This window comes from Diabrotica virgifera, chromosome 5, assembly GCF_917563875.1.
Source record: "Diabrotica virgifera virgifera chromosome 5, PGI_DIABVI_V3a".
NCBI classification, from domain to species: Eukaryota; Metazoa; Arthropoda; class Insecta; order Coleoptera; family Chrysomelidae; genus Diabrotica; species Diabrotica virgifera.
In genome coordinates, this window is record NC_065447.1 from 230,285,559 (window position 1) to 230,407,454 (window position 121,896).

The following is a 121,896-nucleotide window of genomic DNA, read 5'->3' on the forward strand; positions in this document are numbered from 1 at the left end:
TGTACACAGCGGGAGTCTTTGAGATTTATGTTTAGTCTAGTGGGAAGTATGTCTATACTTACACCCGATAACTACTACTTCCCCTCAAGTATATAGACAGTTTTTACTGCCTACAGTTAACACTTATTTTCAAATCTCCCCCTTATAATTAAAAAACGTCTGGTAATTTTCTCGAACGACCATCCTTTCTTTAAACACCCCAATGTAATGGTTTTCAATTGCTAGCTAAACCTATAGATTACGAACCACGCATGATTTCATGATATTTATCAGTTTATCGCCGAAATGACTGGTGATGTAAATCTATAAGTTTTTTTTTAGTAAAAACAAGACCCACACTGTGGTAAGTCTTGAATTAATCTTATAATTCATTTAAACATTCTATTAGAAATATTTTTCTTTTGTTAAAGGGTTTTTTGCACGTCTAATCATCGGCCTTCCTACCCTTCAATCCCCGGTGTATCGCTCTCTATCTTTTGTCGATAAGAGTACTACCGGCAGGGCAAAGTGCCCTTGTTTTTTGGTGTCAGCCTCTCAAAGCCGATCTGCTAACTTACCATATGCTTTTTTGAGAGATTGTCGACTCTTAATTTATTAGGGGATGTATAAATAAAGAAAGAAAATTATATTGATATTGAATTAAAGTACATAATTCATTTTATAAAAACATTTGTAATTATTGTTACGCAGTTTACGCAAAGCCGATCTGCTAACTTACCATATGCTTTTTTGAGAGATTGTTGACTCTTAATTTATTAGGGGATGTATAAATAAAGAAAGAAAATTATATTGATATTGAATTAAAGTACATAATTCATTTTATAAAAACATTTGTAATTATTGTTACGCAGTTTTTTAATATAACGAATAGATTATACAGTGCGCTGGAATAAGTGTTACCCCCCCCCCCCTTATTAACTTAGTTATTTTTCGCAGATAAGCGAAAAGCTCAGACAGGTCGAATTTTAAAATAATCATAGTATATTATAGCGTCAATGTTTCGAACTTTACGCGATCCGTCTTCAGGTGACAGGCATAATTTTGACTTTTTTAAATGGGAAAGTACATCATGTGAAACATCATTTAAAAGTTTTGAAATTCTGATTACAAAAATGTACAATACTTTACTCCTATTTGAGAGCGTAGACGCAAAATTTCGATCGAATTCTTTTTAAACGCATTGAGTTTTTTCGAATTCTGAGAAAACTAATAAGTATTTTTGAAAAATTTAAACGCAGAATGAAAGATTACGGAGGGCTTAAAGTCTAAAATAAGAAAATCTACGGTTTCGTTTTGATTAAAATCTGTCTTCCTCCACCGCCGGTGCCTTTTGGTATGTTATACCTGGGTTAAGCAGAAAGATTGAATTGAGTCGAAATTCATTTCGCTTATTCCCCGTTAGAGGGCTTTCTATCCATACTGCGATATAAATTATTTTAATTTATATCGACAATCTACGGTCGGAATGGTAAAAATCTGTCTTCCTTAGAGCCTCCTTGACAACAGGTAGACCTAGAAATAGTACTATCGGGGGATGGAGGAAGACAGATTTTAATCAAAACGAAACCGTAGATTTTCTTATTTTGTTAATGCCATACTCTGCATAGAGTACAAAGACTCGTTTCATATGGGCTCTCTGAACCGCAAAGTGGAATGTTTTCCTGGCGGTGCCTTTTGGTATGTTATACCTAGGTTAAGCAGAAAGCTTGAATTGAGTCGAAATTCATTTGGCTTAAAGTCTCTTAGACTAAACAAAAAGTTTCTTTTGAATGATATATTTGAAATTAAAAATCAGACTAAATTTTCTCTTTTTTCACCCCTGTAACTTATTAAAATAAACATTATAGAAGTTCTTAGGGACTCTCTACCCTCGATAATACTGTAATATTTCATCCTGCGTTTAAATTTTTCAAAAATACTTATTAGTTTTCTCAGGATTAAAAAAAAATGAATACATTTAAAAATAATTGGACCAAAATTGCATTTAGTACATACATTTTTGTAATCAGTATTTCAAAAGCTTTTAAATGAGGTATCACATGATGTACTTTCATGAAAAAATTCAAAGATATGCCTGTCACCTGATGAGGGATCGCGTAAAGTTCGAAACATTGATACTATAATATACTATGATTATTTTAAAAATCGACCTGTCCGAGCGTTTTGCTTATGTGCTAAAAATAAATAAGTTAATAAGGGGGGTAACACTTATTCCAGCGCACTGTATGTGTTATTTGTATTCAATCAAAAAGCTTTTTCTCGATTTAAAGGATTGTGGCCCAAAGCCTTTCTTTTATCATTTTATGAAGTTTAAGCAGTAATTAATTTTGAATAGATAATCATTATGTGTAAAATAAAAAAGTTAATGCTTATCATGATATTTCCGCATGTCATAGTTCAAACACACATATTCACTTCTTCATAGTACGTGTTGTGTTTTGTTGTTGATAGTTGCATGGCTTTGAGAATATAGTTATTAGATTAGTTGAATGTGTAGAAGTAGCATCTCATCTTATTATAGAAGTTCCCGACAAGGCAGACAGTCGTCCAGCGACACCTACGACATTGAAATCACCTTCCCAGCTATCAAGTAAGCATGTCGTATTTTTGTTTTATGATTTATTTTGCAATTATGTTGACCGTAGAACAAATATTGTATGTAACACACTTACATCAGGCATTCACCGCTTATCATTGTTTTGAGCACAATTTCACATGTGTTGCATTACAATATTTAGACTAATTTTTAGGTATGTAGTTCAGTTTTTGTAGAACTATATCTTAATGCATGTGACAAACTAAGAATACTTTTCTTACATTCGTCAGAGACGAAAATGTCACTGAATCTCTAAAAATCATACGAACACGCTGAATTTTGCTCAAAGTGTCAATTTTGGGACCCTCAAAAAGATAAAGTAAAAAAAATGAATAAACATTTTCAATTTCTGGTTCAGTCAGAGAGAGCTGAAAAGAGATAAAAAAGAATGTTTTAAATAAAATTTGTTCGTTAATAAAAAACGAAGAAAAAAACGTTTACTAAACTTAAATCCAATTAGAACTCAAGATATTATAAAATTAGTGCACAATGCAAATTGCAAAATAAGTATTTTTCGAAGCTTTATCGATCGTAACTCGGCTTCTACGCATGCAAATGAACCTTAGCAGGTCTCATTTTAAAGCTTCATTATTGGGCTTCCAAACAGAGTTTGTTAAATTACTTGATCTTCATTTGTTTTAAAGTTTATACCCATTTGAAGTAATATTTTTTTTTAAATTGTACATTAATTTGTTTATAAGGGTTTCAAGCAAATTTGAGCTATAAACATTTATATTTTAATTAACAATAATGATAGAAGAACTCAAAAGGAACATTTTGAGCTTACGAAAATGGTTGTAAGTTTATTTTTGGCCAAGATATCGATATTTTAATAGTGCGCTCTGAGGCGCAAGATCGGCTCACCGCGTAAAGGTTCACGCGCTAACTTCTCGATGCAAATTATAATTTCTATGTATATATACGTTATCTTCATTTTTCATTTTTGAGGACCCTAATAAAATGTTATCCTATAATTCTGATAATTAAATCATTATACTGTAACCTCGTATCACCTTTCATTCTATTTACTTTGTCTTCTATTTTTTGTACTAACTGAGAAAAAAACATTAAAAACTAATATTTCAGAAATATAACTAAAAAGTAAGTTAATATTATTTATTGAACACTGTATTATTCCGGAACACTGTATTATTCCGGAAACAACGACCCCAATCACAAACAGGGAGTTGGAATTATAGTTGACAACAATTCTCGGAAAGCCGTTTGTAACTTTGTTCCTTACTCTGATCGAGTATTAATGCTGTCTCTCAACTCTCATTTAAATCGTAAAATAAATATAATCCAAGTATATGCACGCACTGCAGACAAGGATGAAGACACCATAGAGGCCTTCTATGAACAAATTGGCAATGTCTTAAAGCTAACTAAAAGACATGACATAAATATTATAATGGGCGATTTGAACGCTAAAGTCGGTCAAGGAGAAGTGGAGAATTGTGTGGGGCGATATGGACTCGGGGAAAGAAATTAACGTGGCGATAGGCTTGTTGATTTCTGTATCAATGAGGAACTCATAATTGCAAATACCTTGTTCAAACTTCCTAAACGGAGACTATATACATGGAAGTCACCAGCTGACAATAACAACAAAATAGTCAGAAATCAAATAGATTATATTATCGTCAACAGAAGATATAGAAATTATATAATATCATCTAAAACTTATCCAGGAGCGGACATATCCTCCGATCACAACCCGGTTGTTTTGTCTATGAGAGTGAAACTAAAGGCGATAAAGAGCCCTAGCTCCAATAAAATCATGGATACAAGGTGGCTCAGACAGGACAAGACCTATGCGGAAACGAAATTTAAAATAAACGAGAACTTAAGGAAAGTCAAAGAAGATGGGGAAAAATTCAACATGCCTTAGTGTCAGTTGGAAAAGAAACCCTCAAACCACTTGGAGAAAGGACAAAGTCTTGGATGACAGTAGAAATTCTTGAACTTATGGAAGAACGAAGAAAACATAAAACAAAAGACCCGAATAAATACAAATAAATTCAGAGAAACATCAGAAAGAAAATTCGAGAGGCAAAAGAGAGGTGGCTCTCCGACAGATGCAAAGAAATAGAAGACCTGGATAAAAAGTATGACAGCTTTAATTTACACGCGGAAATCAGAGAAATGACAGGTTCTAGAAAAAGCACAAGAACGAATACCCTTAAAAATGATAAAGGGGATATTATTACTGACGTGAAGGAGAGATTGTGTCAATGGACCAATTACATCCAACAACTCTTTAATGATGAAAGAGGAGAACTGTCATTAGAGATCACAGAGAATACTGGACCACCAATATTAAGAGACGAAGTCATCTATGCCATCAAAAACACGAAAGAGGGTAAAGCTACTGGACCAGATGATGTGCCCATCGAATTATTAAAACTGATTGATGAAGATGGTTTTGATGTAATGCTTGAACTCTTTAATCTAATATATCAGACTGCCACAATCCCCAAACAATGGCTGCAATCGACCTTTGTAGCAATTCCCAAAAAGTCAAGTGCAATAACCTGCTCGGATCACAGAACAATATCTTTAATGAGTCACACACTTAAAACATTTTTGAAAATAATACACAGTAGAATTGTTAAAACTCTCGAATATGAAATCAGTGACACACAATTTGGCTTTAGAAATGGTATGAGCACGCGAGATGCTTTGTTCGGCTTGAATGTGCTGGCCCAGAGATGCATGGACATGAATCAGGATATGTACTTATGTTTTGTAGACTTTGAAAAGGCATTTGATAAAGTTCAACATAAAAAGCTTGTAGATATATTAAAAAGCAAAAATATTGACAGTCGTGACATGAAAATTATATCTAATATATATTGGAATCAAACTGCCAAGGTAAGAGTTGACAACCAGGACACCCAAGATATCAAAATACAGAGAGGAGTCCGTCAGGGTTGCGTGCTGTCTCCACTACTTTTCAATGTCTACAGTGAAACGGTATTTCAAGAAGCGCTCTCAAATTCAATAGAAGGTATATCCATCAATGGAGAAGTTTTGAACAATTTACGTTTTGCAGACGATACAGTAATAATAACAGATAACAACAATGATTTACAGAATGTTATGCAATGCCTTAATGAACGCTGTCATGAGTACGGACTGAAGATGAATTTAAAGAAAACTAAATGCATGATCATAACTAAATCAGCACAAGTAAACATCCAATTAACTATTGAAGATACTGTGATTGAGAGTGTGGATAACTACAAATACTTAGGAACATGGATAACATCAAATGTAGACCAAACCAAAGAAATTAAGACACGTATTGAAATAGCACGTGCATCATTCATTAAACTTAAAAAGTTTCTTTGTTGTCGGGATATAAGGTTAGAACTACGTCTAAGGATGCTTCGATGTTACGTGTTCTCTACTCTTCTTTACGGCTTGGAAGCGTGGACGTTGAAACAAGTCCATTTGAATAAGTTGGCCGCCTTTGAATTTTGGTGTTACAGAAGAATCCTACGAATATCATGGATTCAAAGAATGTCGAACGTGGAAGTAACTAGAAGGATAGGAAATCAACCGGAAATAATACTAACTATCAAAAGACGAAAACTTGAGTACTTGGGACATGTGATGAGAGGGCAAAAATACTCATTATTACAACTTGTTATGCAAGGCAAAATCCGAGGAAAGCGAAATGTGGGAAGACGAAGAACATCCTGGCTTAAGAACTTACGGGAATGGTTCGAATGCAGTAGTGCAGAGCTATTTAGAGCGGCAGTCAACAGGGTCCGCATTGCTATGATGATTTCCAACCTTCGATAGAAGATGGAACTTAAAGAAGAAGATTATTTATTAATACTATTTTTACAAACTTTTTGTTTCATGCATCTGAATCGAGATATACAGGGAATCTCAGCTTTTTTACATCTGCATAAGTTCTTGGAGCAATTTTTACAGTTACATGGTGGTACTAAGTCTGTTCTTGTACGCAGTAAAACTAAAACTTTCTGGGGCTTCAGAGTCTAATTATCTATATGATATAGATATAATCTATATCATATAGATATCCAGTGGATAGTGGATAGTGGATAGTATCCATATAAAGTGGATCTAGTTCTTTTGCAGCATCTTCAAGGCACGTCAATTGTGTGTATGCCGCCACAACATAAATGCTCCTTTTATATGCAATGATGATGCTGCAAAATAACTTGATCCATTTTTATATGGATATCACATATTGGCTCAATTGCATGCGTAGAAGCCGAGTTACGATCGATAAAGCGTCGAAAAATATTTGACTGTGAACCGATGTTGTGCCTCATAGCGCGCCATTAAAATATCGATATCTTGACCAAAAATAAACTTACGAACATTTTCTTAAGCTCAAATTATTCCTTTTGGGTTCTTCTATCATTATTGTTAATTAAAGTATAAATGTTTGTAGCTCAAATTTACTTGAAACCCTTATAAACAAATTAATGTACAATTTTTTTAAGAAAAAGTATAACTTCAAACAGGTATAATTTTAAAACAAATGAAGATAAAGTAATTTAACAAACTTTGTTTGGAAGCCTATTAATGAATCTTTAAAACGAGACCTCTCAGACGAGACTTCTAAGGCTCATTTCCATGCGTAGAAGACGAGTTACAATCGATAAAGCTTCGAAAAATAATTATTTTGCAATTTGCATTGTGCACTAATTTTACAATATCTTGAGTTATAATTGTTGGATTTAAGTTTAGTAAACGTTTTTTTCTTCGTTTTTTATTACCGAACAAATTTTATTTGAAACATTCTTTTTTATCTCTTTTAGTTTGAGCCAGAGCCTTATAAACAATTAAATTGTTTATAACAATTTTTTGAGCACCCGGATCGAAATCCACCCTCGAAATTCGTAATCAGCAGCCAAAAATCCATAAGAAACCGTTGAATTTGTCCATCAGAATTGAAAAGAACACGGTGACCCCTCTGGCGCCTAGACTAATATGCACCTCCTGACGAGAGACTAATAAGTCTAGAAACCGGTAGGGTACTTGCCGCACTCTCTGATTGAACTAAAATATATGGCTGTAGTTTCGTATTGCAACGACATTAAAAATGTTTATTCATTTTTAATTTGCATTTTGACTCCAGTCGGAGTACGATGGGGGGATTCATTTTCGCTGGAACTTTATCACGCTGAGCAGATAGGACGTGAATTATAAATTGTAAAATTCCCTCATCCTCTTTAGTCTCAGCATCCGTTATGACTTGCATTTTTAGAAGCCTCGGAGCGTCTGGGACTAGAAAATGGTCCCATTTTATGTGCTATTAGATTAAAACTTCGACTTTTTTTTAGACATAAAGTAGTTTGCCAATCCTATTTCAGTCTTCCTTATTCCAAAAACTCCTTAGTTGATTTACTTTGTTTATCAGATTGGTGATTTATGAAATTCCAAAGCGACTGGTTAAAGAAAATGACAAAGGACCCTGCACAAACCTTATGGAAAATAGGTCCCAGTGGATTTCGTTCATACTTTGGGAAAATACTTTTTGAAGCATTCTGATAAATAGTTCTTATGGGCACAACTCAATCGTATGAAGGATTTTCAAGATATAGAGGCCCAATCTCGGAAAATTATAAGATTTACGAGGTATTCCAATTCCGTGGGTTACTGGTTATTTAGCAACATGTAGAAGTTTGGATCAAGAAAAAGTACTAGTAGTCTATGATTTTTTTCTGGCTATCCAATGGCGACCTTTACTTTGACCTTGACCTTCAACGCACGTCATCTTCTAGAGTTTCGAGGCTTTTCGGCATTCAATTGATATAAACAGATTACTCATGGGTTTTTGGGATCGCTAAACACGAATATGCCATCAGAATTGCCCTCCGGATGACGTGGTGGCCAGGGCCTCTGCAAGGGACGTCATCTTCTTGAGTCTCGATGGTTTTCGGCATTTAATTGATGCAAATGAATTACTGGAGGGTTTTTTGAGGTCGCTATACATGAATATGCCACCAGGGCCCTGATTCTAAATCAAATTTCGACCAAAAACAAGTCGCTTTCAATATGGCGACTGTCGAAATTATTTGACACGGAGATGAATGAATGGCCAAAAGCGAGGTTAGGTTTAGTTTAGATGTGTTTTGTTTATTTCTTGCAAGGAAAACTAAATCAAAAGGTATTATAATATAGCTGGGTTTAATTGAAATTTGCTTGTTTTGAGGAATTAGATAGAATAGTATTAAATTAGAAATATAATAATTGAGAATGTCCACAACATGAATCATCAACTCAATGAAAGATGTGAGGTAATAATCTGGGAAAATTAGTAAAAAACAAGGAAAATTAATTACCAGCTATTTTATTGCTGGACATGCTGAAATCAAATCTTAAGATTTCCTATATTAGTAATATAGCTGTGCAAAGTCCACAGAAAGTGTGCTATTTTGTTTATAAACAAATTAGCACTCCGAAATCTTTTTTTTTATTATTGCTCTATAACTCCGAAAATTTTAACTTTAAACCAAAACACTCACATAAAAATTGACAGTAATTTAATTCTGCACATTGATAATTTATTCCAATTTCCTTCGACGGAAATTTTCTTCGGAAAATTCGGGTTTTCCAAACAAAATCTTTAATTTTCAACTAAAATTTGAGGGAAGTAATTATTTATCAATAATTAAATAATTTGGTGACAGTGACATAAATCTTTTTTGTTATGAGTGTCTTGAAGATATGAAAATTTGTATGTACAAAGAGGACCGGAATTAAAAGGTATCTAATGGTTCAAAGATTAAAATCCTGTTGTTTATAACTCTGTCGCAAATGCCGGTCAAATTTGACCGGTTATACCTGGAATCACTCCTCGCAATTCAATTTGTTTTTCTTCGAAAAGGACACAGAAGCGGTGCTCTTTTCAACAGCGTTAACTTAATTTAATTTAATCTAATATTTTCTGAGGGGTTCTATTTGTTTATAAGCCAAAAAATTGTTTCTTTATAACATTCCTGAGACCGCTCAAATGGTCCAATTTCAATCCTGTAAGGTACGTTGAATAGGTATAGTGCTTTTTTATATGAAAATCATAGTTATTCTGGTGTATCATAATCTTTCTGGTTATTATTTCGACCGAAATTTTTTAATTAACATTTTAATTATTGCTAAACTATTGGTTAGATTGTCGCCGGTCTCCTGATATACAGAGAGGGGCTAAATTATGGAATAAATTCATTTTCTCTAAAATGGACGATTTTAGAGAAAAATCCCGAAACAAGTCGATTTTTATTTTTAAATTAAATTTCTTGGCATATATTTCAAACTAGTGACGTCATCCATCCGAGCGTGATGACGTAATTATTTTTTTAAATAGGAATATGGGTTCGTGTTGTAGCTCATTTACAAAGGCGTTCAATGCTCTATTCAGTATTATAAACATTAATATCATTATTTATACAGGGAGGCCAAAAAAAAATTTGAATTAAATTAATTGACGCAAGAAGAAGAATGCATGTAATTTATTTAACTCAAAATACATTCTATTGCTGTCAGAAAATAGAAAAAAAATGTTTATTTTGCAAATAAACATTGCTTTTAGCTTAAATTAAAAGTTCAAACTGCCAATAGGTAGGAGGGAGGCTGTTTGTGATTTAATTTAAGCGAAAAGAAATGTTTATTTGTGAAATAAACCTTTTTTTCTATTTTCTGACAGCAGTACAATGTATTTTGAGTTAAATAAATTACATACATTCTTCTTGTTGCGCCAATTAATTTAATTCAAAATTTTTTTTGGCAACCCTGTATAAATACCTAATGATATTAATGTTTATATTACTGAATAGAGAATTAAACGCCCTTTCAAATGACCTACCACACGACCCCTATTCCCATTAACAAAATTATCGATTACGTCATCACGCTCAGATGGATGACGTCACTAGTATGAAATATATGCCAAAAAATTGTAATTTAAAAATAAAAATCGACCTCTTTCGGGATTTTGCTCCAAAATCGTCCGTTTTAAAGAAATGAATTTATTCCATAATTTAGCCCCTCTGTATAATCTACTATAATAAATCTTTCATGTCTTCAATTATTTAATTATTGATAAATAATTAGGTACTTCCCTAAAATTTTAATTGAAAATGGCAGATTTTTTGGGAAAACTCGGATTTTCTGAGTAAAATTTTTGTTGAAGGAAATCGGAAAAAAAATAACTTTGTGCAGAACTAAATTACGGTGAATTTTTATTTGAGTGTTTTTGGCTCAAAGGAAAAATTATAGGAGTTACAGACCACTAATTGAAAAAAAAAAGAAGATTTAGGAGTGCTAATTTGTTTATAAATAAAATAACACACTTTCTGCGGACTTGTCATACCCCATATTACTAATATATGCAATCTTAAGATTCGATTTTAGCAATAAAATAGCTGGTAAATAATTTTTCCCAAAAATGGTATTTTTTCGATAATTTTCCCAGACTATCAACAAAATCCAAGAAACCGAAGCGCCAACCCAAATTCTGAGCAGTCTCAACATGATAAGGTTAATATCCCCAAGAATCGCTATACTCTCCGGCTGTCATGGCGGTGTCGAAATAAAATTGCGACTGTCGAAATGAATTAGAATCAGGCCCCAGAACCGACTCCTGGAGCACCTGATTTCCAAGGTCAATGAAAGGGGCTCCTGGAGTTTCGAGGGTCTTGGGTACTACATTAAAGCAAACGGATTAGTTATAGGTTTTTGGGGTTGTTGAACACGAATACGTGATCAGGACAGACACAGGAGCACCTGGTGCCTAAGACAGGTTATCTTCTGGAGTTTCAAAGGAATCAAATGGATTACTCTTAGGTTTTTGGGATTGCTGAACATGCATACACTATCAGATCCGACCCACGAATAACATTGTGCCGTAGGCACAATGTGATCACGTATTCGTGTTCAGCAACCCCAAAAACCGATAATTAATCCGTTTGCATCAATGTAGTACCAAAGACTCTCGAAACTCCAGGAGCCCCTTTCATTCACCTTGGAAACCAGGTGCTCCGGGAGTCGGTTCTGGTGGCATATTCGTGTTTACCGACCTCAAAAAACCCTCCAGTAATTCATTTGCATCAATTAAATGCCAAAAACCATCGAAACTCTAGAAGATGACGACCCTTGCAGTGGCAGGGGCCCTGGCCACCAGGTCATCCGGAGGGCAATTCTGATGGCATATTCGTTTTTTGCGATCCCAAAAACCCATGAGTAATCTGTTTATATCAATTTAATGCCTAAAGCCCTCGAAACGCTAGAAGATGAAGTCCGTTGAAGGCCAAGGTCAAAGTAAAGGTCGCCATTGGATAGCCAGAAAAAATCCTAGACTACTAGTACTTTTCCTTGATCCAAACTTCTACAAGTTGCCAAATAACCAGTAACTCACGAAATTGGAATACCCCGTAAATCTTATAATTTTCCGAGTTTGGACCTCTATATCTTGAAAATCCTTCATACGATTGAGTTGTGCCCATGAGAACTTTTTATCAGGATGCTTCAAAGAGTATTTTCCCAAAGTATGAACGAAATCCACTGGGACCTATTTTCCATAAGGTTTGTGCGGGGTCCTTTTATTGATCTCACGCATGAGAATCGTAAAAAATTATAAAAACCGGGCAACCGTTGTTTATTTATAAGATTTATAGGAACATCTTTAAAATGCATTTTGATTTTTGTCCATGGACTCTGATCAAATATATCGAATTTTTACCGTTAACTTAATAGGGGGTCCGGGATTTTTGTGGGGATATTTTGTCCTAAAAAATTTGTGGGGATTATTTGTCCGTGATTTTTTGTGGGGATTTTTTGTCCGGGGATTTTTTGCCCAGGGATAATTTGTGGGGATTTTTGTCCGGGATTATTTGTCCGGGATTATTTGTCCGGGGATTATTTGTCCTAACTTCCTTAATAGGTACAAATTTTATTTAAAAAAATAATTTCGCGCATAACTGACATTCAAAATGGCCTGTCGCGTCAAGTGTTGTTTCTGAGCGAACTGTTTATTCTACACAAAAAGTGCTAACTTACATTTTTTGGTTCAAAATGAACTCAGCTACATATACCCACTATGGTGGGAGCGGTGGTAGTAGTAGCAAACTGTTTTCCATCTTCTTTGGGGTCCCAAAATTAACATTCTTGAAAAAAATTCAGCTTATCCGTCTCATTTTTAGAGATCAAATTTCTGACGACTGGACTATATACAAATTAACGGTTTTTTTCTCTTAGTGATCCTGTGGTCAATATAAACACGAATGAAAGGACGACGGTCAAAGCTCTCTTAGAGAAACTCATTTTGGAAGAAGATCAGTTTGACGTTGGAGATATTCTACCCAACACAGTGCCTGATCCATCTTCCCTTCTTCTTCAGTCCGACTACGCTTGTCCTGTTGGACAGGTTGTTATGGCGCCAGATTGTGGTACGTATTTTTAGTAGTTTTTAATTTTTTTTAGTTAATCGCAGTCTGACTCTTAAGAAGCACTCGGTAATATAGTGTACAGGGGCGGTTTCTCCATTGGTTCACTTGTGCAGTGAACATCCAATAAAAGTTAATCAAAATACAGTTTTTTTTTAAATTTCATAAATATTAAAATGTCATTAAAATATTTTTTTTAATCTCATAGTATCATTAAAATATAACTTTATTTATTAAACGTATTTATTTGCTCTACGCTGCTGGATGCACGTGGTAAGTGCAGATACTTATGCTCTGGTGCAGAATTCAAATTGAATCAGCCGGTACTAACCTACCCCTGTAGTTAGAAAGAGAAATCTTAAAATCGGTGAAAAAGCATTTCGCCTATCTAAAACAGTAAGGATTTGTGCAGTGCACCCAGAGACCAGTGGAGCGTTTCGGTCCACAGTTTGGAATTTTCTGTTGTGGATTCTAGTTAAATATGGTTAAATCTTAAATACAATATTAATAGTTTTATGATGGAGCCTTATTCAGTGGATTTTATAAAAGAAAATGCAAATAGTTTTGAAAATCGACTTCGTATAAAAAAGAATGGTCCACCTCGGCCGGAGATAAACTTGGTACAAGAATGTGCTATAAAAAACAAAAAGTTTAAACGTTGCTTTAAAGTTGAACAATATAAAAAACTTCGTGGTTGTGCGGGTGTGATAAACTACATTCTTTGTTTTGTTTTCCATGTTTAATATTTTCGAAAAAAGAAACTATTTCTTCAGAGTGGACAAAAACGGACGTTCGGGATTTATCTCATTTATCGGTAAAAATAAAAAACACGGATCTTCCCAAATTCATTTAAAAAATGAATTGCAACTCTTAGATATTGGCAATATTGATGTTCGCCAATTATTAGATTCTGGGTATAGGAAATCAATTAAAGACATTAACGACCAAGTTAAAAAAAATCGTTACATTTAGGTAATCATAATTAAGAGTTGGCGCAATGATACGAAATGACCGTTAAATTGAGACGAATCTATTCAACCAACTTTTCTACAAACAGCTGCTTCAGATTGAGGAAGATGCTTGAAAAAAAAAACAAGACACTCCTTAAAATGTATCTCATAAAAGATAGTGCACGTCATTTCTTAATTTGCTTCTTTAAAAAAATTTTTTTAGTTATAGGAAATTATTTTTGCAATAAGCTTTTGGACCTCTATACTGTTCTTTTAGATTATCACAAAAGTTTGTTTTTGGCACTTTGGCCCTTTTTAATATCCACTCTTCAATTAACATACAGGGTGGGGCATTAGTGTGACAAAGTCCAATTACTCGTTTGTCGTAAGAGATACGAAAAAAAGTTATTTAGATAAAACTTGCGGCATGGATAGGATCGTAATTTAAAAATATTCTCAGATATACAGGGTCACCCGTGTTGACAGGGTGACACAAACTTTTCTTTTTTTTAAATGGAGAACCCTGTATATTTTGACATTTTTGGTTCTCCTCAATGTCTTCTTTCTTAAAATATAGATTAAAAGATAATTACGTTATATTGTTAATTTCGTAGCAACATTCACATCCTGTAGAATTGTAGTGATTTGACATAAAAGTTTCTATTTATGGTCAAACGATTTTTAATATAGTCTACTATTGTTAAACATTAATAAGATATCGAAAAGTTTAATATTAATATACAGGGTTGGTCAAAACTCGGAATGAGTATTTTCTGAGTTTTTTTAAATGGAACACCCTGTATTTTAGTATTCTAATGAAGTGATATTTTATGGTAGTTTTTTATTTCTTAAGCATTCCCTATACCTACGTGCTTTAATTTTTGAGTTATTCGTGATTCTTTAATTCAAACATTAATTGCAACAAAAATTACGTGAAATTGTATTAGGTTGCTGTGCAAATATTCAATCAAAAATAAGTTTTCAAAAAAAAGTAGATATTAATCTAGACTGATCCTTAATTTATTAATATTGGATGAGATATCCAAATACCTACGTAGTTAAGGTTGTTGGTGCGTAAAATATGAATAAAAACATACAAGATTCTACCTATTAGTTGGCTATGACAATGAATTTGCTAAAACCTTTGACGTTATACTATTTTTATAGTTTCATTTGCTTTGTTTCCATTACTAATATTAATTTTTTTAATAAGTAACTGATGAGTAACTGATTAAAGTGGTTTTTGTGCTAGGAGAGTATAACAAAAATGTGCTACTAGCAATAAGAATTTTTCATCAGCAATTCCCTGATAAACGAAACCCAAGAAGAGAAACTTCTGAAAGTATACTAAAACTGTTTCAACGGACTGGATACTTAAATTACGAGAAACCTGATCGAATAAAAACTATTGTAAATGAATAAAATGAAATAAACGTAACCCTTAGGGCCGGTTGTTCGAACGCTAATCAACAATGATCACTATCAAATATTTAATTACTGTCACAACTGTCAATATCAACTTTGGTTGGGTTGCTGAAAACATAATTGATTATAATTATGATTATAATTATGAGATCAGTAAGGGCCGGTTGTTCGAACGCTTATCAAAAATGGAATCCACTGATCACTATCAAATATTTAATTACAATTATATTTGAATAAGCGTACTTCTGACAGATGTCATATTTTGAGGTTATGTTGACTGACTTATTTTATTATTTTGGCTTTAATTTAAAATAAACCATAATTAAACTCTTTCTGATGTTATTTTCTTGCTTTTACTTACAAATCAATAATAATAAGCAATTTTTAATAATTTAAGAGCTGCGGCTATATTTTAATTACTGCGTTACCTACAATAAATGAATGATTAGTGTTTTACATGCATTTTTGATGTCTCGATTTGATTCCCATCAAGAAAATTGATTACAATAAACTGATCGATTATAATCAATTTCTTGATTAGCGTTCGAACAACCGGCTCTGAATCAATGAACATAACAATTATTAACATAATTGATTAACTAATTTCATAATTCTAATCAATAATTATGTTTTCAGCAACCCAATCAAAGTTGACATTGACAGTTGTGACAGTAATTAAATATTTGATAATGATCATCATTGATTAGCGTTCGAACAACCGGCCCTTAGTGTATCTAAGGATCTCCATATTAGGAAGAACGTTCTTATAATCTAACCATCTAGACCAAGACTGTTGAAATCGTTTAAGTGTACTTTCAAAAGTTTCTCTTCTTGGTTTTCGTCCATCAGAGAATTGCTGATGAAAAATTCTTATTGCTAGTAGCACATTTTTGTTATACTCTCCTAGCACAAAAACCATTTTGATCAGTTACTCATCAGTTACTCATTAGAAAAAATCATATTAGTAATGGTACCAAAGCAACTGGAACTAAATATAAAAATAGTATAATGTCAAATGTTTTAGCAAATTTATTGTCATAGCCAACTAGGTAGACTCTTGTATGTTTTTATTAATATTTTACGTTGACTACGTAGGTATTTGGATATCTCATCCAAAAAATTTTTTCGAAAAATTATTTTTGATTAAATATTTGCACAGCCACCTAACAAAATTTCACGTAATTTTTGTTGCAATTAATATTTTAATTAAAGAATCACGAATAACTCAAAAATTAAAGCACTTAGGTATAGGGAATGCTTAAGAAATAAAAAAGTACCATAAAATATCATTTCATTACAATACTAAAATACAGGGTGTTCCATTATAAAAACTCAGAAAATATTCATTCCGAGTTTTGACTAACCCTGTATATTAATATTAAACTTTTCGCTATATTATTAATATTTAACAATAGTAGACTATATTAAAAATCGTTTGACCATAAATAGAAACTTTGATGTCAAATCACTACAATTCTACAGGGTGTGAATGTTGCTACGAAATTAACAATAAAACTTAATTATTTTTTAAACTACCTCGTATTAAAACCCTATATTTTGATAAATAAGACATCGAGGAGAATCCAAATATGTAAAATTATACAGAGTGTTCCATTTAAAAAAACAAGTTTGTGTCACCCTGTCAATACGGGTAACCCTGTATGTCTGAAAATATTTTAAAATTATGGTCCTATCCGTGCCCCAACTTTTATGTAAATAACTTTTTTTCGAATCTCTTACGGCAAACGAGTAATTGGACTTTGTCACACTAATACCCCACCCTGTATGATTTATCTTTATTTCAGTTCCTTGTGCTATCGGTACCTACTACGACAAGGACACCAAAACATGTATATCATGTGCCAAAGGCTACTACCAAAGTGAAACTGGCCAGACTCAATGTATCCAATGTCCAGCTATAGCAGGTAGATCAGGCGTCACTGTAACCGTCGGTGCTCGAAGTGCAGCAGATTGTAAAGGTAACATAGTTTTAATATTCTAAACGACTTGAAAACACTAATAAGTGATTTGTAGAACGCTGTCCCGCTGGTAAATTCTACGACCATGAAGCAGGCCTCTGTAGGAGCTGTGGATACGGTTTTTACCAACCCAACGAAGGATCCTTCTCTTGCGAAATCTGCGGCCTCGGCAAAACTACACGAACCAACGAAGCAGTATCGATTAAGGAATGTAGAGACGAATGCGCTAATGGTCTACAGCTAGGAATCGATGGTAAATGTGAACCGTGTCCAAGAGGAACCTACAGAACCCAAGGTATCGAATCTGCTTGCCAGATGTGTCCCTTGGACTATACGACGCAGAAAACTGGAGCTGTCACAAGAGAGGAATGTTCTTTGCCTGTGTGCAAACCGGGTACATACTTGAATGGAACTCTGAACAGATGCGACGAGTGTAAGAAAGGATTTTATCAGTCAGAATATCAGCAGACTTCCTGTATTCCGTGCCCTCCAAATACGAGTACCAAAGGACCTGCAGGAGTAAGTATTATCACCTTTAGCATCATCATCATTCTCTTTGCTCATAGCCATTATTCCTATGCGGGGTCGGCTTTCCTAACCCTGTTTGTTCGTCGCACCCAAACTTCCACCGTGTTTTTGTCTCTATACCGGGTGTGTACGGATGGGGTGCCCAAGAGGAAAAACTTTTTTATTTTCAATTTTAGCGAAAAATGTCATTCTTGATAAAAAGTTTTGCCTGTTCTAAAACCCCATAAAACGAAATAAAATTTAAGTTTTCCAAAACCTGCTTAATTTTGTAGCCAATTTTATGTAAATCCCTATAGTACGTTCTTTAACGGTAAAATATGGCAAATCCTCTAAATTTTAAAGAACCGCTTGGATTGACATGAAATTTGGCATACACATAGCTAACAAGTAAAAGAAAAAAAGTGATATTGTGCCGATGTGTTCTTTTGCCTTGGGGGTGGCTTTCACCCCTTCTCGGGGGTGAAAAAATATACGTACAAAGTAAGTCCAGAAATGGATAAATTGACTAATTTTAAGTAACTTTTGTTCTATAGAGCTTTTTCATTAAGTCAATACTTTTCGAGTTATTTGCGAGTGAATATGTTCATTTTTTAACAAAATAACCACGTTTTTAGACGGTTTTTCGCAAATAACTCAAAAAGTGAGTATTTTGTAAAAAACATTCTTAGCAAATATAGCCTGTAAAAAACTGAAAAAATGGTGTATATATTAGGTCTCTATACCTAGTAGAAGCAGAGTTATAGCTAATTAAAAATAGGTTCATATTCGTCAAATTCCAAATGGAATACTTTAACGTGAAATAACCAAAAATGAAGCACATTTCGGGCAAAACTCATTACAACTTATTTAAAGTGTTTAAAAAAGCTTCATTTTTGTTTTATAAAAAAAAATTCTAGCATCAAAAGTAAACAAGTTACGCTCAAAATAAAGTTAGTCCCTTTTTTTTTGGTAAAAAGTCGGGAAAATCACCCCCTAATTAGGATCTCAAATGAACTTAATCGTTACGACTTCACAAGTTTCTTGACTCGTGTATGTATTGTTTATAATATGATCTGTAAGTTTCATCGGTTCAAAGTCCTTATTTTTGAAAGGGCTGTAATTAAAAGGGGTTGAACGAGTCACTGATCACGAATGTATGCAAATTTAGAAACACCAAATCTCAATCAATTTTTGTCTAACAGAAAAACAAAAAAATACACGATATTCAGAAAAGAAATGCTGACTTTTTTTGTTTTGCGAGATTTTTGGTACCTCTAACAATTTTTAAGTTAATTTGAAAAAAAGCATATTTTTCAAAATTAAAATTTTTAAAAATTTTACTTTAAAACCAAATTTTTTCCAAAATAAACACTTTGAATCGATGAAACTTACAGATCATATAAACACAACATAAGTAAAATAATTTGTGGAGCGGTAACGATTAATTTCATTTAAGTTGCTAATTAGGGGGTGGTCTTCCCGATTTTTTTTGCCAAAACAAAAGCGACCAACTTTATTTTGAGCGTAACTTGCTTAAATTTAATGCTAGAAACTTTTTATAAAAATATAAATAAAGCTTTTTTAAACACTTTAAAAAAGTTATAATGGGTTTTCCCCAAAAAGTGCTTAATATTTTGGATATTTCACTTCGAAGTATTCTATTTGAAATTTGATGAATATGAATCTATTTTTCATTGGCTATAACTCTGGTTTTACGAGGTCCAGAAACCTAACGCGGGCACCATTTTTTTTTACTTTTTTACTGGCTATATTTTTGCTTAGAACTTTTTTTTTCGACAAAATATTTACTTTTTGAGTTATTTGCGAAAAACCGTCTAAAAATGTAGTTATGTTGAAAAATGAACATATTCACTCGCAAATAACTCGAAAAGTGTTGACTTGGCGAAAAAGCTCTATAGAACAAAAGTTGCTTAGAATTAGTCAGTTTATCCATTTCCGGACTTATTTGGAATGTATATTTTTTCACCCCCAAGAGGGGGTGAAAGTCACCCCCAGGGCAAAAGCACACATCGGCACAATATCACTTTTTTCTTTGATATGTAAGCTATGCGTATGCCAAATTTCATGTCAATCCAAGCGGTTCTTTAAAATTTAGAGCAAAAACTGTGAAAGAATGGACTAAATGGAATAAATTTCGGTATTAATAAATAAATATAGGTTTATGATATACGGAGAACTCATGTTTGTTGTGTAGTCTGGTAATTGTTACATTGTGACATCTAGAAAGTTTATTCACTTTTCTTACTTATTTATAAAATATTTTGTTTATAGACCAGCAAATCCGAGTGTACCAATCCCTGCGAGACCAATGATCCTGAAATGCAATGTGACGTCAACGCCTACTGCCTCCTCATCCCCGAAGGGCCGAAGCAGGGCGAATTCGACTGCGAGTGTAAACCTGGCTTTAACGGTACCGGCACAATCGGTAACTGCTTTGATGTCTGCGACGGATATTGCGAAAACGAAGGCACTTGCGTCAAAGATGTTAGAGGGCAGCCATCGTGTAGATGTATTGGCAGCTTTACTGGAAAGCACTGCGCAGAGAAATCCGAATTTGCTTATATTGTCGGTGGTATTGCTGCTTCCGTCATCCTTATTATCTTTATCGTACTTTTGATTTGGATGATTTGTGCAAGGTAAGTTTAATAGATTATTAAGTTGAATTATTAATATTAGTATGAAAATACAGGCATATGGTGTAGATAGTTATTATATTCCACTTCTTACATACATCCACAGAGAACGGCAGTTCTCACCAGTGGCGCACAACATCCCTACAAGCGACACTACATATACACGAAATTTTCGAATTTCTAAACCTGACTGAATTGAAAATTGAGCCAGATCCCATCTTAAAGTATAGGAAAAGACTCGTCCATCCATATGTTACATCTCCATTTTGGTCAAAGGGTGTGGATTTTACGGCCCTTCCCATTTAGAGTCTGTTTTTCGTTCTCGATCCCAAAAATTTCAAAAACTTAAGCCCAACCTTTGCGGCTTCTGATAGCACAGATGCCTTTCCAACGCATGTTTAATTTTGAAAATCGGTTATGCCATTCAAAAGTTATCGAGCTCAGAAGTATGACTCAATTTTTATTTAAAAAAGGGAAAATGTTTGTGGATATGTATGTATGTATGTATGTATGTATGCATGTATGTATGTATGTATGTATGTGGAAAAGTTACACCGATCTGATTTTTTTTTTGTGTTTCAAGAGGGTGTGAGGGCCGATTCAGAACCGGTGTAATTTTTGACTTCTGACTACCCGTAAGCCAGCTATAGGGCTATATAGGCGAATCTAACGTTGTTTACCTCATATCCGGGAAAATTAGAAATTTTAAGTTATACGCTTCATAAGTATGATCAAATCTATTTCCTATGGGGAAGAACGGTGTTTCAAGCTCAATAATTTCTGTAACAGCTTTAGTTTTCATACTTGACCTCAGATGCATCAGATAGTACTTGTCAATACGTTTCAAACTCATATTTAGTGATCAAAATCGGTTAATCCGTTTAGAAGTTATTAAGCTACAAAAGTATAATCCAATTAACGATTATTCCCGAAATGGTTTATGTAGTTGTAGTGGTTACGACGCTAAATTTGATCTGCAACGGGCAATCCGAGTTCATTTACCGGCCATCCCAATATGTTTATTCAATCTATTTCGACTGGAAAAAAATCTAGTGTACATTCGATGGACACTAAATCATTTGGGAGATAATGCGACAAAGGTGACCATTTATAAAGCTTAACGTGTAACGAGAAAAATTGCATTCAACTTCATACATTTAATTTGTATATAACTTGAAAAATTCCTGATACAAGAATAAAAAACCGCTAAACGCCGTAAAAATGAGTGGCGCATACAATGTTCCAGCTACAAAAGATCTGATATGAAAATTACGTGGCGCGAAAATGTATTTTCATTTTGATGCAAAACAAAATTCTAGTTTTATTTTAAAAGATTTTTCCATAATATTTGCTAAATTTGAAGTAAACGCGCCACAAAAGAGTTTTTAAAATTCAAACTGTATCAAATTTACTCTTTTGTGGCGCGTTTACTTCAAATTTAGCAACTATTATGGAAAAATCTTTTAAAATAAAACTAGAATTTTGTTTTGCATCAAAATGAAAATACATTTTCGCGCCACGTAATTTTCATATCAGATCTTTTGTAGCTGGAATATTGTATGCGCCACTCATTTTTACGGCGTTTAGCGGTTTTTTATTCTTGTTTTTATTATACAGTACGTAAATAGTTCAGCTGGACATAGGGAATATACATTTAGAGAATTGTGGCAACTACGCTAACCTGTGTTAGTTGAAGCTTCTGTTCGAGTACGAGTTTTTGGTACAATAGAGCTGTTAGAACGAACAGAATGAGTAAGTTTTGAAGCAAGGCTGTCAATAAATAAATAAAAAACAAAGTTTATGATTAATGGGTTAATAATTTTACTTTCCTTTTTAAAATATTTTTTATTTAAAATCTAATTTCAAAGCTAAACAGTTTTCCCATTCCCTTAGGCCAAAAATATTTAGCTACTACATTTAGCTACTCATATTTTGACGTTTATTTGTGTCAGTCGAAATGGGTTGTCAATTTTGAGGTTAATGCACCTTAATGCTAACATCCATATTGTCATCGAGAGAGCTCAGTTGCCACAATTATCTCAATGTAATACATTGTATGTATTTATGCATCTAAATATATACAATGTATGTTCGCTATGTCCAGCTGAACGATTTACGTACTGTATATAATAAAATATATAAAATCAATGGGAAAATCCCAGTAGCTGGCTGTATACCATAGTTAAAAAACTCATACAGAAGTAAAAAACTTGTATACTGGTATACAAGTTTGGCCTAGGCCAAACTAGTTTGTCCTGAAATCGGGTTTGGCCAGTAACATATATACTGATTAATACTTTTTGTACTATTTAGGGCAAGCCGAAGGAAAGAACCAAAGAAACTCCTCACTCCCGCCACCGATCAGAACGGCTCCCAAGTAAACTTCTACTACGGAGCCCCAACTCCGTACGCCGAAAGCATAGCTCCTAGTCATCACTCCACATACGCACACTACTACGATGACGAAGAAGACGGCTGGGAGATGCCCAACTTCTACAACGAGACCTACATGAAGGAGAGCTTGCACAACGGAGTCAACGGCAAGATGAATAGTTTAGCTAGGTCTAATGCCAGTATATATGGTACAAAAGACGACCTCTACGATAGACTGAAACGCCATGCCTATCCTGGCAAAAAAGGTAACGAAGACGATAGTTAGAAGAGTAGATCTGTTTTAATAACTACAACTACGCCAATGTTGGATAAATTCTTCTGTAGTAGAGTTAGTTCAATATTGTGGTTTAACACATTAACCGCCAAATTAATGTTTTTTTGAGCTCAGGTTTCTTGTTTAGAATCTCCATGTCAATGGAATAATATTTAACTCACAGAACGTCTGGTCCAAACAAGGGGTTAGTTAAATACAACTCACGTGGGCGTTTAATGTGTTAAATGACTGGTCAATAATGTAGAACTGTACTATTACTCTGGGCTTATTAGCAAAATACAAGGAAAAGTTATTTACCAGCAATTTTATTGCTGGAATCGAATCTTATGATTGTATATATTAATAATATAGGTATGCAAAGTCCGCAGATAGTGTGCTACTTTTTTTATAAACAAAATGGCGCCTGAAAATCGTGTTTTTTCAATTGTTGCTCCATAACTCAAAAGATTTTAACTTGACACCAAAAATACTCAAATAAAAATTCACCGTAATTAAATTCTGCATAGAAACGTGTTTCTCCCGATTTACTTAGACGAAAATTTTCCCCGGAAAATGCGGGTTTTTCCAACAAAATCTTTAATTTTCAACTAAAATTTTAGATACGTAATTGTTTATCAATAATTAAATAACTTATAATAAAATACTATATAATAAAATAATAATAAAATAATAATAAAAAACTATAATAAGTAATATAAAAGATCTTATCGTATAGATTATAATTCCAGAAGCCGATGGAAATGGAATGAACAGTTTAGCAACAATTAAATTGTTAATTAAAAATTTACGGTCGCTAGAATAACCACAATAATTATGATACATAAGAATAACTATGATTTTTGTATAAAAAGACACTGTACCTATCTAATGTACTTTACAGAATTTAAATTGGACTATTTAAGTGACCTCAGGAATTTTTTGAAATTATAAACAATTTTTTGGCTAATAAACAAATAGAATATTTCAGGAAATATTAAATTAAATTAAATCATGAAAACTGTATTGGAAAAAAGCGGCAGGACGCTTCTTTTAAAAGAAAAAACGTTTAATTGTGATGAGTGGTTCCTGAAATACAACCGGTCAAAGTTGACCGGCATTTACGGCAAAGATATAAACAATAGGATCATAGTTTTTGAACCATCACCTTTTTATTTCGGTCCTCTTTCTCCACACCAATTTTCATATCTTTAAAATACTCATAACATATATTATTATCATAAAAACTATCGATATTACGAGTGAAAATTGCCAAAAATAGCAAAATTCTAATCAAAAATTAGGTTGGAGAAAATGTACTCTCAAAGTTCAAAATCGGTATACGTTAAAAAAATGCATTTTCTTCATTCTTTTTTTGTTCCCAAGTAACTCGAGTAGAGCCATCTAATTAACGCATTATTAAATGTCGAAAGTTGCTTTTGTTTTGTTATAGTAGATTAATTTATTTATAAGAAAAGAAAACTACATATTTTTTCCAGTTGTATACTTTTTTTAGATAAACTTACTACAAGCATACCTTTTAACGTTAAAAACACAAATATTCTCATTTGAAAGCTGTATAATTATTTAAACAATCTTTATTTAAACAAATTAAAAGTTTTTGTTATAATAAATAAATTAATTTATTATAACAAAACAAAAGCAACTTTGACATTTAATAATGCGTTAGTTAGATGGCTCTACTCAAGTTACTTGGGAACAAAAAAATAATGAAGAAAATTGCTCCATGGGAAGCCGAGAAAATGCATTTTTTAACGTATACCGATTTTGAACTTTGAGATTACATTTTCTCCAACCTAATTTTTGATTGTAATTTTGTTATTTTTGGCAATTTTCACTCGTAATATCGATAGTTTTTATTATAATAATATATGTTGTAAGTATTTTAAAGATATGAAAATTGGTGTGGAGAAAGAGGACCGAAATAAAAAGGTGATGGTTCGAAAATTATGATCCTATTGTTTATATCTTTGCCGTAAATGCCGGTCAACTTTGACCGGTTGTATTTCAGGAACCACTCATCACAATTAAACGTTTTTTCTTTTAAAAGAAGCGCCCTGTGGCTTTTTTCGAATACCGTTTTCCATGATTTAATGCGTAAATAGTCCAATTTCAATTCTGTAAAGTACATTAGATCGGTACAGTGTCTTTTTATACAAAAATCATAGTTACTCTTATGTATCATAATTATTGTGGTTATTATAGCGGCCGTAAATTTTTAATTAACAATTTAATTGTTGCTAAACTGTTCATTCCATTTCCATCATCTATTGGAATTATAATCTATACGAAAAGAGCTTTTATATTACCAAGTTATTTAATTATTGATAAACAATTACTTATCTAAAATTTTAGTTGAAAATTAAAGATTTTGTTGGAAAAACCCGCATTTTCCGGGGAAAATTTTCGTCGAAGTAAATCGGGAAAAACACGTCTCTATGCAGTATTTAATTACGGTTAATTTTTATTTGAGTGTTTTTGGTGTCAAGCAGTGGTGTCATGGCAAAACTAGCAGTGCCGGAACGCACTTTTACTAACTTTTGACAAGTAAAATATTACTTGATGTTTTTTTAATACAAGTTGTGTCTGCATATTTTGAAATGTATATGCATTAAAATTTGCTTAATTAAAAAATATTGAAATTCTGGAATTGTTGCTTTTTATTTTATTTTAATTGTTATTGTTAATTTTTTCTTAACCAGTGCCGGAACGACGTTCCGGCACCATGACACCACTGGTGTCAAGTTAAAATCTTTGGAGTTATAGAGCAAAAATTGAAAAAAAAAAAACACGATTTTCGGGCGCCATTTTATTTATAAAAAAAGTAGCACACTATCTGTGGACTTTGCATACCAATAACTTTTCCCAAAAATGGCCTATTCCCCGATAATCTGCCCAGACTATATCTTTAATTTGTCACTGTTAGTTCGATTTCTATTGGCTCGTTGGAAACGAGATTCGTTATCATTTTCGTTTTCCCATAGTGTATCTTTAAACCGGCTCTTAGTGTTATTTGCTGTAGTTGTTGTACCATAACTCTGGCTTCTCTTAAGTTGTCTGCTATGAGAACAATGTCATAGGCATATATATCGGGTATGATTTAGTTTCTTTCTATCGATGTTAATACCCTTTGAGTCCTACTCTAATCGTTTAACTGCGTACTCCATGACTTATAAATAGTTTTTGCGACAAAGTATCCATCCTGTTGTACCCCTCTGCCAATTTTTATCTCCTGTCATGCAATGAAGCTTTACATTTTTGTATGCACTTTGAATAATATTCGCATACCTGTGATCTATTCTGCATTCTGATGGTGATTTTAAGGTAGCGACTGTTTTCAGTGTGTCAAATACTTTGTGGAAGTCAACAAAAGTAAGAACAAGGGGTCTATTATATTTATATTCGATAGATCTTTCGACTAGAATGTTAAGACTGCAGATGGTCATTTGTTCCGTGGCCTGATCTAAACCCTGCTTGTTCTTCTAACTGATAGATCTCGAGTTTTACTTCCAATCTATTTGCTAGTATTGGAGTAAAGAGCTTGTATAAGTGGTTTAGTAAGCTAGTGAGCTTATAGTTGTCAAGATTTAATTTATAATTCATCTAAAGGTTAGACCTCTACAGTGCTGTTAAAAATTTAACTAAACAGAATGTTGCTGTAACTACTATTTCATATATGACATTTTCAATGTAAAGAAACTTATCTAAATCACAAGTATTGAACTACCTCTAAACATTGTAATTTGTAAAAAAACTCGTTTCTACAGAAGGTTCTTTCAAAAAGTTAAACAGAAACCGATTGCACAATGTACCTAATAAAATATTCACCATGGCATTTTCACATCTCACGTATCATTCATCTAAAACCTGTATAATGCATGTCAACATTACTAATTTAACATTATGTACAGTTACTAAAATGTAAAATGAAAGACAGTTTCGATTTCATTCCGTTTCAGAGGCGACTATCATTCGTTTCGTAGGCTTCACCCTCTTAGGGCTCTTCAGAGAGGCTATATGGTATACTATAGGTTTGTTCCAACTCGATACAAAACCGTTCTTGTACGGTTACGAATATGCGCAGTAACGACAAATGTGTTATTGCGCATAATTATTCGTTATTGCGCATGCGCGTAACGATTCAAGAACGGTTTTGTATCAAACCTTATGAATCGAAAAGAAAACAAGCTAACTTCCTAAGCAGAATTATATATATCATTCGCTTTCAGACGCTGTAACGACATCTATTAACACAATGAGAAGTCCCATATACGAAAATCTAAAGACTTTCTACCATGGAACCAACCTTCTGGTTAAATCTCAATCCGTGCTTTCTACAATTTACAGAGTAAACAGACGATGAATAAAGCAGACAAAAGAGACCACAATATGCAGTCAGCTCCGGTCAATGCATCAAGATTCCACTGAAATTTAATTAAACTAAGAGAAAATGAAAGAGATTTAGCAGATTATATGGGAAAACTCTAAAAACTCTAATAGAAAATGAAAATGCACCTTTAGAGATCGAACAACAAACAGGATTCCGAGCAGGAAGATCCTGTATCGACCACATCTTCACGATCAACCAACTCAACGAAAAAAAAAATAGCCAGAGACAGAGAAATACATCTACTATTTGTCGATCTAACTAAGGCATATGATACCGTACCACTTCGTAAAGTATGGCAAGTCCTGGAAAAATCCCCTATTAATATAACTTTAATAAAAGCAGTGCAACAATTCTATAACAATATCCAAGCAAACATAAAAATCAACAGAAGATTATCCAATCGCTTCATGGTGAAGAAGGGACTACGACAGGGATGAAACTTATCGCCAACACTGTTTAAAATCTATATAAATGAGGTCTTGAATAAGTGGCTAAACGACGACTCAACACTATACACACTGCATTTTGCTGACGATCATGTGGTGATTGCCCAGGATAAAGATGATATAATTGTTTCGAGAATACAAAAAATGGGGCCTATACGTTAATATAAAGAAAACCAAATATATGTGTATAGGAGGACAGAAAAGTGAGTTACAACTAGAGGATGATATGGTTATCAAGCTAAGCTCTGATTATGTATACCTTGGAACGAGAATCCAACAAAGTGGAAGAACAGAATTCGAAATAGAGGAAAGAATTATGAATGGAAAGAAGGTAATACGAGCTTAGAACTCACTACTTTGGTCAAAAACCATATCAAAAGAAAAGAAAACACAGCTTTATAATAGCATCTTTAAAAGCGTGGTACTGTATGGATGTGAAACCTGGCAACTAAATAAGCGAACAGAACAGAAGTTGCTCGCACTGGAAATGGCCATACCAACTTTGTTGGTATGGCCATGTACAAAGAATGGAGGAACATCGACTCCCAAAGCTAATAATGGAATGGCAACCCCCGGAAAGAAGGAAAAGGGGCAGACCGAAAACAACCTGGATAAGTGGAATCCAGAAAGCCATGTCTGAGAGAGATCTCCGACCAGGAGGTTGGACAGATCGACGCGGCTGGAGAATAGGAACCGGAAGGCACAGGACGCTATAAGCCAGTGTTATATATATAGAAAATGAAAGACAGTTTATATTTTATTCCGTTCCAGGGTGACTGCATATTGTAGATCCCCTTTCGTCTGCTTTATTCATCGTCTGTTTGCTTTGCAAATTGTAAAAAGCACGGAATGAGGTTGTGACCAGAAGGTTGATTCCAAGGTAGAAGTCTTTAGATTTTGGGATTTGGGACTTCTCATTGGGTTACTAAAATGTCTTGTTTCATGTATGATGTTTCATCTAAGTATGTACGAATAGGGATATTTCTGTAGAGGGAAAATTGGGTTAACCGATTGTGTTACTGTACTTAGGTATTGTGGGTAGTATAATTGCTTTCAAAACATATAATTTTGTCCTACCGATCTGTATAGCTTAGCATTTTGTGTGCTTTGCTTTTTACGTTCGCTTTGCAATGAAGTGGAAGGTTTCGAGATCTTTACAGAAGAATCCTGAGAGAGTCTTACATATACGGAGTTACAGAGAATGAAGAAATCTTGCGAATATTTCGAAATAAACAGAACGGAATACTGAAATAGAGATACAAAACTACAATACTTTGACCACCTGATGAGAGGAACAAAAATATCAACTTCTACAGAATATTTATCACCTTCTACAGAAGGTTATAAATGTCATAGCTATGCATTCTGAGGGATGGGTTTAATTGGTCGTGTAACAAGCTTTTTAGAGCCGCTGTAAACAGAATACAAACAGGCATGATGATCGCCAACCTTCGAAAGAAGACGGCACCTTAAGAAGAAGAAGATGCAATGATAGTATATGACCATCTTATAATACTTATCAGGAATTTATACAATAATAAATGCGCTCAAATCAGTAATAACGGAGAACGGAATGGAAGTTACAGGTATGTTGCACTATAATCTATTTTTTTAAGATATACGGTTGGGACTAAACGAAATGAATATACATGAGATTCATCTTGCAACGCTGCAAAATATTAAATCTGTATCTATAAAGAAAGCCTGAATGCTATGTGAAAACCATAGGCTTATATATTAACATAGACTGAGCGTACTTTCTAGCACATTGTATCATGAAACTAACATGCTGCATACTTCACCCCACTTAAAACTGACGTCAGTAATACTGTCGCAGCTTTACTAATGTGGTGTAAGAGTGAAGCAGCACTGATTCAAAAAAGTTGGTTTCGTCACTTCGTTCAACGTGACACTCTGTCTATTTTAATATATAAGTCTATAGTCAAAACACGTCTATTATAAGTTATGCACTTTAAGGAGTTACATAGGTCTCGAAGAAAAAAAAAACACTTTTTCAAGTATTCGTTTTTAAAAAAAATTTAAGCTAAAAATATTGAAAATTATGGATTTTTTCCTGTAGTTTTCCTAGTGCAGCCTTTTTTGCGGTAGGCAGATTATTTCAGTCTAATAGGTTCATATCAAACTAAAAATTCGGAACTTTTCTTAAGATTTATGCCTTTGGCTCGTGATTGAATGAAGGAATTGAAAAAAAAATGGAATTAAGAGTTTTAAGTTTGAATGAATTTTCAGTAGTAATTGCACAAGAGCTCTGAAATTATTGAATTTTTCCCGAGTGACACTTTGACAGTTTTAATTTCACGAGCCGAAGGCGAGTGAAATTATGTCAAAGTGTCACGAGAGCCAAAATTCTATATTAATTTCAGAGGTCGAGTGCAATTTGTTGCGATTATTTCATGAATAAAACTGTTCAAAACCAAAATTTTATTGTACCATTAAACACACAGTTTTTATAAATATTTGACGATTGAAAGTCATCACTTTTATAATTTTTAAAACATTAATTGTCATTAATGTCACTGAATGTATTTTTTCGTAGCAACGAAGGGCATCCGCCGTAATATACTTAACGACGGGAGATTATCAAAAATTATCGATTTAATTCAGATTTCTGTAGCTTTCTATTGGTCAGAATCTCCTATGAATGAAATAATCGTTCCATATTTTTTAGCATTTTTCTGATTGTCATCGTTTTTAAAACATTTTTTTCGTATAGAACAAGAACGAGTCGACCGATTGAAAATCTCTTTGTTTAATCACGAAAAAATAGTATAAAATCGGTTGATTCTTTCTCGAGAAATCATGTCTATCGCATGGGAAAACAAAGTTTTGAGAAAAACGCGTTTAAAGTTGCTGATTTCGCGCGGTAGAACCGCACCGCATGTGTGTAAGTGTAGAAACGCACGAGCCACTTTGCAGCGCTACTGAGTGGCGCCACAAAGTGGGTTAGACAGGCGATTTTGTAGCGCCGACGACCGATGCGAAGTCGCTCGTGTGGAAGAGTTTGGCGGAGCGTAATGTTGCCAGTGAAAAAAAATAGTTAGTTTGTTCGGTTTAACGATGGATCCAGACGAGGAAAGTCTCCTTCTAGTGCTTCTATTACGTCGTTGAAGTAAACGTCTCGTAGACAACGATCAGTATAGATGCATCCGATTACCTCATACAGATTATTAACTGGACAATACTATACATTGATAATGAATTAAAAGCAGACGCTGAAAAGTACTTTAATTACTGTAGATTGTCCAAAGATCAGGTATCTTAAAGAATATATTGAAAGAACAATCATGAGCTGTGGTCCTGGGTTCTTGTATCCCATATAGCCGGACTATTTTGAATTTCGATCAAAAACCTTTCAGAATCAGAAGACATTTTACCTACTCACCATGTAAACCCTCGTAAAAAACGGCGACAACTACAAAAGTGGCCCGTCTGAAAAGGTTTATGTGACTTGTGGACACCACTACTAGCGGGATCCGGTGACTTATCGCGAACATGGCAGGCCACTGATGCTGGTCTGGAATGGCACTTCTAATTTACATACGAATTTTAGGGGTGCAGAGTGACCCGTGTGTTTCTACACTAATAGCGAAGGTAGAGCGCGCGTATCGGTCGCGCGGTATTCAAATATCTCTAACTCCGGAAATATTGCTTGAATTTTGAAGTGTGAATACTTTTGAACAACTATACTTTCATATGGAATAAAAAAAATTAAAATCGATATTTTGAAAATATAAGATCTATGTAACCTCCTTTAGAATTCATTTATTTATTCAAGCATGTGCATTGCTAATTTCATTCTGAGATTCTGAAACAATTCTAACACCTTATTTTAGCTAATTACTAATTATTATCACATTGCATGGTTATTACTGTAGTCTCTCACTCAGTGTAAATAATTTGTTCTGCACACGTACACGGTAGATAGATAGATAGACTGGAACCTATTTTCACAGCAGAGATGATAAGGCATATTTTAGGGTTACATTGTACATATCTGAAGGAGCTTAACAATATTGGCGTTGAATTTTCTGAATACTTACTAATTCTAAACGACTAATCCTACTAATTGTTTCAGATAAAAGTGACAGTGAGAGTGAAGGTCAATAAACTAAATCTGGTCATTATCTGTCAATGCTCAAGTAGCAAATATCTCTAGTGAATATTATATTAATGCATTTTTGATGTAAGTACCATACGAACGTTTAATTTATATTTACACGTAACTAGGTACATTTTGTAATATATAAATGAACATTGTATTTGTTGAACTATATTTTACGTATATTTATATTTCATAGTGGTAGTTCTGTAAATATTAAAATTGGTGGGGACATATACGTAACTTAGTACGTGATTAGTTTTTTTCTACGAGTTATAACTTCCACAATACCTATAGTCACAGCCGAGAAAAAACGCGCAAAACGCCGCTTGAGCATCTTCCAATGGAGTAATCATTCAAAAAGCTCATTTTGGCACCCCCCAAACTCGGGTCCCGCCTGCAGTGCATCCCTTGTAAGACAGTTATCACCGGACCTGAAAATATCCTCTCTGTATGATTGAATCAGGATCTGTGAATACTGTTCAGCCGTGCTTCTTCTTGGCGATGAATATAATATACAGTTCTAAATAATAATACTCTGAAGTATATAACTATGTAAAAAAAGATTAAGTACATCTACATAGGTTATGGTTTGAGTTAAGATGTACCCACATTCCCGTTGTTTTTACGTGGTACTACGGTTTAGAAAGTGACAACTTTATTATACCAATATCACTGACTTTGTCACCTTTTAAACTATTTCAAAGTATCTTAAAGTTTAATAACAACTTGTATGAAATTATTTTACTGTTCTAGTATTTATTTATTAAAAATTAAATTATAAGTTTCAATATTTCTATCATAAAATTGAATCTTCTACATCAAAAGTATTATACGCATCACGTTTGCAGCAGATATTGCAGCTAGTTCGATTCTCTATATTAAAAATTCGATTACAAAATACATTTTAATGCGTTAAGACCCCGGATCTTCAAACCACCGTTGTATTTGAATTGTCTGTACTATCCTCACTATGACGTATAGAAAATACTGATTATAAAGAACTTTCTTGGCGTGGATTTTAAAAGTATCCATTTTAGTAGAATATGTCAAATAAATCATGAAAATGATTGGGTGATGCGAAGCAAAAATACGCCTAAAGAAATCCGGCTCAAAGGACCATACCGAAAAACCGGAGGTTCATTCACGAATTTCCTGTTGGACATCAAACCCTTGTGACGATCTGCGGAATTGGATGTACTTGCAGGATTTTGGATGTAGATTGCTGGTTCTATTCGTCTTTTGTAGCAAAAATACGTCTAAAGGAATCCGGATCTAAGGACCATAAAGAAAAAAGTTACGAACATGGCATAGAATTGCACATATTGTTTATTGATTTCCAGCAGGCTTTCGACAGCATCTACAGAAAACAGCTATTAAAAGAAATGAAAAATATGAATATACCTGCAAAATTAATAAGATTGACCAGAATGACAATGATGGACACAACAGCAAAGGTCAAAACAGTGGATGGTGAAACGAAGAATATCAACATAGAACACGGGGTAAGACAAGGTGACAGCCTATCGACAACGCTCTTTAATATAGCCTTGGAGGGAGTAATTAAAAACACAGGACTAACAAAAAAGACAATAATCCAAAGTTCTACACAAATAATAGGGTATGCAGACGACCTAGGGTTGATAGCCCGTGACAAGAGAAGTCTAGAAGATGCACTGCTAACATTGACAAGAGAGGCAAAAATCAGGGGGTTAATAATTAATCAGAAAAAAACAAAATACTTAATAAGTACGAGAAATCAAGACCAAGTAAATAGAATAAAAGAGATAAGAATAAGTGATAATGTATTCCAAAGGGTTGACTGCTTTAAATACTTAGGAGTGATAGTAGATGGTCAAAACAGAAGAAACATAGAGATAAATGAAAGAGTTAAAGCAGGGAATAGGGAATTCTGGAAATACCACAAGTTACTTAAAGATAAAAACCTAAGCAAGAAAACAAAGACAAAGATATATAGAGCGGCAATTAGACCAGTCATCACTTATGGAGCAGAAGCAATGTGCTTTACAAAAAAAGATGAAGAAAAACTGAGAATAATAGAAAGAAAAATTATTAGAAGAATACATGGCCCAATCAAAACAGATCAAGGAGAAATACGAATTCTGATGAATCACGAAATAAGAAATCTAATGAAAGGAGAAGATATAGTGAGATTCATTAAAGCACAAAGGCTAAAATGGTTTGGCCACATCCAACGAAGACAAGCAGATGCACTAATTAGGCAGATAACAAATTGGACGCCAGTAATAAACAGACCTAGAGGAAGACCGAAAATAAGATGGGAAGACCAACTGCGAGAGGATATATCCAATATGGAAATTACAGGCTGGAGAGAAAAAATACAGAATAGGAAAGAATGGAAACAGATTACAGAAAAAGCAAAAAAACACGAAAATCTATAAAGGATAATGAAGAGGAATTATGCGGACCAATCCACCGCATGAAATGGATTAAAAGAGCTCATGAACCTGAGCGACCTATACTCTATACTAGAGTGACCGGTCTATATATATGTCAAATAAATCATGAAAATGATTGGGTGATGCGAAGCAAAAATACGCCTAAAGAAATCTGGCTCAAAGGACCATACCGAAAAACCGGAGGTTCATTCACGAATTTCCTGTTGGACATCAAACCCTTGTGACGATCTGCGGAATTGGATGTACTTGCAGGATTTTGGATGTAGATTGCTGGTTCTATTCGTCTTTTGTAGCAAAAATACGTCTAAAGGAATCCGGATCTAAGGACCATAAAGGAAAAGCGGGTGTTTATTCACGAATTTCGTATTGGGCATCAAAATCAAACCTTTCTGACGACCTACCTAATTGGCTGTACTCACAGGATTTTGGGTGTAGGTTGCTGGATCTGTTCGTCTCTTGTGGAAATAGCACCGAAATAGAATCATATGGAGAAATAAAAGTACCTGAAATACCTTTTGCATAATCTCTAACCAAATCATTTAATTTTACCGGCAATATGATCGAATTGGTATTTAAACGAATACCATCCTTCAATACAAGTCAAGTATTTGTTGAATGTATATTTGCAGAACTACTATTCATGTTGTTAATACTTATATCCCAGTTAAACCTTTGTTATGTAAAATATGTATCAGGAGGACTGATTTCTAAAACTACTAAACTGTACCTCGTGTCATATTGACAGTTATTTTGACAGTAAAATAAGTAATGTAGAAAAGTAGATCGTATGCACACCTCAGAAAAATCTAATTTAACGGTTTGAACAACGTTACGTTTATGTATTGAAACAAGGTTTGTTGTAGTTTACTTTAAAGTACAAAAATATTAATTACTTTTGTGTTAAGAGTGTCAGAATAATCGTTCCTTATGTAGAAAAACTATTCTTTTTTCTGTGCCCAAATAACATAGGTTTGATTATTGAAATACATAGGTTTGTTCCAACTCGACACAAAACCGTTCTTGAATCGTTACGCGCATGCGCAATAACGAATAATTATGCGCAGTAACACATTTTTCGTTACTGCGCGTACTCGTAACCGTTCAAGAACGTTTTTGTTTCGAGTTGGAACAAACCTCATGTATACAGTTGAAATTTATTATTATTCCTGTAAAAACTTTTTTGTTTGTAGAGTTTGTTTAGCAGTAAATGGTTGACTTATAGTACCGACTATAAACATCCTGGGTTAACAGGTAATAGTATAAAAGGCCCGGTTTCAGGTAAAATTTAAATATGTTTGAATGTTTGTTTTTCTATAATCTTAGCAATTAAAATAGATTTAATTTATTTTAAAACTCATTTGAAAACATTAATTTTGGGTATATAAGACAAAGCAATATATTTTACATCCGTTTTTTGTTTTTGTCGTCGTGATTATTGTAAATTTTGTGGATCCTTTGCTTTATTATAGCAGTACCGTCTAGTCAGTGTTAATTATCAAAAGACCAACTCTGTCTACCTCGTTTGCTTATCGCGCCGGACCGGTCTTAACAATGGGCCAAGTCAGATAAATTTAATAATATTTACGACCGCACTAATTGAAGTCAACCATTTACTGCTAAACAAACTTTACCTAATACATTTATCGTGGTTTGTAAACGGTTTTAGCCCTTTAGTGAAAACAGCAATTTTTATTTTCAAAGAAATTTTATTCACTAACATAATCTCCGATAGTATAATGCCGATTATATCAATAAATGCATTTCATCCACTCGTCTTCCAGTGCCGTTTTAATCTATCAATGATGTTTACGAAGTATGCAAGGTGCAACACCAATGGCTTCTTTATTCTTGATTATCTTAACCTTAAGATCTGTTTTCATCAACAATTTCGTCTAAAGCATAAAAATTGTTATTTCCTGGGGTAATTTTCAAACATCATTGAGTCGGCTTACCCTAACCTAACTCAACATTACCAAAACTTTTATACAAAAACGATAAGAACTGATCCTGACGACTTCTAATTAAGATTTTATCAGTATTAATGACATCCAACATTACTACTACATTCCAATAAATTTTTCCATTTTAAATCACCATTTAAATCATATACAGCCGGAAAAATGAAAGATTACTCATGAACGATCACATCAATCACTTATTTTGTAGGTATTTGCTGTCTTTTTCTATAACAAAAGTTTGTTATATATAGAAAAAGACAGCAAATACAAAATAAAGTCTGTTTTAGACTATAACATAAAATAATATAAGAAAATGGTATACTAAGTTTTGTCACAATGTAAAACAGGAAACAAAATTTGTTAACAGAAAATGTTATACAAATTAGAACATGTCCTATTTGATAACAATTTTTAGTACACAGGCATGCGCAGTTAGGTTATTTTCGTTATACTGTCACATTGGTTCTTTTATGATTAACTTTCCTTTTAAGAAATGTTGCAATGGAAGCAGCTGATAATAATAGAGTTTTCTTATCCATCATATAAAATATATCTTTGTAATATAAAATATCAAAGATAAAACTAACTAGTTAAATGTTAAGAAAAATGAGGTTAAAATATTGTTAAAAGAAAATAAGAAGAAGAAAATTGAGGTTAACAGTGCATGTACCATCACAAAAATATAAAAAAGTACTTTTTTAGGACGTAATGCGCAGAATCACGTAACATATTTTGATACCAAAATGTGACAATGTAATACACAAAACTTCTTGTTTTAATATTGTACACAATCATTTCATGTAAGTTTTTGTTATACCATTTTCTTATATCATTTTATGTTATAGTCTAAAACAGACTTAAGTGATTGATGTGATCGTTCATGGGTAATCTTTCATTTTTCCGACTGTATTTACGTAGAGCCTGTTGATCAAAAATCTTCAGAAATACCTTTCTCTGATTATTATTAACTACAAATCCAACGAACTTTATACAACGAATATACAGAACTTTGTTTCAAGTAAATGTTATAGAAGTAAAATATATTTTGTACATTTTGTAAAAATCTAATGCGTTTAAATATGTTTTATGAAAATTTGAGTTTTATATCCATTGCGTTGTGAACAGTTCAGCGTAGTTCATATTTTGTAAAAAAAATCAAACGATCTATGAATTAAAATATTTAATTTAAATAGGAAACATTTATATTTTTATATTCTAACTTAGATTTATTAAAATGTGTATGTATATTGAATCGTATGTATGATAAACAGTGTGAATATTTTTATACTTAAAAGAATGACTGAAAAATACAACAGAAAAAATTGTATCAGCGTTTTATTAATTTCCTTTATCCAGTAAATTTGCACAACTGCAACACCTCCTTGACCAATTAGAAACTTGACTCAATAAGTGGAAGGTGAAAGCAAATGAAACTAAGTTACCCCAAGTTACTTTTACAAACCGATGGAATGTACCTATGTCCTATAATAACATTAAATGATGCACAATTACCAATCAGCACCCAAGTTAAATATTTGGGACTTACCCTTGACAAAAAATTAACATGTAAGCAGCACATTCATGCCAAGAAAACCCAGATCAACATCAAAATACGACAAATGAACTGGCTTATGGGTTGAAATCTAAATTCACTATCGAAAATAAACTGCTCCTGTATAAATCTATGACAAAACCAATTTGGACCTATGGTGTCCAACGCTGGGGTTGCTCAAAGCCATCAAATATCAAGATAATACAAAGAGTCCAATCAAAAATATTGATAATGATATTCATCGCGCAACTGGTATGTATGCAATATTCTACACGAGGACTCAGCTACACCTTTGGTAGAGGAAGAAATTCGAAGAATCACTAAGAACTACTTTGATGGACTGAGAAGTCATCCAAATGATGAAGCAATTAAATATACGATGTAATGTAAAAATATAATAGGAGGGTTGCCAAAGGCCAGCTTCTCTCTCATGTATTTAACACTCACACTATTAACTTATAGAAAAAAAACCAATAAAATCCTTTATAAAATGTATGTATTTAAAATCCCTAAAAAGGGCTATATCACAGAACCAGTTTTCGATTGGTTGACCAATCATCTTCAGTGCTTACCTACGTAAAATGAGTATAACCTAATAAAATAATGCAAAAGTTGTAGGTTATACTCACGTGATCTAACATGCTAACCACCAAAATATAATATTACAAAAATATGTGGGTCAAAGCCCTGTACAAGTAATCCGTCAAGGAAACATCGATGAAAAATGCAAACTGAAGCATGGATGTTTAAAATATTCCATGTAATACGCTCTAGGTACCATCTGATCTCGGATTCGAATTGACTTTAAAGATTGTTAGGGATTTTAAATATATACCTTTAATAAAGGATTTTATGGGTTCTTTGTATTATATGATATACAGCCAACTACAGGAAAACTTTTTCCTTGTGGATATTTACTTATAGCTTCGATGGCGCAAAAATATAAATAAAACACCAAAATTCTACAATAAATATATATTTTAAAGTCTTATATACAGACAACAAGATTATCTTACATTTTAGCTGTCAAACGTTTAATAAGTGAATACCATGAAATATAAATAAAGTCTACAGTTTAGAGTCTAGGAAATGTGCACATAATTTTTTTATATTAGTGCAAAAACTTATGAACTTGGTAACGAGTCATTCTATAAATATTCTAGAAATAAATACCGACGTATTCGGAATCTTCTATGCCACACATGTAAATTTCTGAGCCTACTCTACCACTTCAAAACGGTACAAATGCCCGATGAGAATTCAAGACATCAATATGTTCAGAAAGCTTTGAACATCGGCCTGTCCGATTCTTTTGTGCAATTAATTCACGCATATCCCTCACAGAAAAGGATTAAAGTGAAGGGGAATCAACTTTCTTTCAATCTCCTGTACTTGCTGCAGTTGCTCAAAGTGCCATCCATGAACTCACACTGAACAACTGTGCATCATTTATAACAGCGATTTTCCAAAGTCTACAGAGTAGATGTTTATGCGTGACGTCTGTGACTGCTGATTATTATCTGGAACACACTCCTTTTAGAGTCATGGTTCCATTTACCATCTTTCGACATGCGGGGTTTTGGTGTTAGTGACCATCCATTCCCTATCTTGCGGGATAAGAATGAAGCAGGAACAAACAAATAATCAACGTGAAGCTCAGTAAAGATGAGACGGGTGTGAGCATGGGGAAAGTATGTATATGTGTAGAACTGATCCAAAAAAGTTCAACAACAGATGTTACACCCAATTTTAAAACCACAGATATAAATGTAGGATATAGACGGAGAGGCAGCGCTGAAAAATCTCTTTGAATTTACTAAAGCTAGATTTTTCACAGTTGATTACTGTGAGTGTGTAGAGAAACATACTGCGGTCGGTCAAGCGAAACGTAGAACAGGGGTTACTGAGAGGGTATCAAAGTTGCTTTCCTACGAAGGTAATTATTTCCATTTACTAAGGCTGAAAATCAGTACACACATTCTTAATTAAATATAAATAAAAGTTATTATAGTCGGTCAGCTGTATGACGGGACAGAGCCAGTCGGTCGGCCCCAAAATTCGATTGAGGAAATGAAGCATTTTGACTCGCAATTTTTTCGTCCAGCATGGATTTACTTGAAATTTTCACAGAAGGTATGGAATAGTCCAAGGATCATTTTCTATATCATGCCGCTATCATACGCTAAAACCTTGGTGGTGGTTGCCACCCCATCTCGGGGGTGGGAATTTTTTATTACATTTTAACCATGTAATTCGATGGAAAAAGTGATTCTAAGAAACAAATGTTTTTTACATTTTCTTCGTAAAACTAATATTTTTCGAGTTATTCGCGCTTGAAAATAACAGTTTTTCGACGAAGAAATCGACTTTTTTAGAGGGTTTTTTGAGAATACCTCGAAAAATATTCTATATATTTTTGGCGATAAAAAGTTTCTTCAAAAATGATTTTGTAGGATTTTTAAAGAGCTATAAGACTGTGTACATTAAATTCCGTAAGATCCCTTTGTTTTTAATTGGGGCGGGTTTAAAGGGCTCCAATAAGGGGGTGTTTGTTGGTAAATAGAGGTTTTAAACAACGATATCTGGCTGACTATTCACTGTAATGAAAATCTATGCACAGGGTATTAGTCATTAAAAAAGCTACAATTTAGTAGTTTATTATTTTTTTTGTATCTTCAGTATTTTCGGAGATATTTTGAAGTAAAAGGTGAAAAATACCAAATTGCAAAAAATTAATTTTTCTTCAAAATCCAATTTTTCCAAAATTAAGCATTTTAAATAGGTCAAACTCCTTGAGTGTATTGATAATATAAATATAAAAGGAACTACAGAAAGGTGAAGATCAATTTTGAATTAGGAAGGTAGTTAGGAGGTTGTTTTCACTGATTTTTTCGTAGAGAAAAGCAGGTACCGACATTTTTTTGATTACTGTCGCTTAATTTTCATGCTAGAAAATTTTTATTATTTTTTTTTGAAAGGTCTAATTGTATAATTGAAAAAAGATTATTTGTTTTCCTCGAAAAATGCAAATTTTTCCCATTATTTGGCTTTGAATATTTCAAATTATGCATTTGACGAAAAAAGCTAACCTTTAACATGCCGTATCTCGGTTTGTATTGGTCTTAAAGATATTATTGGAAAAGAATTTGGTTTGTGTTACTAAAAGGTACAATTTTGATATCTATAGTTTTTTTAATTAAATGCATATTTTTCGAACAGAAAAAAAACATTTTTTTCTTGGAATCACTTTTTCCATCGAATTGCATGGTTAAAATGTAATAAGAAATTCCCACCCCCCGAGATGGGGTGGCAACCACCCCAAGGTTTTAGCGTATGATAGCGGCAGGATATATAAAATGATCCTTGGACTATTCCCTACCTTCTGTGAACTTTCAAGTAAATCCATGCTGGACGAAAAAATTGCGAGCCAAAATGCTTCATTTTCTCAACCGACTATTGGGGCCGACCGACCGGCTCTGTCCCGTCATACAGCTGACCGACTATAATAACTTTTATTTATATTTAATTTAGAATGTGTGTACTGATTTTCAGCCTTAGTAAATGGAAATAATTACCTTCGTAGGAAAGCAACTTTGATACCCTCTCAGTAACCCCTGTTCTACGTTTCGCTTGACCGACCGCAGTATGTTTCTCTACACACTCAGTAATCAATTGTGAAAAATCTAGCTTTAGTAAATTCAAAGAGATTTTTCAGCGCTGCATCTTGATCTAATATATATATAGAAGATTTTCAAGGTTGCAAATTGGACAAATCTCCCAGACCAAACGACATATTTATCTATAACGTACAATCTATGGAAAAAAAAACATACTACTCTCTTAGTAATGGCATACGCCCAAAGTGTAGGCCTAAATTATTCAATCATACACCTCCTCTACTTTCCCCCTTCGCTTCGTAAGGATGTAGTGGCGTCATGTAAGTCGTTTGACTATTTCTGTCCAATTGTCTCTCTCATGTGCGTGTTGTCTTGCTTCGGAGAATGAGTAACCAGTCATGTCCTTTATTTGGTCCTACCATCGTACTAGAGATTTTCCTCTGGATATTTTGTCCACTACGTTGTCTTCAACTATAACTCATTCCATGCATTCTCTTCTTCTATTTATATGTCCAAAATATCTCACCATATTTTGGTTGACAGTTGTGTTGAATCAGTTTTTATGTATGTCCTGCCAGTATTGAATTATTTGTGCGATTTGCGGTCCATGGTATGCGCAACATTCTACAGTAGACACACATTTCATACGCCACATGCGCTTCGAATCAGCTTTTTTGATAGTCCAAGTTTCTGAACCGTAGGTGGCGATAGAAAATATTGCTCGAACAAGGCGTAATTTTTGTTTTTTTAATGTCAGTGTTCTACTATATTTCTGTGAGTTTGGCTATTGCCGATCTGGCCATGGTGATGCGTCGACGGATCTCGTCTTCGCATACTCCACTGTTAGTAGTAACGGAGCCTAAGTAATTAAATTGCCTGACCACTTTGTAACCTGCCATGTTTCTTATCTCCGTTTGGTTGTTTCTGATTCTATCGATGATCATTACATTGGTTTTCTGGAATAGTTATTTGGCAAACCATATTCCGTACTCACCGTGCCTAGCCTATTCATAATTTGTTTCAATTCTTCTGGTGAAGAAGCTAATATAACAGTGTCATTAAGTCATCAGCACAGCTTAGGTTTTTGATTTCTTCCTCCTATAGTCCAAGAGTAAATAGTCTACTATAGTTGCTCCACCTTGCCGTTCCTCAAAAACTTAATTCATGTGTTCACTATATGTATTGAATAGAATGGGGGATGTTATACATCCCTGTCGAACTCCAGATTTTAATTTGAAGTTTTTCGAAAACACATTATTTAGGCTACGGCCAGAGAAGCGACAATTTACGGCGCTGTAAGAGCAGTAAAATGAAGCGCGAAAATGGGTCTCCTACGGTGAGTGTAGTGGATGGCCAGAGTGAGCTGTAAAATATCGCGCAGCAACATAGCAACATAGGATAGGACCTATTTTTCGCGCTTCGTTTTACTGCTCCTACAGCGCCGTAAATTGTCGCTTGTCTGACCGTAGCCTAACTCTTACATTAGCACTAGAATTTCTCTAAGAATTCAATCCTACAAGAATCCAAAAATTTAGTCCTTCCACGAGACTGAATAGGTTGTCCATTACTTGCATGGCATTGATATTGCTGTAATGGAGTGACTACGTAACGGTCTTGACCTCAAACCCCTTGAAAATGTATGTAACCATGAAGAAATATCCAAGTTATATATCCAATAATTTATGATTAATTATTTATATGGGAAATAAGCCACAATTAAAATGAAAAAAAATAATTTTATTAACGTTTCGACGCCCAAATCGGGTGCCGTTGTCAAAATACAAAATATTACAAAAAAACGTTAATAAAATTATTTTTTTCATTTTAATTGTGGCGTATTTCCCATATAAATAATTAATCATAAAAATGTCACAAGAAAATAGCTTCAGAACAACCAATAATTTATGTATTGGGGAGTGAAAATATCAGAAAAGAGACTTAAAGATAATGAAATAAAAGCAAGAATCACAAAGGTTAACAAAAATAAAAAGAAGTAATAAAGAAATTCAGGCAAGTGCTGTACATGTAATAAAGTGTAAAAATATAATAGAACTCTGGAATAGAAGATTGTAGCTCTTAAGTCATGAGCGTTTAAAGTCTATTGAGCTAACTATTCTGCGTTCCGCAGTCACTTTGCAGTGTGGGCAGCATATCCCAATATAAAACTTATGGAACCTTGCAGCTCAGTGTTGCCGGTTTTAAGCAGACGAACTTAAAGTCCGTCTAAATAGAATATTCCAGAAGTCCAAAACATCTTGATTTGAAAATCTGTGGGTTTTATTATTTTTAAATATTTCATAGATAGGTACTATGAAAGAAGGTACTACGATATTAAAGATATATCATTTGAATATTAATTATAATTCTGTGGCTTGGTTCTAAAAGGGCCAATGTCAAATTTTTGTTTTTTTATACAGCTTTCTTTTGAATTTAATATTGACCAAACAAAATGCAAAAAATTGAAATTGGCCATTTTAACACAATAAGTCACATAATGTGGCTTAATGCTAAAAGGGCCAGTATCAATTTTTTAAAATACTTTAAAATTTATTTAATATAAATATTAATATCTCTTGGCAACACTGTTCTTCATAAGAGTCTGTACTGAAAGGTGACCGTGGAACGCAGTATAAATAACTATTAATATTTTTTCTAAAGTGGTGCGTATATTTTGTTCATGAGTTTTTATTGTGTGAAATATATTCGAGGCATAAATATAAAAAAATAGTATGTGCACTGCACTATGACTATAACAGCTACGCAACAAATAAATTCATTTCAGTTTAATCTTGTGCAATTTCAGCTTAAACCCAAGCATCTCCGAAAATACTCCTGATAGTGCTGATAAAATGATTAATTTGGTACAATTGTAAAGAATGGGATTCGCTGACAGTCCTGATATCTTAAACGGATTTTCCAGTTCCTAAAAATAATAAAAAAGTTATAATATTTATACTACTACATTAGTAATAAGTTAGTAATAATGTTACTGTGTGTTACATATAGCGTTATAGTAGACATACTATAATTACACTTCTTTTTGTTATGTAGGTACTATCATACCTTTACAACAATTCCTAAATCTACTATAATTTATAATTTTCATAAACCATATTTTTACGATGGAATGGAATTACTTTCTAGTAAAATAATTAAATAATAATACCTAATTTTATTTATTTATCAACAATGACCATTTGCTTTTGGTCACTGTCGTTATTGGCCGGTTGTAACGGTTTGAGACGTTACGGAATCATTTTTGAACTCTTTAATTATTTTCTGTTGATCTCTTAATTAATTACTCTAATTTTCGCGTAATAGTTCAAATGAGTATCTTTTATATTTAAAATTTCTTGCAACGATGCCACACCTAATTACGATTTGGTATCACTGATGGAACGTACTATATACGCCACCTAGCGAGAAATATTCTTTCGTGTTCTGAAAAATTCGACAAGGCGGTCGTACTTGACTTGACTTGACTGTGAAGTGCGCTGGAAGTAGGTCGGCGGACCTCTGGTTCCATAATGGCGGAAGGTCTCATTTTTTAAAAAGTTAGTTATTGGGAAATACAGTTCCATTGGAAGTAGAAATGGTGTCCCGTGGGTTTGTTAAATCCATCCAGCGTGTTCTTGAGGAAAAACAATAACTAATAAGGGAAATTCCGGTAAATATTTTTTTTTGACATATAAAGGTTAGGTTGGATCTTACATTTCTTTTTTCATTTAAAATATTCTTTCCAGTTCAAGTTTTACAGTAAATTTGTTAATTATTGAATTTAGTTTCTTAACCATTCCACCGTGTTTAATATTTGTTCGGAAAAAGTTTTAATAGTCCAAATTTTTGGTTAGTAAAGTTTAAAGTCTGTCCACACCCAATATTTGATAAATTTAAAAAAAAATCTAACGCTATGCTCATATCACACTGGCAATATAAATATCCTATAATATTTTGTTCTAAATATCATATTCTGTATTTAAATTCTACATCAAGGTCACACACAATACCTTTTCACATCTAATAAGCTGTGCTAATGGAGGTTTTTTATTGCTGTTCATTCTAAAAAAACCTCTTCCTCATTACTCCTTCTTTTGTTTTTTCTACTCACACATGTTTGATTGGAAATTGAAACTAAGACTGGGAAATGTTTGTTTTTTAGCCATTTGGGAGAAATATTAAAACCTACCATGTATCCTTCGACCACCTGGAAGGAGCCGATTCCAGCCACAGCCACAGTCAAGTCACTCTACAGTTTGGTCACTTGGGGAACAAGCTTTCTGTAGCGTTCCAGCTCCATTTCCGTCACCACATCTGGACCTACAGGAGGTACAGTTTGGCACCACCCTGGTGCTCATTTTCGGGGATGCAGCAGCAACCTTTTATTAGTCGTTTGCGTTTGTTTTTAGTTAATGCATTATGTTTGTTCATTATTTTTCTTAAGATTTAGCTTGCATTTATTTGGTTTTTGATATGTGTGTGTGTGTTTAGATTTATGACCTTGGTTTGAACCAATTGGCCAGCTCAATTTTTTTTATTTTCATAGACACAATTTCCTAATTTTAACTGATATACATTATATTTTAATAATTACAAACATATATTACATACATTACATTAAAAATACATACTAATATTAAACACTATTACTAAATACTTATACTAAACCACTAATTGATATTAAAATATTTTTTTTTTCAGCGCTAAGACCTAAACCCGATCAATGTCGCGGAGGTTTAGGCCTTCTTTGTGATTTTTTTTTGCTTTTTTTTGTTTTTTTTTATTTTGTTTTTTTTTATTGCTTTTTTAATATTTATTTATTTTTTTTATTATTTTTTTCTTTTTTTTTTGTTTTTTTTTTATATATTTTTTTTTGAATTTTTTTATATATTTTTTTTAAATATCAATTTTCATATTTTTTAAGTGGTTATAAACAATTTTATACAAATTTATATTTCGTGTACATAAAATGGAATTTAAATTGGTGGGGAGAGTAACTCCTACTGTTTGTAGATTCTTATATAACTGTTGATTCAGCATCTGGAAGTTTGCGCAATCGAAAATCACATGCTCTAATGTACCCAACTCCCCGCAAGTGCAGTTTTGAGAAGTGGCCAACCCTAATTTATTTTTGTGAACTGCATATAAACCATGTTTGTTCCTTGCTCTATTTAAGGTTTTAATGAAGTGCCGATTTGTAATGTCGTTAAACCACGGTTTTCTAAAAATTTTTGGTTGGATATCATGAAATCGTATACCTTTAAGAGAGATATCATATTCCAGTTGCCACTGCCCCATTTGTTTTTTCTTAAACCATTGTCGTAGATCAGTGACTGGCATTAATGGTTCTTCTATCGTTTCCCCTGTTGTAGTAGCATCCTTGGCAAGTCTATCCACTATTTCATTTCCGTTAATTCCATAATGAGCCTTAATCCAAACCAAAGAAATTTGTTTACCTGTATTCGTAAGTAACTGGATCGTTTCTAAAATTTTTATAATTACTACTGATGAAGTGCTTGATAATTTAGTTTGTACTATTGTGTCTACCGAACTTTTGCTATCTGTTAATATAATAAACTTATTCTTGTGATGGGTATTAATATACCTCAAAGCTTGAAGAATTGCGATGAGCTCAGCAGTATAACTAGACATTTGATTTGAAAGTTTAAATTTTTTGGATAGATTTTCATTTGAATGGTAAAAGGCGCATCCAGTAGACTCAGCGAATTTGCATCCATCTGTATAAATACAATCGGACATCTTTTCAGAATTGTTTGCTCAAGAAACGTATTTATGTTAAATTGATTAACATGTGGTTCAATATTAAGATAATAATAAGGAATTTGTAGTTCTATGTTATAATCACAATTATAAAAGGGAAGGATGTCATTTCTGTAAACCTCGCTATTAAATTGGATTAATAGCTGATAACTGCTTATTACTTTGAGATGAATTTTACGTCTTCAGAAGGGACTATCTATTTTTGAATTGAGGTTTTACATTTTCTCAGATCTTTTCTGTGCTAGGAGTTTTGATATAAAAACATCACACAAAAATTGCCGTCTAAGATGCAAAGGAGGCTCTGCTGCTTCATGTATGTTTTCATTAATTTGTAGATCAATAATGCATCTATAAATTAATGAAAAAATTATTAGGTTAATTCCTCATAAAACTACTTAAGGTGAAACAGTAGCGATCAACAGGTAGCGAAAGCGCGTTCCAAGATTGTGGCTGTAATTTTGAATATTTTTTCGAGATATTTGGCACACGTATTCGTAATATAATAAAGAATGGCGGTACAGAGCCCAATTTGAAAAATATATTAATATGTGGAAATTACTCTGTAATTAAATACAATATTAAAAAAACGAGCCTGGACCGCCATTAAAAAGAACAAAAAAATACACTTTCTTCAAATAATCTTTTTTATCCGATGCCTAGAGTTTGTGTCATTTTGGAACTACTAATTAAATAAAAAATTTTAGTAGTTCCAAAATGACACAAAATCTAGGCATCGGATAAAAAAGTTTATTTGAAGAAAGTGTATTTTTTTGTTCTTCTTAATGGCGGTACAGGCTCGTTTTTTTTTAATATTGTATTTAATTACAGAGTAATTTCCACATATTATTATATTTTTCAAATTGGGCTCTGTACCGCCATTCTTTATTATATTACGGATACGTGTGCCAAATATCTCGAAAAAATATTCAAAATTACAGCCGCAATCTTGGAACGCGTTTTTGCTACCTGTTGATCGCTACTGTTTCCTCTTAAATGGAGCGTTTTTTCTACTTTCTGAAAAAAAATTATTTGTGGGTTACAACCTTTTATCTTTCAACCGTCATGAGAAATGAAATTGAATCGTATGTATAAGTTCGAGAAATTTATATTGTGAAACAGCTTTAAGGTCGGCAAAATTTGGTATTCTTTGTCAAAGATGTTTTAAGAGGCGGTTCGTTTGATGACATCTGTTTTTCAACGAGCCGTTAAATACCGCTATGAATTCTACGATTTTATTGGTTAGAACTACCCACGTGATATCTGTGTTCGTATTGGTCAGTCAGAGTCAGAGTGACAATCAGCTGTTAGACATCATGATGTGATGGAATTTTTATTTTGATGTAAATAAATATTTATTACTGATAATTTGTATAAGCAAAATTATTATACTGCACTGCACCTACAGTGACTCACAGCCTCAATTCTGAAATGATACAGTCGCTACTCAATAAAACTGTAGCTTGTGTCAGTGACTCAATATTAGAAAAAAATTACATACTGAAAGTAAGTTACTAAGCATAAGCTATGTTTTGGGTTTCAGATATACCATACTTAAATAACAATAATCCTTTAATTATTTTGTGTATGATTTTGATATCAGCTAAAATTAATAAAGAAAACAAAACTCCTTGTTGCTTATTTCTTTGGCTGATAGATTTATTTCTTGCAGTTCAGCTATGTCGATTATTATTTTGTAATATCCGTCTAATTGTTTCAGGATTACATCTTTTTCCAAACTGTCGTTCCACCTCATCTCCCAATTTTGGTGCACTTTTTGGGATTATTTGTTATTTCTCTGACAGTACATCTTATTGTTCGTCCGCTATAACTTTTCCCATGCGTCACGATTCATTTTCAAGCAAATTAAGTCAAAACATTAAGTGAAACGAATGTCGATGTGTATATACATTTTGTATAGGTACTGTATACTATATACTACACACATCGGCGTACTTTTCACTTTATGTTTTGACTTAATTTGTTTGAAAATGAATCGTGACACATGGGAAAAGTTGTAGCGGACGAACTATAGCTATTAGGACTTTGGAGACGGCTGCTCTGAAAAGTTCGTTTGATGTACATCCGTACAGCGTATACCATCTCCCTATGCTTCATTTTCCTTGAATCTTTCCCTGCATAATGAGTTGGAGCAAATTGTTTTGGCCCATGCATGGCAACATTTTTCATACGAATTTCTAGTTACATACAACCTATCTTTTCATGTCGTAAGGACAAACCCAGTTATACCAGGAAATTGTCTCAGGCCATAGCATTATTCTCTACATATAAAAACTTAGAAAGTGTGTCCTTTTAGGTGACACAACAGATCGAACACAACAAGCCATGTGTATCTTTTTCGGTACACAGTGTTGAGGACAGTGTGTATCTAAAAGAATACACTGGCGCTGGGAGTGTTAATTATTGCATATTTGAAACCCAAAACATAGCTTATGCTATTTTAGAAGACTCAAACTAACTTACCTACTTTCAGTATGTAAGTTTTTTCTAATAAATATTGAGCCACTGACACAAGCTAGCTTTATTGAGTAGCGACTGCATCATTTAAGCTGTGAGCCCCTGTATATGTTTATCAATCGTGGCCTAGCTACACATTAAAATTGTTTCGTTGATCATTCCCTGCTTTGCTTTCTTCAGCGTGCACACTGATTTTTGTACAGCAGCTTTTGTAGCCAATAGTTACTCTTGTTTGTTTTCTAGATTTTTCCTAATCAGGACTTGATTTCTTTTTGGTTAGTTACTGTCTCCCTTCTACAATAGAGAGAGAGTTTGGGGCTTATTATTCGTTAAAGTGTTGGAATGCTTGTGGGTTTTGATATATGTACATACTACCACAACTCTCAATACAAAATTTGATCAAACTAAACTGATAGTGTGACCACTAGATTTTTATAATTTGAACAAACTGCAGTTGTGGCGTCACTTCCTGAGTTTTCTCGAACTGTTTGATCAAATTATTTGATAGTGAAACCACGACTTTAAGGATTTAAGTAACATCAATTTAATTTGCAATAAAAAAGATCATGAAGATTTGACGATGCTTGTAAATACATACACCCGATTTAGATAATTTAAGTGACAGAAATTTTTAGATTGTCTTGTCAAATATACCTACATGCAACAAAAAATTTAATCAAAATTTGCATAAAAAAATTGAAGTGTTTTAAAAGTTTCAATATGTAAAAACATTGAACCACAGAAACGGTTTTTCTCCACAAAGAAACAAAAATCGTAGCAACATATTAATAAGTGATACATACGTTTAAAAATCCAAATGTAAATGAAATATGAAATTTCGGACATTTTAAAAGGAGACAAGACAGAACATGCCCTATATTTCACAAAATGCCGAAGAAAATCATAATTATATAATATAACATATAATTTCCCCTAAATAACTTTTCCCCATATCCAGTATATTTACTTTTATGTAAATTATCTGTTTTTAATTTTCATGCATTTATAATTTAATTTATAAGATCTATTCTAGTGCTGCTGTGTTTGTATGGAACAACTGAAATAAATTAAAATAATATTATTACTATACAATAATTGTTTATATTTTTTATGAGATAAAAGAAATATTTTATGAGACTATTTAGGTACAGTCTAGAAAGCAGACTAGTAGAAACGAATAAATAGTGTTTTTTTAATCAATACTGTTTTTCAATATTGATTTTCTACCACACTTTTATTTCTATCACAAAAATTGTCAATTGTAAGATAAACAAGAAATATTTATCCGTTATCCTCGGTCAGCAGACTTATTTTCTTGAAACGACACTTTGCATGCATACAATATTGGTATTTAAATATCCCGATCTGTCATTCTTAATCATTTGACCAATACGAACACAGATATCACGTGGGTAGTTCTAACCAATAAAATCATGGAATTCATAGCGGTTAGTAACGCTTCGTTGTTTTTCACACCCACATAATCGGTCCCCTCAGATATTTACAAGTTTTACAAAACTTTTAGTTCAGTAGTATGTCTTACTGGAGTATAGGTGTGTGATTTAAAGCTCGATAATGGAGTTTAAAATGTTGTTTAATTTAAGATTAATAATTAATTTTAGCACATACGATATGTCCTGCTTTAACGGTATATCTAAGTAAAAATAAATATTTTTAATTACATATTTGATCACCAGAAAAAACAACCAGCCTCCGAACTATATTAAAGGGGAACTAGCAGGACTTACAAATCTGACCCGTTTCACTGAATTGGTTACTTAAAGTATACCTTCTTCACACGTATAAAGTTCCCCATATTTAATATGAACTTACTTTCAATAAATCTATGGCAAGTTTTAACACGTTGTTTGCAACATTCAACTCATCTTTCTTTTGAGGTTTCTGTTCTATTTGCAGGTGAAGGTTGATTTGCTCGGTGATTAAAACTGAAAGATTTCTATACTTCTTGTTTATCTTAGTACCTAAAGTCATGAATCTCAGGAGTAGTATACCTAATCCGATACACCATATTAAAGCTTCCAAATAATACTGAGAAAATAAAACTGTGTCCTAAAAAATAAACACTGAAATAAGATAATTACTTTAACACAACAGAAAAATAAAAATACCACATGTTGAATTAATTTAAGAGTTTTTTTAGTCCAAATGTGCAAAAATCCTTTGTAAGCAATACAAAAAGCATAGAAGAAAACTGAAGAAAAAAGTTCAACCAACACTAAAAGTCTGAAGAAAAAAGAAAACTTACGAAAGGAGATAAAATATACATTTTTAAAACCTTTGTGTTACTAGGTCAGGGTAATAAGACAAAAATATACCCTGTTCGTGACACCTGTTTCGACAGCTAATACCTATAAGAACAAATTGTAACTAAACTGCACGTCATAGAAAACGGGCACCCTAAAAAATGGGTCATTTTTGATGTCGCGTATCTCCTAAACCTGTTGTCCGATTTAAGTGATTTTTTGAATATGTTATAGCCCTATTCTTTGTCAATATCTTTGTAATAATATTTTGCAAAACAGGTAAATTTTCATTATATACCGGGTGTACGAATCAAACTGTGTTTTTTTCTCAAAGTTCGCAACACCCTGTGGCATATTGTAGCGTTTATAAAATACTGAAATTACAACCCAACTATAGCCTCAGGTTTTCTTAACATTCTGTTTTTTGATTCATTCATTTATGATGGATAATACAAAAGTTATGTACTTTAACAACTAGGCATGCTCTTTATCAGTACAGGGTGTTTCTAAAGAAGTACGACAAACTTTAAGGGGTAATTCTGCATGAAAACATAATGACCGGTTGCTTTATAAACATATGTCCGCAAATGCTTCGTTTCCGACATACAGGATGTTGAATTTTTTCTTAAAAACTGACGATTTATTTATTGCCCTAAAACCGGTTGAGATATGCAAATGAAATTTGGTGGGTTTTAAGACGTAATTTTTTAACATTTTTTGATATACAATTAAGAATTTTTTTATTCACCATTGGCGTACATACGAATAATATGATCGGTCATATTACCCGTATGCGCTCCAATAGTGAATATAAAATTCTTAGTTGAATGTCAAAAAATGTGCAATAACCATCTCTTAAAACCTACCAAATTTCATTTGCATATCTCAACCGGTTTTAAAGCAATAAATAAATTATCAGTTTGTAAGAAAAAATTTAACATCCCGTATCTCGGAAACGCAGCTTTTGCGGATATATGATTATAAAGCAAACTGTCATTATTTTTAATGCAGAATTACCCCTTAAAGTTTGTCGAACTTATTTAGTCCCTAAAACACTTTAGACTTATAACACCCTGTACTGATGAAGAACATGGCTAGTTGTTAAAGTACATAACTTTTGCATTATCCAACATAAGCGAATGAATCAAAAAACAGAATGTTAAGAAAGCCTGAGGCTATAGCTGAATTTTAATTTCAGTATTTTATAAATGCTAGAATAATCCACAGGGTGTTGCGAACTTTGAGAAAAAAACACAGTTTGATGCGTACACCCGGTATACAATGAAAATTTACCTGTTTTGCAAAAATATTATTACAAAGATACTGACAAAGAATAGGGCTATAACATATTCAAAAAATCATTTAAATCGGACAACAGGTTTAGGAGATACGCGACATCAAAAATGATTCATTTTTTAGGATGCCCGTTTTCTATGACGCGCAGTTTATTTCCTGCGTAGGATCTGGTGGCCATTTTTATTTATAAACAATTTAGGGTCAAAAAACGGCATTTTTCCCTTTTTTTTTTCAAATTAATGGAAAACAGTAAGACTTATGGTTTTCTTAGTACAGACATCTTCGAGAGAATGGAAAAAGATTTAAAATGGCGCATTACAAAGTTTAATGCACTCATTTGTTGTTAATATAACTGCGAAATAGGTAGAAATTTCAAAAAAATTACTTTCGCAATAACTATTGTAAAAATAAGTATGGAGCTTTGAACTTGTTGTAAAATGAGGGTTCTTTGGTGCTTAATATGTGACAAAAATTTCAAAGCGATTCGATCAATTGTTTAAATTTTATTCAAATTGTTTATCACAGAGAGCTTTTTTTTGCAATAACATAAGTCAAAAAAAATAATGTTAGAACCATTCTACAGATGTCAAATTGGTTTAAAAAAAGTTAATAAAAAATGCATTTATTAGTAATAAATAATTATGCAAAAGTATCGTCAATTTTTCTTTTTTTGAATACTTTAAACTTTTTGAATAACTTTTTTCAAAAAAATCTATTTTTTATCGTTTTTAGGTGCATAACTACCAAGTAATGTTATTTATATGATAATTGATGAAAAATAAAATAAATATAAAAAAATAAAAAGTTTATAAGGCAAAATTGAACATACTTTTGCATAATTATTTATTACTAATAAATGCATTTTTTATTCACTTTTTTTAAACCAATTTAAAAGTTTAGTTTATGCTCTTTCATTTGACATCTGTAGAATGGTTCTAACATTATGTTTTTCTGACTTATGTTATTGCAAAGAAAAGCTCTCTGGGATAAACAATTTGAATAAAATTTAAGCAATTTAATGAATCGCTTTGAAATTTTTGTCACATATTAAGCACCAAACAACCCTCATTTGACAAAAATTTCAAAGCTATATACCAGGGCTGGCCAAATTGTGGCTCGCGAGCCACATGTGGCTCTTTGAAGGATTATTTGTGGCTCGCAATAAATGTACCTGATTTACTTTTTATTTTTTTTTGTTGCAAAATGTCTTAAATTACCGACAACAAATATAAAAGACTAAGTGTAAGATCAGGACTTGGACAAGGAGAACCCCTATGATTGTTGCTATTCAATTTGGCCTTAGAATATGTAATAAGTAAAATATCATCTGAGCTGACATGAGGATTTGCGAATCCAGGATAAAAACAATTGTTGACCTTTGCTGAAGATATAGGTGCAGTCGCTCATTCTACAAGAGACGCGAGAGAAGTGTTTTCACAACTCGAGGAAGAAACAGGTAGTCTGAGTCTTCGAATAAATGAAGAGGAGATGAAATACATGTTAGTAACCAAAAATACAAGACCAAGAGTTAGGCAGAACATACTTATTAATGACCACAACTTCAAAGTAGTAAAAGGGTTTAAATATCTAGGGAACATTATCATCTGTAATAACAGATGACAAGCACATATAAAAAAAGTCTCAGCAAGAATAGCTGCGTGGAATAGAGCATTATATTCCCTATCGTCATTATTAAGACCTAAGCTGTTAAAGAGATAATCTAAATTACGACTGTACAGCCAATTATTCGCCCTACTTGGACTCTACATCAGCGGGAAATAAATAAGCTGCTGGTATTTGAAAGCGAAGTTCTCAGAATGATATTTGGCCCTCAAAGAGATGAATTGACAGAAGAGTGAAGAAGGCGCCGCAAAGCTGATATGCTAACTGTGTATGGTACTAAGAACATCGTCAGACATATATAAACGCTAAGATAAGATGGGCAGGTGATGTGGTAGATCAGAGGAACACAGTGTTTCTGAGAGACGATAGAAGATCAGTAGGCCGTCCCAGAAAAAAATGGAAGGATGATGAAGAATCGACCTATCCTTATCCTGAATTAGTAAAGGCTGCTTGTAGAATTATTTGCATATTTGACACAACGATGTGAACCATTTTATTTCACTTTAAAAATCGTGAAATCCAAACAGCGAGAGAAAAATTTAATAGCTTTTTTACACTTTTACATAATATATAATTGTTTAATTGCGGCTCGCGAAAAATTTCAAATTATAAAAATGGCTCGGACTACCAAGGAGCTTGGCCACCCCTGCTATATACCTATTTTTACAATAGTTATTGCGAAATTAATTTTTTTGAAATTTCGACCTTTTTTCGCAATTATATTAACAATAAATGCAATTAATAACAATAAATAAATACAAGCTTTTTCCATTCTCTCGAAGATGTTTGTACTAAGAAAACCATAAGTCTTATGCCCGGCTGCACCAACAGAATTTAAGCTTAAGTCGAGAATATCATAAAAATTAATATAATATAATTATAATATATTACAATAAGAATACCATAATATAATAATAGATACAACTGATAATAAGGTAAGAATCTAAAATTATGGTGCAACGTAAGTGATCATCAAGGAGGCCCTATCTATAAGTAGAACTTAGCTAAGCTGGAGCTTAAGATCTGTTGGTGCAACCAGGCATTACTGTTTTACATTAATTTGCAAAAAAAAAGGAAAAAATACCGTTTTATAACTCTTAAATTGTTTATAAATAAAAATGGCCACCAGATCCTACGCAGGAAATAGTTACAATTTGTTCTTATAGTTATTACCTCTCGAAAAAACGCTTTAGTACGCTGGCTGTTGAAGTGTCATGGAAAAAACCTTACCCTGGACTATTACCAGTTATGGATATTATCATAAATTGTTTTGCGCATGATTTACAATAACATTATTAACGAGGAGTATTTTACTGTCATTATTGAATTTGGTTGCCTTTTTAAAGACAAGTCACATGCTATGTCATTTTTTTTTGACAGGATTTCTCAAGTTAAAGTTAATTTCATGCAATTTAATTATCTATTTTCCAATAAAGTCGTCCCAGGAATGCACCTCTAATCAAGCCGTCAGAGATTTGATCTCTTAAAAGATGCAAAAAAGCTTGACATTCCTACCCCTGGGCTTCCCCCAAAACCTCCCTTATAGAGGGGATGGAAAACATCAATTTACCAAGAATATGTACGCCGCAGAAAAAATGTTTCAAACAGGAAATATAGCTGAGATAATTTCGAACAAAAATGTTTAATAGCACTTTTTGTGTAGAATGAACCATTCTCTCAGGAACAACGTTTCAAGCAAGCGGCAATTTTGAATGTCAGTTGCGCGCGAAATCAGCTTTAAAAAAAATATGTATCAACTCGACGGACGGTAAAAATTCGATATCTTTTGATCACAGCATCTTAACAACAAAAATCAATGCGTTTTAAAGGTGAAGAGTGCAACTTTCGTATGCAATTTTTGCATTTTGCCGCACATGAAGCTAGTATTTATAAAGCTGTTAAACAAACAAACATTGCGCGATTATTGCCATTTTTTTACAATTCTCATGAGATCATTAAAATTTATCACTTCTATTGACCAGGCGCTATAGAATTTCCATTGTTAGAGCCTAAACCTTCTTATATAACATGAAATTTCAATTTTGAGTTGTGGCAACAAATATGAGGCATTCCAAATATGCCTAAAAAACGTTAAATTTAAACTTTCACATTACAAGCGATCTCACGTGATAGGAAATGTTTTCACTAAGATCGCATTGACTGGAATTTGTAGCTAAAACGTGATGGCGAACGTCGGATAATAATTCTGATATAGCTAAAAAAAAAAAGTGGAACTTACAACACAGCAGACATATTGCGGCAGATAGAACATATCTCACTCATATTGATAAAAAATCAGCGAAAAATATAAATGGTTTACCCGAAAGTACTGGAAATATAGGGGGCTAGAGAAAGAAATAAGAAAATAAATTATTAGATGAAAAATGAAATTTATGTTAAATGTACAACAAATTTATATTAACAGAAAAACAAAAACAGATCAAAGACATGTAAGATTAAGAAATAAAGCTATTAGTGAAGAAACATAAGACTTACCTTCAAAACTTCAACACATAGAAAGGTCAACAATAACAAATTAGCAACAAAAGCGGTAGAAACAATCACATCGACGGATCGTTGAGGTCCTCTCTTTTTCAGATAAGATCTCACCGACAACCACGTCTTGATGTTTATCACTTTGTTCAATCGGAAATGCGGTATTTCCGATTTTCTAGCTCGTCTTGATGATGTTAAATGAGAGAACAATTTCGCGTACAAAAGTCTCTGCTTGAAAGTTCTTTCTGCCACAGCCAAGAGAAAGAATATCATCAAAGCCAGCACCCAGCGCTGGACTAGAGCTATCGTCATCACAATGTACTCCCTATAATACAATGATAGAATTAGATTAAGCATTTTATACGTTAAAAGAACTTTTGGATATTGTTATATATGTAGAGTTACAATAAATTATGTTTCAAATACTTAATATCCTACTGACTGCGCCAATTATATAGACTCTATTTATTTTTTTATTAAAGTACATCTATCTGTTTTAAGTTTTAACTTATTTGTCGTTTACTTAAAAAAGTAAATTGCATTAAGATGCTGCAAGAAAATAGCTTCAGAACAATACTCTTTAACGAGATCTACGGTACGGCTCAGATTCCAAAAGATTGGCTTCGCTCTACATTTCACGTGCGAAATTCTGCAAGGACCACCGGCTAATGAGCCTAATGAGCATATTTTTAAAACTTTCCTTGAGAATATTACACACATAATCTCAAGATTATTTAAGAAATGTGAAGAGGTCAGTGTCTGAAGTCAGTTTTGTTTCAAAAATAGACTTAGCACGAGGAGGACGATCTTGAGTATACAAACATTAATACACAATTGTTTAAATCAAAGAATGGATGTTTTTCTCTGTTTCATCGATTATAAGAAAGCATTCGATAACGTAAAACACGAAGTAATGATAAAATATCTACAAGAGTCGGGAATGAGTACCAAGGACGTAAGAGTTATCGCTAATCTGTACTGGAACCAGACACCCACGAAATCAAAACTAAGTCTTTCAAAATTTCAACGAAACGGAAGATTTCTCGATAAAAAAAAAGGAGTAAAGCAAGGTTGTATACTTTCTCCAATGTTTAAACGTGTAGATAGAAAAAGCATTCGCAGAAGCAGTGGCAGTCTCTAATAGGGGTATTAAAGTAAACGGCATATTTATTAACAACATTGGGTATGCCGATGATACAGCGATAAGGCAGATACGATGAAAGATCTTCAATGTCTTTTAAATAAACTCTTGCAAGTGAAGCTTTGTGTTTAAAAATAAAGACCAGGAAGACAAAAACAATGTTTTATCATTCAGCCTATATTTGTCCACTGCTGAACGTAGGCCTCCCGTAGTTCACCCCACAAATTCCTGTCTTGAGCAGCTTGCATCCAATTTTGGCATATTCCCTTCAGGTCTCTGTGCATCTTGTTGGTGGTCGTCCTCTGCTTGGAAAGGCAGTCTGGGTCTTCACTCGAGACCCGATGCCCTGCCTAGTTCCATTTCAATGTCGATATTCTTTTTATTGCGTCGGTTACTCCCGATCTACGGCGCAATTCTGTGTTGGTTATTCGGTATCTTAAGATTAATCCCAACATGGACCGTTGAATTACCCTCTGTGTTGTTCGAATTTTGTTTGCGGACGTCTTAGTGAGCGTTAGCGTTTCCGCACCATAGCTTTGAACTGCCAGCACACATTGATCCAAGACCTTTCTTTTGCTTCCCATCTGCTTAAAAACAATGATTATAGCTCAGAAAATAAAACAAAAACCATGACTCATAATCTTACATCATCAACATTAGATATTCCATCCAGCGTCGGATGTAAGCCTACCTTAAGTGTGTTATGTGTCCATTCGCTTCTGTTCTTTATTTTTTGTATTTATTCGTGATCGGCTATTCTTTTGATGTCATAAATTCATTTGGTTTGTGATATACATCTGACTCTCTTGTGTCGTCTTGGTTTAGAGTGCCTGGTTGATTAGATTTAAAAACTGTTTGTAGTCGTCCAAATGTTGTCCAGGCTAAGAAAAGTCTTCTCTATTCAAATACTACGAGATTTGCTCAAATAATACACAAACATCTGGAACCAGGACATCGATGATGGTATCCACCTTGCGATAGGAGCTTCGGATTAATCGACTTTGAATGCAGTAGTTCTGGCAGTGCTTGATTTAAGGACTTGTCTAACATTCAGAAACTTTGACTTTACCTCCTTCTACATGACTACTCTACCCTGAACAGTTAGAACTTAACTAGCTTAAATGCTTGCATGTGAAATAATTGCTACAAAATATATCCCTTCTGACTAGATCTGGTTTTATGACCAGGTGAAATGTCAAGGAGAAGAAGAATATATTAAGCCAGAAGAAGATAGTTTTACATTAGTTTATGTCTATAACTTTTGATAACATTTTGCCAATAAATTACTTTGAAATTTGTATGGCAGTTTTTTTATTCTTCGGTACAAAAAGGGGGCAACTCCAAAGTTTACTTTTTTATATCGTTAACCAACCAAATTTCCAATGAGCACATTTTTAAGTATGTTATGTATTAAGTACTAGAGTTTAACCACACACAATATGATAATTACAAACAAATAAAAAAAGAATTCGCAGTCAAACAAAGTTTTGCTTCTCCTAAAAATGCTAAAATGGAGTTACCTCCTTTTGCACCAATATCTTTAATTACAATATTAATTCGTCTTTTTTTAAATCTTACTGAGGATTTCATTCACTAGGTTGTGAGATATGGATAATCGAATAATCATCATCAATGGTGCTACAGCCCTATAAAAGAGCCTCGACCTTCCCAAGTCTATTACGTCAATCAGTTCTATCCATTGCCAACTGTTGCCAGTTTGTTGCGCCTATTTTTCTACCATCCTCATCTACACCATCCTTCTATATGAGTTTTGGCCTACCCTTATTTCTACTTCCCACAGGTTGTGACATAAGAATTCTTCCAGGAAGGTTGTTCTGCTGTGATCTTGCTAGATGTACTGCCCATCTTAGTCTTACTATTTCTTATAAGAGATACTACGTCTTTACCTCTAAATATATTTATATCTGTGGTATATCTCGTAGTTGTATCTCCTCTTCCAAACACCATTTTCAAATATGCCACCGAATATTCCTCTCAAGATCCTTCATTCAAGTATAAGCAGAAGGTTTTCATCTACCTTGGAGATGGTCCACGTCTCCGATCCGTATGTCAACACTGATTGTATAAGGGTTTTGTATATGGTTGTTTTTGTTTTTTGGCTTAAATTTCTGCTTCTCATATGTTTACTCAGTCCAAAATAGCATTTGTTTGCTAGGATTATCCTTCGCTTGATTTTTTCCGTCATGACGTTCTCCTTGGTGATCAGGGAGCCTAAGTATATCAATTTGTCCACCACTTCAAAGGTAGAGTTATCAACCGTGAATTGGTGACCGATGTTTCTGTCTCTATTGTTTGGTGTTTATGCCATCATCTTAGTTTTCTCCACATTTACTTGCAAATAAGGCATATTTCTCTATATTTTTTGAGGCATTTGAGAAGGTGGTATACATTTCTTCTAGCTTGCGTGTTGTGCAGGCAACTAGGTCCACATCATCTGCATATGCCAATATTTGGGATGATTTATTAAAAAGTATATATGAAGTAATTTAAAAATCTAACTTACCAAAAATTGCCGGAGAATATTGACACAACCCATCGTCGAGATTGAAGAATAACTTCTCCCACCATTGTTCGATGCAACAATAATATGGTAGTCGAATTACTGGGAAGAGCTTGACTAACATTTACATAAAGATTGTCAATAAAACATTTGAATTCAAAGAAGCTGTAGGAAGAAGTATTTAAAAATTTACAGATGACTGGCAAGAACGCTAAAGTCGATGATATCAATACTCCTATGTAAAAATAGTCTTTGCTTTCCGGCATTGAGTCTACTGTTCCTATAATGACCGAACTAATTTCTATCATGGACAGGTCTGCTGTTTTCATTTCGTTCTTCTCCCAAATTATGCAGCTAACTGAAAGAAATGTTTTGTGTGAGTAAATTCTAGGTTTTTAAGCAAAATAAAGGACAATAAATAACAAATATGTTTTAATACCCAATTGTTCAAGGAATTGGCGCTTCTTCATCTTCTTGGCTCTCTATCGTCCATTTTTGGATATAGACCTCTCAACTTCTTCCATTGATCTCTATCCTGAGGAACTTACTTCCAATTTGCTCCGACAATTTTTTTGATGTATCTACTGTTACTAAAACAATCGGAAAGTTGTCTTTTTCGGTCTACGAATATTTAACATTCCGCATTTGAATTTCGCACCGAATAACATTCCGTATACATGTTTGGCACCTCGCCGCCTATTGGTTGAAATATGGCCGCGTGCTGCAAAGAACCAATAGAAAAGTCCTAGGTGCCGAATACATATACGGAATGTTTAGATGCTTTCCGTACAAGTTTCAGCATTTTTAATAGGTAGATAAAAATATATTCTTGGCCTTGTTCTATCTTCTTGCCATCTATAGTTAAACTTCTGAGGTCGTCTCTGTCATTGTTTTTGTTTTTGTCGTCTTCATTTTTAGTCCGACATATTAGGAGCTGCCTGTGAGTTCCCCCATCATAATTTGTAATTCCTCGAATGTGTTCGCTATAATCACGATGTCATCAGCGAATCTAAGGTGGTTAAACTGGTTCCTATTAACGTTGATGCCACATGTTGACCAATTTGTAGTTTTGTAGACGTCTTCTAGGGCTAGATTAAACAGCTTTGGGGATATTACGTCGCCTTGTCGAACTCCTCCGAAACAAGGCTCCAGCAAAACAAAGAAAATGAATATTAACACAGGCACATGTAAAAAACAACTAAAAAAAAACAAAGAAAATAACTTTAGATGGAACTAAACAAAATGAAAACCAAAAAAACAGGAGAATAAAAAACAGGTGAGGTTCGGGAGAGAAAAGGTGACGCTTAAGGTTAGCAGCATCAACATTAAAAATACACTTTGTGATTAAAACCATAAGGTCGTGCCAGGGGCGGATTTATTCATTAGTGGGCCCGGTGCTAATTCTTGTAGAGGGCCCTACCCAACTCTTTTTTGACAAGGCACTTTAAAAATTAAAACAATATAAACTTCAGTACATTTAAAATTATGCAGAAGATACAAGGCTAAGATAAGGTAACGCTTTTTTTTTTGTTTATTTTCAACAAATGCTTTTATGACACTTTCAAAATCAATTTCCCCCAATACGTCATTCTCAATAGAGCAGATCGATAACGAAACTAATCTGTTCTCGCCCATTAATGACCTTAATTTATTTTTAATAAAGCTTAATTTTGAAAATGATCTTTCGGATTCGCAGTTCGTGATAGGTATAGTTAAATATATTCTTAAAACAATATAGGTATTTGAAAACATTGAAACAAGGTCTTTTTCGATAATAATATCCAACATGTCTTTAGGTGTTACTACAGAATTCTCGGAATTAGGAAGAGATAAAATAAAATTTTGAAAAAATATAATCTCTTCGATAAATGCCTGATCTATATCAAGCGGGTACGTTTCGATAAGATTTCACGCATATTGTTTTAATGTTTCACCTTCAATAGTGCGAAAATTTCCAAAAAATGCAAAAAGCTTAGATACATAACCGTATGCTTCACGTCGCTTGTCTAACTCTGTCACTAATGTATCGATCGATAAATAAAATGTTTTGACTTTAAATTTGTTTGAACCTTCTAAATGTGAAGAGGGCCCGTCTGGAAATTTTTTTTTGAATCTGATCGTTTTTTTGAATAATCAAATTTAACATATAAACTCAATTTTTTTGCTTTTTCTTCAAAGTATTCAAAATTTTCACGGTGTTTTTGTATACTACTGTGTAGTCCTTGTAGTAGAAGTGTGCCAGTGTTTAGATCCAGACCAGGTTTTTGAAGAATGGTACTAACTGTTCCAAGTTGTTTTAAAATTTCGTTCCAAAATACGGTTAAAAAAGCAGTTTCAAATTTCTCAAGGATTTTTACTAAAGTTCCGCTTTCTAATTTTGTTTCCTTTTTCTCATCGGGATCGTCGCGAATAACAGAAGACCATCGTGTATTTGATCATAACCAGCTTCTAATGCTTTTGTAGCATCCTCTCGACATGACCATCTGGTGGACGAAAGTGACTTCAGTGTAAATTTTGTACGATTTTCTTGCATCTTTCTTGTAAGAACATCCCACCGATGAGTTGAACTAGCAAAAAAAGCGTACAATTTTTGTAAAAACATGAAGAAATGAGATACTTCTGTAGATGTCTCTACGCTGCATTGACCCACTAGATTTAAAGAATGTGCAAAGCACGGCACATAAAATGCAAGGTTGTTCCTGTTTTTAATTTCCGCTTGAAGTCCCTTGTATTTCCCAGACATGTTACTCGCGTTGTCGTAAGATTGACCGCGACAATTCCTTTTTCCTTTCCTTTTCTCTCAGAAAAAAGATTATATAAAATTGTCAATACAACAATAATTTCAAAGTAATTTTTACAATAAATAAGAGGAGTTTGGTAGGGTAAGTACGACGGCGCGTCAGAATGCCAAATACGTAATTTTAGACAAATGTGTAGGTCTTCTGGGGGCCCTTCAACCTGGGGGCCCGGTGCTACAGCACCTCTAGCCCCCCCCCTAAATCCACCACTGGGTCGTGCTGATGATGATTATACCTGCAATTACTTACCTTTAGCGGAAGGTGGGTTCAATATGGCTGTAGGTGCGATATCATTGTCATACGTAGCATAATCCTTGTCATTATTTATTTGACTATCAGACAAGTTTTCAATGTCAGAACTATAACTACAATCACTATTCGTCGTTACACCCATCCAGTCAGTCGCTGAAGACGTGAGATCACCAAGAGAGGTTTCATTAATCTTTGCGTCAGGTGAGGATTGTACAGGTTCATCATCTGTCTCGCAGTTACTATCTTGGGAGGTGATACTGATTTTTGGTATTAAGTTCTTGCATTTAGTGACCTAAAATATGTTAATATCCAGTTTACTGTAGCATAAGATAAAGAAATGTACAAATAATTGAAGATATTCCAAATAGAAGATAATGAGAGGGGTCAGGCTGTAACGATCAGAAAGTCGTTATATTTTTGCTCCATCCTGTATACTAAATCCGTTTCAGAAATTGTGTTTGTTTGTCGCGTGGAAATGTGTGATTATTTTTCATTTCTCAAGAATCTGTAGTATTACGTAATTAATTCTTGATTCTCATGCGTATTCGTATCTCTGTTTTTATCTAAAGTTGAATTTTTGCCGTCAAAGAAATGAGACTCGTAAATCTTTTTGCTAATGTATTTTTGGCGTCGAAAATATGATGCTTTGGAGTGATTTGTTTACATAGTGCATTCCGTTGCAGTTAAGAGGCTCTGAGTGTATTTGTATAATCCAACAAGTTTACACGTGTAATTTTGCGAACGTTGCAAAAAAAAAGCCTGGGAGAATTTGAGCTGAAACACAAATCATCAGAGTTTCGTAGATTGAATCTTATTTGCGGAAGAATGAGTTATTACCTTTGAAGGCGTGGTTGAAGTTTGCTTAAACCTTTTCTATTCGTTTTGAGATAAGAGTGGAAATTGGCGAATTTTTTTTGATTGGTAAAACCGGTAGTAGGATAGAAAAATGGGGAGATGAGTTTTGGGTGTTAGAGGAGTTGGAAGTATAATCGAGATCAGTTCTAGAGAGCTAGAATAAGAAGTTTGTGCCTTTCCGTCAGCAGGCTCTTTGCCTTGCTGACGGAGAAAATTGTTGAAAATAGTTCAATGGAGAAAATTAGTTGTTTGTATTTAGTACAGTTTCTTTAAGTTTTTGTTCCAGAGCCGAAGTAGGCTTAAGTGGCTGCTGTGGTCGTGGAGAGTGTAAATTCTCGACCGTATTTTATGTTCCTAGTGATGGATTAAACACATCCTTTAGTTTTCTTTTGTCGAAAAGTTCTTCATTTCTTTCAATCAAGTTTAACTAATAACAATAATAATAATATATAAGTGTTACATACAATAAACGAACAATGGAATTTCATCTTTAATATAATTAATACCTGTACTTTGTCTGTAAAATTGGGTGTCGTTATGTGCGTGACAAAAAAATGTGTCATAACATCAGGAAAATGTTTAACACCGTAACTGCCGCATGGATGGACTATGGATAAAGAACACATCAAGGTACTTGCGCTATTTTTTATTGTTCAACTCTTACGTTTTCTCGCGAAATGATGAAACTTTATTTTTTTTTTTTTTGATAACAACCTTGCTGAATTTTTATTTGTTTCAATAAAGTAAGAATTATGTTTAATTACCAGAATTTCTTTACCAATCTCTATCCTTATAAAATAATCATGCATGAAAGTAGCCTACGGTAAGTACAGATATTTCAAATAGCCGGCATTCTTATGTATATATATATATACATAATATATATTATTTATATTATATATATATATTATTTATATATATATTAGTTTAATATTTTTTAATAAGTAAACATATAATATGATATTTTCTTTTTTTAATTATGGCCCCCCGAGCAATTGAGTTTCAATTTTATTTAACATCTATTAAGAATCCACACCCCTAGGTATCTGAAGACTTAGAGCTTCCGAGGTATATCAAAAGTTAAGTAGCACCAAGTATATTTTTATATTTTGTTAAATTTGTCATGCTGCATATTTTTTTGCCTTTGTTATCCATAGGCGTGCTACATTAAAATGTCGCCCATCGTGTTTGGAGCATACTTAGTGCCACAAGGTAAGGTTGCATACTGTCGCCGTTATTGTTTAATACTTATTCTGAAGAAATCATACAAGAAGTTTTGGTAAATGAGACAGTCGACATAAAAGTGAATGGAAGTTTAATTAATGACATTAGGTGTGCCCACGATACAGTCATAATAGCCGACAACTTGGAAGACCTAGAAAGAATAATGAATAAAATATTAAGATATAGTGGAGAATACGGACTCTTTTAACTCTCTTAACATCAACAAAACCAAATTTATGAAAATTAGCAAGAACAACAATACAAACGAAATATTAATGGTAGGCGGCCAGTAGATTGAGAGAGTAAAAAAATATACTTACTTGGGAACGATAATCACAGAAAATAACGATTATACTGCAGAAATAAAAGCGAGAATTGAAAAAGCATGTGCCAACTTTGTGAAAATGAAAAAGATTTTATGCAGCAAAGAGTTGACATTGGCCCTCAGAATAAGACTAATTAAATGTTATGTACATAGTGTGCTTTACTATGGAGTTGAATCATGGACATTAAACCGAAATGCAATAAATCGACTTAACGCGTTTGAAATGTGGACATTTATAAGAGTGTTAAGGATTTCACGTGTAGATAGAGTCACGAATATAGAAGTGTTACGGAGAATAGGCAGACAGGGAAATGCAAAACACAATAAGAGAAAGGAAATTGCAATATCTCGGACATGTGATGAGAGGCGAAAGATAAAACATCTTGAGATTCATAATTTAAAAAAATAGAGTGTAGGAGAAGCGTAGGAAGGAGACACGTTTTCTGGTTGAAGAACCTGAGAGAATGGTTTGGTTGCAGCTCAAGGCAATTGTTCGAAGGACAGAATAGCCATGATGATTACCAACCTTCGTCGCAGAGATGGCACTTAAAGAAGAAATATAATTATTAAATTTACATGTCAAATTTACATGTCATTTTACCGAAATAAAATAATTGAATTTTTTCTCCCTTAAGGGATGGCATTATTTAAGCATTTAAAAGGAATTTTGATTATTATTACCAGAGAACGGCAGTTCTCGCCAGTGGCGCACACCAACACCCACGCGACACTATATACAGGGTGATTGATTGGTGGGGTAAAGCTCAATAGATTTGCTATAGCAATAGATAGCAATAAAAGTTAATAACAAAATTTTTAGCCAACTCTGAGCTTCACATTTTAAAATTAATTAGAATGTTACAGGATGTTCGATAACATCGTGGCAGACCAAACTTATGTTTTTTTAAATGGAACACCCTATATTTTATCTTATATTCGAAATCTTCTTACCTTCCCTATTACAAAAATATAAAGGTATGTTACAGGGGATTTACAAAGTTATAGCCAATTTTGAATAAAAATCGTAACAAGTTCAGCTCCCTGTATAAATAAAAATAAGCACAACTGCAATGGTTTATTGATGCTATATTTTTTTATTTATTGTCAAAATTTTTAAAATGCTTGACATTGCTAATTTTATTTATATCTAATACAGGGTGAGTCCAAACGCAAGTACATTATTTTCTCAGTAATTTTAAATAGAACATCCTGTATTTTATATCACTATTGAAAAGTACCATTATCGTACTTTAATTTATATACAACATTCCCTGTGTCTAAATTTATTAATTTTCGAGATATTTTCATATTTCACTGGACCAGTTGCGTGGTCACCCAAATCACCAAAATTCAATAAACTGGACTGATTTTTTTGGGGTTACGTTAAGAATGAAGGTTATAAAATACCTCCAATAACAAGGGATGAGATGAAAAATAGAATACAAAGTGAATCTCGAAGTGTTAATTTACAAATGCTTCGTAGTGTAAGTAACCCATTCACTCAACTCATTTTGAACACCTTATGTAATTAAATATATAAAATATTTTACTAAAAGTAGCTTTTATTTTCTTCAAAAATATTGTATTTTGTGTTCATGTTTTTTTTTGTAAAATTTTTTACTGATAAATTATTTTTTGTTCTTTATTTGTTACATTGTTACATTTACATAAAAAAGAAGTTTTTAATTGTTTTCACAAAATGTTGTATTTTGTGTCTGTGTTTTTTTTTGTAAAATTTATAACTAATAAAATATTTTTCTTTCTTTATTTGTTACATTTACATACAAAAGTAATTTTTAATTGTTTCAAAAATGTTGTATGTTGTGGTTGTGTTTTTTTTTTTGTAAAATTTATTACTAATAAATTATTTTTCTTTCTTTATTTGCTACGTTGTTACATTGATTACCGGATTAATAATCAGTAACCTTAAATTATCAGTTTTAAAAAATTCAGTCATGGCTTACTTAAAATTTGGAAAGATTTAGACCCCTAATTAATAATTTGCTCTGAAAAATTAAAATATCTCGGAAACAAATAAATTTAGACATAGGAAATATTATACAAAAATTAAAGTACGGTAACGATACTTTTCGACAGTGACATAAAATACACGGTGTTCCATTTAAAATTACTGAGAAAATAATGTACTTGCGTTTTGACTCACCCTGTATTCGATATAAAGAAAATTAACAATATTTATCAACCATTCTTAAAAATTTTCACAATCAACAAAAAAATATGGCACCAATAAACCATTGCTATTGTGCTTATTTTTATTTATACAGGGAGCTGAACTTATTACGATTTTCATAGAAAATTGGTTATAATTATAACTTTGTAAATACCCTGTATAACATAACAGGTTATTATATTTTTGCAATGGGGAAGTTAAGAAGATTTCGAATATAAGATAAAATATACGGTGTTCCATTTAAAAAAACATAAGTTTGGTTTGCCACGATGTTATCTCACCCTGTAACATTGTAATTAATTTTAAAATGTAGAGCTCAAAGTTGGCTACAATTTTTGTTATTAACTTTTATGGCTATCTATAACTATATCGGATCTATTGAGCTTTATCCCACTAATCAATCACCCTGTATACACGAAATTTTCGATTTTCTAAATCTGACGGAATTGAAAATTGTACCAACTCCCATCTTAAAGTTCAGGAAAATACTCACCCATTCATATATCAACCATCCATTTTGGCCCAAGGGTGTGGATTTTACGGCCCTTCCTATTTAGGGCCCGTTTTGCGTTCTGGTCTCCAAAACTCCCAAAAACTTCGAAAATTTAAGTCTTAAATCTTAGGCCAACGTTGGCCTAAGATGGTTGATTAAGTTTCGTGATAGGGTTTCACCATGTTCCCAGAGGTTATATCTTTCAACATCGGCGTTTAGCCTTTTCAATATTACTTCAAAATAATGTAGATTGAATTATATGTAATAACAACCATTGTTTGGTTCTGGGGCTATTTAGCAAGTATTTGAATTCACTGATGATGGACTGATAGGTCCGAAAACGTTCTGAATTGGACATATTTTATTCAATCCATTGGGATTTCTAAAATTTTTAGTAAATATACCTATTACATAGAAGTGGTTTTTACTTTATGTTAGAGTTTGTTTAACTATATGGTATACAGCCAACCTAGGGAACTACCCCTTTTTAGTTTTTATATCAAAGTTTTCTCTACTCTACTTACCGTAGATGATTTCCTTCTTGAACTAAAAACAGTCTTGGTCTCGCTTTCTGAGTCGGTACTACAACAACCATTAACAGTATCTATTCTATTTTCAGTTGCACTCTTTTCGACATCACAGTTGGAAGTTGATTCAAGTTTACTAAAACAATCAATTAGAAAATTCCAATTAAATTCCAGTTTATTTACACTACCACACTACTTAATAATAATAGAAGCAGTACGTAAAGGTCATGGTTACAGAATGGGGAACAAAGAAATCCAAATATTATTTTATGCAGAAGGCCGGATTACCAACAAAGACTTTCTTTAGCAGGAGCAGGGTTACCAACTTTTGAAGCTCGTCGACTCCGTGGTGACTTAATTATCACCTTCCGAATTTGAAAGTATGAATAGGGAGATTTGCAACACTTGTTTATTTTAGATGATCACAGCTGACTACGTGGACAGAGTTTGGAAGTGAGGAAGGAACTCTTTTCATCGATAATGCGCCAACATTTTCTATGTAATCGTATTTTTAGTATATGAAACAGTCTCCTAACGAAAATTATAAATTCTCCATCTATAAATGCTTTCAAAAACCAACTAGACAGTTATTTGTTTGTAAACTGATCAGTGTTGTGCACAATCTACTAATGTATAGTTTATTTGCGAAACTAATTTTTGTAATGTAGGTACTATTTCATTTTTCTTGTAAATGGGCCGTGACCCCAGCCCTTATTTCTATGTAATAATAATAATATATTTGCTGTACACCGAAAACGTGTTTCAAATCATTTGTATTTTATTGATTGCATAAAAAACAAAAAGAAGACTGTTCAGAATCGTATTTTAATATGATATACCTACTTATTTTTTCTTCCTATTCATAACATAACAAAAATATTGCAGCAGAAAGAAGATATCGATACTTGATGGATTCGACCGTTACTTGATGGAAGTTCATTTTATATAACAATAAAACACTGAAAACATTTGTTTTCTATACTTCCACAAAATGTATTACAACTATGTGATTACAGCTGTTTCGGCAGAGTGCCTTTCTTAAGTGATTTAGATTACTATGGGTTTGCCTTTTTAAAGTCTTTAACTGAAGAGGTTGAGGAGTGGGGAGCTGTTTGTCTCGAGTTGGTCATTCAAAATTATATCTGTATTTTTCAATTTATTAATTTCCATAGATTCTAATAAAGATAGCTTAAGGCCTTTATTTTGAATATGTAGAATTTGAAACTGTTCATTAAAAGAATGATTATGATCTAGAAGGTGAAGTGCGTATGTAGAAGTGTCTGTTTTTCTATTGTTGAAAGCCCGTTTGCGTTCTGCTATCCGTTTGTCAAAGGTTCTGCCAGTTTGACCGATGTAAGTTTTCGAACAGTCACCACAAGTTAGTTTGTAAACACCACTCTGTAGTTGTTTTCTCTTTCGGCTCTTGTTCTTAATATATTTGCTTAAGTTGTTAGTTCTGAAAGCTGGTGTTATTCCTTTCTTTTTTATGTATCTGGCTATTTTTGTTGTTATCTTGCCAGTATATGTGATAGAGCAGAAGGTACTGGGTTCTTTCTGTGGTGGTGGATAGACTAATTTCAGGGCTTTCTTATGGAGTTTTTGGTTCAAAATTTTGTTAATTGTTTGTTCGTTATAGCCATTGTTTACTGCTATTTGTTTAATGATGTTCAGTTCTATCTCGAAGTTATTTTTTGACATGAGAATTTCTGTCAGTCTATGTATCATGCTATGGTAGGCCGAAACAGCTGTAGTCACATAGTTGTAATAAATTTTGTGGAAGTATACTAAACAAACGTTTTCAGTGTTTTATTGTTAGATATCGATACTTTATCAATCAAGCATAACTAATAAAAGAAACTGTATTCAGTCGCGCATTAAGATAAGTCTCAGGAAGTAGATAATCTCCAATATAGTGTAGTACTTTAATTAAGCCATTGTTATATCAGTATAAAAATGTCCAGGTTGAAGTGTATTACACAAAAAAATTCAAATCTGAAGTACGTGAAGAATTTAATAAAGGTAAATACATCTTGTAGTCTTAAAATATTACAAAATTGAAACGATAGGATATATCTGTGTATATTAAAAAACAATTACAGGCTCCTTTCAGGTAACATATATGTATAAAGGAACTTATCACATATTTTTGAAAGAGTTTTGTGTGTTTTAAAATATTGCTGTTTCTATACATACTTTTGGGAATATTTTGATAATTCTAAAATTTACAGTTACAAATACATATACATAATTTTCTGTTATTAGAATGTAGTATTAAGCTAATAGGTCTGGATCCCGCGTATGAAAAAAAAGTTGATTAATAGCAAGCTGAAATTTTTTTAAATAGCTTAAGGGTGTCTAGTCAGACAAACTTTGATGTATGGGAATACTGGAACAGGGGAAGTTTTAATTGTGCAACAGGTAAAAAATTTGGAACGTCAGACTACGAAAACGTCCCATGTATTTTTTCGGACAGAACTTCCAATTAATTTTGTTACCCTTTCATTAAACTGTCCTGCAAAAATCAGACTGCTATTTATCACCAACTGGGCATTTTAATGAGTGGAACACGTAGAACATGTCAAATGACAGGAATTATGACAGGTGACAAATAGCAGTCTGATTTTTGCATAAGAGTTTAATGAAAGGGTAACAAATCAATTGGAAGTTCTGTCCGACAAAATACATGGAACGTTTTCGTGGTCTGACGTTCCAAATTTTTAACCTGTTCCACAATTAAAACTTCCCTGTTCCAGTGTTCCCATACATCAAAGTTTGTCCGACTAGACACCCTTAAGCTATTAACAAATTTTCAGCTTGCTATTAATCAACTTTTTTTTCATAAGCGGGATCCAGACCTATAACTGTCCACTTGAGATAAAATCTCGAGATTAGTCTCAAGGTGTTGTTCATTTTGGCATGGATGACTCGCTGGTGACTTGAGTCTCGAGACCAAGACAATTCCGTGTCGACTAGGGAGTCAAGTCAACACACAGCCCACTGTGTGACTTTATCGCGCATATACCTATTTTCGTTCTTTTCAAAAAAAGGTGCACAGGAATTGCACAGCAATTCAAAAATTTTATTCGAATATCTGCTATGCAGTTTATACTGCTTTTAGATTTAGTAAAATATCAGATTTATGAAAATATAAAGGGCCTAGCCAAGTAAAATGATGAAAAGTGCCCCCAACTCGATTCGAATTCCATATAGGTCACCGTTTAGCATATATCGTAAAACTAACTTTCTGAAATTTTTAGCCCCCTAGGTGGTCATGTGACCCACCTAGAGCCTAATTAGGGTTTTTATGTTTTTATTTTTTATCTCAGCCGCATCGAGAACTAGCGAAAACCTCTAAATAAAAAAGTTGTAAGCTTTAAAAAGTTCTGTCCGAAAATTTTTTTTTTAATTTTTGGCGGGAAATTTAAATTTTAGAACGATTTTAAAATTTTAAATGAGTATAAAAAAATAACTAAGACATTCGTTTTCACTAAAAAAATATATAGCGTGTATTTTTGCATATTGTTTCACCCTGAATTTTTTCAATTTTTTAAAATTGGTGAAACGCACCTTTAAAAATAAAAACCGCATATTTTCGGTTTTTTTTTTCGTTTTTTGATACAATTTTATACATATTTTTCAAAAAAGGTAACACCGTTACTGGAGTAGGTAAAAAACTGAAAAATAATTGGGGTCTGCTTAATAAAAATTTTTTGTAATGCCATCCATTTTCAAGATACAGGGCGTTGAAGAAAACAAAATTTTACACATTTTTTACGATTTTGCCGAAACTACTGGCAACATTGTAATAAAACTTGGCGGGTTTTAAGAGGTAGTTATTGTGCATGTTTTGACATACAATTAAGGATTTGATATTCATCATTGGCGCGCTTAGGGGTAATGGTCTGAACTTTTCAAAGAAAAAAAGATAGTACGCCACTGATATATTTCAAATTAACAATCATTTTTGAATTCCTCGTTCAATTTTCGATAAAAAAAACTATCTTCTCATTTTTTCATACGAGGCGCCGTTTTGCTGCAAAAAATTAAAAATCTTAACGCTTCCAAAGTATTCGAATTAGTTTTTATAATGGATGTACGAGTTTATGTACATAGATGTAGAAACTTTTCATAGAAGTTCGAATACTTTGTAAGGGTTAAGATGTTTTATTTTTTGAATAAAAATGGCGCGTCGTATGAAAAAATAGGAAGATAGATTTTTTGTCACAAATTGAACGAGGAATTCAAAAACGATTGTTAATTTGAAATATGTCAGTGGCGTACTATCTTTTTTCTTTAAAAAGTTCAGACCATTACCCCTATGCGCGCCAATGATAAATATAAAATTTTTAATTGTATGTCAAAAAATGCATAACAACTACCTCTTAAAACTCGCCAAATTTTATTACAATGTTGCCAGTAGTTTCGGCAAAATCGTAAAAAATGTGTAAAATTTTGTTTTCTTCAACGCCCTGTATCTTGAAAAGGGATGGCATTACAAATAATTTTTATTAAGCAAACCCCAATTATTTTTCAGTTTTTTACCTATTCTAGTGACGGTGTTACCTTTTTTAAAAAAATATATATAAAATTGTATCAAAAAACGAAAAAAAACCGAAAAATGCAGTTTTTATTTTTAAAGGTGCGTTTCACCAATTTTGAAAATTTGAAAAAATTCAGGGTGAAATATTATGCAAAAATACACGTTATATATTTTTTTCGTGAAAACGAATGTCTTACGTTATTTTTTTATACTCATTTAAAATTTTAAAATCGTTCTAAAATTTAAATTTCCCGCCGAAAATTAAAAAAAAAAAATTCGGACAGCACTTTTTAAAGCTTACAACTTTTTTATTTAAAGTTTTTCGCTAGTTCTCGATGCGGCTGAGATAAAAAATAAAAACATAAAAACCCTAATTAGGCTCTAGGTGGATCACATGACCACCTAGGGGGCTAAAAATTTCAGAAAGTTAGTTTCACTATATATGTAAAATGGTGACCTATATGGAATTCGAATCGAGTTGGGGGCACTTTTTATCATCTTACCCGGCTAGGCCCTTTAAATTGTGTAACTACCTTTGTATTTCGTTTGCATCACAATTATTAAATTTTATTGAAAACTCATCAAATAAACTCACTTTTTTTCGCGATTCCTGTATAAACTTTTGATTAACATTTCATAAGAACTTTTTTTATTCGTAAAGAAAAATTATTTGCAAAATTCCACCATCGGTGCAATGCCGCGCACTCATTTTTTAGCAAGTCAGGATTTTCTTTTTTACTAAACACCAACCTGAGAGTAGTCTCAGCTCTTCTGACATATACAGAAGACTGGAGATTAGATCTCGAGATCATAAACATGTCCTCTTGTGAAAAGCGCGGTCTCGGCTACAAGTCACAACTTATCTTTGAGAGTTCCCACAGACCCATATCTCGAGGCTCTCCAGACTATTTGGTCTCAAATGTACATTTAGCTTAAGCTTTGTCAACGAATCGTACCTACTCACTGGAATAGGGCTTTTCATCGATTGTCATTTGTTTCAAGCTTCTGTCATATGTTGTATAATCTGTGTATAATATTAATATACACGGATTATACGACATATGACAGAAGCTCGAAACAAATGACTGTGAATGAAAAGCCCTATAGACGCACACGTGAAAAATTTTTAAAATAGCTTCAAAACTGAAATGTCTATACCTAATCATAGTACATTATTGGACGGTAAAATATTGCAAAACCAACTTTTAAAGAACCGCTTAGATTGACATGAAATTTGGCATACACATAGGTAACATGTCAAAGAAGAAAAGTGATATTGTGCCGATGTGTGCTTTTGCCATGGGGGTGAGTTTCACCCCTTCTTGGGGGTGAAAAAATATACGTTCAAAATAAGTCCGCAAATGGATAAACTGACTAATTCTAAGCAACTTCAGTTCCATAGCATTTTTTACTAAGTTAATACTTTTTGAATTATTTGCAAGTAATTATGTTAATTTTTCAATAAAAAACACTTTTTAGATGATTTTTTGCAAATAACTCAAAAAGTAAATATTTTATCGAAAAAAAAAAACGTTTTTGGCAAAGATATAGCCCATAAAAAAGTGAGATCCCTAGACCTAGTAAAAGAAAAGTTGAAACTAATGAAAATTAGGTTCCTACTCGCCAAATTCCAAATCGAATATTTCAACATGAAATAACCAAAACTTGAAGCACTTTTTGGGGAAAACTCATCATCATCATCATCATCATCAATGGTGCTACAGCCCTATGAAAGAGCCTCGACCTTCCCAAGTCTATTACGCCAGTCAGTTCTATCCATTGCCAACCGTTGTACCTTTATACAACCAGTGTTAACATATGGATCGGATCGGAGGCATGGACCATCTCCAAGGCAGATGAAAACCTCCTGCTTACATTTGAACGAAGGATCCTAAAAATAATATTCGGTGGGGAAAACTCATAACAACTTTTTTAAATGTTTTTTAAAAAGGCTTTATTTTTGTATTTAAAAAAAGGTTCTAGCATTAAAAAAAAGGAAGTTACGCTCAAAATAAAGTTGGTCCCTTTTTTTTGGTAAAAAAAATCGTGAAAATCACCCCCAATTAGCATCCCAAATGAAATTAATCGTTACCACTTCACAAGTTCCTTTAAGCGTGTATGTATTGTTTATAATATGATCTGTAAGTTTCATCGTTCCTAAGTGTTTATTTTTGAAGGGGCTGTTGTTAAAATGGCTTGAACTAGTCAATAATCACGAGTGTATGTAAATTTTGAACAGCCATACCTTAACCAATTTTTGCCTTACAGAAAAACAAAAAATCCAAAATATTCAGAAAAGCAAAACCTACATTTTTTACTGTTTATAATTTTTGGTATCAGTAATAAATTTTAAAGAAAAAAAGCATTTTTTCAAAATTAAAAATTTAAGAAATTAAATAAAGAAAAAAAAATTACTTTAAAACCAAATTATTTAAAAAATTGAACCGATGAAACTTACAGATCATATAAATAATACATAAGTAAAGTAACTTGTGAAGCGGTAACGATTAATATGATTTAAGATGCTAATTAGAGGGTTATTTTCCCGAGTTTTTTTGATCAAAAAAATGGAGACCAACTTTATTTTGAGCGTAATTTGCTTACTTTTCGAGATAGAAATTTTTTAAAAAACAAAAATAAAGTTTATTACACTTTAAAAAAGTTATAATGAGTTTTCCCCCAAGCATTGCATCATTTTTTGGCTATTTCACGTTGTAATATTCGCTTTTGAAATTTGACGGATATGAACCTATTTTTCATTAGCTACAACTTTGCTTCTACTGGATTTAGAGAGTTCATATACACACACCATTTATTTCACTTTTTTAGATTCTTTGTTTTTGCTAAAAATGTTTTTTTTTTCGATAAAAAACTTACTTTTTGAGTTATATGCAAAAAACCGCCTAAAAACGTGTTTTTTTATGAAAAATTAACATATTTCCTCGCAAATAACTCGAAAAGTATTAACTTGGTTAAAAAGTTTTGTTCTGTGCTATAGAACAAAAGTTGCTTATAATTAGTCAGTTTATAGATTATATATTATTATTATTATTATACATAATAAACACTTATCTTTTACGATTTGCTGTGTTTACAGACTGCTACAGATACTGCTTATAATAATTATGTTCAACTTAATTAATTTTTTATCCGTTCTAGCTTCAACTTACAAAAACCTAATTATTGCCGGTGACTTCAATCATAGAGATTTAAAATGGCCACATCCTGTACCTCAAAATGCTTCATCTAGACTTCTTCTTGATTTTGTACAAGATTCACATCTCCAACAAATTGTTACTGAACCAACCCGTTTCCGTTCTGGGCAGCAACCCTCCATCTTGGATTTAATTATTACTTCTGATAATGATTTAATAAACAATTTAGAATACTATCCCCATTTTGCTAAATCCGATCATGCAATTCTTCAGTTCCAAATGCAGTTAATTCTTGTTACTGATCCAAAAAAATTATACTCATCAAGATATTTCATTGATTATAGAGGTATTAATCATGATGTGTCACTGGTTGACTGGGCTTCCGTCCTGTCGTTACCAAATGTACAGGAAAACTGGAATAATTTTCATGAACAATGTAGCAACATCATAAAAAAGAATACAAGCTCAAGACTTATAACTACATTTCCTTCTAAACCCTGGATTAATTGGGATATTCAAAGATTGATTAAGAGAGAGAAAGCTCTTTGGCAAAAGTATCAAAGATCACGTTTGGAGAATGATTTTGTTACGCATAGGAATGTTGCCAACCTATTGAAAACAAAAATTGGCAATGCTAGGAGAAACTATGAAAACAATATTATAGACAGCAATAATCCAAAGAAGTTTTATAAGTATATTAGAACTTCCATAAACACAAAAGTTTCTGTTCCTCAATTAAAAACAGACTCAGTGATATTACAAATGATGATTTGAAAGTGGCTACAACTTTTGCTAGGAGCTTTTACGGATCTTTTACTTTAGAACATGATGGCCCGCTCCCAGACTTACATTATGAACCCGTAAATCATAGTTCTATTACCTCAGTAGAATTTTCTCCTGATGATATTGTTAAAAAACTTAAAGAACTTGACACCAACAAATCTCCAGGACCAGATAATCTTTCTCCTACTTTCTTGAAATCATGTGCAAACGCTCTAAAATATCCACTCCATTTGCTTATGGAACAATCATTCCACTCTGCTACTCTGCCACTTATTTGGAAAGAAGCACGGGTGAAACCAATTTTTAAGAAAGGAGATAAACTCGACCCCAAAAATTATAGGCCTGTTAGTCTCACTCCAGTTATATCCAAAGTTATGGAATCAATTATTGTGGATAATTTACGCATATTTTTGAACCAGCATCAAATAATCCCGAACGAACAACATGGCTTTACCAGTGGAAGATCGGTTGTTACTAACTTGTTGTGTTGCCTAAATGACTGGACTACCGAAGTAGATATGGGACAGGATATCGATATTATCTACTTAGATTTTAGCAAGGCTTTCGATAAAGTTCCAAGAGAAAGGCTTTTGCAAAAGTTAAACAGGATTGGAATTCGCGGGCAACTGTTAAACTGGATTTCAGCCTTCTTAAGTGAAAGAAAATTTTCAGTAAGAATACAGTCTTCAAGTAGCCCCCTATATGACGTAATAAGTGGAGTCCCCCAAGGATCTGTTTTAGGGCCACTACTGTTTAATATATTTACATCGGAGCTAAAATACATCATTTCATCAAAGTTTTCGGTTTATGCGGATGACACAAAGCTGTACAACAATCCTAAAATAAACTCTCAGTGTTTGCAAAAAGACTTGGACAGCATTTCTCGATGGTGTACTGACTGCTTGCTACCGCTTAGTATAGAAAAATGTGTCGTTCTTCATGTCGGCAAAAATAACCCTCGGTTGAATTATTTTATTAACGGCATCGTTTTAAAAAAGACCGATTGTCACTCTGATCTCGGCGTGTTAATAGACTCACAATTGTCCTGGACTCCTCAAACGTTGCAACAGTGTAATAAAGCCAATCGCATGGTATACCTTATTAGTAAAGTTTTTTCGTCCTGTGACAGTCGAACCTTAGCAAAATTGTATAAAACTTATGTGAGACCTATATTAGAATTTGCTAATTCAGTGTGGTGTCCGGTTCTTCAGCGTGACGTAAATATGCTGGAAAATGTACAGCGACGAGTAACACGGATCCCGTATTCATTGGTGCGTCCCTCATATGAAGATCGTTTAAAGATCATGGATTTAGTTCCATTATCCGCCCGCAGACTTAGAGGCGACTTAATTACAACATTCAATTCATTTCATTACGAAACTTCTTCACTCAGAAATTTCTTTACAATAAATACAGATGAGCGGTTAAGAGGCCATCCCAGAAAGCTAAGAAGAGAACTCTGCAGAACCAACATCAGGTTAAACTTTTTATCAAATAGGGTTGTTCATGCTTGGAATTCATTACCAGCTTATGTCGCTATGGCGCCTAGTACAAATAGTTTTAAGAATAGACTCGATAATAATTAATTGTATTTTTTATTTAATTATATGTAATTCAGCTTAAGTGTAAAACAGCTAAGTACCAAAATTTGTTTAGCTTTTAGAGTATAATAGGATTCTAATCCTCTACTCTTATTGAATGTTAATAATAATAATAATATATTTTGAACGTATATTTTTCATCCCCTAGAAGGGGTGAAGGGGTTACCTATGTGTATGCCAAATTTCATGTCAATCCAAGCGGTTCTTTAAAATTTGGAGCAAAAACCGTGAAACAATGTACTATCATTACACGATGTGTCTACATTATTTTCGGCGAATAATAGTCGAATGAGATAATATGTCACACTTACATCAAATTTAAAATTTTAAAAAATATAAACTCATTACTTACTTCTTGAAACCGGAATCTAGCAACTCATTCACATTGTACAAATCTTTTTCTACTTTATTCGAGAATTTCTCCCTTCTTATCCTCAGCTGCTCCTGACAGTCTTGTTTTCTCTTCCTCTTCATGTGTTGTCTCTTTCTGATGTGCTTCAGCTTTATTCTTGTCTTTTCGACCTCGTTGCTTGGACTAGTAGCGACTATTTGAGAGTGAATTAAACATAATATCCAGAACATCAAGGATGGAATTGTTATTTCCATACATGATAATGGCTAGAAAAAAATTAAGTATAATTATTTTACATAATAAGGATTGATTAAAATGTTTATATCAAAGGAGTTGTAAATATTTATATTAGACGTGTGTTCGTATTAACGTCTTAAGCGCTGGTTTCCTCGAAAGCGGTGCCGACAAACTGCGACCGTAACACTGCGATGAATGACGTCATAAAAAACTGTACCATGCAAAATAAGCGGTGGTTTCCAAGGATGCGTTGGAAGACACCGCTTGCTGAGTTTGCACATTCCATTGCCGCAGTGAAGAACCTTAAATTTTTCACCGCAATCTGACGTAATTCGTCGCAGTGCTACGGTCGCAGTTTGTCGGTGCCGCTTTCAAGGAAACCAGCGCTTTAGAGGCTGACTCAAGACTTGTCTCTTCGAGGTGTGTCACATAACATTTGTTGTTATAAATAGAAGCACGCAGGAGATCTGACACACTTAACCCGGCATTGGTCGCTAGGTAGGTTTGTACGAGAGTGGTTGCGCGTGAGATTTTCTCTCACATATCCAACTTTTGCCTTTCTTTACAAAACAAAATTTTTAAAACAGATTTTAAACTTTTTTTATTAACTAATAGTCGAGGAAATGAAACTGAAAAATTGGCAAAACCTCGCAATTTTTTCGTCCAGCATCGATTTGTACAAAAATTTGGGATTAGGCTCATTTCACCCTCTAGTTAATTTTCTATATTGAGCCGTTGTACGCTTTTGGTTTTTTAAGGGTGAAAACTACCCCTAAAAAAACTACTTATAAAAAATTATAAAACAACATTTTAAACTTTAATATTGTTAACATTTGGTTCTTATTAGTTACATAATGATTGTTTTATGTTTTAAAATATACTACCATAATATGTCGACTCTTAAAACCACCCTTATTGGAGCTCTATATAAAAAATTACTTATCCTAAAAGAATAATTTCGGCTTGCATCGATTTACATAAAAATTTGGGATTAGGATCATCTCACCCTGTACTTCATATTCTATAACATGCTCAAGGGCGTCGATTATTTTTAGACGTGTAAACTACCCCCTATTTTCAAAAATTATATAAAAACATTGTAAACTTTAATATGGGTAAAATTTGGTTTTGATTGGCTAAAAATAATGATTGTTTTATGCTTTAGGATATGATATCATAATATTTTAACCCTTAAAAACCACCCTTAAGAACATTACAATTTTTATAAGTAGATAATTTAATAGATTTATACAGAAAAAAAAGTAGAATTAAAGAATTACAAAAATATTGATTTACACAAAAATACGAATTTACAAATATGTAAAAGTACAAATACAAATGGTTTTTAAGTCATCTTACAGTATACGAACCAGTTCTGTGGTATTATACATGCATTGAAAATGTTCTATAAGCGGACTTTTCGAATATTTCGAAAAAAAAATTGTTTTATAAACATAGCTCCTTCATTTTTGGCGATAAAAAGTTTTTACAAATATGATTTTGTAGGATTTTTAAAGAACTATAGAAATTTGTAAATTAAATTCCGTTAGATCCCTTAATTTTTAATTGGGGTGGGTTTAAAGGGCTCGAATAAGGGGGTGTTTGCTCGTAAATAGGGGTTTTAAACAGCTATATCTCGCTAACTATTTACAGTAGTGAAAATCTATGAACAATATAATTTTAGCTATTAAAAATGCTACAATTTAGTAAACTATCAGTATTTTCGTATCTTGAGTATTTTCGGAGATATTTGGAAGTAAACGGTGAAAAATACGAAATTGCAAAAAATCAATTTTTCTTTAAAGTCCGCTTTTTCTAAAATTAGGCCTTTTAAATAAGTCGAATTTCTTGGGTGTATTGACAATACAAATATACAAGGAAATACAGAAAGGTGAAGAGCGATTTTTAATTAGGAGGGTAGTTAGGGGGTTATTTTCACTGATTTTTTAGTAGACAAAAACAGATACCGACCTTTTTTTGATCATAAGTCGCTCTATTTTCATGTTAGAAATTTTTTGTTATTATTCTTTAAAAGTTTTAATTTTATCGCTGAAAAAAAAAATAATTTAAATTTTCCTCGAAAAATGCAAAGTTTTCCCGTTATTTGGCTTTGAATATTTCAAATTATGCATTTGACGAGAAAAGCTAACCTTTAACATGTCGTATCTAGGTTTGTATTAGTCATAAAGATATTATACCGAAAGAATTTAGTTTGTGTTACTAAAGGGTACAATTTTGTTATCTGCAGTTTTTTTGATTAAATGCATATTTTTCGAGGTATTCTCAAAAAACCCTCTAAAAAAGTCGATTTTTTCGACGAAAAACTGTGACTTTCAAGCGCGAATACTTTTTTTATTAAAATTACTTTTTACATCGACTTACATGGTTAAAATGTAATAAAAAATTCCCACCCCCGAGATGGGGTGGCAACCACCCCCAAGGTTTTAGCGTACAGCGGCATGATATAGAAAATGATCCTTGGCCTATTCCCTACCTTCTGTGAAAATTTCAAGTAAATACATGCTGGACGAAAAAATTGCGAGCCAAAATGCTTCATTTCCTCGACTATAATGAAATCTGTGATAATGATAAAAACATAATATACATAATAATATGATAAGATACAAAAAAAAAATGATCGGAATTAAACCATAATTGAAGAGTACAGGGGAAAACAGGGAATGTAACTTTTTCATGAATTTTGGTTTTTCTTGCCATTTGGTAGCAAAACTGAGTACTATCGAGTAGCCTATCGATTCAGGACAATAACTATAAAGATCAGTCTACATATATAAATTTTCTAAGAATTTGTATCCAGGCGAAGAACCAGGATTGCCCGCACGCCACTGAACCAAAATAAGGAATGTTAGCAGTTTTTTGATGCATTATTAAATTAATAAGTTAATATAGATTAATATTATAGAATAAGAATTGCTAGGAATCTCCTATGTAGTTTTTAGATATCACAAGAATTAAACCTTTATTGGTGTTTATCTCAGTATGTATGAAATGTGACATTCCTTGTTTTTCTCCTGTGCTCTTCAATTATTCAATCTCCGTATCTTCATAATTTACGGCACCGCACTTTACACAAGTATAACAAGAATGCTCTGGACAAATTGGTTGATGACAAGAATTACAATTTTTGTTTACTTTTCTATTTTTAGTCTATTGAAATGTTACATTTAGTGTGCATTTCTTAGAGGAGTCAATTTTATTTTTTTAATGTGTAGGGGGGTTCAGTAGAAGCTTAAGTTCAAGTTTTTGGGGTTGAGGCCGTTGTCACCCGGCCGCCATATTGGAAAAAGAGGTGCAAAGGGCTTTCGCGCTGTATCTCGTAAACTAGCTACCCTACAGAAAATTTAATTTCACATAAAATGAAGCAAATTAAATTTTCTACAATTTTATATCTATTACTTTTTATCGTAAAGTGACCAACAAAAAAGTTATAAACAAAAATAAGAGAAAATTTTGTAAGAAATTTCCTTTTGGAAGTTATAACTTTTTTTACGTTCATTTCACAATAAAATAACATCATAGCGATTTTGTAGAGGATTTTTCAATAAACAATTTTCACTATAAAGTTGTTTAATTTTATTTATTATCTAGGTTTTACAACGCTCCAAACTTGACCAGATTCTCGTAGAAAAATAATGCTTTTCTATCTACGAGCGGCATTTCGTTATGCCAGCCACGAAAATCAAATTTAAGGTGAATGATCAATTTTGGTCTATTTTTATGTTTTAGAGGTCGCTGAATCCGAATATGAAGTTTATTTTTATCTAGAGTTGGTGGAACATGTTAAAAAAATAAAGTTTATACAAAAATGCCAAAAATCAATTTTGATGATTTTTCAAATTTACCTCGCTGTATCTTTGGTCGCTGTAAATATTTCCTTTTAAAATTTTTACTGTGTCATCTCTGAAGTACGTAAATAACAATGAAATTTGTCCAAAATGTTTAAAAAGATTAAAAAAGGAGTTGTTAATTTATTAACATTTTGTCATCATATTTCGTTAGTTTCATGTTTACTTAAAAAAGTTGAGTGACAAACTTTTTAGTTTATAATTTTAACCAACACAACAATAAAATATAGTTCATGAAGAAGTTTTTTGGAAAATTTTAAGTCAAAATATGTAATAGGAAAAAAGTTATGTTACTTCATATACAGTCGGAAAAATGAAAGAATACCCATGAACGAACATATAAAACACGCTGTATTTTCCTGTCACCGTGTCACGAAGAAAGTTGCCCAGCGCAAGTACATATAATAATAATTATTACATGTACTTGCGCTGGCCAATTTTTTGTGTGACACGGTGACAGGAAAATACAGCGTGTTTTATATGTTCGTTCATGGGTATTCTTTCATTTTTCCTACTGTACCGGGTGTCCCAATAAGAATGGCTCTCGGCCATATCTCAGGAACCGTTTATAGTAGAGCTTTGAAATAAAAAATTTTATAACAAAAGTTGCCTCAGGAAAAGCCTGGAAATTATTTTCATAATTGTGGGACCACCGCTAGAGGGCGTAATTGAATATCAAAAATTAAAAAATCTAAATTTTACAAAATTTTCCTAATGAAGGGGCACTGGAAATCCGATCGTCGTATTCTTCATAAAATTCTACGCATATTTGATTTGACAAGTTTAGGTCTACCTTTGGAAATAAGAGGTGGGGGTGAGTGGGAACCTTGTTATGAAAAACTGGCTGTGAGTCCGGTTCTGCTTAATCAAATTTTGCAAACCTGGTCTTGTTGAAGACAGATCTTTTTCGTCAATCTAAAAGTTATGATTTCGAACCAACTTACTGAGTAATATGCCAGCTAGAAGGCGTTATTTAATTTTTTTCAGAAATCTAGTGTTCCTTGGAAAATATTAAATACAAACATGCATTTTTAATACCATATTACAAAATTAGACAAAATTAGCAACAGAATAGCGAAAACCGCATGTTAATACCTTTTTTCTATCTCGAGATATCTTACAAAACGTGTAAACTTAAAAACATAACTGTTACTGTCACCGGTAAACGAAATAATTCATTAAAAGTAGTGTGCTATGGAAACAACAAAGAAACATTTTCCAGCTGTCAACGTATATTAGGTCTTTTCAACGCTTCTCATTTGTTTCGAGCCTCGTTCATATCTCGTATATTAATATTATACACGGATTATACGGCATATGACAGAGGCTCGAAACAAAGGAGAAGCGTTGAAAAGCCCTATTACAAAGAAATAAAAACAACTATTTAGTGATGACATAAACGTTCAAATTTTTGCCCATCATTTTCGTTGCAAACATTTACTCTTTCAATAGTAAATTGAACAGCAGTCTCAATTTCTGCTCTCGATATGCTTTGAATGGCGTTTAGTATTCTCTGGATAATGTATTCTAGAGTAGTGTATGATGGGCAACAATTTGAATATTTAGGTCGTCACTAAGTAGTTCTTTTTGTTCTGTGTTATATTTAATTTTAATAGTATTGTTTCTCTTTATATTGTTGTTTTAATTAATTATATTTTTATACGTTGACATCTGGAAAATGTTATTTTGTTTTTTTTTCCACAGCACACTACTTTTCATTAACTTAGTTTACCGGTGATAGTAACAGTTATGTATAAAATTTACACGTTTCTCGAGATATCTTGAGATAGACAAAAGGTATCGACATGCGGTTTTCGCTACTCTATTGCTAATTTAATCTAATTTTATAAAGTATGATTAAAAATGCATACTTGTATTTAATATTTTTCAAAGAAAACTAGATTTCTGAAAAAAATTAAATAACGCCTCCCAGCTGGCTTATTACTTATTAGGATGGTTCAGTATCACGCTTACATTGAAGAAAAAGATCTGTCTTCAACAAGACCCAGTTTTCAAAATTTGATTTAGCAGAACCGGACTTACAGCCATTTTTTCATAACAAGGTTCCCACTCACCCCCACCTCTTATTTGCAAAGGTAGAGTTAAACTTGTTAAATCAAATATTCGCAGAATTTGATGAAGAATACAATAATCGGATTTTCAGTGCCCCTTCATTAGGAACATTTTGTAAAATTTAGATTTTTTTATTTTTGATATTCAATTACGCCCTCTAGCGGTGGACCCACAATTATGAAAATAATTTCCAGGCTTATCCTGAGGCAACTTTTGTTATAAAATTTTTTATTTCAAAGCTCTACTATAAACCGTTCCTGAGATATGGCCGAGAGCCATTCTTATCGGGACACCCGGTACAAGCGGCACACCCCAAAAAACGCTTATATTTCGAGATCCTTACCACGGTGTGGTGAATGGCTAATTTTTATCATACTTTATGATTTTGATATCAAAAATCGTTTTTTGCTCTGCTTAAGAATTTTGCATTTTGCGGTTGCGTCATTCTTCTTCTGAAGCGGCGAATTTGCCCTGAAACAACTTCTTGGGCCTTTTCTATATATGCTTAGAGTTATAAGTTTTATAGTGGGAAGAAAGGTCAAAAACAGATTAATAATAGCATAGGAATGTTAAAATCATAATAAATTGTATGAATAAAAAATATATATAAATAGAAAAGTAAGCCTAACTTTTGTTTTTATTGTATCCCTATGAGCAGTCGAGAATCTGGTCAAGTTTAGAGCGCTGTAAAACCTATATAAATAAATATAATTAAACAACTTTATAGTGGAAATTGTTCGCTGAAAAACCCTCTACAAAATTGCTAAAATGTTATTTTATTTTAAAATGAACTAAAAAAAAGTTACAAGATCCAAAAGGAAATTTGTTAAAAAAAATTTACATATTTTTGGTTATATCTTTTTTGTTGGTCACTTGACGATAAAAAGTAATAGAAACAAAATTGTGGAAAATTTAATTTTCTACATTTCATGTTTAATTAGATTTTCCGTAGGGTTGGTAGTTTACGAGATATAGCGCGAAACCCCTTTGCACCCCATTTCCAAGATGGCGACCGGGGGACAAGGATGGCGACCCCAAAAAATTGAACTTAAGCTTCTACTGATCCCCCCTACACATTAAAGAAATAAAATTGACTCCTCTAAGAAATGCAAGGTACGGCCTAAAAAATGTAACATTTTAATGGACTATTTTGCAGTGAGGGCAAAATGAACAAAACTGAATATCCGATGGTTCAGGCTGTGATGAGTTCGGTAATGTTATTTTGGCAATTCTTGCAATATAATTTCGAAGGCTTAAAGTTAAGTTTGGAATTGTCGAGCGATTTATAAGATGAGGTTTCATCAACGATAAAGCCAATTCCATTAAAAAGACGCGACGTTCTTCTGTTTTATTATTATCTTTATATACAATGTGACTGTTGATACCACCAATATTTAACATTGAAAAATATATAAGTGGCCATCTACAACAACTAACCCGTGAAACATAATATAGGATTTTCATTTCATCTACCACATCCACGACGCCTTTTATTACATTATAAAAGGATATTATTTCAGGTTTCAAGTGGAACAATCAAATAAATTTTTATACACAGTTGGTGGCGCCGGTGCGGTGGTCGCGCGATGAGATAATATCTCACATGAAGTGCACGACTCAACAATCTGGTGATACTAAGTCAACTGAGTCACTATCTGAGCGGACGAGTCTATTAGATTGTCGAGGGAGGATAGTTAGGAGACTAGAAGGAACCACAGGGCGTATAATTTCCCAGAAAACAAGTTGTGCGCAATTTTCTGAAACCGTGAGAGAAAATCTCATATAGCGACCACTGCCGGGTTCATATTAAAACGTAATATCGGTAATTTGAGCCACGGACATCTGATGAAGATGTACCCCAGCCAAGGGTTCTCCCCTAGGACCATTATACGAGAATTCATTGAAAAGACGTTGAAGAAGATCATGGGGAAGTGGAGTAGGGATTACATATCTGTGGTGAGAGGAGAGGATTTGGTACCAGATTGAGTTTATTTTGGATTGGTTAGTGTAGCTTTTCTTACGGGACATCTGGGAGAGAAGGCAGGATGGTTACCTTGGCAGTTGGGATATTTGGGAGCATTTGCTGTGGGGTAAGCGACTTCTGTTGTTGTTCGCAGTTGGGACAAATTTTATTTTTGGGAGCATTCTGTATTGAGGTGTGCACTATTGCAATATCTCGTGTCATACTTTATAGAGTCACGGATCTGGGGATCTCACAATTTAATCTTTCCCATCGATCCTGATACCATTCGACAGAGCATCAGAGAACTTGGTCTCAGGCAGGGTATGTGAAGACTCTGACAAAAGATGTGCAAATGTTGTTGGAACAAGCAATAATTCGAAAGTTTTTGGTGTATGAGAATTTCATTTTGGATACGCTGTCTTCGATATCTTTTGTGGAGAGATTTTTATCTACACCGGCAATGAATAGATGGATGTTATTCTGTTGATGTTTAGGAACGGGATTTGAGCTGTTTATGACTGAATTAGAGCTAGAGCGTCCATGGGATATGGGGATGGATTTATCTCCTGTGATTTGGCGAAGTTTTGTTCGGAAGTTGTAAAAGTTTATGGGTTAAAACTTTCGAATGTTAACTGGAGAATACTTTCAAAGAGTCGATATCATTTGGGAGGAGGTTGATGTCTGTTATGGTTTGGTAGAATATTCGCTGCTGACTAATGTTTTAGGAGATACCTTCGATTCTGTAATGTAAAGGACTGTCTTTAGTATGTCTATTATTTTCTGCGGGAAATCTAAATAGTTGAATGCTTCAGAAGCTTTATGTCTGTTTACTACATTATATTCTTGTATAAAATCAATTAACAACTAGTTTGATGATACATAAGTTCATATGAGGACATCTCTCTCTCTCTCTCTCTCTCTCTCTCTCTCTCTCTCTCTCTCTCTCTCTCTCTCTCTCTCTCTCTCTCTCTCTCTCTCTCTCTCTCTCTCTCTCTCTCTCTCTCTCTCTCTCTCTCTCTCTCTCTCCTCTCTCTCTCTCTCTCTCTCTCTCTCTCTCTCTCTCTCTCTCTATCTTTATCTCTATCTCTCTCTATCTTTATCTCTATCTCTCTCTATCTCACTCTCTCTCTATCTCTCTCTCTCTCTCTCCTATGGCGCTAAAGCCCAAGTCTGGCCCTGGCCTCCACCAGCATAGGCCTCCAAGTATCTCTGTCCCTCGCTGCTCTCCTCCAGTTATTCACCCTTAATATCTCTTTAGCATCGGTTATCACTTCGTCTATCCACCTCTTCCTTGTCTTCCTACTGGCCGACGTCCCACCATAGTTACGCTAGGTGTTCTGTCATTATCCCATTATCCATTCTTATGATTTGACCTTGCCAGCGCAATCTTTGGGAGGGATATATTAAATATTGTATGGGGATATATTAAATACAAATTGTTTATTTAAAAAAAGGTGTAAAAATTATATTGAAGTCTTACCTCTGAATTGGTAACTTTAGCTGTTGGATAGAAGCAAAAAATGGTAATATTAATAACATGTAAAATATAAACTATAAGGCAAATTATAAACACATAATATGAAGTTTGCTCTATCCACCATTTTCCGTAAAATGGAAAGAAAATAAATCTCAGGGTGGCCAATTTAGTGACCTTGATAAACCCTTGTTTAGGTTTTGCTTTAGTAAAAGATGAACCTAAAACATACAAAAGAATTAGTTAATTACAAGAAAAAATAGCTAGCAGGCTAATTTGTTATTAATTTAAACCTCGATAGATGGCTTTTAGTGGTCATACTCAGGTGTTTTAAAACGAATAATTAGTTTCCTTTTCATAGTTAAAGGAAGACAGTAGTTATTTGTTGTTTGAAAAATAGAAAAATTAAACACTGTTCAGCTGCTGATTGATTTCATTTGGCACGCCGAAATTGAAGCCATTCGTGGACCTTAAGAAAGCATTTGACAGGGTCACATTAAAGGACGTTATACATTTGTTATACTCGAGAGAGGTACCTCTAGGAATAATTAAAACGATCGAAAACATCTACCAGAACAACACAATAAAAGTAAAAGTGGAAGATGAACTAACTGACCCAATTGAGACCGGCAATGGAATAAGACAGGGGGATTCCTTGAGTCCTTTATTGTTCAACCTGATCATGGACGAAATAATAAAAAAGGTAAGAACTAAAAAAGGATACCAAATGGGAGAAAACAACTTAAAATAATCTGCTATGCAGACGATGCAATACTAATCTCTCAAAGTGAAGATGATTTACAACGTAGGCTGCACCAATTTAACATAACCGCCAGAAAATTTAACATGTTAATTTCCTCAAAAAAGACAAAATGCATGGTTATACCAGCAGATCCAATAAAATGTAAATTGAAGCTGGAAGGACAGATAATAGAACAAGTGATGGAGTTTAAATACCTAGGCATCACACTACCTAGCTACGGAAGGCTCGAAACAGAAGTGGAAGATCAAGTGAATAGAGCAAACAGAGCCGCAGGTTGCCTGAATGACAGAATATGGAGAAATAAAAATATCGCAAAAGAAATGAAAGGCAGAATTTACAAAACAGTCATCAGACCAATAAGGACATACGCGGCAGAAACACGACCCGACACAGAGAGGACAAAAAGATTGCTCGAAACAGCGGAGATGAAAGACTCTATGGGACAGAGCTAGAAGTACAGATATACGACGTAGATGCAAGGTGGATAACATTAATAACTGGGTAAGAAACAGAAGAATAGAATGGAATGACCACATAAGCCGAATGACAACAAATAGGGTAGTCAGGACAGCGAGACACGATTCCCCAATTGGGACCGTGCAAGTTCGGCAAAGCGACCCCTATTTCTTCGCTCTGCAACTTTATTCGCACTTTTAATTATATTGTCCAATTATATTAGTCCTGGTTACTGGAAAATTGTCAAGGCCATAGCCCAAAAAAATAGTAAGAAGAAAAAATAAGATTCAGGTTATGCTATCAAAACGTAAACATTTGTATGTAGTAAATAAAATTAGTTATTAAAATGCAGTACTGCAAGCAAAATACATTTAATTAAATTTACCTTTATATAATCATTGCATATCATATCAATATTGTGGAGCAATATATAATTTTTCTGCTTAAATGACAGAAGGTATGATATATACGTCAATTTGACAATTTCAATTGACAATATGAATTATTTAAGATAGTTGCAATATTTCTCCGCGACTCGCGCACGGTCGTTTCTCGTTTCCCTTCCAAGTACTTGCACACCGCGAATACATGATACTATAAATAACGAGTAGTATCTTCCCGTAGCGCAAATACGTCCGAGTTCGGACGTTCGGACGGATGATGATGTAACTGGAGACCGGAAGTAGAAGTTGAATTCTTGTTAAAGTTAAATGGGATTTGTATGCATTCTGTAATGAAATTATTCAATTAGCAAAATAACATTAAACTTCAATGTATTCGAAAAAAATTTAATGTCAAGATTCCTGTCAAAATAATTGTCAAAGATAAAATATAAAATACACTTAACTTACAACCGCGAACAATTCAAACTAATCGGACATTACGAATGATTACGAACCATTACGAACTTGCGGGTCTCCACTTACGTCACGACTTCCGGATGTGCAATATATTATCTTGTTATTTATAGTATCATGCATCAATAGGGCTTTTCATCGATTGTCATTTGTTTCGAGCTTCTGTCATGTGTCACATAATATTAATATATCTACGTCATACGTCTTCGGTTTGTATCATTGGTAATACCAATAACGTACGACGTAAATATATTAATATTATGTGACACATGACAGAAGCTCGAAACAAATGACTGTGAATGAAAAGCCCTATAGGAAGATGATCAGTGGGAAGACCACGAAAACTTACTAGAGGCAAATTGAAAAACAGAGTCGTGTCTATACAAAAAGGAGAAGAGAAGAAGAAGAAATTGAAGCCAAACTACTGCTAACTAGATGTCGCTAACGTGTCCGTACGCATTTAGTATTTTATTAATTTGCCTAGTGGAACAGCGGTATTTAGTTCGTATCGGGATACACCACAGGCGGCTCTAAAGACACTAAAAAATAGAAACCTGGGTCAGCCGATGGTGGTGGCCCCCGAATCGAATTGAATCTAAAGTCTTTCCTTCCAACCTAGTGCTGCTTGCAGCTTGTCTGTACCATCATTAATAATAGCGAAATTTTAGAAGCCGAAATGTTCGTGGTCGTAAAAACGTATTTGAAGATGAAGGTCTACCCAGCCTGAATAAAATGAGTACCTTGTGTAAAACCAGAGGTAACAATAGGCAGTTGAAGAGTAGCACTGGCCCTGTTACCTTCCTTGAATACCGTAGACCCTAGAGATAGCAGACTACCCTGCTATCCCAAAGCCGCGTTAGCGGTATAAAACGGGAGACTACTATTAGTACGATGAACTATATATGTGTCCTTCTTCTTCTTAACGTGCCCTATCAAGTCCCCTTGACGTTGGCGATTAACATGGCGAAACTGTCTCTGTCTCGAGCTATTCTAAATAGGTGTTCTGCTTTCTTTATTCCTGTCCACTCCCGGATATTCTTCAACCAAGAGGCCTGCTTTCTACCAATTCCTCTGCGTCCTTCGATTTTACCCATCATAATAAGTTGAAGAATATTATACCGGTCTCCCCTTACTACGTGTCCAAAATAGGCCATCTTTCTATATTTGATGTTATCAAGCAGCTCGCGGGTAGCATTTGCTCTCTTAAGGACTGCCACATTTGTCAGCATAGCCGTCCATGGTATTTTTAGAATACGTCTGTGCAGCCACATTTCAAAGGCCTCCAAACGGTTAACGGTGGATATTTTTAATGTCCATGCTTCGACACCATACAAGAGGACCGACCAAATGTAGCATTTAATCATGCTCTTTCGAAGTTGAAGTTGCAAGGTATCATTACAGAAGAATGACCTCATTTTTAAAAATGTCGTGCGGGCTATCTCGATTCTACATTTTATCTCTTTATCTGGATCTAGTTGTTCAGTAATATGGCAACCAAGATATTTAAAACTGGGTACTCTTTGAATCATATGACCATCAACATATAACCGTGAATCTTGATGGGCCAAACGGCTAAATACCATGTACTTTGTTTTTGAACAGTTTATATTTAGGCCAAACTCTCTTCCCACTCTGTCAATGGCATTTAAAAGGTGTTGTAATCCATTCATATCATCACTTAAAATAACTGTATCGTCTGCATATCTGATTGTATTTATCAGAATTCCATTAACCTTCACACCCCATTCCAAATTATGCAGCGCTTCCTTAAATATTCTATCTGAATACAAATTGAACAACAGTGGGGACAGTATACAACCCTGTCTGACGCCTCTTTGTATTTTGCATATTTCTGTTGATTTTCCATTTATGCAAGCTGTCGCTGTTTGACGCCAGTATAATTTTTCTATGATTCGTACATCTTGACTATCAACTCCTTTATCTTTTAGTATTTTAATTAATTTGTGATGTTGTACTCGATCAAAGGCCTTCTCATAGTCAATAAATACAGCAAAGACGTCTTTCCTTTGATCTCGGCATTTCTGCAATAACACATTTAGTGCAAAGAGTGCGTCCCGGGTTCCCAGTCCATTTCTGAAGCCAAATTGTGTTTCATCCTGGTCTTCTTCACATTTATCTCTGATTCTACTGTGGATGATACGTAGAAAGATTTTCAAGGTGTGGCTCATAAGGCTTATCATTCTATAGTCGCTACAGTTTTTCGGACGTTGTTTTTTTGGTAGGGTTATGAATTCGGACTTTAACCAATCTTCAGGGATATCACCAGTCGAATAAACATCATTGAAAAGTTTGACTAGTATTCCAATGTTTTCCTCATTTATGAGCTTTAACATTTCTGTAGGTATGTTGTCGGGACCAACGGCTTTCTTGTTTTTTGCCAATTTTATAGCATGTTGTATTTCTGATTTTAGTATTTCTGGTCCTTCACCTTCATCTAAAGTGTCCAGTTCTTCGGGTCTATCATCATTATACAGTTCATTTATATAATTGTGTCCTACTACTAATATGTGTCCTACTACCTCAGAAATCGTCTACAAAGTCATACTTGATCATGGTAGCTGATATAACTAAAATTTCTTCTTCTTCTTCTTCAGGTGCCATCTCCGCTACGGAGGTTGGCAATCATCATAGCTATTTTAATTTTTAGGCAGTAGCTCTAAATAGTTGTTTTGAGCTGCATCCAAACCATTCTCTCAGGTTCTTCAGCCATGAAATTCGTCTTCTTCCGATGCTTCTTCTGCCATCTATCTTTCCTTGCATTCTGAGTCGCAGGATGCCATACTTCTCGCCCCGCATCACATGTCCGAGACACTGTAGTTTTCTTTCTTTAATTGTAAGTTCAACTTCTTCTCTTTACCTATTCTTCTCCGTACTTCGTTGTTCGTAACTCTATCTACCCAGGAAACCCTCATAATTCTTCTATAGGTCCACACTTCAAAGGCGTTAAGTCGTCTCATTGTCTCTACATTTAACGTCCATGATTCCACTCCATAGTATAGTACACTGTATACGTAACATTTTGTTAGGCGTACTTTAAGAGCTAATGTTAAATCTTTGCTACATAGGACCTTTTTCATTTTCATAAAATTAGAACGAGCTTTTTCGATTCTGACTTTGATTTCTGCAGTGTAGTCATTATATTCTGTTATAAGTGTTCCTAGGTAAGTGTAATTTTTTACTCTTTCGATCTGTTGGTCCTCTACTATTAAGATTTCGTTAGTATTATGGTTGTTTTTACTAATTTTCATAAACTTCGTCTTTTTGATATTAAGAGAGAGTCCGTACTCCCTACTACACCTTACTATTTTACTCATGAGTCTTTTCAGGTCGTGTAAACTATCGGCTATTATTACTGTATCATCTGCATGTCTGATGTTGTTAACTAAGACTCCATTTACTCTTATGCCGACTGTTTCATCTTCCATAGTTTCTCGCATTACCTCTTCAGAATAACCGTTAAATAATAGAGGTGATAGTATGCGGCCTTGCCTGACTCCTCTCTGTATTTCCAGTTCTTCCGATGTTTCTTTTTCAATTATTACTATTGCTCGCTGATTGTAATAGAGGTGTGTTATTAGTCTTAAATCTCTTTCATCTAGGTTTTTAGTTTTCAGAATTTCCATGAGTCGATCATGGTTTACTTTATCAAACGCTTTATTGTAGTCTATAAAACAGACGTAAAGAGGAAGGTTAACATCCAACCATCTCTGTGTCAGCTAAACTAAAATTTGGGAGATATCAAAGGCTCCAAACATGTCAATAAACTGTGAACACAACATCATACACAAATACTGGAATAAGAAGAAAGTTACAAATGAATTACAAATGGAAGATGAGCAATGTTTTCAAATATGCCTGTTGTTTGGACCTAAGCATTACCCAGAGCAGTGTTAAAGGTCCATTACTGTTTATTTTTTATTTTGTTAAGTCAATGGATGTAGAAAGTGACAACAGTCTCCTCTTATGCACAATATGGATGAACTTAAAATACAACAAATCCAAGACTGTAACACTGACACAAACTAAAATCAAAGTAGAAGGACTAATTTCGGAATCCACACAATATCTACGCCAAAAAAATAATCTCAAGGCAAAACAGAAGTCTTGACAATGGAAGCTTCCATCCAGGCCGTGATCAAACCTGATCTTCACAAAGGATATTCAATATCATGATACATTGGCATTTGATAATTTTTACAACAACGGCAGTTTTAAACACTGCCTGTTTTAAAATAAAAAAAGGGAATTACCTCTAACCAAATCAAGATCTATAAAATTTGGATTTGGTTTTGCACTTCTCATCTGAATATGGTTGAGCCCATATATTCTCTGCTCCCTTTCTTCTATTTTTGTTTCCCATATCTGCTTGTCATATGCACCAATCTTTTGCTGATACCTAAAACATTTTTATGATTGTATCAATTAAACAAATTTTGTTTTAAATATGTTCTGGTAACATTCTTGAATAATTAACAGGATAAATCAAACTGGATTGTACTAAAAACAACTGGGTTTGTAAGATAAAACAAACTGCATATCACTGCCATCATATATAAGAATAATACCATAAATATATTTCCTCGATGATCTCTGAAGGTAGTTTTCATATTTTTAATGCAGTATACCATTGAGAGTAAGTCAAAGAGTTGACCTTTGCATAGGTAGTTCCTAAAACCAAAATATAGTTTGTGGATATGTCATAATTATACTCAATTAAGAGCTTAGGTTAGCTATATGAAGTTTCTATAAGTAATAATAATTCTATAAGTATATACATTAATTTTACTAATATTCAAAAAACCAAAACGATGATTTTTAATAAATTGAAAAGAAACATATAAAATGCATAAAATAAGTATACAAAATTGGAGTTAAAAATTAATCTATAAGTGGAACAACGAACAAAAGTGTTCTCAATATAATATAAAAAAATGGAACATTATTCTATAAAGAATAAAAATACGGAGAATCAATTGCCATAAACATATTAACACAGTTTTGCAAAAATATTGTATATGTCGCATTAAAAAAAAACAGGTTGCATTATAATTCAATGTACATTCTGAGAAAGCATATATAATCAAATTTGGCGCTAAAAAATACAAACGAAAGTTATATATGTAGAGTTTTCTATGGGAAAATGACATTACGTTAACTGTAAAAGGGGACACTTAAGCAATCTCAAAAATCCCATATTTAATGGGTCTTAATCAATAACAAAGATACTGGGTGTTTTATCTATTTTTCCAAATTCTTATTTGGTTCATTTATGGTTTATTATAACTGTTTACCAACACTGTATTATTAATTTATTTATTTATAAGAAATTCAGATTAAAAAATATTGGAAAAATGTCCCGATCCGAAAACTACACCCTATACATCAGATTTTTTTTAATGAATTCTGCTCTTGAAAAGAAGATGAAAAGCTAAAGTTAGCAGTAAACTTTCAATTTTCGGCAAAATATTTTTTCTGGTAAAATTTTGAATTTGGACAATTTTGGAAATTATGTGAATTGCAAGAGCTAGAAGTAGAAAAAAAAATAAATGGGACTTAATTTTACCATTATTATGGTAAACATCATTATTTAATCTAAATTGGTAAATATTATTATATTATATTATATACCATTATTTAATCTAAATTGGTAAAATGATAACATTTCAGTGTTTTTTTATTATGTGCAACAAATAATTCACAGCAAATATTCATCTTTAATTAATAAATAAATAATAAAGGGTACACAAAAAATACATAACTTTAATCAACATAGATCTTAAAAATTAAAAAAAAGATAGCGAAAATTTGCAGAAAAATCACTACATATTATCAAAACTAAAGTAATTGTTTAAAACAACCATCAACTTGTTGAAGGCAAAGTCTTGCACTTTTTATAATATATCTGACTGACTTCCTAATCTCGTCTAGGTTATTTTTCACTTCTTGAAAGGTTTCTTGAATCTATTCAAGAATTTCTCCCCTACTATGTGTTTCATCGTTATAAACTTTGGATTTTAAATGTAAACATAATAAACCTTACACAACAATTCATAGAATCAAAATCACATGATCGTGAAGGCCAGACATGAGGACTATCTCTACCAATTCATTTATTGGGAAAATTGCCAGATAAAAAATCTCTAACTATGCGCCTGTAATGTGGTGAAGCACCATTATGTTGAAAGTATATTTCATCTGTATTGATAGTTTCATCCTAGAAGTACTGGTAAAATATTTTCTAAAAATCCTAGATACACTTCACTGGTTAGGGTGGGAGGTAGAATCTATGGTCGTATTAATTTGTTAAACAGAAAATTTATGCTGCAAGTGACTTTTGGCCTGTGGCAAATGGATTTTGCTCTACTCAAATGTATGAGTTGCTCAGATTATAATATAAGTACCCCATCTCTTGTGAATTTTGCTGCATCCATGAATAAACATCTGTTTAAAACCTTTGGATTTTGGGTTATCCACCTACTAAAATGTATTCTGAGTATTTCATCTCCAGGTACTAATCTTCGTAGTTCCTGTATATGGTAAGGATGGAGATTCTTAAGTCTTCACCAGACAGTGGTATGCGGAATTGCAGATATGGCTAATTTATTAGGTAGGTACCCACTTTTTACTTATTCTCAAAATTAAAAATATTACTTATTTTCCACACTAATGTTTTGTTCTTGTAAGAAATGTTGTTGTCTATGTTGATAGGTATTTATTGATTTTACTCACTTCTTTCTCTGGTAAAGAAATGTAAGGCCGATGCCACATTATGCGTTTTGACCGGATGCGGTGAAAACGCATCCGTTTCCAACGCAACCGGACCGACCTGTCACACTATGCGTTTAATCTGGTGCAGTTTGTAAGCGCGTACCGATGACTCAAAACGCATCCGTTTCCCACACTATGCGTTTTCACCGGATGCGGCGGAAACGCATCCGGTCAAAACGCATAATGTGGCATCGGCCTTAGGCGTTTCCGCCGCATCCGGTGAAAACGCATAGTGTGACAGATCGGTCCGGTTGCGTTGGAAACGGATGCGTTTTGAGTCATCGGTACGCGCTTACAAACTGCACCAGATTAAACGCATAGTGTGACAGGTCGGTCCGGTTGCGTTGGAAACGGATGCGTTTTCACCGCATCCGGTCAAAACGCATAATGTGGCATCGACCTAAGGGTGACAATATAAGAAGGATAAGTCACTCAAGGTAGAAAGGAATCTGGCGGAAAAGAAAGAACTGCCAAAAACCGAGTCAATTACAAGAAATTTGTGAATTAAAAGAAAATATTGACCAGTCCTATGTAAACTTGTTTATGGTATTTAGTGTTAAATAAATAATACCTGCCTCATGAAAGGTATTTTTTTAAATTGTTCTCCTAATTTTTACACACACTTCTTTTTTGTTTTGATTGATAGCTACGTTACTGTCACTGTTTTTAATAAATATCAATATCATTTCAGATTATCCTATGACTCGGACAAGATTAGGAAGTAAATAAAGGTATACTTTATAGTCTAAGAGCTAGAGCCGAAAAATCATCGTCATAAGTAATATGGAGTTTGGCATGTGAAATGTGTCTATTGTATATTGATAATTATGACCCCTTTCAGGCTGACACCTCAGTGGATACAGGAAGTAGCAATAAGGGATGAAAGGGGAAAGTTAGTGTAGTCTTTAAAGGTTTTCACCTCCTATTTTGTTAAACCTCCATCGATTTGCATGAAAATTGGTGACTAGTTAGAGCATATACCAAGAAATAAAAATAATTTGGTGCCAACTTGCACTTTTACCCTGGGGGTGGATACCACCCCTTCTCGGGGGTGAAAACTATTTTATTAAAAATAACCTCACAAATCGATAGAGGGACAAATTATAAGTAAAATTTGTTATATCATGTTATTAAAATAAATCAATACTTTTTGAGTTATTAAAGATGAAAGATTTGTCTGTTTAAGAGCACAATGACATGCGTGAAGTTGCGGATGATCAAAAGAACATATTAATTAATTGTATGTTACTAAAATATTATTTTTGTACCCATGTAATGTACCCATTATTTGACACCCCCCAGTTTCTGGACATATTCAGTTTATATTGATAGAAGGCCATTTATACTGATTTCTCGAAGGCCTTTGACACAGTGATCCATTCTTTACTCATCTTTAAATTAAAATGTATTGGTTTTCCTGAGTGGTTTCTTTCATGGTTGAGTAGTTATCTAGATGAAAGAGTTCAGTTTGTATTTATAAAGGGTTCCCTTTTTAGATTCCTATCTTGGCCAGTACATACCCACATGTGAGCCTTATGTGAGCCCCACAAGGCTCACATGTGGGTCCTCTTCTCTTTAACTTGTTTATTAATGATATTTCTGAGGTAATAAAAGTTTGTCATTTGCTGATGACCTTAAGCTATATTTCAAAGTTTCAAATCTGTCTGATTGTCTAAGGATCCAGGAAGACTTGACTTGTCTATACAATTTGTCTCTTTCCAATTGTCTCCAGTTAAATAAAGATAAGTGTTTTGTTATATCCTTTAGCAAATCTAAAAATAATGTTGCGTTTGACTATCACATTAATACAAGCGTTCTATCAAGAGTGACTGAAATAAAAGATTTGGAGGTGTTATTTGACAGTTCCTTGTCATTTATCCCACATTAACAATTTGTCAAATAAAGCATACCGTAATCTAGGTTTTATCACAAGAAACTCTTGAGATTTTTCCGTACCCACATATAGAATTTATTCTTCTATTCTATAGTATGGTCACCATACTATTTTAACCATATTTACACCCTTGAAAAAATTCAAAATAAGTTTCTCTGGATTTGTGCTTATAGATTAAACTTAAAGAACATGTCTTCAGTGGAATTAAGGTCAAGGCTAAATGTCAGTTCCTTAGAAGACTACAGAACTAAATGTGATTTAATTTTTCTCTATAAACTACTTAACCATACCACCGACTGTTCTGATTTATTAAGTCTTATCAACTTTAGATGTAGCACTAGAATTCTTAGAGACATGCCCGTATTTTCTATAAAACACTATCACACCAACTATGGCAAATTCTCTCCAATTAACAGGATTCAGACACTGGGAAATGACACTAGTCAATCTTATGATCGGGTGGATACAAGATCTGTAAGATTTAAGCACTGCCTGACTGAGTATGTAAGGAATCGAAGATGAGTGACCTTTGCCTTGGAGTCTTCATTTCATTTGATTTTAATTGTGAGAGATTTTCATTTTAATAATATTTTCAGCAAAGGACATCACACACATCTTATGGAAAATATAATGTCACTCAAATTCAATAAAATTTATACGAATAGATACGTTTTAAATTAACGGTCAAATCTTATCATTGCGCCAACTCTATATTTTCAATAATAAGAGCAGAAATTGATATAAATAAATCTGAAATCAAATGGGTACGTACATAAGTTAGAGAGAGAAAAAATATTTTAAGATACCCAAATTGTCGGTACCCCATAAATCAGCGGATTAGTTTCACTAATCCGCTTAGGCCCAGCGGGGTTTAAGCTCCTTTTGAATAGCACCCAGAGCAATAATGACACTTTTACTGACTCCAAAAATGTGATTTCGATAAACTTTAATTGCAATTTGCGCCGTAATTAATCATAATTAAGAGTTGGCGCAATGATAAGATTTGACCGTTAATTTAAAACGAATCTATTCGTATAAATTTTATTGAATTTGATTGACATTATATTTTCCATAAGATGTGTGTGATGTCCTTTAATTTACTTAAATTATAATCATTTGTTTAACAATATTTATTAATTATTTAATACTTAGTTTAGCATTTGTGTTATGGTTAGGATACTTTATTTTTGTTATTTGTAAAAATGGGGACATCCCGTAATAAATAAATAAAAAAAAAACAATTCAATTAAATATCGAAATAATATAAAAATAATATTTTACTAACATAAACATACAATTAATTAATATGTTCTTTTTATCATCTGTAATTTCACGCATATGCTCTTAAATAGACAAATCTTTGATCTTTAATAACTCAAAAAGTATTGATTTATTTTAATAACATGATATAACAAATTTTACTTAAAATTTGTCCCTCTAGCGATTTGTGGGGTTATTTTTAATAAAATTGTTTTTACTCACGGGAAGGGGTGGTATTCACCACCAGGGTAAAAGTGCAACTTGGCACCAAATCAGTTTTATTTCTTGAGGTATGCTCTAACTAGTCACCAATTTTCATGCAAATCGATGGAGGTTTAACAAAATAGGGGGTGAAAACCTTTAATGACTGCACTAACTTTCGGCTTTCATCCCGTATTGGTACTTCTTGTATCCACTGAGGTGTCAGCCTGAAAGGGGTCATAATTGTCAATATACAATGGGTCAAACCGGCAATATACAATGAACACATTTCACAGGAAAAACTCTATATTACATATGACAATGATTTTTCGGCTCTAGCTCTCCGTCTATTATGAGGGCGAATGATAACGGGCATGCAAGGGGTGCACTGCAGGCAGGTGCCTCTGTTTGGGGGACACCAAATTGAGCTTTTTCTGCTGGTGTAATACTATAAAATACTAATTTAAAAAACCTTAGGGCGTCTATGCTAGTTCTGAAGATGAGCACCAGGACTGTACTTTATTATTGCCTTTTAAATTATCAGTAATATTAACAGCTCTTGTAACCATTTCCGTTTTGTTTATTACCACCTAATGATTTTAAAAACCAAAAATAACTCTAACTAAATACTTTGATAGGGGAAAATTCTCTAGTCTTGTTTCATGTAGGTATTCTTTTTCTCATGATCATCTTTCAGTGCATCGCAGTTTTTCGATTTCTTTCTAACGCATTAAATTGTATGTGACAGAAAAAAGGCACGTCCGTGATTACAACATTTATTCTAGTTATTCTAGTTGTCGATAGATGGCACCATAATAAAAAAATATTTTTTTTAATTAGATAATAATATTACAAATATAATCTGTATAATTTATAAGACTATACAAATCAAAGAAAATACCATTTTATAAATGCAAGAAACACATTTGATTTGTTTTTATTCCAAATTGAAAATAAAATGTGACAAGGGTCAGATTTAACTAAAATGTCATGTTAGAATAAATGTCATAAATGTGTATTATCCAACGAACTGTCAACACTGATGGAATCGCCATGAAACAAATTTAATGGCACCAGGATGAGATAGAAGATAATCAGGTAAAGGAGGGAAGATAATCACCAGACAGTGCTAGTCAGGTACGTTGTAGTTGTAGCAAATTTTACCTGACAAATTCTCTGTCTCTCTCATGTCTCTCGAGAAGTGCTAGAACCTCTGTCTTGTATGTTGGCGCCTATCTCGCTTCACTGTTGGAATGGGACGGGGCCATTCCATCAGTGTTGACAGTTCGTTGGTATTATCACGGACTTACCCTTTTTCCTATCATTTGTTACGCACTGAAAAATGCTCATGAAAAGGACAATATACAAACATTTATTCAGTTATTGCATCTACATAATTTAATGATATTTACTAAAAACCATAGAAATTGAAACATGTTAATAGATAGGATGAGGGTACCTTAAAGTAATATATATCTGTGTATTCCTAACCCCTTGTTAGACTCTTTTTATTGGCTATTATTAAAAAAATTGTACATACCATGTAAATATAAAATCAATACCCATTGAAAGAATCTATCTTTGTTGATTTCTATTAAAACGTTTATCAGAGTACATGCACTGTTAACAACAATTATTAACTATCACATACAAGTAAATTTATATTGTTATTATTATTTATTATTATTATCTTCAGCAAACTTAGAATCAGCTGATTACAAGAAAACAATAGTGAGGTTAGGGGTTAATGACATATATTTTGCTGACATTGACAGAGGTTACAGCTCAGGGTCGCCTTCTACAAGTAAAAACTTAAACTAAACATGTTGTTTCTGTCTACAGAATTAAAAAGTGTATCTTCCATTCTTGTTGATAAGTGGAAAGTAGATGCACTTTTATCTGTGCCAAAATTCAATAAAAGAAAGTGCATGCAGTTCGCCAGAGCCGTAATAAATAAATTTCTTTTTTGAATGTATCTTCTTTCCTTTTATTTCGTCTAATCAATCCAGCTCAATCATGAAAGTGTAGGAAGCTCCATTTAAGCAGTCTTTAACACAACACTTAAAAGTGGCAGAAATGTTAGATCTTCTGAAGAAGGAATGACAAAAATGCAGTTTTTTTAAGTGTGACCAGTAACATGGTGTGCCTTATGGTAAGTATATATGCTGTGTGTGCTCAGAACTCCTCACTACACTTTTAACTTCTGTGTCTTAAGTGCTGTCTCACAATCGGAGGTTGAATATCATCATCACTATCTTTACTCTAACTACCACTGCTCTGAAGAGTTCTCTAGAACTGCATTTAAACCAGTCCCTAGTCCCTTAAATTCTTCAACCATGACGCTATCCTTCTTCATATACTCTTTCCTCCTTTTATCTTTCCCTGTATTATTAGTCCTAGCATTTCATATCGCTATCGCCTCATTGTGTGTCCCAGATATTGTAACTTTCTTATTTTTATTGTGTTTACTATTTCTCACAATACTTCCATGTTCGTTTTCTTCTGTGTCCATGCCATTATAAGTATTCTCCTGGAACTCTCTCTCTTCAATCCTGACCCCCGGAGGGAGTATAGTGGTTGATGTGATGTTGTGTATTGTCTGTCTCCAAAGATCTCTTTTTCTGGCCATTTCTTTTAACTTTAATAGGTCTTTTGCATATTCCTGTAATTTGATTGATCCATCTTCCAACACAATTAGGATTGGCAAGCCAAATAAAAATGGTCACAGGGCTCTGAAAGTAATTCTCAATAGCCAAGAAGAGGCTCAGCTTGTTATTCGTGTCAGATCTAACCTTAAAGGAAGACATATATACATAGAACAGGACCTAACAAAAATGCAGGCAGATGCTGAGGCTAAGGTTAGAGCTGAATTTAGAACACGAGTAACTAATGGTGATAAAAATATTCGTATTGTGTACCATCAAGGTGTCCCAAAGATTATTCAAAAAAACTAATTAGCTCCCCAAACACAAATAGTATCTCTGTTTATTACCAAAATACTCAAGGTTTAAGAACTAAGTTAGGTGATCTTTTGCATAATATATCAGCATGTCAACATGACATATATGTCTTGACAGAAACTTGGTTACATAACGGCATTAACGATTCTGAACTGAGCTTTACTGATTTTAACATATATTGTTGTGACCGCTCTGCTAACACTAGTGTCTTCAAAAGAGGAGGAGGAGTGCTAATAGCTGTACACAAGTCAATACCAACTACTCGTCTTCAAGTACCAGATAGTATTGAACAGGTCTTCATTAAGGTTGGATCCAGTGTTTTTAGTTTTATATTAGGAGCAGTCTATTTACCTCCCAACTCTCCGGCACAGTCGTATACCACTTTCTCTGAAACACTGGACTCGCTCGCTCTATTGATGCCCGGGATTTTAATTTGCCTCATGCTCTCTGGCAAAATCTCTTTAGTTCTGTTGCGACTGCAGGTGGAGCATCATTACAGGAAGTGTCTTGCATCCAGATTATGTCAAATGTTTGCAGCTTCCACAACCTTTTCCAATGTAATCATCATGTTACAATACACGACAGTCTCTTAGATCTTTTCTTGACAAATGACCACCTAGCAGAAACGGAGCTAGCAGACTTTTTTCTGGTTCCTCCAGTCGTTCATCCACCACTCTCAATTACCATTAAATGTAACCTGACTTATGATGAACCTGGACTCGAGTTTGATGGTTACTACAGAGATTTCAGGTCTGCAAACTATCAGAATATTTTCTTATTCCTAGACCAGTTTAATTGGGACATTTTGTTTATTAACGCGAATCTCGAGTCTATGTTAAATATATTTTATGAAATTGTTTTTATAGCTATAGATAAATTTGTACCATTGAAGAAGTTTTCAGCCAGAAAATTCCCAATATGGTTCTCTCAGGATCTAAAAAATTTTATCATCTTAAAGAAAAAATTACACAAAAAATATAAGTCAACTGGTTCTTTGAATGACTATTGGGAATTTTCTAGGGTTAGACAGTTGTGCAAGGATCTGACTCGGGAATGCTACTCACAATATGTTCAGTCTACTGAAATAGCTATGTCTTCTAATATCAAGAAATTCTGGTCTTTTGTCAATAACAAAAGAAAAAATAGTGCTTTTCCTAATGGACTTAAATATCTTGACAAATATTGTACCTCAGGCAAAGATATTGCAAATTTGTTTGCTGATTATTTTTCCACAGTTTATTCTCAGAGTAATCTCAATATACCCAATTATGAACTATCTTCATCCAATACTCATGTCACTAATCATAAAATTTTAATATCAGAAATATACACCAAACTCTCTTCTCTTGATATCAATAAGGGCCCAGGCACTAACGGTATACCTCCTTTGTTCTTAAAGGAATGCAGTTTTAACCTTTCCAGGCCATTGTATTACATATTTAATTGTTCCCTTCAAACTGGTGTTTTTCCAGATCACTGGAAAGAAAGTTTTCTTAAGCCTATATTTAAAGACGGGGATAAATCTCTCGTCAATAATTATCGTCCTATTATTGTCCTTTGTGTGATACCCAAAGTGTTTGAGAGTCTGGTTTGTGACTTTTTAAATCCTTTACTTGAGCCTAAACTTATCGATCAACATTTTGGTTTAGACCCCATAGATCTACTGAGCTTAACCTATTAACATATGTAGATTTTTTGTTTGACTCCCTTGAGAGGGGGTAGCAAGTGGATACAATTTACACTGATTTCTCCAAGGCGTTCGACAGGGTGTCTCATGGTATGTTGCTCCATAAGCTCAGAATGATTGGTGTTGATGAACCATTGATTTCTTGCTTTGGCAGCTATTTGTCAATCGCAGACAGATAGTAAAAATTGGCAATTTTCTTTCCAAATCAATTCTTGTTCCTTCAGGGGTTCCTCAAGGATCACATCTTGGGCCTCTTCTGTTTAACATTTTTATAAACGATATTCAGGAATGTTTTTCTTCTTACCTTTTTTTGTTGTTTGCTGATGACTTAAAATTGAGCTGTCTGATTAAATCTCCCAATGACTGTGATAAACTTCAATATGAGTTAATCAATTTGTTGGACTGGTGTACAAGAAATGGGATGAGTCTGAATCCATCTAAATGCAAAGCCATTACGTTTTCTCGATCTAGATCCCCAATCCATTTTGAATACAAGATTGGACAGCATTGCCTAGATACCGTACCTTTTATCAAGGACCTTGGTGTTACTTTGGATGCTACTCTACAACTTTCTGATCACTTAAATAATGTAGTCAACAAGGCATTTCAGATGCTTGGGTTTATCAGAAGAAGCACACAGGATTTTACTGGGATTACTGTCTTAAAGACGCTTTATTGCTCTCTTGTCCGTCCCCATCTTGAGTATGCATCCTGTGTATGGTCACCTTTTTATGGTGTGCATATTGAGACCCTGTGTCGTGTTGAGCATAAATTCCTAAACAGATTGCTTTCAAATTAAACATCTTGGACAACTACAATGATGCAGATTTACTTGCTACATTAAATATGCCACCCATCTCTATGCGTCATAAGAAGAGAGATCTTGTTACTTTTTACAATATTCTGCACGGTAGAGCTGCTGCTTCTTCTTTGCTCAATAAAATTAATATACATGTTCCATCTAGACCTACCAGATCTGTAGCTAGTTTCCATTACCCTATACATCGCACTAACTATGGATTTAATAACTTTATTTCAAGAACTGCCAGACTAGCCAATCAATATGATAACATAGATTTCTTTGCAACCTTTGGCTGATTCTTGCGTCAGGTTTCGTGTACTCTTGACTTGAGTAATGGATATAGATAACTTTTTGTATTGCATTCGATATAGATAACTTGTTGTATTGCTTTGTATAATAATACAGATTAACTTTTGTATTGTAACCGTAGATAGTCAGTGTTAGGATTTTAGAGTTTAACATTATTGTAATTGGGCTTGCCCATAATTGTTGATAAATAAAATAAAATCTTGTTAGGGATCTGCGGCCTTCCACCTTTCCTTGTATAGGTAATGAGTCTTTCCATGTTTTCTGTGTTTGCTCTCTAGATCACATCTAGCAAAAGTGGTGTTCCACATTTCAAATGACTGTAGCTTATTTATATGTTCTTGCTTCAATGTCCAGCTTTCAAGTCTATATTATAGTATCGAACACACATAGCATCTCAGAGCTCCTACTCTCAGTTCTAATCGAAGGACTTGGTTGCAGAGAATTGTTTTCATTTTTACAAACCCATTTGTTGCTATTTCTATCCTAGCCCTTATTTATGTTGTTTGTTCATTCTTGTCTGAAATCAGGTTCCTGGGTATTTGTATTTAGGTATAGTTCGTCCACTATAACTTTTCCCATGCGTCACGATTCATTTTCAAACAAATTAAATTAAATTAAATTAATATTTATTGAGGGAAAACTCCATTTTACAATTAAAATTAAAAGTCAAAATTAAACATTGAACACAAGTTAACTTACATTACTTACAATTAAACTAATAACATCAAAAAATTAAAATCAAATTAAAATAATTCACGTGAAATAGTCCTTTTAAAAGCATTTAGTGTGACTCCCGTAAAGTCTATATTTGGAAACTCATTTACACTAGAAACAATTCTATTTAAAGGCATATTTTCTGCATGACGTGTATTGCACGATCTAGCGGATAGCAAGGGACATCTTCTCAAATTCCTAGCTGGAAAATAGAAATCTATTCGACCCAGAATGCTAGGTGCAACAATAATACCATTTAACACCTTAAATACGAAATTAAGGTCAAAGTATCGCCTGCGATCCTCTAGACGGTGCAAATGAAACATCTGCATGACCTGACTGGAATTCAATTGCATTCCTCTAGTACCTAATCTATACAGCAGATATCTAACGAATTTATTTTGAATCGATTCAATTCGATATTTATGATTCTCATAACTTGGACTCCAAATCACTGAACAATACTCTAGTAATGAACGAACATAACTCAAAAACAATCTCACAATTACAAACAAATTATTAAAATCATATGACATTCTGATGACTAACCCTAATGTCTGATTAGCACGCGCAATAATGGCATCATAATGGTCCACGAAACTTAGCTTACTATCCAGTAACACGCCTAAATCCTTAATTACCTGAACCCTAGATAAATCCACATCTCCTATCTTGTATTTAAAATCACTGGTGGTCTTATTACGTGAAAAAATAATATATGAGCATTTCGAAGCATTCAATCTAAGATTATTTTCCTGGCACCAATGTACTAAAGAATCCAAGTCTCTCTGCAAACCCTCACAATCAGATTCTGACCTAATGCATTTAAATATCTTTAAGTCGTCTGCAAATATCAGATATTCAGATTTAAAGTTCCTACCAATATGATTTACCAACAACAGAAAAAGCTTAGGACCCAAATGGGACCCAAATTAAGTCAAAACATAAAGTGAAACGTATGCCTATGTGTGTAGTATATAGAATACAGTATACAAAATGTATATACACATCGACGTTCGTTTCACTTTATGTATTGACTTAATTTGTTTGAAAATGAATCGTGACGCATGGGAAAAGTTATAGCGGACGAACTATATGTACCCATTCTATCAGTACATTTCCCAAATGTATTTTTGTTTGTATATTTGTTTTCTTAGTTATTATCATGTATTTGGTCCTTTTTATATTCATTTTTAGTCCATATTTGTCACAGAAACTTTTTATTTTCTTAAGTGCTATGAGTATAAAACATTATTTTTGTTTGTTTTGTTTATTAGTAGTTGGAGTTGTTCAGCAGAGTTCAGAGTTCATCATAATCACGGTGTTATCTGCATATCTTTTGTTGTTAATAGATCTTCCATTAATTATTATCTCTTCACTTTGAGCTAGTAATGCTTCTTCAAAAATGGCTTCACTATATTAAACAGTAATGGAGACGTAATACATCCCGGCCTGATGTCAAATTTCTGGACTGGGTTCATTATCTATTAGGTATAATTTCTGCTCTTCGATTCCAGTAAAGGTTTGTTATTATTCGTAAGTCCCTTTTGTCTATGTTTTTTGTCTTTAGAATTTACACTAATTCTAAAGACAAACTTTTAACTACAGTACACAAAAAGCATATCTATTGAAGCAGACTACCTTGATATAAATTTTAAGTTTACAGATGTCATCTCGCTATGGTGGTATCATATCTCTAATTCAACAATTTTTTCTGAAAGCACAAAAATTATTTTCTATGGTTCATCAGTCCTATTGTTGGATGTGTGGAATTCCATAACCAAGGGATCAACCTGTTTTATGAAATGATCCCTTGTTTATGTAATTTCACACCTCCAACAGTAGTACTCTGCTGAGCTGAATATTAATGAGTCTCTTAGATACCTGGTACAGGTTTAGTATATACCTATTCTATGTTTTTAGATAATAGAAAAAAACAAAATTGGTCAGTTAAAATGAGCAAAATATATGAAAACGAATCAGGTTGTTTAATCTCCCATGAGAAATTCATCAATGATATTTACACAAACCTTTTAGATGTACCTGGAAGAAGCTATCACATAAATCCAAACATTTTTAAAATAGACACTACCTATAAAACTTCTGGGCAGTCGAAATCCAAAAGATCTAAAAATGTACAACCAAGAAATGAATTTGAAGACCACAGAAAGGAGCAAGATGTAGTTAAATTCAAATATGACAACTTCCTCTCAGCATGTAGGAATTATTTCAATAATAGCAGTGAGGAACTACAATCTTTAACTAATAATTTGGCACTAGAGGCTGCAGATGTTATTCAAAACAATAGTGAGAACAGGTAAATAACATTTACAGAATTAATCTATAGTGTTTAGTATTCATAACTGGAATTTGTTTCTGTCCTGTCTAGCCCTATTTCTTTCACATTTTGTTCAAGCTCGTCTTCAAGTTTTTGTTTTCTACCTCTAAATATCTTTTGTAGTCTTTCTTGCTCTACATCACTATATAGCTGTTTAGCTGTTTCCTCTCAGCATGTAGGAATTATTTCAATAATAGCAGTGAGGAACTACAATCTTTAACTAATAATTTGGCACTAGAGGCTGCAGATGTTATTCAAAACAATAGTGAGAACAGGTAAATAACATTTACAGAATTAATCTGTAGTGTTTAGTATTCATAACTGGAATTTGTTTCTGTCCTGTCTAGCCCTATTTCTTTTACATTTTGTTCAAGCTCGTCTTCAAGTTTTTGTTTTCTACCTCTAAATATCTTTTGTAGTCTTTCTTCCTCTACATCACTATATAGCTGTTTAGCTGTTTCCTCTCAGCATGTAGGAATTATTTCAATAATAGCAGTGAGGAACTACAATCTTTAACTAATAATTTGGCACTAGAGGCTGCAGATGTTATTCAAAACAATAGTGAGAACAGGTAAATAACATTTACAGAATTAATCTATAGTGTTTAGTATTCATAACTGGAATTTGTTTCTGTCCTGTCTAGCCCTATTTCTTTCACATTTTGTTCAAGCTCGTCTTCAAGTTTTTGTTTTCTACCTCTAAATATCTTTTGTAGTCTTTCTTGCTCTACATCACTATATAGCTGTTTAGCTGTTTCCTCTCAGCATGTAGGAATTATTTCAATAATAGCAGTGAGGAACTACAATCTTTAACTAATAATTTGGCACTAGAGGCTGCAGATGTTATTCAAAACAATAGTGAGAACAGGTAAATAACATTTACAGAATTAATCTGTAGTGTTTAGTATTCATAACTGGAATTTGTTTCTGTCCTGTCTAGCCCTATTTCTTTTACATTTTGTTCAAGCTCGTCTTCAAGTTTTTGTTTTCTACCTCTAAATATCTTTTGTAGTCTTTCTTCCTCTACATCACTATATAGCTGTTTAGCTGTTTCCTCTCAGCATGTAGGAATTATTTCAATAATAGCAGTGAGGAACTACAATCTTTAACTAATAATTTGGCACTAGAGGCTGCAGATGTTATTCAAAACAATAGTGAGAACAGGTAAATAACATTTACAGAATTAATCTATAGTGTTTAGTATTCATAACTGGAATTTGTTTCTGTCCTGTCTAGCCCTATTTCTTTTACATTTTGTTCAAGCTCGTCTTCAAGTTTTTGTTTTCTACCTCTAAATATCTTTTGTAGTCTTTCTTCCTCTACATCACTATATAGCTGTTTAGCTGTTTCCTCTCAGCATGTAGGAATTATTTCAATAATAGCAGTGAGGAACTACAATCTTTAACTAATAATTTGGCACTAGAGGCTGCAGATGTTATTCAAAACAATAGTGAGAACAGGTAAATAACATTTACAGAATTAATCTATAGTGTTTAGTATTCATAACTGGAATTTGTTTCTGTCCTGTCTAGCCCTATTTCTTTTACATTTTGTTCAAGCTCGTCTTCAAGTTTTTGTTTTCTACCTCTAAATATCTTTTGTAGTCTTTCTTCCTCTACATCACTAGCTGTTTAGCTGTTTGTCATTGAATACTTAAAACTTTCCTAGTCAACCTTTTTACTTTATTCCTTGTGCTTGGTCCCTTGTGCTTTATTTACTTATTTTTTTGCTTAATTTATTAATGTTATTTTATATATGATTACAGCAAATTTGAAGTGTTTCAGATATGAATGGAGCAAATGATGGTCCTGCTGTTGTCAAAGAAATAAATGGAGATAAATATGTGTTCCCGGAAAAATGTGAATTTTATTGCAAAAATGTTTTTGATATGGATAAACACTTACACAGTAGAAAATTTGACCTAATTTTGTTAGATCCACCCTGGTGGAACAAATATATTCGCAGAAAGAGGAAGAAATCATCAGGTATATTTTTTGGGTAATGTATTTGCAACTAATGAAACTTCTTCCTTTATACAGGGTGAGTGGGGAGGACTGTGCCAAACTTTAAGACTGTATAATATACGTAAAAATAATCAAAAATATCTCATATGTTGTTATTCGATTTTTATTTGTTTCCGAGATACGTTATGTTAAAATTTTTCTCACAGTAATAGTCTAAAATGGTTTAAAGATAAAAATGGTACGCCACTGAAATATTTCTTGAATTCCTCATTTAATTTGTGATAAAAAATCTATCTTCCCATTTTTTCATGCGACGCTTGGTTTCCATGCAAAAAATAAAACATCTTAACGCTTACAAAGTTTTCGACGAAGTTTCTATATGAATGTGTAGAAACTTATTTCGAATACTGTGTAAGCGTTAAGATATTTTATTTTTTTTTGCATGAAAACGAAGCGTCGACTGAAAAAATGCGAAGATAGATTTTTTATCACAAATTGAACAGGGAATTCAAAAATAATTTTTAATTTGAAATATCTCATTGGCGTACTATTTTTATTTCTTTAAAAAATTTCAGACCCTTACTCGTACGCCGCCAATGGTGAATATAAAATTCTTAATTGTGTGTCAAAACATGCGCAATAACCATGTCTTAAAACCAACCAAATTTCATTTGCAAACCTCAAACGGTTTTAGAGCAATAAATAAATCGTCAGTTTGTAAGAAAAACTTTAACATCCCGTATCTCGGAAACAAATTATAATCGAATAACAACATATATGAGTTATTTTTGATTATTTTTACGTATATTATAGTCTTAAAGTTTGGCACATTCCTCCCCACTCACCCTGTATATTGATGAGATTCCACAAGTTTGCCAAACAATATGTTACTTGCCCTCTAACGTTGGCTGCTTTCCCGATGTTGTGAAGACTGATAACTTTTCCCGAGTCTGCTAGGCATATTTTTTTTTAAATAGTCAGTTTTCAAATTCTTCCTAGAATCCTGTTTTTTTATTCTGATTATTTAGTCTGTTCAGATTCCACAAGTATGAGAGAAATACTGCTTACGGAGCTCTCAATGTGGATATAGCATTTGATGTGAAAGGAGGTGCGATCTAGTGCCTTTAGTAGACTTCGTGATTGTTCTTTTAAGACATATAACATTTCAATATGCAAATAAAATTAGGTACAGTATGTGTTAATATTGCTTTTCTCTGTAGATTTGTTGCAGCATTCTGCTGAGTCAACCGGCATCATGATGTCAATGTGGAATAGCACAATGTAGAAGTTACCATCGTATTTGTAGTGGTAACATCATCTTCAAATGGCAATTCAAGATGTTCAGTTTTATCATACCAAGTTTTTTTTTTATTGGCTATCTTCCATCTTCATAGTCTTTGTTCTACTTAAATTTCAATATTCCCAATTAACATACCATCAGAAAATATTAAACACCATGTGGAATGTACATTGGCATCTTCCCTGTCGTGTGATTGGAATCTATTGAGAACAGATACATATACAATTTTGAAAATATTTGCTTTATTTTACTACAATCTGAACTTATGCCCAAATAGTTTTCCACCAAATTTTGTATGTCGCCGTGGGGGCTGTAAAAGGCAGACATTGCTAATGCAGTTTATCTTATTTTACTCCCAGCAGTCGCTCTAATAATTCTCTAAATTCGTCTAAATTTTCTTCTTGGATAAAAATAAAACACAGATTGTAGAGGAAACTGCAACTAACCCGAGTCATGATAGGCGGACAGTGTCTGAGTAGAAGGGGCTCTTATACTTGTAAGACACTCTAGCAGAGTAAAAAAAGGACTGACCTGCCTGACTTGGAATCCACTTATCTTTATATTCTGGGTTTCGGATCCGTTTGTGAAGACGGTGGATACTTCAAGACAATTGGTCAAACGGAGCGCGAATTTAAGGCCAGGGTGCTCACTGGACGGAGATACATCGTCCTGCATATGTGTTCTTGATGTATTGCCTTAAGGTAAAACTGTTTCTGTTCTTGTTTTCTAATTATTATGAATTTATTTTAAGTGATTAATTGTAAAATTTCTTTTTAGATGGATACAGCATGATGTACAACGAAGATTTAAAAAATCTGCCCATAGGTAACTTATTATCAGATGATGGGCTCGTTGCAGTATGGTGTACAAACTCAAAGCAAAATCTCGATGCCTTATTAAACGAGGTATTTCCAAAATGGAATGTGCAATTCACTGCAAAATGGTTCTGGTTAAAGGTAACAACAAGAGGAGAACCTATTTGTCCGTTTTTTGATCCTCCCGGAAAGCAACCTTATGAAAGGTTGGTTTTTGGCCACCGAAGCAGAACTACCCTTTTGCCCGAAGATGGTAAATTGTTGGTCAGTGTACCCAGCGCCCTACATTCCCACAAGCCTCCTTTAGTTGACGTTCTTAAAGAATATTTGCCGGAGAATCCGCGATGTTTAGAAGTATTTGCCAGATATCTTCTTCCTAACTGGACCAGTTACGGAAATGAAGTTATCAAACTTCAGCATGATAGTGTTTTTGTTTTAAGGTGATGAGTTGTATTTTATTTCGACGGAAGGATAATTTTGCGACCTTTGAGAGGACGGTCGTGTTTTTTTTTTTGTAAGAATTTCAAGCAAAAATAAAATATGAATTAATAAGAAAAATTCTATTAAAAATGACGCTGTGAAATTCTATGAAGTAAAAGTACTATAGTTACCTAATAATAAAAATTAAAATTTTATGGTTAGTCTTTTAATGTATGTATTTCGTACTTAACTTTTTGTCTGTCGCACAAGGATGAAGTGGGATTTGAGGATGAAGTTTTTTTTACGGAAGCTGTCTATTATGAACCGATCTTACTGCAGCAAATTGGCTTATCCTCTTACTTTAGTATCTTCCAGTCATTTATGATACCCATTCTGATACCCTGTGCCAGCTTGTATAGATCTAGTGGATGGGTACCGTATATTCCTTGAGTCTTAGCAACGAATATAACCGTCTATATTCTTTGGTCTTAGTCTCGTCAGTAGCTAGTATTTTAGTTATTTAGCTACTCGTTACTCGACTGAATTACTAGCTTAGTTTGAACCAGACTTACGATTTAAACTGGTAAGTGATACACCAAGGTGTTTGTGACAATTATAACATTATTATATTAAATGAAACATCATCTTGGACAAACAGAGTAAAATAAGAACATGGAAAGAATACATAAACAAACTATTTGAAGACGAAAGAGATAACACGTTTGAGCTGAAGAAGAGGTAAATGATGGAACAAGAATATTACATCAGAAACTTTATTCTACAATAACGTAGCTAAAGGATGGCAAAGCAGCAGGCCCCGATAGTATACAAGCAGAACTACTCAAACCAATGGACAAGGAATCAATAGCAATAATCACAAAGATACTCAAATACCAACGGAATGGCTGAAGTCTGAGTTTATTGCACTTCCAAAAAAATCAAGAGTCAAAAATGCTAAGAATACCTTACGATAAGTCTCATGTGTCTCATACCTTAGAAGCTGTGTGAAAAATTTCCCCCAACCAGTTTGGGTTCATAAATGCTGTTGGTATGAGAGATGCTTTGTTCTCAATGCAAGTCTTATTCCAGAGATGCAGGGTCATCAATTACGACGTATACGCATGTCTGGTTGATTACGAGAAAGCGTTTTATCGAGTACAGCACATAAATATGATACAATTACTAAAAGAAGCTCGAGTTAAGAACCAAGATCTGAAACTAATTAGAAACCTTTACTAGAGTCAGACCCCAAATTTCGGAGTTGAAGGTAAACATACCGAATATGTGAAAGGACATAGCGAATATGGAGTGGGGCAAGTACTTTGTCTTCTCTAAACTGCAAATCTACAACTTCTGTTTGTCTATATTTCGTAAGTTGGGGTAGTATATTATATATAAGATATCTTTTTTCTTGTAATAACTATGAGCAATATTTTTCATCATCCAAAGAAATGCAGTGATTATCGGACAATAAGTCTAATGAGTCACGTTTTGAAGAGCTTCCTGCGAGTAATACACAACAGAATTTACACGCTGTTAGAGGACATAATTAGCAATACTCGATTTGGGTTTAGGAGTGGCTTGGGTACAAGAGAAGCCTTGTTTAGTATCCAAATACTAATACAGAGATGCAAAGATAATAAAAATGTGTACATATGTGCCATCGATTTTGAAAAGGTTTTTGACAAGGTCCGACAACAAATTGCTAGAAATATTGGAAACATAGGAAACACATTGGACGATAAAGATTTACGAATAATTGCAACTCTATACTGGCATCAAGTGGCAAGAATAAATGTTGAACAAGAACTGTCTGATGAAATAAATATAAAAAGAGGAGTGAGCCAAGGCTGTATATTGTCACCTTTACTGTTTAACTTGTTGCCATTAAGTCATTGAAATGTGATCAACTCAATTTGGATCCCACGTGTTGGGAAACCTGTATACTTTACCTTAGGGCATTATCCTGTTTGCCATATGACCATCACAGGCCTTTTTTATTGAAGTATGCACTTTTAAGGCATCTATATTTTATGTAAAGAGTTTTTACCCAGATATTTTTCTTTTGTGGCTCATCTAGCATCCAGTTTATCGAACACTGATGATGATTTTTTATAAAAATCAAAAACGTTTTGTTGTGATGTAGCCCTTTTAAGGGATTTTTAATAAAAAAAAATTTTATACCTTTTACAAAGGATTTCTTTCCAATTTTGTGATTGATGGTATACAGCCAACTACAGGAAAACTTTTTCTTTTCTTTGTGGATTTTGTTTAACTTGTATTCGGAGGAAATATTTAAGGAAGCCTTAATGGAGACAACCGAAGGTATTGTAAATGGAGTGACCGTGAACAATATTAGATATGCCGACGATACCTTAGTGCTTGCTGATTGCGGAGAAGAACTTCAATATTTAATGAACAAAATAAAACAGACCTGTGATCAGTATGGATTAAAACTCAACCATAAGAAAACTAAATATATGATAGTTAGCAAACAAAATTATATACAGGATAACGGTATAAAAGTCGAGATGCCACACTGGACAGAGTAGAGAAACTCTTGTATCTCGTGCAGTAATATCAATGAGAGCTGGGATCCAACCGCAAAAATTAAAAGCCGAATAGAACAAGCCCGAACTGCTTTTATAAAAATGAGAAACGTACTTTGCAGTCACAATCTTAGTATTGACCTTCGAGTTCGAATGATATATTGTCATATCTTTCCTGTCCTACTGTATGGAGTAGAAGCGTGGACTCTAAGTGAGGCTATGCTTAAACGCTTGACAGCCTTTGAGATAAGGGTATACTACTAAAAATAAGCTGGGTTGACAGAGTTAGAAATGAGCAAGTCCTTAGAGGGCTGAACTAAACAACACGACTGGTAAATATAATAAAGAGACGCAAGCTAGAATACTTCGGTCACATTATGAGACACTCTGAAAAATATGATCTTTTATTATCTATCTGATTTGAATTATGATCTGATCATTCAGGGAAAGATATCCCCAGGCTGTGGGTGAAAAAACGTGATATAATTCAGGAATTTTTGAAACCTATCAGGTGTTGTAAATTTCTACTAAAATGTGACCAAAAATATTGTAAGCTTTTTTATTTATTGCGATTTTCATTTGTTAAATTTGCAATTTTTAAAGATTTTTAATTTTGCAGCTTAGAATATTGATTCTAGAGAAAAAATTTTTAATATAAAGTTGTAGTAAATTAAAAAACCTACAATTTGAGCTATAATAAGTTTAATTTCGTTTATTGGTTATTGCAAAACAGCCTGCGAAATGTCCAAAATGGCCGTTTTTACAATTGCGTTATTTATTTTACAAATAATTTTTTTTATTTTTTAAAGCTTTAAAATGAAGATCTTTCAATTCCAAACAAAAAAATTGTAAGGCCGGATTAACGAATTTGTTGCTTAGATATTATAAATTGATTATCCCAAGAGGTCAAATGTCGAAGGCTATAACTTTTTGAAAAAAAATCATAGAGAGTTGGTGAAACATCCAATCTCCTTCTAAAGAGTCATGTTTTCATATTCTGATGTAAATAAATTCGTAAAACATTTTTAAACCTCTAATTTTTGGGTTTGAAACTAAGGGGGCAAATTTCGTTATAAACATGTAGTGCTGAAGCGGCCCTGTACATCCTATGAGTTTCTAACTTACAGATTATTGTTGCTGAAAACAAAACGAAGATTTACAAAAAAATAAAAAATTTCTACGACCAACTGAAGCCGAGCTCAATGTTGGGTTTGAAAATAAGTTGGCAAATTTCGTTATAAACATTTAGAGCTGAAGCGGCCCTGTACATCCTATGAGTTTCTAACTTACAGATTATTGTTGCTGAAGACGAAACGAACATTTATAAAAATATAAAAATTTTCTACAACCAACTGAAGCCGAGATAATTGTTTCTTTTTTCTTAAATCGTAGTGCCTTTATTTATAACAATTAAGAAATTATTTTACAGTCATTGACTAAATAAAGACTTATATTATCTTAAAATAAAAATTATTATAAAATTAAAAATATAGTTATATATTTCATATATATGTATCATTTTTGTAATATTATTTTTTCAGAAATGAGATTTCACGTATAAAAGTTTATCAAGAAAAACAAATACAGTCTTAAATAGACTGTATTATAATGGTACCTAATATTATTAAATTGTTTTCGGTCAAAATTTAATACAAGTTACTTAAAAATTTTCCGAGCGCGCGGATTTGAAGCGAGCCGGGCTTTTTGCAAAATTCGGCCGCTCGCAAAAGCACCGATTTTAAAAATAATTTTTAATAATTAAATGTAACTATATTTTATAATAATTTTTTATTTTAAGATAATATAAGTCTTTATTTAGTCAATGACTGTAAAATAATTTCTTAATTGTTATAAATAAAGGCACTACGATTTAAGAAAAAAGAAACAATTATCTCGGCTTCAGTTGGTTGTAGAAAATTTTTATTTTTTTATAAATCTTCGTTTCGTCCTCAGCAACAATAATCTGTAAGTTAGAAACTCATAGGATGTACAGGGCCGCTTCAGCTCTAAATGTTTATAACGAAAGTGCCCCCTTATTTTCAAACCCAACATTTAGCTCGGCTCAGTTGGTCATAGAAATTTTTTTATTTTTTTTTTATAAATCTTCGTTTCATCTTCAGCAACAATAATCTGTAAGTTAAAAACTCATAGGATGTACAGGGCCGCTTCAGCTCTAAATGTTTATAACGAAATTGCCTATTTTCAAACCCAAAAATTAGAGGTTTCAAAATGTTTTACACATTTATTTACATCAGAATATGAAAACACGACTCTTTAGAAGGAGATTGGATGTTTCACCAACTCTCTATGATTTTTTTTCAAAAAGTTTTAGCCTTCGACATTTGACCTCTTGGGGTAATCAATTTATAATATCTACGCAACAAATTCGTTAAGCCGGCCTTACAATTTTTTTATGTTTGGAATTGAAAGATCTTCATTTTGAAGCTTTAAAAAACAAAAAAAATTATTTGTACAATAAATAACGCAATTGTAAAAAACGGCCATTTTGGACCTTTCGCAGGCTGTTTTGCAATAACCAATAAACGAAATTAAACTTATTATAGCTCAAATTGTAGGTTTTTTAATTCACTACAACTTTCTATTAAAACGTTTTTCTCTAGAATCAATATCCTAAACTGCAAAATTAAAAATCTTTAAAAATTGCAAATTTAACAAATGAAAATCGCAATAAATAAAAAAGCGCACAATATTTTTGGTTACATTTTAGTATAAGTTATTCCTGGCATCGTCCTTTACAACACCTGATAGGTTTCAAAAATTCCTGAATTATATCCTGAAATCGACCTATTTTTCACCCACAGCCTGGAGTATTAAAGGTAAGCGTGGTCCTGGTAGAAGAAGAACATCATGGCTGAAAAATCTAAGGCAATGGTATGGAAAATCGAGTTAGGTACATCATTATTCATAGCTGCTGTCAATAAAGTCACAATAGCGAATATGGTAGCCAACATGATATCCAACGATTCATAACGGTCATGGAACTAGAAAAAGAAGAATACTTTTCCCCGGTCCAGTTGTACCTATTGGTTCTATCTTCACCCTTTTTAGGCTATTGATTATGTATTTTAGAAAGGAACAACAACGTTAACGGGGCTTTATTGTTTCATATAGTCAATGGACCGCTAAATATGAAAAAACCGCGGAGTGCTACCATTTACAGGGGTGCGTTTTTGAGAAAGGGGTGAATTAGTCCCTAGGCACAGGGCGAATTAGGGTGAGTTCTATGCACGTTTGGTACAAAAACGTCTACAGGAAAAATTTTCCAGGTTAAATTTACTATCGAAATATCATATTTTAAAGTCAAAAATATTTTTTTTTTACAAAAATATATTCAAAAGAAAAGCAATAAAAAAACACGAAAGGTAGCATTTTTGTTTCTTGCCCTATAACTTTTTTCCACGGGTATATAGGTATAGGCATTGCTTCAGCAAAAAATAACTTCCATCCTTCCTCTTTAAAATGACGTTTGGTGTAAGTCCGTATGATTTATAATTTCCAAAATATGATTTTTCAAATTTCGCCACTCACAACAATTTTGGGCCATTTTCCTTGTTACTTCGCAAACATTGTTCTGTAACTTTTTTTTACGCAGCTTTAGGTATATGCAATGTTTGGACATCTTGGATTTTAAAGCACCCTATGTAACGCACAGTGTTGCCTGTGTTGCATCACAGTGTTGCCATGCTGTTTTCTATATATTTCTTTCATAATTTCAATCAATGTTAAATATACCTACAAGAATAATAGAATAATAACATTTACTTCTCCGTC

General features: G+C 33.3%; 3 protein-coding genes across 10 annotated transcripts in view; 2 read left to right on the forward strand and 1 right to left on the reverse strand.

The window, feature by feature from the left end:
• The window catches only part of LOC114327169 (sushi, von Willebrand factor type A, EGF and pentraxin domain-containing protein 1), a 254,273-nt gene extending 216,393 nt beyond the window's left edge, over nt 1–37,880 (forward strand). The window contains exons 29-36 of one of the 3 annotated variants that reach the window (XR_007698379.1): nt 2,522–2,590; nt 12,833–13,023; nt 17,201–17,374; nt 17,430–17,893; nt 20,174–20,538; nt 22,849–23,174; nt 32,133–36,831; nt 37,418–37,880. Coding sequence is in view for 2 of the 3 variants with exons in the window: in XM_028275693.2 (XP_028131494.1) it covers nt 2,522–2,590; nt 12,833–13,023; nt 17,201–17,374; nt 17,430–17,893; nt 20,174–20,538; nt 22,849–23,174; nt 32,133–32,164 (1,621 nt within the window). In the remaining variant the exon portion in view is untranslated. Of the gene's footprint in view, nt 1–2,521; nt 2,591–12,832; nt 13,024–17,200; nt 17,375–17,429; nt 17,894–20,173; nt 20,539–22,848; nt 23,175–32,132 lie in introns of all 3 variants that reach the window. The other 2 variants (XM_028275693.2, XM_028275694.2) reach the window with 2 other exon arrangements.
• A 4,419-nt stretch (nt 37,881–42,299) lies between these two features.
• Nucleotides 42,300–103,972, reverse strand: LOC114327171 (protein phtf). 2 transcript variants are annotated; one of them, XM_050650819.1, is made up of 11 exons: nt 103,788–103,969; nt 96,690–96,792; nt 96,375–96,520; nt 90,034–90,248; nt 80,415–80,680; nt 69,981–70,119; nt 64,366–64,660; nt 61,322–61,676; nt 57,657–57,981; nt 51,811–52,047; nt 42,300–44,647 (listed from the first exon to the last, which is right to left on the reverse strand). In XM_050650819.1, exons 3-11 carry the CDS (start codon nt 96,424–96,426, stop codon nt 44,498–44,500), a joined length of 2,034 nt encoding a protein of 677 aa, XP_050506776.1. In that variant the 5' UTR covers nt 96,427–96,520; nt 96,690–96,792; nt 103,788–103,969; the 3' UTR covers nt 42,300–44,497. The 2 variants fall into 2 exon arrangements, with proteins under 2 accessions (XP_050506776.1, XP_050506775.1); XM_050650818.1 differs by lacking the exon at nt 96,690–96,792 and having other exon boundaries at nt 103,788–103,972.
• On the forward strand, nt 71,943–115,770 carry LOC114327172 (N(6)-adenine-specific methyltransferase METTL4). Of its 5 annotated transcripts, XM_050650823.1 has the most exons (6): nt 71,943–72,002; nt 98,633–98,731; nt 110,643–110,702; nt 110,757–111,036; nt 112,833–113,041; nt 115,098–115,770. In XM_050650823.1, the coding sequence occupies exons 2-6, from the start codon at nt 98,716–98,718 to the stop codon at nt 115,577–115,579; spliced, it is 1,047 nt and encodes a 348-aa protein (XP_050506780.1). In that variant the 5' UTR covers nt 71,943–72,002; nt 98,633–98,715; the 3' UTR covers nt 115,580–115,770. The 5 variants fall into 5 exon arrangements, with proteins under 5 accessions (XP_050506780.1, XP_050506777.1, XP_050506781.1 ...); XM_050650820.1 differs by having other exon boundaries at nt 110,643–111,036; XM_050650824.1 differs by lacking the exon at nt 110,643–110,702 and having other exon boundaries at nt 71,945–72,002.
• Nucleotides 115,771–121,896: the final 6,126 nt, after the last annotated feature.

Excerpts from the sequence above, each read along its gene's own strand:
- LOC114327172 (XM_050650820.1), top strand. Across the intron at positions 111,037-112,832 it reads CAAAACAATAGTGAGAACAG|TGTTTCAGATATGAATGGAG; the intron begins GTAAATAACATT and ends GCAAATTTGAAG. Across the intron at positions 113,042-115,097 it reads AAAGAGGAAGAAATCATCAG|ATGGATACAGCATGATGTAC; the intron begins GTATATTTTTTG and ends ATTTCTTTTTAG.
- LOC114327171 (XM_050650818.1), bottom strand. The coding sequence starts at position 103,813 with ATGGGTATTGATTTTATATTTACATG. Across the intron at positions 90,249-96,374 it reads AGATCTTGATTTGGTTAGAG|GTTCATCTTTTACTAAAGCA; the intron begins GTAATTCCCTTT and ends TGTATGTTTTAG. Across the intron at positions 57,982-61,321 it reads ATATTCTCCGGCAATTTTTG|GGAGTACATTGTGATGACGA; the intron begins GTAAGTTAGATT and ends ATTGTATTATAG.